Raw genomic sequence first — 132,945 nt, 5'->3', positions numbered from 1 at the left:
TTTTTTTACACGGATTCCGGAATTAACACGGTTTTCGCAATTAACACGGTTTCTGATGAAAGTTTAAAAAGCAGCAATTCTAAAAAAGGGAACAGGTTGTCTGTAAGAAAACGATTATGAGAGGTAATTTAAAGTTTGAATATCAACTAAAATCATTCACTCAACAATTCACGAGATCATTGACTGTCGTTCCATAAAATGATTAATCAATCTTCAGATCTTCAATCCCTGTTGCAAATTACACGACAACGTCCCTTCCGCTCAGTTGTGGCACAGATAACAGATATACAGACTCGAACAAAAAATTTCAAATTCCTGTGTAAATTTTAAATTTGCTGTACGTTGGGCTCACTGCTGCCACCTACTCGACTGTTCGCCTCGGTCATAGCCTCAATATTTCAAAACGTTCCTCTTCGTTCCGGAACGATAACAAAGGTTATTTTTCTATAGCACAAATTTTATTTCCACAGTAGTTGGAAAATCAAATCGAATATCCAAGTGATCCAACATTTAGCAACATGTTTGAGGAGTAGATGCTTAGGAGATGATTTTCAATAATCAATTTGTGATTTAATGATTTAGATTGGTTTTTTTCCAGGCTGATAAAGCTGGTTGGATTGATGAGATCGATGAGAAAATGTGAATAATTAGCATTCGGGAACCAAGTAATATTGATCGAATATGATTTGAACATTTTTCCGGTACAACATAAACAACGGAGATGCGATATAAAATTCCTGATTAAAGTTTACTTTCGACCTCTTCATTCTACTAGACATTTAAACATATCATCATATGTGTCCGGTTTCCTAGGATGGTACAGAGCTGGACGAGCTACAAAACTATTGTTACAAAGCAAACAATATGCACTGAATCGCAAATTCACTGCAGTTGACAGAACTCGATAGCATTCCGGCTCTTTGTTCCTCGAATGGAAAATGAAATTTTGAATGATAATATTCCATGGCGAAGGATTTCATCACATCCAGTTCTCGTTATCTAATTCATCAGTAGAATCACTTCCATCAAACAGTAAAGCCATCACGAATGCAAATAACTGTACATGGGAGAACAGTGTAACATTCATATGACAAGAAAAATTATCAAGATGAACTATATTAGCAACACTATTACCAATTACTTGTTTCTCCCGATATCATTAAATGCAACTCGAACTCAATCGAAATACAGATGGAAAATTTAATTCGATTTAAATATTCCGATTCGATCGGAATACAGAATCGGATTGTATATAAAGATCTGAATGTAACAATAAGAACCTTAAGTATGTGCTGAATGGCGGATTTGGTACGTAGAGAACGAGTACTAGGATTGAACATTTCGTAAAATCACTCGATAATAGGTAAGAAGACAAGCAATATATGGATTATGCCTAAATCGTAAACAGTTTCAGTAGATAGACGTTAATTTCCAATTTTAGGAATTCGTAATCGATGTTTTCAATCGTACTTTTCAGATGGTAGAGCTTAGATATAAAATAAGCAAAAATGCGCACAATTTGTGATTTTATTAATTAACAAGAGTACGGGAGCTTTCTAAATAAATTCGTTCAAATTCATGCGAACAGCTTTGCGGTTGCGTTTCTGCCGACGCTTATTATTCGCTGTTATTTTGTTCCTAAAGTGAGTCTCTTTTAAAAATCCCTGAATAAACGTATTAAAAATACAATCCATTAATTTGGTAAAATATGCTTTGCAAACTGAGGTTCCGAAGCTTTCGTATTTGACATATTGTTTCATTCGCAACTTAACATGTTTTCTATTATCATATAAATTCTTTTTAAAGTTTTGTTTAAATACGGCAAATGAAACTAACCCAATATCATACATTTTGTTGTTAGGAATATTAATCAGACGAGAAGAAAATTGAGATTTCAATTTGCAAAACGCGTAATCTTCATTATGCGAGGAAGCGTTATCCTGTTCAATTTTCAACACTGAACGACATCTTGCATGAGGCAGTTTATGAACTGCTGCTTCAATGATATATATCAATGCGTTTATGTCCTTCGCGAGGAACTGATAGGGTGCATCAACATTTAATGGTTCGAAATCAAATGTGGGAGTGTTTGACGCCGCCGTGAAAGTTTCTTCAAGATCTTCCTCATTCAGGAAAAGTGGAAGCCTATCGTTCTCACAATTCATACCTTCATTGGAGATGTTATTTGATTTACTGGATGGCATATTTAAATGCAGTGCAAAATTGGAAAGCATTAGGAGCTTCATTAAACCCACAACGGCGTCAAATTTCAGAAAAAAAGTTCTCCAAGCAGTCCTGGTACAGTGGGTTTGTGCATAGATAATTGCAGCTGTATTGTTCTTTTAGCGTGTTCCAAATCCACTTCAAAGCGTTGATGTTCCCTTTAAAACCTTTAAGGTATACCGGACGTTTTTGGGCACTAGTTAGTGCTCTGGACAATTTTTTGCCTGAAAATAATTAATATATTTGGTATAAGTAATGAGTTATAATATGCCCAAATTTTGTCGTGAATACGACTTACTTTACTATGGGGTGCCTTTTCAAAATTAGCCATATGGAAGAATGGGCAGAACTTAATCGTGAATATCTCGACTTGTATTAATGGTAGCAGCATAATTCTTTCACCATTTCATCAAAAATATGATCAGGAATTTAGGAGAATATTTTGAACAGTGTGAGATAACCACAAACAACTCAAAAATTAAGTTTTCTCAAAATTTCAAAATAATGCGGAAAACTCTTTACTTTCGCTTGGATTTTTCGCGCAAGGACGACGATTTTGAGGTAGTCAGGCACATATCTTCAACTGAATGCGTATAAAAAGGGAACCGTGGTCGAAAATCGATCATTTCTTTTCGTGCGTTCGGTGGAAGCAGACGTCGTGGGAGTTGAACCTTTAACCAGCAGCGACGGAGAGTGCCTTTTGCGTGGTTAAAACCTCAAACAACTATAATTCGCTTGCTGGTTAAAACCTCAAACAACTATAATTCGCTTGCTGGCCATCAAGACGAGAAGACTGCCATCGCGAAAGTTAAACCATCAACCAGCAGCGACGGAGAGTGCACCTTTTGCGTGGTTAAAACCTCAAACGCTCAGATAGCAACTTTCATTCGCTTGCTGGCCTTCAAGGCGAGCAGACTGCCATCGCGAGAGTTAAACCATCAACCAGCAGCGACGGAGAGTGCACCTTTTGCGTGGTTCAAACCTCAAACGCTTAGGTAGCAACTATAATTCGCTTGCTGGCCATCAAGACGAGAAGACTGCCATCGCGAGAGTTAAACCATCAACCAGCAGCGACGGAGAGAGCGCCTTTTGCGTGGTTAAAACCTCAAACGCTCAGGTAGCAGCTTTCATTCGCTTGCTGGCCTTCAAGGCGAGCAGACTGCCATCGCGAGAGTTAAACCATCAACCAGCAGCGACGGAGAGAGCGCCTTCTGCGTGGTTAAAAGCACAAACGCTCAGGTCGCAACTCTCATTCGCTTGCTGGCCTTCAAGGCGAGCAGACTGCCATCGCGGGAGTTAAACCATCAGCGACGGAGAGAGCACCTGCCATCATTTGGTTTTCGGTAGTCGTAACGAGAAGTTCAATTTTCAGATTTTAGTTCCGCAATATAGGTTTAGAATTCAGAGCCTACGTGCTGAAACTGGATTCTGGAACTGTATTCCGGAACTAATTTGAGTTTCGAATTTGCAATTCTAGAATTGAAACTGGATTCTGAGTCTGTTATTGGTTCTAAATTTAGTTCTTGAACTCAGGATCCAGTTCTTTATTCCAGACTTCTTCTATTCGGTTCTTTTTAGAACCATAATAATACTCCTAAAGAATTATGCGGAAATTTACTTTACTGTACTCTATAAAACCCATTCTGGTAGTCATGGCGAAAAATCGTCTTCATGTTTTAGAGCTTAGTTCTGGAATATGGTTTTAGAATTCAGAGTCTGCGTGCTGAACTAACTCAAATCGTCACCATTTTTTTTTATTATAAATAACTATACTGCTTATTTCATAGTATTTAAGTGCGTTTCAGAATGTTTAATGTAACTAATCTGTAATTTAGTCTAGGCGCATCGTTTAAATTTCTAGTAATGAAAGAGGGGAAAGTTGCACAATTCAAACAATCGATGAACTACCAATTCGAATTCGGAAGCATAAATAAAGTGTGTCATATTCGTATTCACGACATCCAGTTATGTCTCTGACATTACACACCCGTACTTTTTTTTACCGTTTTAATGTTGAAGCACGTATTTACAGTATAGTACATTGTCTTGAAGAGTCGTTGTTTCCTCTAGAAATTTAAGATGCACGGAATTGTCTGTTATTGGAGTTCTGTATGGCTGAAGTAATAAATGTAGTTAGGACAACTGGTATTCAGTCATATAATTCAGTCATATATTCCATGCAAACTAGAACCACTGCTCGATAGAAACTTTGAACGATTTTTTAATTAAGTTAGCTTGCATAGATCATTCCTTTCGACCTTCTTTACAATGCCGTAATCCGAAAATCCATAGAACGTGCCGGACTTAGCACAATAAATCAGTTCTGATTTAACAGACATTCCATCTAGGTAGATCATTACTAATTTGTTCTGTTTAGTTCGCAGCCGCTTAGTTTTAGTTTTCATTCGATTCCAGATTGCTCCGTCCAACCCTGGCTTTAAACGAATGTTTAAATTGAAATTGTACACACTGTTTTTGTGTGGTAACATTATTTGCTTTGAGTTTCTTATATACCGGTAAGTACGAGGGCCGTTTAGATACACTCCAGCTGCGAATTTCATCGTAGCTGGATGATAACGACGAGCCGCTGGGCGTCGCGCTGCATTAAGCAATGAATCTTTTACTATGGGATTAACCTCAGCCAATTCCCCGAGCATTTCCCTATCAGATTTTTTTCTTCTGATTTTTTTAATCTTACTCAATAGCTTAATTGAAATACGTTTGCTTCGATTGATCATTTTTAATCGACGATTACTGGTTTGCATAGATACAAAAAGCTGACGACGAACGGACTTAAGCTTAACCTTAAGGATTTTAATAGTTTTCTTTTCATTTTGTATACGTTTCCATCTTTTAGTTTTATTACACGATTCGCTGTCATCGTTGAACGTGTTTTTCTGGTTTTCATTCATCGATATATTTTTCAGAGTGCTGTCATTGGCAACTTGTTGAACTTGGTCATATATAGAATAACAAGAAGCCTCAAGACCGTCTGTTTTAATGGTTAATACTTCCGAAAGCTCGTTCTTAATGGTGGTTTTCTGTAACGCCCGAGTTGGTGGTTCAATGCATAGGGCGCTGGTCTTACAAGCCAGTTGGCGTATGTTCGATCCCCGACCTGGAAGGATTCTTAGTGTCAGTAGGATCCATAGTACTAGCCATGAAATGATTCTGTACACTAAGAATCGGCTGCGAAGTCTGTTGAAACAGAAAGGGCAAATTCCACAAAAGGAATGTAATGCCAGGACTTTGCTTTGCTTGTAACGAAGATAACTCTGGCAATTTGTTCATCACCCGGAATTTCTTCTTCGACAATAATGTCATGAAAACAATCAGATGACAAAAACTGTATTGACTTTTCAGCTTTGAGATTGATATCTTCATTTTTTAATAATATATGATAATTATCGCTACGGCACACTATTGACAATAAAGAGTCTGCGAGAATCTGGTCATTTAGTTTCTCATTTTCAATGTACTTCGGATCCCACAATTTCATTTCATGGGTTTCGATCCTTGTTTTGGAAAATCATCTTTGGTGTAATATCTTTACTTCTGTTTACAAATCCCTCACAGGTTAACGGTACCGCACCAAGCGTCAATCTATAATTTATATTATTCTATTAAAATATACACAGGAATTAACATTGAAGTACTTACTCTTTATTTTTCCTTTCAATATTTTTGAATGCAGTTGGTTAGAGCAGATTTTTCTCATTCGAAAAGCTTCTACTCCGTTCGTTTCAAAAATATGAGTTGCTTCGGGAGAGCAACATGCCTTTACCCACAAAGAACATCTAAGAAATAGATTTTTATATTTTTTCGAATGCAATTCAACTCTACAATAATAAGTTACTTACAGTTTATTGTTTTTAGGAAATTTATAAAACGAAATATCGTCACTGCGGCTACAGCTGCTCTCGCGATTTCCACAAGTATAGAATTCACATTCCCTTCCCATGTCTTTTAATTACTATGTCATAGAAAATAGCAAAATCTAATAACATTAAATTCAATAGCAGAACAATCACGGCGATTTGACATGCTACATAAAAACAAATTGGCGTGATTGAAATCTGACCCCTGGAACACATATTGGCGATCGCGGCGACATCTGCAAGTGTTCGCCACACTGAAGAGAAAGTTTTACACACAGCTCATGTGTGAGCCTGTATATCTGTTTTCTGTGGTTGTGGTGTAATGATGTCAGCATCGTCATTGATATCACAGAAAACAGATATACAGGCTCACACATGGGCTGTGTGTAAAATTTGCTCTTCAGTGTGGCGAACACTTGCAGATGTCGCCGCGATCGCCAATATGTGTTCCAGGGGTCAGATTTCAATCACGCCAATTTGTTTTTGTGTAGCATGTCAAATCGCCGTGATTGTTCTGCTATTGAATTTAATGTTATTAGATTTTGCTATTTTCTGTGACATAGTAATTAAAAGACATGGGAAGGGAATGTGAATTCTATACTTGTGGAAATCGCGAGAGCAGCTGTAGCCGCAGTGACGATATTTCGTTTTATAAATTTCCTAAAAACAATAAACTGTAAGTAACTTATTATTGTAGAGTTGAATTGCATTCGAAAAAAAAATAAAAATCTATTTCTTAGATGTTCTTTGTGGGTAAAGGCATGTTGCTCTCCCGAAGCAACTCATATTTTTGAAACGAACGGAGTAGAAGCTTTTCGAATGAGAAAAATCTGCTCTAACCAACTGCATTCAAAAATATTGAAAGGAAAAATAAAGAGTAAGTACTTCAATGTTAATTCCTGTGTATATTTTAATAGAATAATATAAATTGTAGATTGACGCTTGGTGCGGTACCGTTAACCTGTGAGGGATTTGTAAACAGAAGTAAAGATATTACACCAAAGATGATTTTCCAAAACAAGGATCGAAAACCATGAAATGAAATTGTGGGATCCGAAGTACATTGAAAATGAGAAACTAAATGACCAGATTCTCGCAGACTCTTTATTGGCAATAGTGTGCCGTAGCGATAATTATCATATATTATTAAAAAATGAAGATATCAATCTCAAAGCTGAAAAGTCAATACAGTTTTTGTCATCTGATTGTTTTCATGACATTATTCTCGAAGAAGAAATTCCGGGTGATGAACAAATTGCCAGAGTTATCTTCGTTACAAGCAAAGCAAAGTCCTGGCATTACATTCCTTTTGTGGAATTTGCCCTTTCTGTTTCAACAGACTTCGCAGCCGATTCTTAGTGTACAGAATCATTTCATGGCTAGTACTATGGATCCTACTGACACTAAGAATCCTTCCAGGTCGGGGCTCGAACATACGCCAACTGGCTTGTAAGACCAGCGCCCTATGCATTGATCCACCAACTCGGGCGTTACAGAAAACCACCATTAAGAACGAGCTTTCGGAAGTATTAACCATTAAAACAGACGGTCTTGAGGCTTCTTGTTATTCTATATATGACCAAGTTCAACAAGTTGCCAATGACAGCACTCTGAAAAATATATCGATGAATGAAAACCAGAAAAACACGTTCAACGATGACAGCGAATCGTGTAATAAAACTAAAAGATGGAAACGTATACAAAATGAAAAGCAAACTATTAAAATCCTTAAGGTTAAGCTTAAGTCCGTTCGTCGTCAGCTTTTTGTATCTATGCAAACCAGTAATCGTCGATTAAAAATGATCAATCGAAGCAAACGTATTTCAATTAAGCTATTGAGTAAGATTAAAAAAATCTGATAGGGAAATGCTCGGGGAATTGGCTGAGGTTAATCCCATAGTAAAAGATTCATTGCTTAATGCAGCGCGACGCCCAGCGGCTCGTCGTTATCATCCAGCTACGATGAAATTCGCAGCTGGAGTGTATCTAAACGGCCCTCGTACTTACCGGTATATAAGAAACTCAAAGCAAATAATGTTACCACACAAAAACAGTGTGTACAATTTCAATTTAAACATTCGTTTAAAGCCAGGGTTGGACGGAGCAATCTGGAATCGGATGAAAACTAAAACTAAGCGGCTGCGAACTAAACAGAACAAATTAGTAATGATCTACCTAGATGGAATGTCTGTTAAATCAGAACTGATTTATTGTGCTAAGTCCGACACGTTCTATGGATTTTCGAATTACGGCATTGTAAAGAAGGTCGAAAGGAATGATCTATGCAAGCTAACTTAATTGAAAAATCGTTCAAAGTTTCTATCGAGCAGTGGTTCTAGTTTGCATGGAATATATGACTGAATTATATGACTGAATACCAGTTGTCCTAACTACATTTATTACTTCAGCCATACAGAACTCCAATAACAGACAATTCCGTGCATCTTAAATTTCTAGAGGAAACACAACGACTCTTCAAGACAATGTACTATACTGTAAATACGTGCTTCAACATTAAAACGGTAAAAAAATTTGGGCATATTATAACTCATTACTTATACCAAATATATTAATTATTTTCAGGCAAAAAATTGTCCAGAGCACTAACTAGTGCCCAAAAACGTCCGGTATACCTTAAAGGTTTTAAAGGGAACATCAACGCTTTGAAGTGGATTTGGAACACGCTAAAAGAACAATACAGCTGCAATTATCTATGCACAAACCCACTGTACCAGGACTGCTTGGAGAACTTTTTTTCTGAAATTTGACGCCGTTGTGGGTTTAATGAAGCTCCTAATGCTTTCCAATTTTGCACTGCATTTAAATATGCCATCCAGTAAATCAAATAACATCTTCAATGAAGGTATGAATTGTGAGAACGATAGGCTTCCACTTTTCCTGAATGAGGAAGATCTTGAAGAAACTTTCACGGCGGCGTCAAACACTCCCACATTTGATTTCGAACCATTAAATGTTGATGCACCCTATCAGTTCCTCGCGAAGGACATGAACGCATTGATATATATCATTGAAGCAGCAGTTCATAAACTGCCTCATGCAAGATGTCGTTCAGTGTTGAAAATTGAACAGGATAACGCTTCCTCGCATAATGAAGATTACGCGTTTTGCAAATTGAAATCTCAATTTTCTTCTCGTCAGATTAATATTCCTAACAACAAAATGTATGATATTGGGTTAGTTTCATTTGCCGTATTTAAACAAAACTTTAAAAAAAATTTATATGATAATAGAAAACATGTTAAGTTGCGAATGAAACAATATGTCAAATACGAAAGTTTCGGAACCTCAGTTTGCAAAGCATATTTTACCAAATTAATGGATTGTATTTTTAATACGTTTATTCAGGGATTTTTAAAAGAGACTCACTTTAGGAACAAAATAACAGCGAATAATAAGCGTCGGCAGAAACGCAACCGCAAAGCTGTTCGCATGAATTTGAACGAATTTATTTAGAAAGCTCCCGTACAAATTGTGCGCATTTTTGCTTATTTTATATCTAAGCTCTACCATCTGAAAAGTACGATTGAAAACATCGATTACGAATTCCTAAAATTGGAAATTAACGTCTATCTACTGAAACTGTTTACGATTTAGGCATAATCCATATATTGCTTGTCTTCTTACCTATTATCGAGTGATTTTACGAAATGTTCAATCCTAGTACTCGTTCTCTACGTACCAAATCCGCCATTCAGCACATACTTAAGGTTCTTATTGTTACATTCAGATCTTTATATACAATCCGATTCTGTATTCCGATCGAATCGGAATATTTAAATCGAATTAAATTTTCCATCTGTATTTCGATTGAGTTCGAGTTGCATTTAATGATATCGGGAGAAACAAGTAATTGGTAATAGTGTTGCTAATATAGTTCATCTTGATAATTTTTCTTGTCATATGAATGTTACACTGTTCTCCCATGTACAGTTATTTGCATTCGTAATGGCTTTACTGTTTGATGGAAGTGATTCTACTGATGAATTAGATAACGAGAACTGGATGTGATGAAATCCTTCGCCATGGAATATTATCATTCAAAATTTCATTTTCCATTCGAGGAACAAAGAGCCGGAATGCTATCGAGTTCTGTCAACTGCAGTGAATTTGCGATTCAGTGCATATTGTTTGCTTTGTAACAATAGTTTTGTAGCTCGTCCAGCTCTGTACCATCCTAGGAAACCGGACACATATGATGATATGTTTAAATGTCTAGTAGAATGAAGAGGTCGAAAGTAAACTTTAATCAGGAATTTTATATCGCATCTCCGTTGTTTATGTTGTACCGGAAAAATGTTCAAATCATATTCGATCAATATTACTTGGTTCCCGAATGCTAATTATTCACATTTTCTCATCGATCTCATCAATCCAACCAGCTTTATCAGCCTGGAAAAAAACCAATCTAAATCATTAAATCACAAATTGATTATTGAAAATCATCTCCTAAGCATCTACTCCTCAAACATGTTGCTAAATGTTGGATCACTTGGATATTCGATTTGATTTTCCAACTACTGTGGAAATAAAATTTGTGCTATAGAAAAATAACCTTTGTTATCGTTCCGGAACGAAGAGGAACGTTTTGAAATATTGAGGCTATGACCGAGGCGAACAGTCGAGTAGGTGGCAGCAGTGAGCCCAACGTACAGCAAATTTAAAATTTACACAGGAATTTGAAATTTTTTGTTCGAGCCTGTATATCTGTTATCTGTGCTTGCATCAAATGTAAACTATAGATCGAGATGATCCAGAGACGTTTGAATGCTATTGGGAACGACAGCTATCCAGAAATTTCATCCACTACAGCGTGCTATTACATAAAATGAACATTCAGCTGAAACCAACCTTTTTTAAATACAAGCTGAAAGTGGACGTTTTCTGCGATACTAGAGTAACCCATCCATCCAAGCTCAGTGAAAACTACAAAGGATAAGATATAAATTGAGGCATTTGCATGGAATTTTCGCGTCACAATAACACGAGGAAATAATATGAGATAAATTTAGAATTTACCATTATTTTGGTAGATGTCGCTTTCGAAGCTATAATTTTTTTTACGTTTGACTACGATATTAATGAAAATGGAACAATTCCGATCATGAAAAACGTCGTGGCTTTGCTGATTGGGTCTTTGCAATATATGAAAATGATCCGAAATTCAGTCGGAACAGTGATGTAGCCCATTTCCATCTCAGTGGCTAGATTTATAGATTTATTGTCCATCCTCAATGTGTACCTGTTTGGTGCGACTTAGGTCCGTTTATTTCAACAAGATCGTGCTACGTTTCACAAGTAGTAACGAGACCATCGATCATTTGTGAGAAAAGTTTCGGGGCCACGTGAAATATATACTGATGGAAAATTTCATTAAATGGATATGGTCCTATAAGCGTAGCCGTGATGTATATTTGTCTGATCTTATTTCAGTTATTAATGCCATACCTTTACCCTGAAATAAAGATATGAACAATTACCTTAGAAAATGCCATTCTTCGATGAAAATCAAAATAACACCAGTTATTAGAAAAAGGGGTTATTATATTTTTTCTTTTTGCGATATTTAACTAACCAGAAACTATTCTGTAGAAACAGAAAATGGAAATTTTCGAATAATAGTGCCTTTATTATATATATGATACTCTTTTCAGAGTGGAGGTGAAGATATTGTATCCAATTTGAACACAATTCGTTGAGTAAAATTGTATGCGGCATTTGCTAGTAATTATGTCAAGAACATGTGTTTATGGATTCAAATGTAAATAATAAAAAGTTTGTTGTAAATACTTTGTGTTTTGTTTTGATAAAGGTATTTTTGTATAGATGTATTTGCTGGCTTTATTTGAATCAATAATTTTCCTCGTATATAATTTTCTATTTTACATGAAATTAAAATCTATTGTTCTTATCAGCCCCCTGCTATGACGTCATAAAACTGTGGCCAGCATCATTCTGCAAAATCCAAAATAATGAAGAAGAATGCTAACAAAAAATTGGATAATACAAACTACTTGTTTATTCAGCACCCTTTACCGCACTTCCCCGCAAATTATCGATCAGAATATCATCATTACGACAAGGAAATTTAGATTTTACTCGATTTGAAATGATCGAATGTTCGTTTACCATACTCTGAGCGCTCTGATTGCCCCAGATGTTGGCTACGATAGCACTTGCTGCAGCGCCCTATCCTTGCCACCGTGCTGGTTCTTATAGAGCTTCATACCCGGTGCTATAAACTGATAATAGGACAGTGTTTTCTTACAGGGTACGATTGATTTCCGATTTCAACGCTCCTGGCGATACTTTTTCATACTACATTTCAATAGACCGTTGCTTTATCGTCTTGACAATTATTTCTGTGATTGGGACTCGTATTACTGTCCAAATCGTGTTTATATTAAGAATTGCTTCATCAAACTCTTTTCAATTTAGTTCTAAGAACCATTCTTACAGGACAGAGAAAGTTAGGTTTTATTTTAGAGAAAAATGACATCTTCAAGCCGAAAACGTCAATCTACTATTACAACATATGAGCAGAGAAGACGGCGAAATCTGCGTTTGGGATACTCGTTATTGATGTCCTTGCATGGGCGTGCTCACGAATCATTATTGCGAGATGTTAACAATAATCAGCCTTCACACGACACTGTTTCTGACGATAGACGATATTTAATTGGAGCAATAATTTACAAAACTTTGCCAGTAGCTGATGAAGGTGCGCAGTATGCTATACACGTGTTCGAGAAACATAAGGTTCAAATGTAAGTTATACGATACATTTAAGTCTGCAAATTACACCTACTTTATTTCTAGTCGTCGCACAGAATTAGAAGCTCAAGCACTAGAACGAATCGAGCGCGAATATTCTACTGGGGTCATAGGAAAAAAGACATTCATCAGCAATCTGTTCTTGATCCAGAAGTATGTACCGGTCCATTACGCTAGCTACTGTATTGACCAAACGGACGGACAATCAAAAGGCACGAACGATAAGCGCTTCCAAGTCAATCTTCATTTTCGAAGAAAGTACATTTCTATTTTAAAACATGGTTATTATCCCACTGAAGAACACGAAGGAATAGAAATCAAAACATTTCGATCTTTTGCTTCTTTGAATGTTTTCTAATAATTTAATGAATTAATCGAATGTGTATGTTGAATTTCCTAATGCTACTTAAGATAGATTATTCATCTCATAACGTCGAAATTTTATTTGGTTGTTATTCTTAACACAAATCCAACTATTCACATTTAATTTACGGAATCGATTTGATTTAACCTCGGTGTTCCATGAAGACATTAAAGAAGACTTGTTCTTCTTCCGGTACAATATTTTTCTTTATAGCATTCTTGAGTGCATGGCGGCAACCTTGGACATTATATTCAGGTTTGAAGGAACGGTCTTCACACTTTAGTAGCCCTAGCTGTATGAGCAGAAAATTTCGTAAGCTTTTGAGCCTATTGTTGTTTTTAGCGTAGTCATATGCATCGGCAATTAAAGCTTCTGAAACTTCTAAAGCCTCACCGCTACTCTCGGAAATTTCTGCAAGTTTTAATATTGTGAAAACAAGATGATCTAAGTAATCGTCAGAGGCAACCGATTTCAAGTATTCCCGGAATGCTTTAATCTTGTTGGATTCTTCCAAGGCATTGAACATTCCTTCAGAAGGATAATTTGTTCGGCAATATGATTCCACTGTATTCGGAAGAGACTCATCCAGATCAATCACGCTGGCGTTGTTACTTCCTCGGAGTAATTGTTTTATTTCCAATTCTGTAGTCGCCTCTTGATTTGAGTACGACTCATCAAGTTCTGCCTGATCTGACTCACCTTCAGCTTCCTCATCTGATTCTTCAACATCTTCTTCTTCTTCTTGCTCCTCGTCTGCATCCTCTTCATCGTCTTCTTCACCTTCGGAATCGTCTTCATCGAGGGAACCTAGAGCTTGTAAACGACCATATTCTTCTAGAGTCTCTTTCATCTGTTCCCTACAGTCGTGCCCAAACTGGTTTCCATCCATTATAAGCGAATTTATGTTTTTTTTATTGTACATGGCATTCACAACTGAATATCCTCCTTCCGGTCCAATCTCATTAAACCCAAGGTTTAGAACTTCGATTTCTGTGTGAAGCTCTTGCAGAGCTTCGGCAAGATGCATTGCCCCTTTGGTTTTCAACAGACAGTCTCCGAAATTGATTTCTTTCAGGCATTGCAAATCAGAGATAGCGTCTGCAAGAGCCTCGGCACCTTTCGGTCCGATTGTATTGTCATTTAAATTCAAAATTTTCAAATTTTTGTTTTGTTTAAAAGCTTCGGAGAGAGCCGTAATTCCTGGATGATAAATACCGTTTTGAGGCATTTCAACGTGCTCCAAACTTTGTACTTTTCCAAACACTTCAGCTAATGCTTTGGCGCCATCATTTTCAAGTCTGTTTCGACCTGCTATGAACAGCCGCAACGCTAATGGTTTCCCGTTACTGGAACTTGCCTCATGACATACAAGCAACGCTTTCGCCAACATCTTTCCTCCGGTGATTCCTAAACCACAATTGTTCAGTTTGAGTTCCTTGAATGAATGAAGAATTAATTTAATTTTCATTTTAATTATTCAAACGTAATCTTCAATGAATGCAATGAATCAATCATACCCGCAACGTAAAACAGGTTGAGCTTTGCAGTAAATCTACCAGACCTGCCATGCCATTTGGTCCCAGGGCATTATCGGAAACGTCTAAAACCGTCAGCTGCGCTCCAGCGATATTCATGCCCTGTCCAAGAGCTTTCAATGCAACTGGAAGTTCTGTTTTCATGCGACCAGTAAACATATCCTTCCATAGTGCCTCTTTCAGTTCCGGATGCTTTTCCAAGGCTTTGGCTATCCCTTTGGCCGCTTCCACGCCAAGTGTGTTTCCCTCAAGATTCAGAAACTGCAAACTAGTGCATGCATCGATTGCATCAATCAATTCTTTGGCTGAAAAAGAAATAAATTTTGTTGAACAGGAAACGGCAGGTGTTTTTCTTTTCACTTACCACCGGCTTCCGTTTCCCATTTTAAAGCTCTACCAAGAAAACTCACACCTGTTTTAGCCGGGGATGTAACCAAAGCATTGGTGATTGAGCTTAAATCGAAACTAGACATTTCTATTACGTTATAAAAATGACTTAAGTGTAAATAAAGACAGTGAAAATTTGAGATAACCGCTCAGTGATCTTTCGAGGTTATGATTGAGTTTGGTATAAACACACAAAAATAACGGAATACGTTAAGGAATACACGCCTAATTTAGATATACAAAGATTTGAACATATTATTAGCACGGATGCCAGGTACATTATTTAAATAAATTATATCCACACGTAGAACAATGCCGAAAACGAACAAATAGATTAGATTAGGTCCTAAGAGCAAATGACAGTTTCTATTTGTTTATTTTCTCTTTCAATTATTACAGAATATTTTTGTTTATTTTCAAAAATTGTTACCGTAACAATTGAAAGGGACAGTGAACAGAGGTAATCTGTCACTTGTACTTACGGCTGTATCCAATGTTCATCGACAAACAGTTGTTTCAAACAGAGAAATCGTGAATTCAAACCAGACCTATACATTTTTCACCGAATTTTGGCTAAAGAAAAAGTCTCGATAATCTCAAATTCTGACAATCATCAGTTATTACTGAAATCATCTGCAAAATATCTATCTGTTCGGCATACCTTTACACGATACATCAATGCTACATTATAAACGGGATAAAAGTTTTGTAAAGTTTTCTAAGTTTTCCACAGTATAATTAAATCTAAAAAATCTCAACGAAATCGGTTATATAAAATTCGTTGGTTTTCCATGAAAAGCGTGAAAAGGTTTTCAAAAATGTGTCCAAATGTGATCCTTGTAGCCAGCATAAGGTTTCACCAAATCACCATCGAATTAATTTTTCAAATAATGTGAAAGATCACAAAAAAACTCATTTTTGCAGAGCAATTTTTATATGGCTCGGAAAATCCTCCGAATTATTCAGCCATTTTTGCCCTGTAGATAGATGAAAGCTTTTCAAAGGTTAATTTCAAGTGAATAGTTGTTTTAAGGCCATCGTCCAAGTACCATGAGCGCGGGTGGTTTTAGGAAATTTTCGATGGAAAATTTGAAAATTTTGTCATACCCAAACGCATACAGATCTGTGGAAAACTTTTATCTAAGACGCACATAATAATGTTTACTGATGTTTTCTCAGAAATAGTCCCGAGTCACACAATCGTAAGTTAAGAATTTAACTAATTATACAGATTCTAAGTAATAATTCAAATTGATAGTTGCTTTCCTGTTTCAAGATCCACTCGATATGCAGCAAAACATCGCCATTTCTTGCTTATTGCCAGTTAAGATAAATTCTACATTAAAAAAACATTTTTGTAGTTACGACGCATGTAACGATTCGATGCTTGTTGTTTTGTTTCTACTAATAATTAAACCAAAGATAAACTCAAGATTACAATGTCCCATACAATCCTCTAAAAATTGTTGGGTCAGTAATCTTGAACCAGTTGGTTCAGTAATAATGTAATTTTATTGACCCTCCGTTCATAAGTGTCGACTAGTTCCGACAAAATGCCATGGAAAAAATACAACTCAACTGACTTTAATGCTTCATGGGATGAGGCAATAACAAACTAAATAAATTCAAGGGAATGGTTCTAAGTAGTTTTTACTTTCTTATTGTAAGAATCATTTGATATGAAGCAAAATTGCTTTAATGCTTCATGGGATGAGGCAATAACAAACTAAATAAATTCAAGGGAATGGTTCTAAGTAGTTTTTACTTTCTTATTGTAAGAATCATTTGATATGAAGCAAAATTGCTCAATATCGTTCAGACTGTAACTTGATATTGTTTCAAACAAAAACAATCATAGTCATAGTTACGACACATCTAGCGATCATAAGATTGTTGTTTTGCTTCAAAAGGCTGAAAGTGACAGTGAACCGAGCTCATCGAAGGGTCCTAATCAAATGATACATGAGAAATCGCAGACCACTCTATCTTGAGTTTATCTTTGATTAAACTTCTACTGACGGTGAACCGATTTCTTTGAGGGGTCCAATTTGAATGGTATATGGAAAATCATTGACTATTACATCTTCTTACATCAGTTTATCTTTGGTAATGCTTTTTATTTGGAGCACGTTCCAACTAGCGAATATCCAACGAACGAAGAGTGGACAAAGATAATTTGTTTAACTATCTGGCATCTCTGCGTCCTGCATAGATCGATCCCTTCGGAGTGTTTTTTTTATAGTGATTTTCACTGTCGGCTAGAAAAGATTGCGATGCGATAAGATAGCGACAAAATGCCGCAAAGATAGCGAAACTGTCATTCGCATCGATTCAACCCCTTCGATACCACAAGCCAGAAAAAAAAAATATTTTGAATTGACCGTTACAATGACTAATTTTTTATTTACTATTAAGAAAACTTCAGTCATAATGAATTCATATTGATAATGCGTATGTGGCAGATTACGGCTACAACTTGCACGGATTTTTTAAGCGTGTGCTATTTCACATAATGTACGATTCAGACGATTCGTCTCCTTCCGTCACCGTCACCGGAACTTCAGCTTCCGTCAAAATTAGTGTAATACTTTTTTTACCGGAACGTTCACACGCTCCGTCTGTCAAGACGTTCCGTGACGGTGACGTTACGTGTGAATGGCTCCATAAGAATGCATGCAATTAATGTTGACGGTGCCGGTGACGGAGATTGACTGTGACAAAAGAAGACGGATCGTCTGAATCGTACATAATGGTTATTTTGTGCTTAGTATGTTCCCTTTTCCCCATTTATCTTTTGTATTAATCGACGCCTTGGTTTTCAAAACCTCGTGCTTTAATCGATTGTGCTATTTGTCTACTCTAAAAAGTTGGTCGTCTTTGACAGATAGACATTTGTTGATGCTTTCGATGAACAATGAAATAACAATTGTCGCTAAGGAATTTACCAGTAGAAAATACAATTGGCCTCAACCCAACAGCCGATAAATTTTTCTTTTGGCTCTAATGCTAGTTACTTTCAATACAACAGACAGCGAAGGGGTTAAAACAACTGTCCAATTTTCTGGCAGCGATGCCAGGTGAAATTTTAGGCGTCTGCGTATTAGAAATGGTCCTATGCGACCTCAATATTTAGAAGTATGACGAAAAAACCAAACGAAAACCCTACAGTAATAGCAAAAGTCATTAAAATGGACGATTGTTTATAAAAATTTCGAAAATCTGCAAAAAAGTCGGCTTAATTGCAAAGTCTACTAACAAACGAAATTGCAAATTTACATACCAATCTGCATACTTGGCATCAGTGGTTCTGACGCTCATTATTTCGCAATCCTGCGACGATTCCGTCGCATTCTATGCCCAGCTGAAAACCACTATATATAACTAGTTATTTTTTTGGAAGCGTGTAGATACACTGAGAAAAAAACCATAGTAACCGCAACCTGCTGTTCATTGTCATTTCAACTATACGCTAAAATAGTAGGAAAGAGCATGATATATGACTATTCACCATCTGTATTGTATAAATTACTAGACAACAAAGACTACGTCTTGACTAAACTATTTGTATTTATGACTTTTCTGGCATGGTCATACTGACAATAGTAGTCATCTAAAATATAAGAACAAATAGTTAAACTCACAAATTCTAGTAAGGTGAAATTGCTCTTGAGTCTTGATATATGAGAAGCGAAATAGTTATTGCTACCATGTGAATATGTTCACAGTATAATAATGTTACCATAAATAGATACATGGTTTGATAGACGATTATGAAGTTTGAAAACACTATTCATGTAGTCCATATCAACAGAATTTATGTAGTAATCACATTATCGTGTATTTTTTGTTTCTTAATCGACTATGTATTTCATTTGTGCTGACTATACAAATTGTCAATAAACGAATATTCTGTTATTGTCACATAAAGTTACAATATAGCAGAAAATTTCGTACGTGGGTAAACATCAGTGATTGACATGAAAAAAATATTCTATATGATGACTTTGTGTAATTTGGTAGGTCTTGCAGGTGAGTAAAGTTTATAGCCTTACTAGTTTCCGTCATTGAACTTCAATTTTTCAACAATTTTTCCTTCAACGGCTACGTTTTCCAGTGAAATCAACGTCTCGTATACGATTTATTATTCATTATCGGTCGCTGTAGAAACAACATCCAATGATTGATGAAAACGACGAATATCATCCGATTTCCGAATTCAAATCCGACGGAAAAAATAACAATATATCGCAGGTGGGTAACGAGGTTTACATCTGGACTTGGTTATTAATTTATTTCATGCTGCTCATTCCTGCTTCAGGAAAAAATCCACCGGACATCAGAGTCTTTGATCAACTGCTGCTACCAAACAATGCTCATCAGTGTCTACGTTGCTATTCAACATTTTACCAGGCATGTCATCATTTAATATGATGTGAAAATAAAATAAAATTCCATGAAACTATTTTGTTTTCTTGTTCTAGAATTTAAATTAATCAAACTTTTCAACATTAGCTCATGTTTTGCTGATCTTCAGCATTGTTGAATCAACCACTACTTTTAGTTTCGAAATAACTAGAAGTGAAATGTCAAAAAAACCATGACTCTGGTTATAGCAAAAACTACAATGTAAATAAAATATTCGGTCATGGTTAGGCTAACTATCTCAATCGTATTAGTTATTCATACAATACACTGTTCAATATCACTATTCTAGAGCCGATACCATTCATAGTAAACATGAACTTGACTATTGTTGAAATCATCTGATTTCATAGTCGGCTGAAAACCACTATACGCTCATGGTCAAGTTGACCCTCTATATAGTAACTGTTACCATAATATTTTTCTGAGTGTAAAAATAAATGTTTGACACTTGAATATTATAAAAATAATAATTTGACAGTGTACTCTACACGCAGAGAATATGGATCAATTCAATTATATTTTGGTTGATATTGTGTCCATAAAGTTTCATGTTTAAAAATCATATTCTTGCTAGAAACAACTACTGTGAATCAGTAATATACAGATTAAATATTAATGCAGCTAATCGTTTTGTAGTTTCAAGTGCGTAGAAACAGTATTTGGAAATTACGGTCATGAAGCCGAGTCCGAAAAAATCGTTCTCGTCGAAACTGAAACATCGTTCAAAAAGTAATAATGCAGGCGGAACTTCTATCGCAACGGCATCAGCGGTGACGGCAGCTGCCAACGCTATTTCTACCAACACAGCAACCTCCAACAATGTGGCAAATAATACATCCGGCCATTCCCACTCTCACAATAACCATAGTACCCCATTAATGCGTACCGGTGGGAGCGATACAAACTCATCGGGAAATGATGGGAATATTCCTACTACTGCAAAGGACAAAGTGAAACATTAATCATAAGTTGTGCTCAAGAAATATATTTAATGTATTCCAGGTGTCCTATCAATCGTACGCTGGATTAAGCTCTCGTTCAGTGCGAACGATTTGGGAACAGCATGACAAACAGGAAACCGAAGTATCGTCTGAAGTGTACAGTAAACTAGCAGAGGATACAACCTATAAGCTATGGGAATTGGCGAATGTTGATATTTATGTCGTTTTTGTGATTACAATTCAAACTAATGTTCCTCAATTTTCAGAATATCAAGACATACAGTCGTCATTCGAGCGGTAAAGTTACATACGCACTTGTCAATGAGGTACTTAAAGATTGCGACATTCCTCCCATCATTGGAGCGAACAATGAACCGTGGGATAAAATCGAATACGATGGGGTGTATTTTTTTAATTCGGTAATTGCTGTCCATTCAATTATCTAGAAATGTGCAAGTCTAGATAGATTATTTTCCGTAGGATGAAGTGTTGGACCTTCGAGAAGAATACATTAAAGATGTAACGATGGAGCAAAGTAATATACCAGTACTAACAACTTCATGGATGGCAGAGTCGGCGATCGCCGAGGATTTAATCGAACTGTACAACAACGTGTGTGATGCTGTTTATATAGGCGACGAGGAGTGTTTCGAAGAAGCAGTCGGAATTTTGACAACTAATCCGCATGTTCCCTCGTTGATGAAATTGTTACTAACTAAAGCCATTGAAATGCTTGGATTCGAATACACGGAGAACACTTTGATACGTTCATTGCAGTTTTTGGAGGCAGTTGTGATGAACGACCATGTGTCCCATTCAGATTTAACACTGGAACTCAGTTTGTTGAGTCAAATTTTTGTAAGTTTGTTATTGGGAGCCCCCAACACAGGGGATCAAGCCAGGTTCATACCAGCACAACAACTCAGTTTGGAGTTGCAATCACAAAACCAGCAGCTTCAGCCTCTTTCGATGGCTCCAAATGGTACTGACACTTCTTTAGGATCAGTCCCGACAGCCGAAACCAACATGGATCATATCCAGTCCGGCTTCAATCAATCATCCTTGATTTCGATGAATGTTCTTAACAACAACTTAACCGGTCCATCGGAAGATTCTAACAATTCTAACTCGAATGCTACCGAGGAGCTTCTTCGCAGTATCGAGCACATAAAGGAAGGCCCAGATGGAATCGATATTAATAACATTAAGGATGAGTATGAGGCCTTGTTTTCGATGGTTCAGGGTCTGGGGAAGCAGGAAACAGGCGATGACCAGGAAAATGTTTCCGAAAATGATGGTTTTCAAATTAAAACCGAATTCGGTAGCGAATTCGATACGTCGTCTCACAATTTCATGATTCAGCAAAGCGCACCGGTTGCAGAAGATGCAGCTAATTATGAGATTAAACAGGAACATGATACTAAACTAAAACTCGAGGATCCGGAAGAAGATGTCAGTCTTCAGATGTCGGAAAGTACTGGTGGCGAGGTGATAAACCCTAACTCTACTACTTTGGAAAGTGAGAACATAGTTACGCTAATGTGTAGTGATCATCTGGTAGATCATGTGTGTCGGGTCATTGGTCTGTGTTCCAGCAAGTGGGGTTTTGTAGAGCAAGAGTGCACGTTTCTGCTAGTCGATCGACTCCAACGATATTTTGATGACAAGAAACATTCGACCTTGGATTACATCTGGTTTTCTCGGATGTTACGAGGTTTATGGTCTTTGGGAGAGTTCGCCTTCCGGGAATTGAGCCCTTACTTTGAGCAAATTGATCCGGATAGTGTCGTGGAATTAGTAAATTGCCATATAAATGTAAGTTATTGGTAATTTTTCACTAATATACTTACGTTAACGGTGTTTTCTCCACAGAATGCCGGCATATTCCTTCGTGGACCAGGTGACATATTCTTTTACGAATATCTGAGTGAGCTGTGTGGAGATGGTCTGCTGCCTTTCACATTTCACTATGAACGTAGGTACTTAAAATTTGTTTTAATCTTGATAATATTTTTTTACCATTTTCTAACAGACTGTATCGAAGAAAGACATCAATTTCTTCATCGTGTAGGCCGAGCTGCAAACACTAGCAAGCATCGTTACAAAATTCATCCCAAGATTCTACTTAAAACACATCGAAAGTCTTCCTCTCTAAAACCTCCACCGACGGTTAACGACCTGTTTCCTGAGAGGTCGGAAAGACAATTAGAAAGTATAGCAACCAGCACTCAACAAGTTCCATCGGCGAGGTTTAGTTTTCGCGTTGCGGGCTGTCGACCGGTTGCTCTCAAATCCAGTAGACATCGACTATTTCGATGCGGTCGGTCATCGTTAATCGTTACTGGGAACACTGGAGGGCAGGATAATCAAGACTTCAATTCGCCACCACCAGTAAGTCAAAATGATGCTATGTTACGAAGTTTTCAAGCAAAGGTTGTTATCGTTCGGAGAAAGTTATTACCCCCTGATACAAATCATTACCACCCACAACGTATTTATTGCTACGGTTCAACGGTTCTATAATTAGAATTTTCACACATATACAAAACGTGTATGCACTTACTTTTTGAATCATCCGAACAACCCAGAGTTAAGTACTGAACTACTATAAATTAATCTGATTATAATAAGTGAATTAATTATTAGTCATCGGAGTGAAATTCTATAAATAGACCAGTCAATTTGATCGTTATTCATCTATTAAAGTTAGTTTTTTAAACTAATGGAATTACACTCTATTTGAATAAAATCAATCAAATTATTTACAAAAATTCGTAAGAAATGCAGCTCTCACATTTTACGAACAAATCGAAGCAACATACTTGTTTGCGGGCATGACACCTTCAGGCGAGTCCGCATCAAATTTTGGAAGAGAAATCGATAGTCCCACGACAAAAGAGCCTAACTGCAAATGAGAGCCCCTCTTTGTTTACTTTCTCTTTTGATTATTACGGAGCCATTATTGCAAATTCTCTGAAGTTTACAATATAAATCGAAAGCTTGTAGTTTGACCTTGAAAGTTTTGCGAAGAGTATTTCATCAAATATAAAATCAGTTCAGTAAATCGTGAAAGAAAAAGTAAACAAAGAAAAACTGTCATTTGCAGTTAGGCTTCGTGAGTCTGGTAATGGGTAGTAATGAAATCATTATCTACTGAAACTTTGACTTGATCGTAAAAAAATTGGTAGCGAGCATAGCCAAAGTTGCCATGACAACGCCTTAGCAATCTTCCATTTACCTAAATATTATGGGCATCACTCGTTCCACGCTCGTTCAGTGCTACTTCAAAGTGAATATTCACTTTCGCTAATAGTGGAAATACTGGGGTAACAGAGGTATTTTGGCCCACTTTAGGATTGATTTTATTCTGACCCACTTTGTAAAAATATCCACCAAATGTTGTAATATCTTTAAAAACCCCTTCCGCAATAGGTAATTTAATGTGATTAGCTTCAAATTGATGCAATATGGGTTATTTAACATCGATTAAATCCATAAAATTGGTTAGGTGTGATGAGAAGTGAATGTGAAGTGAAGCCACCATCAGTTCAAGGACTTGCCAGTGGATGCGGGTAGACTTACAGTAGCCCCGATATGATTCATCCACTCACCTTCTTACTATAGCTGTTACCGAAAAGCGAACAAAAAGGGTTGGGCGGATACGTAAGTAGAGTCACTTACTCGTATTCCGCGGGAATAAAAGATGCTCTTCCAACCATAATATCCAGTGCATGGATGAAGCATATCGCTATACATGCTTGAACCCGCCTGATGGTTTGTTTGAGAAGGGCGCGTCAGACTCATTTCAAACCTTCAGAAGGAAACAAGTTTCCTTCAAGTGACTTGGGCTGGCTATCCACAATCCCTCGTCCAGTCATCAATTCGTCCGATGCCCTGATGCTCCCTCCCCTTTACGCCTCCGTGCAAAATGTTTTATATTGATAAATACAATGAAACATAGTGTAATGAAATTAATATAACATAAAATGATATAATAGATTACAAAATAATGTAATATAACATAACATAATATAATATATTTTAATTTAATATAATATAATACAATGATATAAAATAACAGTTAATGTAGTGTAAGTTATGCTCTTATCTTGGCAATACTGCAGGAAGTAGAATAATTCTCTTCTAATAATAATAATAATATCCACATCTATAAAAATAATGTATGTTATTATTATTGATGACAAATTAATAATAATAACAATAAATATAATAATGAAAATAACAATAAAAAACAATATAATATAGTACAATGAATTATATAATAAATAATAGAATAAATAAAATGATATGTTGCGATATGCTATGATATTATATTACTTGAATTTATATGTCATTTCTCATCCTCTCATTCTGCCATCAACGCATTCCATCGACCATTTGTCACCACAGACACACGTGTAGGCATGAAGCTCAGCTTGTGACGACCTTGACATTTAGTTGAAAGTTACTTTAAAAATGATAACTTATAAGGAAAACAAATTTATATTTTGCGCAGAGGTACGTAGTACTACTAATAATAAACCCTATAATATAATATAATATAATACAACATAATGCAATACAATATAACACAATACAATAGAATACAATATAATATAATATTATATAATATAATAAAATATAATACAATATAATACAATATAATATGATATAATGCAATGCAGTATAATACCATACAGCATAGTATCATAAATCAAATAAACATAGATTTCCCAGTGTAATAGTAATGTAGTTGAGAAACCCGTGACACCAAAAGCACCGTCTGGTGGAGAATGGGTGCGTAAATGCTCCTAAAATGCATGCAAAAAGTTGCCTGCGCATTTAACACAACCACAGTAGCTAATGGAAAAAAGTACACCCGTTTGTCACTAGAGGTGCTGTTAGTGTCACCGTACTGTGAGAAATCTATGTTTATTTGATTTATGATAGTATATAATAACATAAAATAGTGTAAGACGATAATATATGAAATAATATGCTATGATACAATATAACAGGTAATATCGCAGTGTAAGTTACGCTCTTCTAATAAAAATAATAATAATAATACATGATGTAATAAACAACACAATTATATGTTGTAATATACTATGATAAACACTGCACTTTAGGATGGGCTTCAACCTACAAGCCATTTCGCACCCTCTCATTCTGCTACTAACGCAGAAGGGGATAGCACCCAGTCGACGCCGTTCTATTGACCAAATGTCATCATAGACGCTCGGGGAGGCATGAGATAGGGACTTGTGAGGACTTAGTTATCTCACCATTTGACGACCAAATCCATAAAATTGGTTAGGTGGGCCAAAATATATGAAGTGGCCGAAATACCTCTGTTACCCTATATAGTACACGCAGAAAAATTTGTTTTAAATTTTAATGTATTACACTTTATCATTTCATTTATTTTAAAATCTATTGTAGCGCTAATTTTCATTTCCATTTGATTCAAATACATTTGATATTTACTTCAAAGCAAATAATGTTTATTTCTACGCGCACATAAATAAATAAAATGAGCATTAAATCAGACCCTGTCAGCTTGAAGCGATATCAATCTTCAGTTCAGCAACGCCATCGCACGACATTACATTCAACAATTGTATGGGTGCGCAGTGCTGCTGTTTTGGCGCGCACGAATTTGACATTTCTCTCCCCTATTTCTATATACGAGATTCGATGCGGACTCACCTGAGGGCGCCATGCTCGCAAAAAAGGATGTTGCCAATGATTTGTTCGGGAAATGTGAGAGCTGAATATCTTGTTAATATGATGTCTTTGATGAAATTCAAATATATTGTGCTTTGAATTCAATTATATTTCATTTCCACCTGGATCTAACTTCATTTCACTTGAAATCAAATACAAAACTTCCTTTCGTTCAATAATTTTCAAAAGCTCTAATGTGAAACCGTTCTCTGGAATGAATACAAATGTAAGTTCCCTGTACATACATAACTCATGACCTACCTGTACTATGAAAGCACTCACTATGGTATCGCACAATTTCAACGATTTCAATAGTGCAGATAGTTCAAATTCGTGAACTGCTCCGAAAGTTACTTCTTCATCGAACAACGTTTTCCGTTTGAATGATGTAACAAAATGAAATCTTAGCAAAATTTGTGTTAAATATCACGAAATCAACTAGTACCAATGTTTGGTTCAATGAAAATATTTTAGAATCAATAATCTCTGGCATTTGATTCAAGGACGAAAAATTTTAATCAACATCCATAAATTTGAAGCTAAGATTCAGTATATTTGATTTAATTTAATTCAATAGTCAACCTAAATTTTTATTTTGAATCTATATATTGAAATTGAAATATTGAATATTTTGAAATTTGAATCAATCTTTTAATATATTTGAAACTAATATGCATTGTCACACTAAATTTGATTCGAAAAAAGTTTTATTCGATTCAAATTTTAATTCAAAACTAGTTTTATTTGATTCAAACAATTATTTGAACTTAATGTAATTTATAATAGCAAATCTCTTAATAAAAATAGTGTTTAGATTAACTAATTAATACCAACATACTAATATGATATTCGAAATGTATTAAGTTTAAAGTGCTATGTATTGTGGATGTCACGGCGAAGAAAAACTTATGTGTATTGCCTATGAAATAAACGTATTTATGAAAAAAAATAATAAGATGAAAACAAAAATTATTTGAAGTTGACTTAAAGCAGACCCTGTCAGCTTGGAGCGAAATCCATCTTCAGTTCAGCTACGCCATCGCACGGCATCACATTCAACATATCGTGTCAATTGTATGGGTGCGTAGTGCTGCTATTTTGGTGCGCATGAATTTGACATTTCTCTCCCCAACTACTATGTACGAGATTCGATGCTGACTCGCCAGAGCGCAGCATTCTCACAAAAAAGGAAGTTGCCAATTATTTGTTCGGGAACTGTGAGAGCTGGATATCTTGTTAATATGATGTTTTTGCTTAAAGACTCAATATATTAGAATCTCAGGTGTGATAAAGCTGGCAACACTTGCTCTACAACTGACAATATTCCCCTTTTTTATTTCCTTCCTTTTTTCTTTCTTCTTTGATATATTCTTGTAACGATACCGACGAATAAATATGTTTCCTAATCGTTAAAGACCTTTTTCGTTGTTTTTCACGCTCGAACTGTCCCCAAAAAGGTGTTCTATTTATCTGCGTGTGGAGTGCCTATAACCAGAGAGTCATCCATAATGTTGGCAACAATTCAAAACATTCAATCCGAAATATTAGCAGTGTCGTTAGCTTTACATTGTGATTGTCAGGTCGTTTGCTCGTTCGGAACTGGAAGCTGTCATTCCAAACGAACAGCTGTCATCACTCTGATTATAGGCACTCTACTATATAAAGGATAAAGTTAGATTTACTCGCTTTCAAGTAAAGACCGGATTTGTCAAATTCTGAGTAACCGTTACTCATTTAAGATTTAAGCATACATTTTAAGCATTTAATCATAAAACAACTTCAAACTTACCTTTGATGAAACAGAATCAACTCTCACAACTACTGCGAGACAACCAGGGCCCGGTCATTCGTAACCGAATGTTCGAAGTGAGCACACGCGTTTTTTTAACAATCGACATCGGTAAGACGAAGGTGCCTATCACAGCAGAGGCTGTAGTATAGGCATTAAATAAAAGTGATAAAAAGTAGCATCCCCGCAAGTGAGTTCTGTCTGTGCACCGGTTTTGTATCGGTATCGACAGTAGACGCTATTGTGCTATCCTCGGGCAGCAGTTATTTCTATTGTTTGCTACCCGCATCGCAGCAGCCAAATCCTGAGTCAAGGTCACGCTGAAGCACAACGAAGCACAACGAAGGAGTGAAGGAGCAACTCACCTAACAGCTTACCGTGACATACTGTTAAGTATTTTCTCAAACTTTTTCTTTCAACTTTTACTATTCATATATTTTCTTTTCATTTTATTTCTTTCTTTCTCATTTCAAGTGCGGGAGACTTCTTTACTCCCGCACTTTAAATATGAATATTGATGACAGTGGGGGTGTCTCGGAGGAGGGCGAAGCTGAACGAATGAACGAAGAACATTTAGAGGCTGAGTTTGCTTCCGAGATGCCATCTACCCCTCCTATACCATCTCCCCCTCCGATACCATCTCCCTCTCCAATGCCATCTCCCTCTCCGATGCCTCCATCTCCCTCTAAGATATTGCCTGCTCGCCAAAAAGTTTACCAGGACGATGGCTCGGGGGGTCCGTGGGTGGTATACTTCCGGCCCAAATTAAAGTCTCTCAGAGTTTTAAATATTGCTCGGGACCTGGAAAAACATTTCTCGGCAATAAAAACAATAGATAAGGTTTCGCCAAACAAGTTACGCGTTGTTGTGTCCGACCTGAAGCAAGCAAACGAGATTGCTACCAGCGAGTTGTTCACGAAGGAGTACCGCGTGTACGTCCCGTCTCATGTGGTGGAGATCGACGGTGTGGTCCGTGACGAAAGTCTGACAATCGAAGATCTGATGAAGGACGGGGTAGGCCGTTTCAAAAACCCCGACCTTCAACCAGTGAAAATTTTGGAGTGCAAGCAATTGCACTCCAAATCGATAGATGGTAAATTTTACCAATCGGACTCATTTCGCGTGACTTTTGCCGGATCTGCACTTCCAAATTATTTGGTAGTGAGTGGAGTTCGTCTACCTGTTCGGCTGTATGTACCGCGGGTAATGCATTGTACAAGCTGCAAACAGCTAGGTCATACGGCAACCTATTGTTGCAACAAACTGCGATGCGGCAAATGCGGAGAGGCCCATGAGGACGATCTCTGCAGAAGAGCAGTGGAAAAGTGTTGCTACTGCGGGGAGAATCCTCATGATCTTTCGGTGTGCCCTACGTACATACAGCGTGCGGAGAAATTGAAGCGATCCGTGAAAGAACGTTCCAAACGTTCTTATGCGGAAATCTTAAAAAGAACCATTCCATCGACCCCTGAGAACCCGTTTGCAATCTTGCCAGTTGAAGAGGATACCTCTGACGACCCAGGCGAAGGACCTTCCTACACACAGGTTGAAGGAAGCAGGAAAAGACAAAATCTGGCTTCTCCCAAGCTTCCTCGTAAAGGCCTCAGACTGTCCTCTTCGTCACAAAAGAACCAAACGGAAACAAAAAGTGCTGACTCAAAACCGAAGCAAACACCTCCTGGGTTAAAAAAACTTAGGGATGATAAGGAGTACCCAGCACTTCCTGGGGCATCAAAAAACCCGAATGACCCCAAAGCACAACCAGAAAATCCAACAAACGCTGGATTATTGAAATTTTCTGATATCGTGGACTGGATATTAACAGCCTTCAATATTACTGATCCTCTGAAAAGCTTCCTAACTGCTCTACTGCCAACAGTAAGGACATTTTTAAAACAGTTGACTGAACAATGGCCCCTCCTTGCAGCGATCGTATCTTTTGATGGATAATTTACCACTGAGAATCGAAGATATGATAATTGTGCTTCAGTGGAATTGCAGAAGTATCATCCCAAAACTTGATTCTTTCAAACACTTAATACATACTCATAATTGCGATGTATTCTCCTTGAGTGAAACTTGGCTTACTTCTAACATCAACCTCGACTTCCATAATTTTAACATAATCCGCCTGGACCGAGAAGACTCTTATGGAGGGGTACTTTTAGGGATTAAAAAGTGCTATTCATTTTATCGTATTAACCTCCCCTCGACACCGGGAATTGAAGTTGTTGCTTGCCAAATTAATATTAAAGGCAAAGATCTATGTATAGCTTCTATCTACATTCCTCCCAGAGTCTCGATAGGGCATCGTCGGCTTGCAGACATCATAGAACTTCTTCCTTCACCGCGGCTGGTTTTAGGGGACTTTAACTCGCATGGTACAGGATGGGGCTGCTTATATGATGATAATCGTTCTTCGTTAATCCAAGATCTGTGTGACAACTTCAATTTGACAATTCTAAACACGGGAGAAATGACACGGAACCCTAGACCGCCAGCACAACCAAGTGCGCTGGATTTATCCCTTTGCTCGACTTCGCTACAGTTAGATTGCAAGTGGAAGGTAATCTGTGATCCTCACGGTAGCGATCACTTGCCGATCATAGTTTCTATCACCAACCGTGGAAGACCATCGGAAACAATCAATGTTTCGTACGATTTCACACGAAACATTGATTGGAAACGTTACGCGAGCTCGATATCTGAGAAACTAGAAACATCACAGGAGCTTCCTCCGGAGGAAGAGTATACATTTTTGGCTGGCTTGATTCTTGACACCGCAATTCAAGCTCAGACGAAACGAGTACCTAGCGCGCAAACTAGTATGCGTTCTCCCAACCCATGGTGGGACAAAGAGTGCTCAGAGCTGAAAACGAAAAAAGCTTCAGCCTTCATCTCGTTTAGAAGGAACGGAACTCCAGATAATTATCGGAAATACGCGGCGTTAGAATTTCAAATGAAAAGTCTGATTAAAGCTAAGAAACGCGGTTACTGGCGAAGGTTTGTTGACGGATTAACGAGAGAAACAGCAATGAGCACTCTTTGGAATACGGCCCGTCGCATGCGCAATCGAAATCACGCGAACGAAAGCGAGGAATATTCTAACCGCTGGATATTTGATTTCGCTAAGAAAGTATGTCCTGATTCTGTTCCGGAACAGAAGATATCCCGCGTCGCGACATTGAATACAAACGAAACACCGTTTTCGATGGTAGAGTTCTCACTTGCGCTCTTGTCGTGTAACAATAGAGCCCCGGGGTTAGACAGAATTAAATTCAACTTGTTGAAAAATCTGCCCGACTCTGCCAAAAGGCGCTTGTTGAATTTATTCAACAAGTTCCTCGAGGGTAATATTGTCCCACACGAATGGAGAGAAGTGAGAGTTATTACTATTCAAAAACCTGGAAAACCAGCCTCCGATCACAATTCGTATCGGCCGATTGCTATGCTTTCCTGTATTCGGAAATTGTTGGAGAAAATGATTCTCTTCCGTCTAGACAATTGGGTCGAAACAAATGGATTGCTTTCAGGTACACAATTTGGGTTCCGCAGGGGCAAAGGAACGAACGATTGTCTTGCGTTGCTCTCAACAGAAATTCAAATGGCATTTGCTCGTAAAGAACAAATGGCATCAGTTTTCCTCGACATCAAGGGGGCATTCGATTCAGTTTCCATTAACGTTCTATCTGAGAAGTTGCATCAGCATGGTCTTTCACCAGTTTTGAACAACTTTTTATATAATCTATTGTCCGAGAAACACATGCATTTTGAGCATGGTGATTTGACGACAAAGCGATTCAGTTACATGGGTCTTCCTCAGGGCTCATGCTTAAGCCCCCTTTTATACAACTTTTACGTAAATAACATTGATGAATGTATCAACACATCTTGCACGCTAAGACAACTTGCCGACGACAGTGTTGTGTCTATTATAGGACCCAAAGCTGCCGATCTCCAAGGACCATTGCAAGATACCCTCGACAACTTGTCGACATGGGCTTTTCAAATGGGTATCGAGTTCTCTACGGAGAAAACTGAGCTGGTTGTATTTTCAAGGAAGCGAGAACCTGCGCAATTACAGCTTCAACTAGGGGGTGAAACCATAGCTCAGGTTTTCACATTTAAATATCTCGGGGTCTGGTTCGATTCCAAAGGTACCTGGGGATGTCACATTAGGTATTTGAAACGAAAATGCCTACAGAGAATCAATTTCCTTCGTACAATAAGCGGAACTTGGTGGGGCTCTCACCCAGGAGACCTGATCAGGTTGTACAAAACGACGATATTGTCAGTAATGGAATATGGATGTTTCTGTTTCCGCTCCGCTACGAATATTCATTTCATTAAACTGGAAAGAATTCAGTATCGTTGTTTACGTATTGCCTTGGGTTGCATGCAATCAACCCATACGATGAGTCTTGAAGTGCTGGCGGGCGTCTTACCGTTGAAAAACAGGTTCTGGGATCTCTCATATCGACTGCTAATCCGATGCGACATTTTGAATCCGATGGTGATAGTAAACTTTGAAAAGCTCGTCGAGCTTAATTCACAAACCCGTTTTATGTCCTTATATTTTGACTACATGGCTCAGAATATAAATCCTTCTTCGTTTGTTCCCAATCGTGTTCATTTTGTGGATACTTCTAATTCTACTGTGGTTTTCGACACATCCATGAAAGAAGAAATTTGTGGAATCCCGGATCCTGTACGCCCTCAAGAGATCCCAAAAATTTTTAATAATAAATTTAAAGAAGTCGACTGTAATAAAATGTTTTACACTGACGGATCATATCTAGACGGGTCCACTGGCTTCGGTATATTCAATGTAAATTTCACCGCTTCCTATAAACTCAGTGATCCAGCTTCAGTTTACGTCGCAGAACTAGCTGCAATTCAGTATACCCTTGAGATCATTGACACTCTGCCCACAGATCACTACTTCATTGTATCGGACAGTCTCAGTTCCATTGAGGCTCTCCGTTCAGTGAAGCCTGGAAAGCACTCACCGTATTTCCTGGGGAAAATACGGGAACAATTGAGTGCTTTATCTGCAAAATCATACCAGATTACCTTGGTTTGGGTCCCCTCACATTGTTCCATACGGGGCAATGAGAGGGCGGACTCGTTAGCCAAGGTGGGCGCACTAGAAGGTGATATCTATGAAAGACCAATCTGCTTCAATGAATTTTTCAGTTGCTGTCGTCAGAAAACTCTAGCTAGCTGGCAGAATACATGGAATAGTGGAACTCTGGGACGATGGTTACACTCAATAATCCCACAGGTATCGACGAAAGCTTGGTTCCGGGGGTTAGACGTGAGCCGAGACTTTATTCGTGTAATGTCAAGGCTCATGTCTAATCATTATATGTTCAGCGCGCATCTCCGTCGTGTGGGGCTCGCTGAGAGTGGTGTCTGCGTTTGCGGTGAGGGTTATCATGACATCGAACATGTTGTTTGGACATGTGTCGAGTATTGTGATGCCAGGTCCCAACTCATAGGTTCCCTTCGGGCCCGAGGTATACCACCCTTCGTACCAGTCCGCGACGTCTTGGCAACTCGAAATCTTCCTTATATGACTCTCATCTATAACTTCTTGAAAACTATCAATGCTCAAATTTAGTGCTCTCCCTATCTCTTTCTCGTCTACAGCTCTACCGCACTCTTCTTTACGTTGCTGGAAGTATGGCCTGTGTAAACGATGCTTCGGAGCATGCACCTGCCTTGAACTGACTGAGTTGCTGGAAGCTACCCAAAAACGTCACATCAACGTCAGAACACACCAACGAAGCATCCCAATCCAGAATAATCTCTTCATTGCTACAAGCTGAAAAACATGAAGATTCATCGAACGCAAAATGTGTCTAAAAGATGTATGCCACAAACCAATGATGTATTCAAATTTCAATTCAATACTGTGTAGGTCCCACCCTCCCTATGTCCCCTTACTAACTGGGGAGTATGCCGCCCCGTAATACGGCATCCCTTTCTCTCTCCCTAACAACAAGACAATCGGCCATGTTAAGCTAAAGCAAATGAGCCTAATAAAAATTTTATTTGGAAAAAAAAAAAAAAAAAACCAGGGCCCGGTTCTTACGAAAAGTTTTTTTTTTCAAATATTCGTAGATAACCTGTAATTGCATCTACGGTCAAGTTTTTCACATTTTCCCCACACAACGTTTTCAAACCACAATGGGTATTTTTTTGTCAATTTGAGACAGAGTATAAGTTAGTCAGTTTTCTAAATCAATGCGCGAGATGCACTTTTGTTTTTTTTGGGTAGATTTCTAATTCTAATAAGAGTGTAATACATAAATAGACAGTTTTTCTCAGTGTTGGATAGATTTGGCTGCGTTTTGGCTATGTTGAAATAATTTTCCGAAAGATTAGTTTTTTCTAAACGTGTTCATGGCATCTCGTTGCGGCTTGCAGCCTGATAGATTTGTGAATACGTCAAAAATAGCATAGCAGTTGAAAATTTAGTTGAAGTGTTCTATTTTTGCGCTACCCTATTAGTGAACTTGGGTTGAAAACTAGAAACGACGGAAAAATGTCGGTTCAACCGGTTGCCGGTGTGCAACCGTTTCCAGCACTTGTTCCTTTTAGTGTTCCTCCCCCGGGGTTCGGAGCGGCGGCAGCAGTTGGAACAGATCCATCGGCCATGCCCATAATACCAATAGTAACGCCAGCGGTAAGTGAATGGACCGAGCACAAGGCACCAGACGGCAGGACTTACTACTACAATAGTATAACAAAACAAAGCCTTTGGGAGAAACCTGACGAACTGAAAAGTCCAGCGGAAAAGCTACTTTCACAGTGCCCATGGAAGGAATACAAATCGGACCAGGGTAAAGTTTATTACCACAATGTGAACACGAAAGAATCACAATGGGTGGCTCCACCAGAATATTTAGAATTGAAAGAGAAAGTTGAAGCGGAAAGACTAGCAGCTGAGGCCGCAAAGGCGGCTGCTTTGAAAACTGTAGGAACGGGCACGATTTCGATGATAATTCCTCCAGTAGTTTTACCGGTAATGTCACCGGCTCTCGCCACTAGTGATTCTATACCATCACTATCCGGAGTAACACCAGGTTCAGCAGAGAATTCGTCATCAGCATTGGATCAAGCAATGGCCGCAACTCTGGCTGCCATCGAAGTACCCGAAGATCCTGCTCCTAAGAAGGAAGAGGAAGAAAAGCCCCCAGTCGAGGAGGAGCCTGTGGTTGAGTTTAAGGATAAGAAAGAAGCGATTGAGGCGTTCAAAGAATTCTTAAGAGAAAAGAACATTCCATCGAGTTCAAGTTGGGAGCAGTGCGTGAAATTGGTACAAAAAGATCCAATGTTTAATGTATTCAAAAAACTACAAGAAAAAAAGCAAGCTTTCAATGCATACAAAACACAAAAACAGAAGGACGAAAAAGATGAACACAGACTAAAGGTGAAGAAATCTAAGGAAGAGTTGGAAAAGTTTTTGATGACCTCTGAGAAAATGAACGCTTCCTTGAAATATTATCGATGTGACGAAATGTTTGCTAGTTTGGATGTTTGGAAATCTGTTCCGGAACAAGATCGTAGAGATATTTATGACGATTGCATTTTTAATTTAGCGAAGCGTGAGAAGGAAGAGGCTCGAATTCTGAAGAAGCGTAATATGCGAGTTTTGGGAGAATTGTTGGAAGCGATGACCTCCGTTACATATCAGACTACGTGGTCTGAAGCGCAAGTTATGCTGCTTGAGAATTCATCCTTCAAGAACGATGTGAATCTACTTGGTATGGACAAGGAGGACGCTTTGATAGTATTTGAGGAACACATCCGTACTTTGGAACGAGAAGAAGACGAAGATAAGGAGCGTGAGAAGAAACGGTTGAAGAGACAGCAGCGCAAGAACCGAGATCAGTTCTTAGCTCTACTGGATGGGTTGCATGAGGAAGGGAAGCTTACGTCAATGTCTCTGTGGGTTGAGCTCTATCCGATTATCTCTGCCGATTTGAGATTCTCGGCGATGTTGGGACAAATTGGTTCTACACCTTTAGATCTGTTTAAATTCTATGTGGAAAATTTGAAGGCACGCTTCCACGACGAAAAGAAAATTATTAAGGAAATCCTGAAAGAAAAGGAATTTTTTGTCGTCTCGGGTACAACTTTTGAAGACTTTGCCACGGTTGTTTGTGAAGACAAGCGTTCCGCCACACTGGATGCGGGTAATGTTAAACTGACCTACAACTCTCTGCTGGAAAAGGCGGAAACAGCTGAAAAAGAGCGTCTCAAGGAGGAAACCCGGCGCATCCGAAAGATGGAAAATGAATTGAAAGGTGTTTGGATTGAGTCTGGACTTTCAGCGGGAGATGGTTGGGAAACCGCTCAAAAGTTGGTTGTTGATTTAGAGATCTATGAACAGTATGAAAAAGAAGATAAAGTAGAATGCCTGTGGGAAGAATTCATCAAGGAGGCTGAAGATTCCTGCAGTCACCATCACTCACGTTCTAAGAAGTCCAAGAAAAACAGAAAGCACAAAAAGAAATCACGATCCTCATCGAAGTCGGTAAGTATGAACAAAACTGATTAGTTCAACTTTTTTTTTCCTAACATGTTGGCAACATTGAACAGGAGTCCGAGGCTTCTGAAGCTGAGTACGAGAAGCCATCGAAAAAGAAACGCAAGTCTCGTTCGAGATCACGTTCCAAGTCAAGCGAGTCGGAAAGTGATGAGCAGAGTGAACGCGAACGCAAACGTAAGAAGAAAAAGAAGCATCGTAAACATTCTCGATCTCCTTCATACGAGGAACCAGCAGCCGTACCGGAAACGAAAAACGGCACTGCTTCCAAGACTCCTTCACCTGAGATTGAGCGGAAAAAGGTAGCTAGTTAGTACTGATATTCAAATAATGCCTCAATGATTACTTTTGATTGCAGAAAAAGAAAGACAAAAAGAAGAAAGATAAACGCCGCTCTCGTTCCGCTAGTCGAGGAAGTAGCCCCGTTCCCAGACACCGATCTCCGGAAGCCGATAGGAATGGTGGCAGTGGAGGTGGAGGCGGTGGCGGTGAATCTCCATCTCCCAAGGTGTCGGATGATGCTGCGCTATCAGAGTCCGAATTGGAATCGCAACGAGCGGCTCTATTAGCGCAGCTAAACGAACAGTTGGACGAGTGATCTTGGAGGGCATTGATGATCAACTGGCTCGCAATGGGCCGCCGATCGATTCAATAAACAACAGCAATTTACTGCAAGCTCGTAATTGTATCCATTTGATCCCATGAAGCACTTGAAATATACCTAGATGATAACAGAGAAGTCGAATGTATTTTTCATTTTGGGTTTCATTCGATTGTCCCCAATCATTGCGTTGGATATTGCTCTAAGAAATTTTAATTTAATAATTGATAAAACTTTTTTACGTTTCGTCTTCGATTCATCGGTGCTTTATTAGTTCATACTAAACTGCAGGTGCCTTCTCTTTACAGAGAGCGAGCCTACCCGAGCGTCTGTTCCCCATGTTGGGGCGGCTCGAAATAGCGTCTGTTCTCCATGTTAGGAGCGGCTGATTACCGTCCTTGTGTCAGTGTGGGACTCTAAACAGTGCTGACACGATGGCAAGACTGGAGGTTGGTGCAGGCCTAACAAGCCGCCCGGAAAACACATGTTACGTACGATCAAGAAATAAATACGACTCGGAATAATCGGCAAAGACCTACGCGACGAAATAAGGACTACGATTGGAAGCTGGGCACATGGAACTGCAAATCGCTTGGCTTCCTAGGATACGACCGAATGCTGCATGATGAGCTTCAAATCCGCGGCTTCGATGTCGTAGCACTGCAGGAACTTTGTTGGACGGGACAGAAGGTGTGGAAAAGTGGGCATCGAGCGGCTACCTTCTACCAGAGCTGTGGCACAACCAACGTTCTAGGAACGGGATTTGTAGTGTTGGGCAATATGCGCCAGCGCGTGATTGGGTGGCAGCCAATCAGTGATAGAATGTGCGTATTGAAGATCAAGGGCCGGGTATTGAACGGTCTATCTGGCTTTTCCGTTTAATATTCAATGATTTCAATTTTGAAAGTGGATTTCGATAGAGTTAAGTAACGCGTTCCGGATGAAAACGTTTCGAATTTTCTGTATGAAGTATATATTGAAACATAGCATGATAAAATTTCCAAGCAGTCCCGGTAGTCTGCTGCCCAGAATAATAAACATTACATGATCATATTTCTCCGATTTTTTTAACAAACTACTTATACCTATTGCCGAGGATTATGGATCAGCTTAATTGGTCCTGGTCAACAACGGAGTAGCAGCACACGGACGGTTTTTTAAGCTAATTCAGGGGTCTCGGTTACTACCAACCGTTTTGTAACTTAACATAAAACCATTTATATTTCCATCCGTTCCGTCTTTGACTCATTTGTACGTATCAGTTCTTGTTGAACTGCTAGTGCACCTTGCAGTCCAACATAAACCGCTAAGTTTTTTCTTATGCACTGATGAGTTTAAGACAAACATTAAAATTGGACTAACCTTAGTACAAAAATTTAGTAATAACCAAACCCATGAAAACTTAGGGTAGACACATTGAAGTTTAGGATATTCGTCGTTAACATCAGTTTAACAAAAAAAAAAACTTGATAATTGATTCGAGTATGCGATTTTTATTTGCATGAGTTCAGAAGATACAGGTCGAAAGAATCAAACGATTTCTTTTATCGCTAAGCCCACTATCCATTGTAAGAAGATACCAATAAATAATGTCATCCATTGTTAAGGCTTGGTTTACGGTTTCGTTTCACTGTAATAAAGGGTGATTTTTTAAGAGCTTGAGAACTTTTTTAAACAATAAAACGCATAAAATTTGCAAAATCTCATCGGTTCTTTATTTTAAACGTTAGATTGGTACATGACATTTACTTTTTGAAGATAATTTCATTTAAATGTTGACCGCGGCTGCGTCTTAGGTGGTCCATTCGGAAAGTCCAATTTTGGGCAACTTTTTCGAGCATTTCGGCCGGAATAGCCCGAATTTCTTCGGAAATGTTGTCTTCCAAAGCTGGAATAGTTACTGGCTTATTTCTGTAGACTTTAGACTTGACGTAGCCCCACAAAAAATAGTCTAAAGGCGTCAAATCGCATGATCTTGGTGGCCAACTTACCGGTCCATTTCTTGAGATGAATTGTTCTCCGAAGTTTTCCCTCAAAATGGCCATAGAATCGCGAGCTGTGTGGCATGTAGCGCCATCTTGTTGAAACCACATGTCTACCAAGTTCAGTTCTTCCATTTTTGGCAACAAAAAGTTTGTTAGCATCTAACGATAGCGATCGCCATTCACTGTAACGTTGCGTCCAACAGCATCTTTGAAAAAATACGGTCCAATGATTCCACCAGCGTACAAACCACACCAAACAGTGCATTTTTCGGGATGCATGGGCAGTTCTTGAACGGCTTCTGGTTGCTCTTCACTCCAAATGCGGCAATTTTGCTTATTTACGTAGCCATTCAACCAGAAATGAGCCTCATCGCTGAACAAAATTTGTCGATAAAAAAGCGGATTTTCCGAATGGACCACCTAAGACGCAGCCGCGGTCAACATTTAAATGAAATTATCTTCAAAAAGTAAATGTCATGTACCAATCTAACGTTTAAAATAAAGAACCGATGAGATTTTGCAAATTTTATGCGTTTTATTGTTTAAAAAAGTTCTCAAGCTCTTAAAAAATCACCCTTTATAAATAACTAATAATATTGGAGTGTGGTGAATCGGCACACAGCACCAGAAAAGCGCGAAATAATTGAGTACGTTTAATTTATTTTGGGCTGAAATTTAGTAGATTATTGAATTGTATATTTTTATTTAACCCCGACTTTAACCTTCAAGGTCGTTCACCGGGAATTTACTTTCAAAGAAAAAAAAAACTCGTGCACGCAAACATTGGGTGAGGAGTACTGAAAATTAAATAGCTGTCTAGTGCCGTGTCTTCAACAATTTTTGAGACTTTTAGTGACTCTGATTAACCAGCAGTCGGCTCTCGAGAATTTACTTCGATATTAAATGCAATCAACATGGACCCGAGCCAATCAATTAGGATTCAATAAACTACCTTAAAATGCTTACATCATAAGATTCGCTGGCGTTATAACGAATTTTCAGAAATATCTCTCCGATAATCGAATTAGAATTTGCATAGAGATGAAGCTAGGCAAACCGGTTGGGGTTGATAACCGTCCACATTAAAAAGATACCAACTATTAAATTTCAACCTAAAACAACTAAAATATGTATGTCACGAAACATCTCTTAGAAAAATAAGACAATAATTCTTTTTTATAAGGACGGCCCCAAGCTAGCATTTTCTCTCCATCCAACAGTGAGTGACAGCATTTTACGCAGCAGGACTTTCTTTTTTGCCTTTCTTATCCTTTTTAGCCTGTGCGGCGGCCGCTTCCACCTCGATCGGTGCTGGTTTCACAAAGGGAATTTCCTCGCGATACTTTTCTGGCATATACTTCCGCAGTGGTTCCGGAACCTGTAGACCAAAATAAGAAAATTGATCATTTATATCGTTTCTTCTTTCAGTGCAAGTAAACAAAATGTTATTACCCGGACACCGGTTTCGGTTTGATGCGTTTCCAGTATAGCGCAAATCACTCGAGTCGTGGCACACATAGTCGCATTGAGCATATGAACAAAGTCGACCGTCGCATTCATTTTCTTGGTTTGGCCAAAGCGAACGAGTAGCCTTCTTGCTTGATAGTCTAAACAGTTGCTGCAGGAAACCAGCTCCCTAAACGCTCCGGAACCAGCAAACCAAGCCTCCAAGTCAAGCTTTTTCGAGGCGGCATGATTCAGTGCTCCAGACACAATATTCACGATGCGATACGGTATTTCAAGTGACTGACAGAACTGCTCAGCATTGGCGATCATTTCGTTCATCATCTCCCAGGATTTGTTATCATGTGGAGACGTCAACACAAACTGTTCCACCTTTTCAAACTGATGCACTCGGAAGATACCCCGAGTATCACGTCCATGGGAACCGACCTCTTGCCGGAAGCACGTTGACAATCCGGCATATTTTATTGGTAACGAGGCTTCAGGGATCCATTCATCCCGATGGTAGGCAGCGATTGGTTGCTCCGATGTTGCGATCAAATACTTTTCATCAGTATTGCCTTCTTCCGTCTTTTCGCTGCCCTTCCCGACGACCTTGTATAATTCTTCATCGAATTGTGAAAGCTGGGCCACTTCTTGCATTACTTCTTTACGCATGAAAAACGGAGTGTAAAGCGGAGTATAATCCTTTTCATACAAGCTATGCAAAGCGTGTTGTATTAAAGCTTGTTCCAGAAACACTGCCGGTCCAGTCAAAAAGTATCCTCTTCCGCCAGAAACCACAGCACCTTTTTCACCATTCATCCCATCGATCATTACAATCAAATCAACATGGGAATATTTCAACCGTTTTTCACAATCGCCGTATGTTCTTTCGACCTTATTTTCGTCCTCATCATTGCTGACGGGAACGCTATCATGCAGATGGTTACCCACCTCTCGAAGTGCAGTATTTCTTTTCGTTTCAGCTTCATTTAGCTTCTTTTCGTTCTCTACTATAGCCTCATCAATCAATCCTCGAACCTTTTTGATCTGATTGACCGTAAGCTTCTTCAAATCTTCGCTTTTCAATGATAACAAATCGTTTCCGATAGTTTCCGGTACGGGTTCGTCTTCCGCTCCTTGTGGTTCCTTTTTCTTCATTTTTTCGCCAATTTCTTTACTGCACAGATTTTTCAACTTGTTGAAATTGTCTGCATTGAAACGACACTTGCGCCATTCTCCGTCCTGTTCGATCACAGTGTCTACCAAGGCGACATCCTTGAAGCGACGCTCCTGATTCGATCGGACCTTAGCCGGATCATGACCTTTATCGCTGCGAAATAGATCTAAATCGAGAACCATTTTTCCGTTAGGCACCACTCCGTTAAACCACACGACAAAAGAATGATGAAATTTGTCTACGATTCCAACAAATAATTCTCTCAGATTGCGTATCAATTCAAACGTGGCCGGGCACAGTAATGAATGAAAGTAATTTGACGTTTCTGAACATGTTTCAGTGACAGTTCGTAAGATGAATAACAAAGTTGCCAGATTCCTTCACAAGATATCCGTAATTTGAATTTGTGCCAAGGGGCGATTAACTTTAGAAATCACGTTTCATTTGTAACTAATTCGGACGCAAAGAAAATTAACTATCCCATCAAGCACAGTCATTTCGTCTGGAATTTGACGAGTTAACTGGGAGAGTAAGTCGATGACTCAGAAGCATCTTGTCACTATGCTTTCGATTACGAAGCGCGTTTCACTTCACTATTTTGGATGTTTACATTCAGCACATAATGATTTCTTGCCACAACTGACTTTAATTCTTAATGGGATGAGGTAATAACAAACTAAATAAATTCTAGACAATGGTTCGAAGTAGTTTTTACTTTCTTATTGTAAGAATCACTGGATATAAGGTAAAATTGCTCAATATCGTCATAAATCAAGTAAACATAGATTTCCCAGTGTAATAGTAATGTAGTTGAGCAACCCGTGACAGCAAAAGCACCGTCTGGTGGAGAATGGGTGCGTAAATGCTCCTAAAATGCATGCATAAAGTTGCCTGCGCATTTAATACAACCACAGTAGCTAATGGAAAAAAGTACACCCGTTTCTCACTAGAGGTGCTGTTAGCACAGACTAACAGACAGGACACTCAAATTAGATTCTTCAATCATTTTAACGGTCATTTCGAATATTCCTTTATTTGGGACAGTACTCACATGTGTCATGATGGCGTCACGTTACCCTATCACAAACATCCTATCTGTCATCTAGATTGTGTTTATTTTTTTCATTTACCAACAGAGTTGCCATTCATACAGAATTACCTATAATGTATTGATTTGTATACGTCCATGCGAATTTCATACAGGATACAGATTTAATACATATTGTCAAAACTCTATACACAATTGTGCCTATTTCTCACCCTCCAACGCAAGACAAAATCGAACCCGTTTTGTTACAATATTTACTTGCTTCTTGTCTGCCGCCACTTAATTTCTGGTGAAAACTACCAACACAATAAAAAATAGTCTAGATGAGCAACGTTGAGTCAAATAAATGGTTACCTTCCAACATTGCGAAATATTTTATCAAGGTAACCCAATAATTTATTGTGACGATTCATTTTCAAATGTTTTGATGAAATCAGGCATCCCTGCAAGCAGCTGATCGGTGTTGACAAACGAGGGGAAACCAACTAGTAAAAAAACTTTTACATAACACAAGGGGTGTACAGATAGTAAATAGTTCGCGCAGTACAATATAGGTGGAGCTAGTGCATCACGAAAAATTATTTTTTATAAGAATTTACTCATACTGTCATGTCTGTTAGTCTGTGCTGTTAGTGTCACCGTACAGTGAGAAATCTATGTTTATTTGATTTATGATATCGTTCATACTGTAACTTGACATTTTTCCAAACATAACCAATAGCGGCCCTTACACGAGTCAATAAAAATGACATTAGTAAAAAAATATCATTTTAATGAACGTGTAGTGGTGCACTAATGACGAAATTTCTAACAAATTTGAATTACATCATTTAAATGACATCATTTAAAATGACATTTTTAATGCTCGTGTAAGGGCCGCTAATCGTTGTCATTACGACGCATCTAGTGATCAGACCAGTGTTGCCAGGTAATTTTTCAAAAAATCTGTATTCGGCGCAAAAATCTATCTGTACCATATCGGTATCAGAATCTCGTAACAAAGTACCAGGAAAATGTCACCAAAGCTCATTTTGGCGAACAAAAAGCAAAAAAAGGTCCCACAGCCATCTTTACTCATGTCTATCCAAGCTAAAACCGAAAATCGGTATTTATCTGTACGATCCGTGAATCGGTATTTGGGAGTACATATCTGTATTGCGGTATAGAGGTCAAATATCTGTATAAATACCGAGAAATCGGTATACCTGACAACTTTGGATCAGACGCTTGTTGTTTTGCTTCAAAAGACTGAAACTGACACTGAACCGAGCTCATCGAGGGGTCCTATTCAAATAATACATAAAAAATCGAAGACTACTCTTTCTTGAGTTTATCTTTGATTATATCATATATGATTTCTGAATCATTTCAAAGTTTTTCTTCCGATTTTCGGCTTGTTCTCTGATTAAAAATTTTATGATAAACCACAAAAATTTTGACACATTTTCGCTTCAAGTACGATTCAGACGGTCCGTCATTTGCCGTCACAGTCAACCTCACCGGTCACCGTCAAAATTAGTTGCATGCATTCTCATGAAGACATTCACACACAACGTCATCGTCACGTGTGAACGATCCAGCAGAGAAAGCAAATACAAATCATTTGTATTTTAGGAAAGTGTTAAACTAATTTTGACAGATGATGACAGATAGAGATCTTTGCGAATCTTGAGCCGAAAGTCCCGAAAATTAGAATTCCAATAAAAAGCCTTATGGAATTCATACAAAATTTTTTGGAACATTGTGCGAAATTTCTATCACAATCACAGCTTCTCTCATATACTGTGGAATTCATAAGTTGTTCATATGAAAACTATAATAGCGTCAGATGAGATGTATATTGCAGAGTCATGAACGTTATAATAGAGGTATATTTTTCATATTGATCTTTTGACCATTTCAATTTTTTTTATTTTGGTGGTTGTTTTATGCATCATAATATTTACCTTATGATTCTCATTACTCATTTTGCCTGAGTATACTGGATTTCGTTGGAAATGGGTCGAATACACTCTTAAATCGGTATTTTATTTTAACCGTGTATGAATGTGACCACCATTAGAGTGACTATAATCAGAGTGGCGACAGCTGTTCGTTTGGAATGACAACTACCAGTTCCAAACGAGTAAACGACCTGTCAATTCAATGTAAAGCTAATGGAATGTTTTGAATTGTTGCCAACATTACGGATGAGATGTCGTCACTCTGGTTATAGGCACTCTAACCACCATGTTAATTCATGCACTGAGTGAAGCGTGTTGTATCGGAATGATTGGAGCTTAAAGCAACTTTCCTGTTGTTTTGCTTGTTTCAATTTCAACAATCTTTTTTATCTTAGAATTAATTCGTATACTAAATTTCCATTTGTGATTCCGGTGAAATAATACATGTGCAAGCAAAATGGATAGATATTGTCGAGTTTGCGCAAGATGTGATGAGTTCAGAAGATTTAGCATTACAACAGTTTCTCAGATAAGTGATGTTGGAATAGACGACATGCTTATTTATTGCACACAGCTAGAGGTTTGTTTACTACAAAAATTATGTGAAGTGGAATCTATTTTTTGAATTCGATGGAAAGATTGAATCCAATTGATACAATAGTTGGCTGTAAATTAGAAACATTTTCAGGTTTCGTCGGGAGATGGCCTACCGCAACAAATATGTGACGATTGTTTATCGGCGTTAAACTCAGCATTTAAATTCAGAAAGATGTGTTTTCATTCCGATACGATGTTCCGAGAGATGGGAGACACTTATCTCGAGCCGGAACAACCATTATTGGGTATTCCTCAGCAGGTCACACCGAATAATCAGCTGCTACACTTACTGCCAGTACCGGATAGTAACTTCGCCGATGTTGGTATTAAACAAGAGTATGTAGAACAAAACGAATTCTTCGATTCTATGGTGAGTACTTCAGAGCTAAGCGAGTTTCCCGTCCATTATCAGTCGATAGATAAAGAAACAAAGGCTATATTATCGAAAGCCGTAAGGTCCAAGGCTTCTACCGTTTATGTTTGTTTAGACTGTAAATACTCCTCCACAATTCGGTACAATTTCACGCGTCATCAAAAAACGAGAAACCACATCGAGTTTACCGTACTTTCCACGAAAAATCCCGTTGAACCCTCAAACCAAAAAGGAAAGAACAGGAAAAGAAAACAGAGAGCCGATAAAAATGTAAACAAGTACACTTGTGAGATTTGTGGCTATCAAAACACAAATTATTTCAATTTCAAACGACATCAGTCATCGGGGAAGCATCTAAGGAATAGATTTAGGATTCCTAAGAATCAGGAGGAAATCTTGCAGAATTTCAAGTGCGATTTTTGTGACTATTCCAGTACTAACAAAAGCAGCATGTTGAGTCACAACGATAAATGCAAAGATTCGGTAAGCATTTCACAACTGTAAGTCTTCGATGAAAACTAGACATATGATCATTGTTACAGATTTATTTGGATGAAACTGTCGATCCGGCTGTGCTGTTCGATTTTACCTCAAAACGAGTTATAGATGATTGTAAGGAAATAGAACTGTTGCAAGGTGGAAATGGAGAGGTAACCTAATTCTCTATAACAATGCAATATTCGATACAACAAGATTCACTGTTATTTTTTTTTTGTATATTTTAGATCATGTTTCAAGCAAAATATATTCTAGAAAATATAAACACGAATAATACAACACATCGACCGCCAGTAAAGTTGATAACATCCATCACAGAATATGACTATTGTTATAAAATAACAATGAGAGGGTTTCGGTGCTGTGCATGCAGTATGTTTTTCGAAAATGGACCTGCTCTTAACAAACATCGAAAAGTAGCACATCCGTATGGTAGAATATCCGATGAGGCCGTCAACCTGTGTGATAAATGTAACACTCCCTACTATCGCCAGGATAGCTTTCTCCATCACAAGCTGTTGAAAAAATCAAAATCGCTATTATTTTGCACCATATGTGAAATAACGATGGTCGGTAGCACTGCTTGGATCAATCATTGCAACTCAGAGCACAACAGAAAGATAATTCACGATTCCTACGAGAAAGTGATAGTAGCTGGAACAATCCGGTGCTGTAGCTGTGATTGTTTATTCTCAAGTCTAGAACAACTGGAAACGCACCAAACAGAAATACACTTTCCTGTATGGCAAAACAGTGTTGATAATTTAGAGCACGAATGTGATAAATGCTTCAAACAATTCTCAACTTTAGAACAACTAAAACGGCACATAACGTTGAGAACATCTAGAACGGTTTATCGTTGTTTGAACAAGGGATGTCTTATGGAGTTCCAGCTGGAAAAAGAGATTGTTGCTCATGTTGCTGTCTGTTCAATAACGGAAAATGTAGCGGAAGTTAAGATAAAGCAAGAACCAGTAACAGAATTGATATGTTGCTTTAAAGACTGCTACGAGATTCTAACCAGTGTGAGAGACTTACAGAACCATGTGGAGCGCGCTCACATTCCAATAACAAAACGGACAGAAGCAGCAAAATACGTTTGTCAGTTTTGCAATTTTGAATCTGATACAACTGAAACAAGTGACGGCCACAAATTTGTTGTTCAAGGACGACATCGCTCCAAGAAGCGTTTAAAATGTTCTATATGTGCAGTCATCTTCCGTAACGAGCATCGCCTGTTTTTGCACGAAGAAATCCATAAACAAGCGGAAACTAACAAATGCGCGTTCTGCGAACGGATATGTTCGAATGCAGTTTCGTTGAAAATGCACGCAATAACTAATCATACGAAATATAAGCTTATCTGTACTATATGTGGGAAATATTTCCGGAACAAGCATGGGCTCCGGAAGCACGTTTCCGTGCACGACAACTTTTGTAGGTTCCGGTGTTTCCATTGTAACTTCAAAACGAAATCGAAAAACGTGCTCAAGTTGCATGTGTTTATGCATCTCAGAAAGAAAAACCGAAAAACAGCACGAAGTATACGTATTAAGTCAAAAAAATAGTAAAGAATCGAATTGTTTACATTTAATAAACAAATTGTGTAATTAATAAAATTATATGTATGTGGTCATCATGTATCATCTTATGTATGTGAAATATACTGAAAGAGATTTTATTTAAGCAGTAAGCTTAACATGGAATATGACAAAGAAGTGTTGAAACATTACTTAATGATATCAAATTCCAATCCAATGTTGTTAATGTCGGTTAACTTATTGTTTTGATGTGCACGTGATGAGGTTGCTTCTTGGAAAAAATTTCCGCAAGGAGCGCTTACGGATTGATTATTACTGTGCTATGTGTGCAAGGGACGATACGCTAAGAAACACATTTGTGCACAGAAATTCGTACGTTTCCCACGGTTTGCGGCACTCAGAGTAAATGTTTGTCCTATTTCGTCCATAAGTTTTAGTCGTAGTGCGACAACTAGTGTAAAACTGCACAGGGCGAATAGGACGTATGTAGTTTCTGTAACGACGCGATGGAACCATACAACAGGCTGGAAACAATTCCTACGCCTTGCTACAAGGATGGCAATGTACAGCGCATCAGAAGATTCCTTCGAGTGTTGTTCCCTTATGTATGCAGTGAAGGCATTTTCCTAGAGTGATAAAACAGTGCGTAAGTTTCATTTCTACACTGCGGATGCATTCGGTGGGCTCTACATAAAAAGGAAAGCGCACTTCTTCTCAGTGTCCATTAGACAAACTTTAAGTGTGTGCTTGTGTTGAAAGAAGCTGGTGCGAGAGAACCACATTCACATTCGTGCACTCGCCTAAATACATCCAAGTGATCACTGGCGCGTGATGGTGAGCTGTGAACTTCAATTAAAAGATAGTAAAGACCACTTGTGCAGTTGTTTATTCGTTTTCATTAGTTTGTTTCGAAATGCGTGAACTTTCAGCAGAACAACGTCGAAAAATTGTATACAAATGGTGCACAGAACGCGGACTGTCACTGAGACAGATAGCAAAAATGGAAGGAGTTATTTAAAAAGCCGTGCGAAATGCAATCAGGAAGTTCGATGAGGATAACACCTTTGAAGATAAACCGAAAACGGGTTGAAAAAAAGGTCCTGCTAACCCTCAGTTGGATGAACGTATACTGAAGGCGTTCGAGCAAAATAAGGAGGTTTCAGTTTGGGATGTGGCCAAATAGTGGGCACTTCGAAGTCAAATGTTAAACCAGTCCGAGACATCGATTGAAGTCAAAAAAATTGGTAAGAAAGCGATGGTCTGGAAAGCAATTTGTAGCTGCGGTAAGATTTGGAAACCCTTCATCATCACTGATTCAATGAACAGCGAAATATACATCAAGGAATGTTTACAAAAACGACTTCTACCCATGATTCGAAGCCACAAGGATCCTGTTGTCTTCTGGCTAGATCTTGCTTCTTGCCACTACTCGAAATCAATGGTAGAATGGTATACTACCAAAAATGTCACTTTCGTCCCAAAAGACATGAATCCACCAAATTGTTCACAACTTCGACCAATTGAGGAATTTTGGGCATAAACGAAGCCGCCAAAACCATTCAACAGTTCGAAAAAGATTGGAAAAAAGTGTCAAAACTTGTCACGAAGAAGTCTGTACGGAATTTAATGTGGAACGTTCGCAAGAAGGTGCGCCAGCTAGTCTACAATGGCTAAGTAGCAAATGTTGAGAATAATATTTTGTTGTTGTAGTCTAATATTATCAGCATATCGAACAAAATTTGAATATCTAACACTTGTAAAATATTTACAGCGAAATCAAAGTGCGTCCATACTTTCTGGCACAGTCTTTAGACTTCTTCTACGCAAACCATACACCAGAGTGCTCACCGGCGTGTACACCTCTGTGAAAGTATCTGCATCCACCTCAGAAAATTTGATAGCTCTGCTCTAGCACTTCGGTGCGATTTAGTGCTAGAGGTAAAAGAAAATAAAACGCGCACTCATGATGCGTGCACACAACAGTGGTGCATATACACACTTAACATTTAATTTTGATCTCGGTGAAAAAAAAATGCTGAATACAAACGGCAAAGCGATATTTTACTGAAATTTCGGCTAAGATAGCTTTTTCCAAAATTCTCGGTTTATTATTTCCGATTTCTCGGTAATTCAAAATGTTGTACTGATGTTCGGGTTTGTAAATTACTGTGTTTACCAGCAGTTTGTTGTTTTACGTTTTACCGAAATCAGCAAATTAATGATATCAACTTACCGAAATCTCGGTAAACAACTTTTAGACAACCGAAATTCGGTGATTCATCAAAGTAACCATTTTTTTAGTCAATACTGAGTGATGTGATTGAGTGCATGTGTTCATATGTGGAATTAGTTGCAAATAAAAATTGAATCCTTCGGTATTCGGTATGATATATCTTTTTAAATATTCAATGTTTAATTGAGCCATTACTTTCATTGTAACCGGAATCTGATTTTCTGCGAAAAATCGAATTGTGTTCTCTACTGTAAATAACATGGAAGTGCATCCATTCTACGGCGTATATGTTTGGCAATATTTTTTTCATGGGACATATTTTTTTCTTATTTTACATTTCCTAGCCTATTAGTTCAACATAATGTTGAAATAAATAAACCAATGATAACAAGTTTAAACTAGAATGTTTATTTAATATTTAAAATTTTATTTTAATTAATTGCTTTAAATCTCGGCCTTAGCTCACATGCTTGGACACCGATAGTTTCGGTAATTTGTTTTCAAAAGCGACGAAGATTTCGGTAATTTATTGTTTTCTCGAAATAAAAAATCTCGGTAAAAGCTAAATACCCTCTTAGAACGTTCAACGGTGGTCCTTCGTCTTCGGACTATTCACACATTTCAGTTCCGTGACGGTTCAGTGAAAAAGCCTTCAGTGCGCCGTCAGTGTTCTTTTTTTATCGGAACCCTTCCGTTCCGTTTCCGTGCTGTTTCCGTTCCGGCACAGCCAATGCAATGACATACCGACTTCAGTGAAAATTAAAAATATCGGTGACGACGAATTTAGGTTTGCCGGACGAACGCAACACTGACGGCGAGCTGCACTGAAACGGCACGGTGCCGGATAGGTGTAAATGCGCGCATAGGAAACGAATGAAATAATATCAGTATCCGTGCACGGTGTAGTGCCGGCAGAGATGGCATTTCACCAGAGTTATACACGCTAGAGTCAGATTTTTGCCACACCGAGGATGAAAAAACGAAGCACCGCACAAAGAGGAAAGCGCACTTCTTCTCAGTGTCGAATAGACAGCATTTGAGTGTGTGCTTGTGGTTAAAGCAGCTGGCGCGAGTGAAACACATTCTCTTCGCATGAATCGCTCACACGCGCTCTCGTCTAAATACACCCAAGTGACCACTGGCGCGTGATTGTGAGCGAACACTTCTGTGAACTTCAATTAATAGAGAGTAGATCCGGCCTTGCTATGAAAAATTTGCAAGGAAAACCGAAAATTTTACGATAAATTGTTTTATTTTGCTGATTTTGCGTGTCCACGCTTCATCTACGAAAACCATACAGCAGAGTGCTCACCGGCGTGTACACCTCTGTGAAAGTATCTGCATCCTCCTCAGAGAATTTATTAGCTAATGCTCTAGCACTTTGGTGCGATTCAGTGGAAGAGGTAAAAGGAAATAAACAAACGCACTCATGATGCGTGCACACTTACACAACAGTGGTGTATAAATGTGAAAGAGAAGAGCTCTCGTTGAAGTTGTCAGTGCGAGGGGAGAAATTTTGCTTGCTCTTCGTCACACAGAGGAGATAGACATCTCTGAGTGCCGGCACTGAACCGGACCGGATATGTGTGAATAGTCCTATATCCGGTTCGGTAAATTAATCTGTAATGAATTTAGAATAATAAACCTGTGATGAATTTAGAGAAACACATCAAAAACATGTGTTGATTTTTAGCAGTGCATCTGTTTTTTTGCAGTGCATATATATTGTCAAAAAATCTGGACATGATCGTGAATTTCGGTCATATTTAAGTGAATATTTACATGACATTGGAATTGGATACGGATCCCCTGTGTTGTTGTGAGTACTATGATCGAGGCTATGAGCGGAACCATATTTTAGCTTGCTGCTGTAACTGCGTGGACGTCGACGAATCTTTCGACAGGTTGGTAACCGAACCGTGCTGACCTTTCAGTTCCGTTGTTTCCAAAAATATGCTGTCGTCGATGGCAACGAGTAGAAGGATATAGCAGTAATCGTGCCTGATTTTATTTTGAATTTGGAATATTTCCGGCATTAATGATTGAAAAGTACTGCAAAACAAAACCGTATTTCGGATGAGCAATTATGTGCCCTCATTCTTTAAAATGTAATCATTAAAGCTCGTTACAGTTAGCGATTGAAACATTCTAGATTCTCCAGTTCTTAGCTACAAGAGTAAACATTTTCGTTTTTTTTTGTGTCACTCTGTCTTTGTCATTCCTTATTGTTATTCATAGTTTCAGGGGTGCTCATTTTCAAGAAGCAAAATGGAACGGTGTCAAAGGAAGAAAGTAACAGTCATTCAACATTAAAATCTTATGTTTTTTTTTAAAATTTCTTAACAATTTCGTTTTAATTTCCAATGAAATACTATAATCTGCAATTTTAAATCGTTCCTGCATTAGCTGCACGACTATAATTGAATAATTATCTGCATGTTTTTATTGGATTCAAAGTTCCATGGAAAATTGAACACCCCTCAATTTGCCGCATAGACAGAGTTGGCCGCATTTGTTATTGATTTTTTCCCTGTGAGTCGTCGACTGTCGTGACGACTAGTTGTGTTTTTCTTTAGATTTGTTTCTGGTCGACCGATCCCGGTGGAAAAGCAGCGTGACATGCTGCTGACTTTCCAGGACCGCCTCCGCATTCCCTGGCGAGGCGGTGCCAAGCAGATCACGGTGGACAATGTCCTACCGGTCGTTCTGCTGGTCAGTCTGCAGCTTTTGTCTGCTTTGGATTTCTACTGCAGTCTGGTTATTTTCATGATCATCCCGATGTTACTGGCCTATTTGAAGCGATTTCTAGGACGTGTGCTACCGAAGTAAGTTAACGTAACATAAACGTTACATACTCCATTATGCGATGTCACTATCTTTCAGGACAAAATTTTTCTGCCTGTGGTTCTTCTGGAGCGGTGTTTATCTGGTGATTTTGTTCGAGTCAACTGTGCCGCTGTTGGAATTACTTCCGGAGGAAAATGTTGCCTTCGTACTGCTGATGTCTCTGTCATTCTTTTGCTTCTACAAAACCAATCAACGCGCGGCTTTGAATCACATCAATCAGCCACAGTTCGATTTATTGACTAAGGGCGATTCGCAGACGGCTATTCTGATATCTGATAGGGAAGATTCCGACGAAAACGATGGACGGCTGGCATGTCAAACCTGTCGCAAGTATGTTCCACCTCGAAGCTACCACTGCAAGATCTGTGCAACGTGTGTCATCAAACACGACCATCACAGTGTATGGGTGAACTGCTGTGTTGGACGTGCAAATCACAGATTTTTCCTGGCCGGTTGCATATGCTCGCTGTTGGCACTTTGGCTGTTTGCAAATCTTTCGCTGACCTCAGTTTGCCACCCGACGCCGATTTTCACCCTGCTCGGAGTTACGGTAATGCTGCCGGATGATTGCACAGACATTTTCTTTCAGTATGAGTAAGTAGTTTTCACCATCGGAAGCATGGATGTGATAATTTGAAAATTATTTGACATATTATTTATCAATTTGAGTTCAGAGACGTGATGCATGCCAAACTTTGTTTAATTCTATTGTTTGGTAATTTAAGCGTTAATGTTATTTTATAGGTGTTTGAGAGACGATATTCTAGATAAGCAATATTATTGTATTCCGATTGCATCGATTCGAACGGATTATTTTTTCCTAATTGCGTGCTTGAATCAAATGTATTACAATCGAATGTAAATTAGATTGAAATTTGCTTAATAATCTTTTTGACAGTAGATGAGTAGATTTTTTTTGGAAACCGTTTTCATTAGCACAAAGTTAAAGTAGTTTTATTGTTGTGATAGGGCTATCGAGTTCACGAATCTCTACGGAACACGGCAAGTAACGAATAACGCTAAAATCACTCACATTCATATAGGTGTATAATCAAAGTAAAAGCAAAGGTTGAATTTTAATCGATTAGCATGAATTTAATAATCGATTACTTGACTAATCGAACTAATCTGTCTTATTGTTCTTTTTTCAAGCATTGGGCTCGCTAGAACCTTGGTGCTGATGTCCAAAGATAGGGGAATCGCCCTTTTTCCAAAGTTTATATCTTTAAAATTTATATTTTATAACGCTGATTTCTACAAATTAATAATAGCACAAAAAGTGGAAAACAAAGATGAAATGACAGAAATCATTTCATGTTATAAAACAAAAAAGATCAGCATATTTATTTTACTGTTCGGTTTTAAAATTGAGCTTTTTTGAATGTAATAACTTATCATGGTAATCACATTTTTCTATGTGGTCGAGAATGTTCAGCAGCTTGAAACTTCATATGGGCTATTGATAATAGAACTGAAACCAAAATTTAGCCGTCTTCGAACAGTTAGTTATTTATTCGAAGAATTCTGCGCTATCAAATTTTAAACGCGGCTGGGGTTGCCAGTTTTAATGTGGAACACATTTTTGTTTTCTATATAGGGGTGCAAATTAGAAACTTGAGAAAAATACACGAAAAAATGTGGTCAGGTTTTGATCAATTAAAGCTCAGTCAATTTTGTATCAATTCTTAATATTATGTCACCATTTGATTGGAAATATTTTTACGTATTGATTTGAATGTTCATAGCCATGTATTTTTAATTGTATATTATTGAAATGTTTATTAATAGCTAGCAGTGTCCTATTTGTCTGCAGAAAAAATCTTCGGCATATTGGATTTCCCTGCCATAGTCGACGGTTTTGAAGGAGTAAGCAATATATCAAAGGGAAAGCATCGCTCTGATTGTTCAATCGATGCAAAAGCGAAGCTGTTGGAAGCACGCAAATCTATAAATAGAAGCGAAATTATAGCTAACGTTTCAGCCCTACGCGTAGCATGCTAGAGCCCAGTAAATCCGAACATCGGACGCATCGTGCACGAAAGCTTTTGATTGCGTTTCAAGTGTATCGGTAGAACAAAAGAGTGAAGATATACCTAAGCAGAGAGCTGATGTGTGATACTCAGGGGATGGGATATATCGGGGCTGGATTTCCAACCCCGAACATAGGACCAGAGTTTTTCTGGCCCTAAGAGGCGAATGACCTCAATGTTAAAGCCTCTATTATCGAAACAAAGAATGTTTAACACTCTTTCACATCCTATCGGTGAGACGTTGGCTCGAAAATGCCTTGTTTGATATTCCTTCGCTCTGTTTCTCTAGCGATACATAATGTAAACATAAAGCTTTTTTAGATCGACGCGGTTGATGCAAATGGTGCAGAATTGTCCGATGACGGGCCGATCGAAGCGCTACGAATAGAAGTGCGAATTGAAGTGCTCAATCGGTCCGATAATCGGGCCGATGATCGGACCGATGCGGGTCGACAAAATCCACCGGGAGGTAGGTTGTTGCTAGACAGCAAGACAAAAAGTGTCATAAAACGATTTGAAGCTTTAATTGGTATGCTCTGATCTTGTGTCATGCAAGCTCGGATGAAATTCCATGTTATGTCGTTTCGCTTGAGAAACTGACAACTACCCCAGGGTAAATGTTGAGTGAGTAAGATTAATTTATAATTTATATAAAATGAACTCGATTGATAATGAGAAAAAGTTTATCGCTTTAACTTGGTATAGAAACGCTATAAAAATAACTGCTTGCATACAAAACTTGAACACAAGCTTGGCGAAGAGAAGCTTAAATATCGATATCCGTTCGCAAGCATGTACAAACATATAATTGCATACATTTGGGCTATTGATGTAATTTCGTCGGCTACAAAACAAATACAAATCAAGACAAATAGAGTCAATATTCTGGGTTCGCGTGTCCGGTGTTGGTTCCTAATTAAGATCAATCTAAGCAGACTCTCGTGAATTTGCGAATTCAAAAGTATGACGATTGATTGAACTATTTGATTGTAGATCATTAGAAATTTTGGTTGCCTTGTTCCACATCAATGGCTCGAACAACCACATGGGGCTGATCCTTCTAGTTTTTTTATGATTTCCAAATTCAAATTTTGAAACTGACAAACACTCCTGAAAATGCCCTAACGTACCTCAAGATAGTCATTTTAAGTTTTCGAAATGTTCTAATGTCAAATTTACAACTGGCTGCCACAGCGAGATTTTCGCTTGTAGTCCAGTGAAAAAAAAGTTCAACAAAAACAGACTGACAATATAGCCTAAGTTGCTGTGCCATCAATCGGCGTCATTTCAAGTGATGAGATGCCAACCAGAAGTAAGAAGAAGAAGCTGTTATGCGAATATTCAAAGTTATGCGTTTCTGGGACTTTTTAAAGGTATACTGAAAATAATTTGCATGCTAGCATCATGTGCAAAGTATTTGATCTATCACTACTTGTAGAACACATGAAATTCATGAAAATAAACACTTAACTCATAAAATGAGTATAAAAACTGTTGATATTAAGTGGAAATCATGCATCATTCCCACTAGAAAATAAAGTGTGCAACAAAAGTGAAAAATAATCTAATCTCGCATCTTAGTGAATTTGCACATGAAATCTTGAAACAAATCGCCGAGATCGGAAAATGTCTGTGTGTGTGCGGGCCATTGATCAAGTTCGAAGATCAAATGGCTGTGACTTCTGGTTCGGAGATATAATGGTATAAGTGAAGTAACCGACAAAACGCGTTGTTTTTTACCGCGCAAGTTTCTCGGAGATGGCTGAACCAATTTCAACAAGCTTAGGCTCGCTTGAAAGCTACTATTGAGCCATTGATCAAGTTCGCAAATCAAATGACTGCGACTTGTGGTTTCGGAGATATAATGGTATAAGTGACGTAACCGACAAAACACGTTGATTTTTACCGCTCTTATATACATATATAAGGGTGCCAATATTTAGGGGTCACCTCAAATTTCGTAAAGCCATTGTGCTCAAAAGTTTAAGCACTTCGAAAACAGTCCTCATGCAAAATTTGAGCTAAATCGGACATGGGTATGCTGCCCAGCGGTTAAAGTTTAAGAATTTTCGATCTTGAATAAGCACAAACATTTTTTTTTTAAATCGATTTTCTGGGACTTTTTGAAATTCAACTTTGAAAGTCCCAGAAAGTCGATTTTCCAGTTCTTCGCCAAAATAGCTTCCGTATTGCTCCCTAATTATATTCACAATTTCATCCGCCGAACCAATAACTTTAGGAAAAACTCGTTCGCCATAACTTTAACTGAAATCGGGTGTAGGCGTATGCGAATATTTTAAATTGGAATTATCTCAAACGTATTGTGCTAAACGAGAGATCTCAGAATATTTCTCTCGAGTGTTCTGCCCATACTCGCATATCAGTCCCATATCGATTTTCGCCAATTTTGAGTTCGCTTGAGGAATGAAATCTATTCTCAATATACTCTCCGAAATTGCAATCAAAGTTGAGGGTTTTTTTAATGGAATGTGAAAAAATATCAACTCATGTCTGTCCCATATGCAAAGTACCCGCATATCAGTCCCATTCAGTGCAAATCGGTGTATTACCGATATTCCATGTAATAATACCATGATTTGGAATTGAGTGGTACAATTAATCAAAAAACAGTACGGGTGTGTAATGTCAGAGACATAACTGGATGTCGTGAATACGAATAAAACTGACACGATTTCTTTACACTTTCGAATTCGAATTGATAGTTGATCGATTGTGTGAATTGCGAAACTTTCCCCCTTTTCACTATTAAAATTTTAAACGATTTTTGACGTCGATTATCTCATTTCGGAAAGAAACTATCAAGATGCTGTACAGGATTCATTTTTGCCTTATAGAAGGACCAAATTGTGGAATTCTCTACGATATTTAGCACAGTTCGAAACATTTATCTCGAACGATTTTCGCACAGCGAAAAGTGCACGAAGCAAATCAAATTATTTTGAATTTTCACTAAACTGATGATTTTTACCTTCGATTTGCAAAGAAGTAATCTTAATAGTTCTTAAGATAACATTTAGAGCCATTAGAACGGCTGATTTTGTATAATGTTGTCCACTTGTCGTTTTTCGGTTTCTTACTCTCCAATGCAAACGACCGGCAGCTCTGTTGTATGATGCAATCGCTCTTGTTTGAGTTGAAACTAACTTTGCGTACAAACCACAACACATCCGCTCGCAGTGCCAAATGATGCGAAACTGGTTTAATGCGTCTTCTCGCCTTGACGACCGGAAGGCAAATGAGAACTACGACCTGAGCGTTTGAGGTTTTTTAACCACGCAGAAGGTGCGCTCTCCGATGCCGCTGTTTGAATACGTCTTCTCGCCCGACGTCTGCTTCCATCTAACGCACAAGAAGAAATGATCGATTTTCGACCACGGTTCCCCTTTTATAACGTTCAGTTGAAGATATGTACCTGACTACCCCATAATCGTCGCCCTTGCGCGAAGAAGCCAAGCAAAAGTAAAGATTTTTCCGCGTTGTTTTCAAAGTTTTAGAAAACTTCATTTTTGAGTTGTTTGTGATTTTCTCACACTGTTCAAAATATTATCCTAAATTCCTGATCATATTGCTGTCGTTAGTCGAGATATTCACGATTAAGTTCTGCCCATTCTTCCATGTGGCTAATTTTGAAAAGGCACCCCATAGTAAAGTAAGTCGTATTCACGCTATCTAAATTGTTGCAATGGAAAATAAAATTTTGATCGTCTGTTTCTCGACATGCCGATTTTCCGTATGGGACAGATATGCAAGTATGGGCAGTGTTGGTGGCATTTAAACCTACAAAGTTATTGTTTTAGCTGTCTTCCGTGGAAGAGTCCCCACCATACCATTCAATTGCATCAATAGTTGACATAGTATCACAAACTTATTTATATCGAACGATCAAAAGTTTCACACGAATGGAAAAACCAAACTTGAAGTTTTGCCACCTGCGAGAGAAGCATGTTAAGATGGGACCGGTATGCGAGTATCTGTTCGTTCGTTAACAAAAGTACTTACATATGGGTCCCATCTTGTTGCGTAACAGATTTTATATAAACGAATAACAAAAAAAATGCACTATTTCATTCCAGATGAAAAATTTTTAATGTAATCGATGTGGAACTGATATGCAAGTCTGGGCAGTTAAGTTGAAAAAGTACGGGTGTGTAATGTCAGAGACATAACTGGATGTCGTGAATACGAATAAAACTGACATGATTTCTTTACACTTTCGAATTCGAATTGATAGTTGATCGATTGTGTGAATTGCGAAACTTTCCCCCTTTTCACTACAACACTCAACGATTTTTGACGTCGATTATCTTATTTCGGATCATTGAAAGAAACTATCAAGATGCTACAGGATTCATTTCTGCCTTTTAGATGGACCAAATTGTGGAATTCTCTACTACTGAAACTATCTTTGCGTAAAAACCGACACATCCGCTCGCAGTGCCAAATGATGCGAAACTGGTTTAATGAGTCTTCTCGCCTTGACAACCGGAAGGCAAATGAGAACTACGACCTGAGCGTTTGAGGTTTTCAACCACGCATAAGGTGCGCTCTCCGATGCCGCTGTTTGAATGCGTCTTCTGGCCCCGACGTCTTCGACCATGGTTCATCTTTTATAACGTCAAAATCGTCGTTCTTGCGCGAAAAACCCAAGCGAGAGTAAAATATTTTCCGCGTTGTTTTAAAATTTTCAGAAAGCTTAATTTTTGAGTTGTTTGTAGTTATCTCACACTGTTCAAAATATTATCCTAAATTCCTGATCATATTTTTGATGAAATAGTGAAAGAATTATGTTGCTGCCATTGGGCAGCTTTACACGTGACAATATTATTGTCAATACAAGGAGTATTGACAATACTTTTGATCGTGTAATGGAAACTTCATTGGATTGACGAAAATATTGTCAAAAAAATCAAAACTGCTCATCAATCCAACAATACTTTCTCTCCAGAGAGAAACTGTTAAATATGTGCAATAATTTCTTCTCTCTATATTTTAATATTCATTTGTAATATTTGAAGCTCCTAATGCTTGACTTTCTCGAAAAATGCGGACTCGAGTTACCAAGTCAATTGGATTGACGGTATTGACAATACTTTGGATTGACAATAATATTGTCTCGTGTAAGGGCCGCTATTAATACAAGTCGAGATATTCACGATTAAGTTCTGCCCATTCTTCCATATGGCTAATTTTGAAAAGGCGCCCCATAGTAAAGTAAGTCGTATTCACGACAAAAAATGTTTGAAGTGGACTTTTTGGGGTTTAGAAAATTAAGTATTTCTAAGACGTTTGGCATAAAAAAATCGATTTCGAAACTTAGAAACAAAGTCGATTTTTTCCAAAACAATTTTTTTCGAGTTAACAGAAGATCTCGACGTTTCGTAAATCATCGTGAGGAATAGGAAGATATCAAGAAAACAAACATAAACATTTGCCGTTGCGGGACCGTCCGTCGAATCTCGTCTAGTTACAATTACTGAACACAATGTTTGAAATGCTTGTGAATTTAGACTAGATACCCGAAAATACCGCATATTAAATCTGCAATAAAATTTTGAACCAAGTAAAATGATGATGAGAAATAAAGTGGAATAAGCACGGATAAATGTTATTCCTAAGATTCGCAGTTCGATAGCTTTGCTGTCATACTTTTAAGCCATTTTGAGCAATGTTTCTTGGACTCTAACCGAAACTTAAATGACAATATAGCTTAAGTTTCTTCGGCCTCAAAAGAGGAAACGTCACCCATAGAAAGATCAGCGGAATTAAAGGGTGATTTTTTAAGAGCTTGAGAACTTTTTTAAACAATAAAACGCATAAAATTTGCAAAATCTCATCGGTTCTTTATTTTAAACGTTAGATTGGTACATGACATTTACTTTTTGAAGATAATTTCATTTAAATGTTGACCGCGGCTGCGTATAAGGTGGTCCATTCGGAAAGTCCAATTTTGGGCAACTTTTTCGAGCATTTCGGCCGGAATAGCCCGAATTTCTTCGGAAATGTTGTCTTCCAAAGCTGGAATAGTTACTGGCTTATTTCTGTAGACTTTAGACTTGACGTAGCCCCACAAAAAATAGTCTAAAGGCGTCAAATCGCATGATCTTGGTGGCCAACTTACCGGTCCATTTCTTGAGATGAATTGTTCTCCGAAGTTTTCCCTCAAAATGGCCATAGAATCGCGAGCTGTGTGGCATGTAGCGCCATCTTGTTGAAACCACATGTCAACCAAGTTCAGTTCTTCCATTTTTGGCAACAAAAAGTTTGTTAGCATCGAACGATAGCGATCGCCATTCACTGTAACGTTGCGTCCAACAGCATCTTTGAAAAAATACGGTCCAATGATTCCACCAGCGTACAAACCACACCAAACAGTGCAGTTTTCGGGATGCATGGGCAGTTCTTGAACGGCTTCTGGTTGCTCTTCACTCCAAATGCGGCAATTTTGCTTATTTACGTAGCCATTCAACCAGAAATGAGCCTCATCGCTGAACAAAATTTGTCGATAAAAAAGCGGATTTTCCGAATGGACCACCTAAGACGCAGCCGCGGTCAACATTTAAATGAAATTATCTTCAAAAAGTAAATGTCATGTACCAATCTAACGTTTAAAATAAAGAACCGATGATATTTTGCAAATTTTATGCGTTTTATTGTTTAAAAAAGTTCTCAAGCTCTTAAAAAATCACCCTTTATATAAATTCCAGCAATAATGGATTCAAAATTTGGGATTTGATGGAAATTTTCTGGATCATCTGATAATTTCCCCAAGATTACAAGACTCAACAAGAATGTTGAAAAACTTGACAGAATAAGGAAATTTTAAACTTATCAGCTGTTGAAGTGGCTGAGACTAACTAGTTTTACTAACTTAGTTGTTGAACTGATGCAGTGTAATTCAATTGATTTTTTCATACTTTTCAGCATAGCTCTTTGCTTCACTGGTGCCATCTATGCCCTGTTAATGTCTCTATTTATTCTGATGTCGTTATTAAAACAGGTAAGCCTTTTTTTATTCGGATATCAACTCGAACAATGATGTACGATACGTTTCTCCTTCGCCTTTCTAACAAACAGACCTGTCTTATATCCCGTGGTCTCACTGGCAGCGAATGGCAGCGAGGCGAGCATATCAACCGGCGAAACTGTCTCGTCAATTGGAAAATGTTCTGCATGGGACAATAAATCCACTACTTGCTACTTATTATTAACGATATCATCCTTATGGTTAAGACCATACTATATTATCAGATACACACATGTACGTATTTTAACCCGTTTTAAGAAAATAACTTCATAATACAAAAAACTGTTTACTAGCGAAGAAAAGAATTCTCACCTTCAAAACGAACATCTTTTGAAGGTCAATGATAGGAAAATAATAACGTATGAGTTTCCTGTTTCATGTTTTCCGCATAGCGATGGATATTTATAAGTATAAGAAACACAAAGTAATTTATCTGTAAGGTTATGTCGATAATATATAAGTATAGTTAGGTCGTAAGTAGTCATTATTAAAATAACTTCTTTGCTCTTTAAACTAAACAAACAAAACATACATATATTTACTCGCTAATAATATATCATGAATTCACCAAAAATCCAATGATAGACAACACTCCTGGTTTTAGAAAGAGGAGAAATTTAAGTCAAATAATGTAAGTCGTACGGCGACAAGTAGACTGATAAAGATTAGCGAATAAACGGCGCCATAGTTTTCTTATAGTTTAACACTCGTATCTGTCTCATAAATTATCTAATCAGGCCTAACCTATTCACTATTTAAAATATATTCAAAATATTACGTAGCACAAAATATCTTAATTACATTGGTGCTCATTTAGAAGTGAACATAGTTGTTCGTTTCGATTCGTCGCATTATTATATATTCACTCTAATTACGTCCAAATTCGTTTATCTTTCAAGTGCTCATAACATTAGTATCTTATTCATATGCCTCACTGAATTGAAAATATTGAAATAATTGACCAATCCATTGATTGAGTCGAAATAACCTGAAACCTTCTGATGAAGAATTTCAATAAAGTTTTAACAAAAAACAGCAAACATACCACACCAGAAGGTTGCAGTGTTGTAGGAAATGGAATCAATGGTAGGATTAAAATAATTTAAATGCTCACTAGCAACGTTGTAAGTTATTATCATATATCACTTTACCTTATGATGTTTAGTAAAATCTTTATTTGTTATGGTAAAAATATTTCGAAAAACTACATGACAACTGTCAGAAAAACCACTAATTAAAATCAGACTTACGTAGAACATTTTTTCCAATACAGTTTTGTTAAATTTCATCATCAATCGGTTTGTAGTCTGGCAGTAGCTCCCATATCTTCATTCGCCATCGTTGGCGTCGTTGTTCAGTCTCTTTTTCGATTCTCAGTATAATGTGCAGCCGTTGCCAACGCTCGAAAACCTTCCATTTAAGTTGCCTACATTGAATAACGAGTTTAAATTTGGATTAGTTCGATTCGCACTAGCAATCTGTTGGGCAGCATCGATCCTACCATTCATAGTGAGCTGCTGCGTGGGACATTTTGCCCTGCACTATCAAAAGGGCATGTTTGGTGCGTCCGATCCATATCGAGATGATCTTCTCCGTAAGGCGAACTTCGTGCCAGTCGACGGCTACCTGCATCTTTTTGCGCTGTTCGTGACAGTACTGTGGAAAAAAAATGTAAATTATCGTCTCCTATACTCTTATTATTTCCTACTGAACAAATGAACGCAGTATAGTTAAAGTAGAAGTTTTTTAGACCCCAACGTTTCTGTTTGATTTTTTTGTCGTGAATACGACTTACTTTACTATGGGGTGCCTTTTCAAAATTAGCCATATGGAAGAATGGGCAGAACTTAATCGTGAATATCTCGACTTGTATTAATGGTAGCAACATAATTCTTTCACCATTTCATCAAAAATATGATCAGGAATTTAGGATAATATTTTGAACAGTGTGAGATAACCACAAACAACTCAAAAATTAAGTTTTCTCAAAATTTCAAAATAATGCGGAAAACTCTTTACTTTCGCTTGGATTTTTCGCGCAAGGACGACGATTTTGAGGTAGTCAGGCACATATCTTCAACTGAATGCGTATAAAAGGGGAACCGTGGTGAAAATCGATCATTTCTTTTCGTGCGTTCGATGGGAGCAGACGTCGTGGGAGTTAAACCTTCAACCAGCAGCGACGGAGAGGGCGCCTTTTGCGTGGTTAAAACCTCAAACGCTCAGGTAGCAACTTTCATTCGCTTGCTGGCCTTCAAGGCGAGCAGACTGCCATCGCGAGAGTTAAACCATCAACCAGCAGCGACGGAGAGAGCGCCTTTTGCGTGGTTAAAACCTCAAACGCTCAGGTAGCAACTTTCATTCGCTTGCTGGCCTTCAAGGCGAGCAGACTGCCATCGCGAGAGTTAAACCATCAACCAGCAGCGACGGAGAGAGCGCCTTCTGCGTGGTTAAAACCTCAAACGCTCAGGTAGCAACTTTCATTCGCTTGCTGGCCTTCAAGGCGAGCAGACTGCCATCGCGAGAGTTAAACCATCAACCAGCAGCGACGGAGAGAGCGCCTTCTGCGTGGTTAAAAGCTCAAACGCTGGCCTTCAAGGCGAGCAGACTGCCATCGCGAGAGTTAAACCATCAACCAGCAGCGACGAAGAGAGCGCCTTTTGCGTGGTTAAAACCTCAAACGCTCAGGTAGCAACTTTCATTCGCTTGCTGGTCTTCAAGGCGAGCAGACTGCCATCGCGAGAGTTAAACCATCAACCAGCAGCGACGGAGAGAGCGCCTTTTGCGTGGTTAAAACCTCAAACGCTCAGGTAGCAACTTTCATTCGCTTGCTGGGCTTCAAGGCAAGCAGACTGCCATCGCGGGAGTTAAACCATCAGCGACGGAGAGAGCACCTGCCATCATTTGGTTTTCGGTAGTCATAACGGGAAGTTCAATTTTCAGATTGTAGTTCCGCAATATAGGTTTAGAATTCAGAGCCTGCGTGCTGAAACTGGATTCTGGAACTGTATTCCGGAACTAATTTGAGTTTCGAAATTGCAATTCTAGAATTGAAACTGGATTCTGAGTCTGTTATTGGTTCTAAATTTAGTTCTTGAACTCAGGATCCAGTTCTTTATTACAGACTTCTTCTATTCGGTTCTTTTTAGAACCATAATAATACTCCTAAAGAATTATGCGGAAATTTACTTTACTGTACTCTATAAAACCCATTCTGGTAGTCATGGCGAAAAATCGTCTTCATGTTTTAGAGCTTAGTTCTGGAATATGGGTTTAGAATTCAGAGTCTGCGTGCTGAACTAACTAAAATCGTCACCATTTTTTTTATTATAAATAACTATACTGCTTATTTCATAGTATTTAAGTGCGTTTCAGAATGTTTAATGTAACTAATCTGTAATTTAGTCTAGGCGCATCGTTTAAATTTCTAGTAATGAAAGAGGGGAAAGTTGCACAATTCAAACAATCGATGAACTACCAATTCGAATTCGGAAGCATAAATAAATCGTGTCATATTCGTATTCACGACATCCAGTTATGTCTCTGACATTACACACCCGTACTTTTTAATTTTTAAATTTTTGGTGGTTGTTCAAAGTGAAAACTACGATTTTTCACGAAAAAATCCGTCATTTTGTAGCTGTTAAATCTCCCCAAAGCAACAAAGAACAAAAAGGAAAACGTTGGGGTCTGGTTTTTTATATGTAGAAAGTGTGTGCAAAATTTGAAAAATTGGTGCAGTAGTTCTTGAATGACGATGGACACGGACTTTCGAAACCTGCTTTCGAGGAAAACGCGTTTAAAGGTTATTGTCTATAAAATCAATGGGAACAATTAATTACTCCAGGGAGCCCGTAGGGTCTAACATTTTCAAAAAATAATATTTTTTCTTTTATAATTTATTATAACGGAACATTTCAAGAATGTTTCGTCAAGTTTTGAAGTCAATCGAAGTAGAAATCTTGGGCGTGTGCGCCGAGCTTTTGCTTCTTCGTAGAATTAGATAGCCATATATAAAGGTCCATAACTTCCAGAGTTTCGTTCCAACAGGCTCGAAAATTTCACAGAAAATTCTTCAAATGTTCTACTATAAGAAGATATAAGGAAACGTTCACCTCCCTTCTACAATTATATTTCCGGAACCGACACTTTCATTAGCTCTTCGAATTTGATTAAAAGAACCCAATAAGATTCACACTGATATTGTCCAATCTCGTCGAACTGAGTCAATTGGTTATTGAAATAGGGAACAACAACAACTTTATTGTATGTTTTGCACGTTTCTATAGAAAGAACACTTCGTAGTGCAATAATATTAGATTAGATGTGAATAAATCAATACTTCTTTCAATCAATTTGAATGGTTATTGTCAATAAAACGGAACCTTTTTATATCGCGTACCACAGGTTGAGAATAGCTGCTCTGCGATAAAAAATTTCATTTTTTGTTTCTCCATTTTCGGTGAAAGTATGTTAAACCGATGGTTTGCCAACACGCGAACAGGCAACATACAATTTTCCTTATAAAAACTCAAACTTCATGACACAAACTCCTTACGATTACTCTTGTGCTTTATTGGCGGTAATATGAAAGCCAAACGGATAGGAAAATGACGTTTAAATTTGAATGACATGTCAGTGGGTATCATTGGAATCGTTCTCTCGATAACATTTGCCATTAACCTTTTAACTTTGAACTTTTTTCTGCACTTGTTCCTGTACTTTCTGTACTTATTGTTGTACCTTCTGAACCTATTCATGTTCTTGTTTCTGAATTTTATGTATCAGTTTCTGTACCTGTTTCAGTACTCTGTATTTCCCTGTGTTTTCTCAACATGTTTCTGTCCTCTCTGCACTTGGTCCAGTATTTTCAGTATTTGTTTCATTACTTGTTCCTGTACTTTCTGTATTTTTTTCACTTTTTGTACCTGTTTCTGAACCTTCCACACTTGTTCCAGTGCGCTCTGCACTTGTTCTCCTTATTTCTGTACCTACAGCTCTCCAGGCGAACTTCGCACTGCTGAAAAATTATCTTTGGATGGAAATTATTTCGAACACTCACAAAATCAGAATAATCAAACGACCTGAGCGAAATTCGGTTTCAGAAGAATGTGCTCATGATTGTTCGCGATCAATGAAGTTGAATGATAAAATGAGTCTCAGCAATTTTTCAGTATGTGAGAAAGTCGATGTATCGTTTCAAAGAGGTGAAAAATGTCAATGTGATGATTCCCAAACCCCGTTCTTTAAATGATATACAACATTCTTCAATATTTGGAGGAAATTTTGCGAAAAATACGCCCACAATCTCCCAAGGTATCAAGCCATTAATGTTGCTGAAGGTGAATGGATTTGACAGAAATATTTGAAATTTTTTTTCAGTACTACTGTTACAGCGACGCAAACACCTATTTTCAACTTACTCTGAAAGTCAATCTTTCGAACAGAGATAGCAGATCTCACTCTGACAATTAGTTTTCGCATATAAAATGACTACTGGAGTTGCGATGAACGGGGAAGTCGTTACCCTTCCAAATTATATTCGCATTTCACTCCAAATTTATTTCATTTATCAATTAAATGTACTTTTTGTAACAGTTTTATTTGGATTAATCTACTGAAATTCAAGAAGTATGACTACAACTTGCCCCAAATGGTTATGTTAATTTTACTTTTCGGGCATTTGTAATTCTTATGTAAAATTTAAGCCGAAAAAAACTTAAAACAAGCTTTGGATTCAGATGGAATTGTTCCATTGCACACTTCAATCTTGTTGTTTTCGGAGTTCAGTGCATTGTGACAACAATAATTACATCATTCAGTAATAGCCGTTCAACCGAGAAGGTTGTGTATAGAAGCGTACAGTTTAATAACGCTGGTTGGTTTACGCGCGTTAGGTGCAACAGCGGTTGAACAGCAGGTAGAGACCTGTTGGCAGCAGCCGTTAGAACGTATAGTCGTGCTGCATAAGAGAGCCCTAGTGCTGGGCCAAGCTGGTGAAGGAAACAACAAAGGGCGTTTCCCAAGCTCTACCCAGGCCACAATATACAGCCACAAGTGCTGAGGCACATCGAAGAAGAAGAGTGCGAAGGCACACAGAAGCAGGAGAGTGCAAAGGCACACCGGTGCGAAGGCACTTCGGTGCAGAAGCATATCGGTGCAGAAGCATATCGGTGCGGTGCACAAGGAAGAAGGAGACAAGACAACTCGGTCTTTCCACTGCCATACAACACGCAGGTATACACCGGTGACCTGCGCTGGTTACAGCTGGCGAAGACAAAAGTAAATCGGAAATCGAGTGGTGCTGGATGTCAGGTAGCAGTAGCATCACATCCAACAATCAGCATCCAACAAGAACATCTAGAGCAACGAGGATCTACACGGCAGTGCAGCGGAGATAGACAACAATTTCAAGGTAGAAGTTTTTTCTTTTCCTTTTGATTGAGTACTGTTGGTTTCATTTTTTATTTTAAAGTTTGATTAAAAATTTTAATGTGATGGATGAATCCATGGACGTAAATCCTAGCATGAATCCTATACCCCCACGAACGAAAAAATATCAGGAGAGCTCTTCTGGGCCTTGGATAGTCTTTTTTAGACGTATATCAAAGCCATTAAACATTTACCAAATTTCTAAAGGTTTGACATCACGATACTCTTCAATCAAAGAGATCATAAAAGTAAATAACGATAAAATTCGTGTTGTGGTAAATAATTTGAAACACGCGAATGATATTGTCTCCTCGGAACATTTCATTAAAGAGTATAAAGTTTACATACCCTCCAAAGATGTCGAAATTGACGGTGTTGTTACCGAAGCGAGTCTTTCGGTAGATGATTTACTCAAGCATGGTGTTGGTCGTTTCAAGAACTCTATGCTTGAGGGTGTGAAAATACTGGAGTGCAAACAACTGTACTCAGTAGTTCATGAAGAGGAAAAAAAAGTTTATCGCCCATCAGACTCGTTTCGAGTGACATTTGCCGGGTCTGCGTTGCCGTCCCATGTCTATGTCGATAAAATTCGCCTCCCTGTTCGGCTTTTTGTTCCAAATGTAATGAATTGTACGAACTGCAAAAAATTCGGCCACACAGCTACTTACTGTAGTAATAAACCAAAATGTATTAAGTGTGAAGGGCCTCATAAAGATAATGATTGCAACAAGGAAATTGAAAAATGTATTTATTGTGGAGAAAGTCCTCATGAGGATATTTCAGTATGCACTGCATTTAAAGTACACAAAGACAAAATTAAGCTTTCTTTAAAAGCACGGTCTAAGCGCACATATGCAGAAATGCTTAAAACGGTCATTGATGTTCCCCCTTTGGAAACCGAAAACGGGTTTTCAAATCTAGAGGAACCAGAGGACTCTGACTCTGACGAAAATAGTGAAGGTAATTCGTTTATCACTACCCAAGGGTCAGTTAAGAGAAAGAAGTCTTCTTCCAAATTACCAAAAAAGACACCTAAAATTTCATCTTCAAAAAAAGATCCCCGTGTTAAACAAAAAAAGTCAAAACCAAAGACTGTGCCTCCTGGTTTGTCAAATTCACAAACCAATCCAGGATCTAGCACAGAAAAAGGTAATAATCCTGTGGGCTCTATTTCACAGCCACCAACAGGATTACTGAAGTTTTCGGAAATTGTTGAATGGATTTTCTCAGCATTCAATATATCTGAACCCTTAAAGACCCTCATAATGGCATTCCTTCCAATAGCTAGAAATTTTTTGAAGCAGTTATCAGCTCAATGGCCAATTGTCTCAGGTTTTGTATCTTTTGATGGATAATTTATCACCCGCCGCAAATGATACAATCACTGTCCTGCAGTGGAATCGTAGAAGCATCATACCAAAACTTGATTCATTTAAAATTTTATTGCATAGTCGTAAATGTGATGTATTTGCTTTATGCGAAACATGGCTTACTTCAAACATAGCTTTAAATTTCAATGATTTTAACATTATACGTCTCGATAGAGACTCTCCGTATGGTGGAGTGCTTTTGGGAATTAAGAAATGCTATTCCTTTTATAGATTAAACATCCCTTCAACTTCTAGTATAGAAGTTGTTGCATGCCAAATAAACATTAAAGGCAAAGATATTTGCATAGCTTCGGTTTATATTCCTCCAAAAGCACAAGTTGGACAGCGACAGCTTAATGAAATGGTTGAAGCCCTTCCTGCTCCACGATTGATTCTGGGGGATTTAAATTCGCACGGAATGATGTGGGGTTCCGTTTACAATGATAGCAGATCATCTTTAATACAAAACATTCGTGACAATTTTAGCATGACGGTATTAAATATGGGTAGCATGACACGGATCCCAAGACCTCCTGCACGCCCAAGTGCATTAGATCTATCTCTTTGCTCAACATCAATTCGACTAGATTGCACCTGGAAAATATTGCCTGATTTACACGGTAGCGATCATTTACCAATCATCATCTCAATTAGCAATAGCAATTGCATTGCTACTTCAGCTAGTATTCCATATGATTTGACAAAAAATATCGACTGGATTAAATACCAAAGTAGTATTTCTAGTATTTTGAATTCAATGGAAGAGCTCCCTCCACTTGAAGAATATGACTTCCTCATTTGTTCGATTCTGGAGGCAGCAGAACAATCCCAAACTAAACGCTTTCCTGGGCCAACGACTAACAGAAGGCCTCCCAACCCCTGGTGGGACAAAGAGTGCTCAGAGGCTAAACTCGCAAAACAAAATGCTTGCAAGACGTTTCTAAAACGGAGAGGAGGAACTCCTCAGAATTTTGAAAAACTTATGGTTTTAGAAACCAAGTACAAGAGCATACTTCGAGCCAAAAAATGTAGCTATTGGAGAAATTTTGTCGAAGGTTTGTCAAGAGAAACCTCAATGAGCACTCTTTGGAACATGGCCAGACGAATGAGGAATCGTAACGTGGGCAATGAGAGTGATGAATACTCGAACCGATGGATATTTGACTTTGCTAGGAAAGTTTGCCCAGATTCTGTTCCTACGCAGAGCATTATACGGGAATCTCCTCCAAATAATGGTTTTATTAATAACCCATTTTCAATGATGGAATTTTCTATAGCACTCTTGTCTTGTAACAATAACGCTCCTGGGTTGGACAGAATTAAATTCAACTTGGTGAAGAATCTGCCCGACCTCGCAAAAAGACGTTTGTTGGAATTGTTCAACAAGTTTCTTGAGCAAAATATTGTTCCACCTGACTGGAGACAAGTGAAAGTTATCGCCATTCAAAAGCCGGGGAAACCAGCTTCCAATCACAACTCATATAGACCCATTGCGATGTTGTCCTGCATCAGAAAATTGTTCGAAAAAATTATTCTACGACGTCTCGACACTTGGGTCGAGACGAACGGTTTGTTGTCAGATACTCAGTTTGGCTTCCGTAGAAATAAAGGGACGAATGTTTGCCTTGCATTACTTTCGTCTGACATCCAAATTGCCTTCGCTCAAAAGCAACAAATGGCATCTGTATTTTTAGACATTAAAGGAGCATTTGATTCAGTTTCCATTGATGTTCTTTCAGACAAGCTCCACCAACATGGACTCCCAGCGGTTATAAATAATTATTTGCACAACCTTTTGTCAGAGAAACGCATGCATTTTTCATATGGCGATTTGACAACATTCAGAATTAGCTACATGGGTCTACCGCAAGGCTCATGCCTCAGTCCGCTCCTTTATAATTTTTACGTGAATGACATTGACAGCTGTCTAGTAACCCCATGTACACTAAGACAATTGGCAGATGATGGCGTGGTTTCAGTTACTGGACCCAAAGCTATTGATCTGCATAAACCATTGCAAGATACCTTAGATAACTTGTCCGTTTGGGCTGTTCTTCTTGGTATCGAATTCTCTGCGGAGAAAACAGAGTTAGTCGTCTTTTCAAGAAAGCATGATCCCGCGCAGCTTCAGCTCCATATGATGGGAAGAATTATCCAACAGGTTTTAACTTTTAAATACCTTGGGGTGTGGTTTGATTCCAAATGCACGTGGGGAGGACACATTAGGTATCTGATAACGAAATGCCAACAAAGAGTAAATTTTCTTTGAACAATAAAAGGATCTTGGTGGGGTGCTCATCCGCAAGATCTAATAAAATTGTATCAAACAACGATACTTTCAGTGATGGAATATGGATGCGTTTGTTTTCGTTCCGCTGCAAACTCTCATATTATCAAACTTGAGCGAATTCAGTACCGTTGTTTGCGAATTGCCTTAGGCTGCATGCATTCGACACATACAATGAGTCTTGAAGTTCTGGCGGGAGTTCTTCCATTAAAAGATCGATTTTGGGAGCTTTCATCACGCCTGCTAATAAGATGTGAGGTGCTGAATCCCATGGTAATTAATAATTTCGAACGACTAGTCGAGCTTCGATCTCAAACAAAATTCATGACAGTATATTTTAACCATATATCACAGGAAATCAACCCTTCAATATATATTCCCATCCGTGTCAGCATCCTAAGTGCCCCTGACTCAACTTTATTTTTCGATACATCCATGCAGCGCGAAGTGCGTGGAATCCCGGATCATCTACGCTCGACGGAAATCCCAAAAATATTTTCAAGTAAGTTCAGGCATATTGACTCTGAGAAAATGTTTTACACGGACGGATCACGAATTGAAGAGGCTACTGGGTTTGGTATATTCAACAATAATGTTTCGGCTTCATTTAGGCTTCAAGAACCTGCATCTGTTTATATAGCAGAGTTAGCAGCAGTTCATTATAGTTTGAGTGTAATCGTCACATTATCTCCAAACCATTATTTCCTCTTCACAGATAGTCTGAGTGCAATTGAAGCCATTCGCTCAAACATGACTGGCAAGACTGAACCGTTCTTCCTGGGCAAAATAAAACAGTGCCTGAACGACATATTGAACAATAATTATCTAATCACTATAGTCTGGGTCCCGGCTCATTGCTCCATTCCTGGCAATGAAAGAGCCGATATTTTAGCCAAATGTGGTGCTATTGAGGGTGAAATTTATGAGCGACCGATTGCTTTCAACGAATTCTATAGCTCGTCTCGCCAAAGAACACTTGCCAGTTGGCAAGCTTCTTGGGATAGAGATGATCTGGGTCGGTGGATGCACTCAATTATTCCGAAAATATCGACAAAGGCATGGTTCAGGGGACTGGATGTGAGTAGGGATTTCATTCGTGTGATGTCCAGACTCATGTCCAATCACTACACGTTAGATGCACATCTCCTTCGAATTGGGCTCTCCGAGACTAATCATTGTGCTTGCGGAGAAGGTTATCGGGATATTGATCATGTCGTTTGGACATGCGTGGAGTATCGTGATGTCAGATCTCAACTAATAAATTCTTTGCGTACCCAAGGTAGACTATCCAATATCCCAGTTCGAGACATTCTTGCTTGTCGTGACCTTTCATACATGAAACTTATTTATCATTTCATAAAGAAAATTGGATTTTCAATTTAATAAAGGCCCCTTTTAAGACTTAGTTCTGATCCCAGCTGCGTCCATGAGTTCAACCAATAGCTAAATTAGAATAAAAATTATGTAATGATACAAACAAACTCGAAACAGTTTATGAAATTATCAACAAAATGTCTGAAAATAACAGCTTATTTTATAATTTATAGAAGTTAATCGTTCGGTTCAAATAATATTTCCGAGTAGATTTCATAATTAATGACGAGTTACCTAAGATGATATTTAAGCTATAAGAGAATATGTTTTATTAATTCAAAACGTTGTGACTATGTTAGAATTAATTTAGGATAAGAATATTATGTAAAAGTGATGCTACGGCGAAGAAAAACTTATGTAAACTGCCTTAAGAAATAAACGTATTTATGAAAAAAAACAATAATTACATGCATTGTGAAGGTAGAGATTCACATTTCTGAACTTTTAAGGAAACACTTTCTTTTTTATGTCGTTCTTTAATTTGAATTGACCGCATTGACGGTGAAAAAGGGAAACCTGTATGCTATTCATTTTGCGCCCATACATGATTGAACTTGTGGTTCGAAATAAATAAACACGTGAATCAAGTAGGCTCCATAAAATTTGAACACAAATCAGCTCGTTTGGCGCCAAACGATTTTATCAATAATCTAGTATTCATATTTTGCTCTCCAGTGGGCAAGCATTACACAACTCGATACGCGCCAGATCTAGCATGCATTGAGTGGAAAATTTCCAAGTCAATACATAACATTTTTCTCCACTTTTTCGAAGGATTTTCCTTATGTACTATAGCCTAAAATCTCCGCATAAACGTCACCTTTCGAACAAAATAAAAATCATTTACAGATCGGTCCACGCATACCAGAGAACATTAGCAACAACACTTTTTTCGCTATTATTTTATATATATATATATATAGATATAGAATTGATGGAAAGCCCGAAATTGGCAATTCTATAACTGAGTACAACAAAGATTTGTGTGTTTGTCTTGCTGTCCCATGACAAATTCCTGGATTTTATCCAAACTTCCGATACCGAAGATATAGGATTATTAATTTTTAAAACTCTTAACCATCTTATAAGAAATGCCATCTTCTAAACTGTGCTCAAAACTATTCGGATTCGAAAGTCATGTTAGTGAATGGTCGAGTGAACCGATTGCGGTTATACAAGTCCTCGGTTTCCGGTCCGGCAACATAGCTGTTCAACATAAACCGTGAAGAAAAATAACATTGCACTTTGGTGCGAACCCAAAAAGTTTTCTGCAAAAAGCAGACACTTCACGTCTGCTTAGCGATTTATGTAGAACTGCTAGGTGAAATAACAGTTTAACATAAGAAAGTAAAATCTCAAAAAAATTTTTAGAAAAAATCGACTTCGGAACTTAGAGAATTTTAGACCGCGTAACTTAGGTAATCCGCATAGAAAAAAACGCAAAATGGAAAAAAAATTGTTTGATGTAACTTGGGAAATCCGCGAAAAAAACCGCTTAAAAAAGACCCCAGTGTTTGATCTCACCTTTCTCCAACAGTTCATCGCAACCTTCATCAGTTTTGTATTTGCGAGCTCGTCCGCCTTTTGCTTTTTGCTCTCCCAGAGTGAATTGGTCAATCCCCACCATTTCCTAAAGCACTTCTTTTTGCAGTATCTTCTCCGAGCGGCCATGGCACGACGCTCGTTGTCTCTCCTAATGCCGAGCAGTAACTTGAATGCGAAAATACCGAGCCGCTTGAGCTTCAGTAAGCGAAATTCCTTGGCAATCTGGTTATTCGCAATCCAGGCTTGCCGTTCCTGCTCGCGAATAATCTTCTGTAACTTCTCTAGCTTACGTTTTTCGCGCATCTCTCGGTAACGTTTCTTGCGAGCTTCCTCGTCCTCTAGACGTTTTGCCTCTTCAGCAGCCAGTTTGTTCTCCTCTCGTTCCTTTTCCATTCGCATTCGCCGTTCTTTGGCTTCCTGGTGTTTGTGTCCACGTTCAAGAGCTCGTTGTTGCATTTTTGCCAGAAATTTCGGTATCATGAGACCCTGTGCTTGCAGCTTCCTCAATTCGTCTTCGTCGGTAGTGTCGTTTTTCATATTTCCCACGATTTGAATACACTTGGCTTTCGCACGTAACCGCACGTGACCATTCCGCATTGCTTTGTGTAGTTCGTTTTGTATTTCCATCTTTGATAGCTTCGCCGCTTCTGAAAATTTCGATAATTTCAGTTCAGTGATTATGCGTTCTTGACGTTCGAGTTTCAGTTTTTGCAATTCAATTATGTCTTGTTGAACCTTCATTCTGTGTTCGTAGTCCTTTTTAACGTAAGTCGTCTGCGACTTGCTAATGTTGGATTTGATAGCTTTTTTTTTATTTGCTCGAATGTTATTGATAAAATCATTGATTCGTTTTAGTTTCTGTTCTCGTGTCGAGATAAGCCCTGCACCTTTGGATATTTTCTCGAGTATTGTGAATTGTAACCATTTGAAAAAATATTGTTTGAGTAGAGCATGATCGTAATTTTGCATGAACCCTTCTTTCAACGCTGCACTGATTACTTTACGTGATGCTTCAGAAATTTCTATTTTATCATCGTTTATTTTGGTTTCAATCCCTGGTTTGTAGTTTGTGACACGCAGTTTGCTGTAATCCTTTTCATCCATTTCACAACGTTTCACCATAATTAAATCACCTTCGTTCAGCGGGAGCACATGTTCATCAACTATTTCTGGTGAATCATAGTTGTAAGTTAGTCTATCTTTTCCAAAATCATTGCTTTGTTTTGAAGAGCCGCTCGAATCTTCCATACGAGTTATTGTAAAGTAGAAATCTCCAGAATCAGTGTGGAAAATTGTTTGCGTATCGTCATCATTGCTATGCTCTGAAGCAGTTTCCGTAGACAAAAACTCAGTTTCATCAAATTCATCTAGATCGGAGTCAAGAGATTCCAAAAACAGTTCATTATCATCGAAATCGTACTCTGACCCATCGAGGGAAAATGATGATTCATCCGCTGGATAGGTAATCACTTGTGTATCTCCAAATCGCACAATCTTGTTTTCTTCTTCCTTGTCTTGAACGGCATTAACCTCAGTATCGAAGTCGTTCGATGGAGGTTGTTCTGAGTCCTCTATGATTTCCTCTATTCTCGCTGGTTCTTTGAACAAATTGAAATTTTCTTGTTGACATTGTTCAATCAAACTCTCTGAGCCACGAATGGCAGTTCTATAGAAGTCGGTCGTAAACTTTTCACATTCATTCAAACTGTCGTATATCAGACTATTATCAATCTTGGGTAGGTCAATGAGCAGGAAACTTTTCTTCTGCTCATTGACTTGATTTTTCTTGCCGTTGGATCCTCCTTTGGTGATATGTTTTCGAAATTTGTTCAGTTCGTTTTCGAATAGTGTCGACTCAATGTTTTGCCGATGATTCTCTAGGTGCTCTTGCTGATAGGCTCGTACCGGATTCAACGCAGGTTTACTTCGCTCATCTTTTGGTTTTCTTTTGATCATTTCGTGTCTGTAAATATAGAAAATATTATATTTCAGTTTGCTATTTCGGTAACTATTTTGATGTGGAACACATCTTTATTTTCTATATAGGGGTGAAAAGTAGAAACTCAAGGAAAAATACACGTAGAAATGTGGTTCGGTTTTAAACACTTACAGATCAGTCTATTTTGTATCAATTATTAATATTATTTCATCATTTGATTGGAAATATCTCGTAAGTTACTATTTGAATGTATCAAGCCACGTATTTTCAATTATAAATGATTGAAATTTTGATTAGTAGCGAGCAGTGTCCTATTTTGTCTGAAAAAAAAAAAACGGTTTTGAAGGAGTAAGCGATATATCAAACGGAAGACATCGCTCTGATTGGTCAATAGAAGCGAAGCTGTTGGAAGCACGCGAATCTATACATAGAAGCAAAATTATAGCTAACGTTTCAGTCCTACGCGTAGCATGCTAGAGGTAGGTTGTTGCTAGACAGCAAGACAAAAAGTGCCATAAAACGATTTGAAGCTTTAAGGTGAAATGTAGCGGAATGCGAAAATCGCGTTTTTGATCAATTATTCAAAAACTAGACCGATTTTCGAAAAACCAAACAATATAAGTCAAAAAAACTGTTACTTCCTTCTGCCTCATCAGGGAACATAACAAAGGGATATGGTAGACGGGTGATTGAAATAGAGCGAGATTTGAGATGCGATGTCAGCACCATGTTCTGATTCAGTATAAACTTCAACCGGAACGTGCAAAGTATCGTGTTCTTTGTATCGCACTACTTAATCAGGTTGCCATCTAGAACGTGTTCTCACATGTAGCAGAGTAGTTTAGATGATAGACCATCCCATGGTAAGGAGAAGAGGTTTACGGGTTTGAAATCTGCCTATTTTGATTCGTTTTCGCAAATTCTCATTTTGTTGTAACAGATCGGCTGAAAAGTTCGTATTGTTTCTATGAGAGGGCGCCACTAGAATTAAATCCATACCATTTTCAGTTAATACCAACCTTCAAAAGATACGTGTATAAATTTGACAGCTGTCTGATTATTAGTTTGTGAGATAATGCATTTTGAGTGAAGCTACTTTTGTTATTGTGAAAAAAATGGAAAAAAGGAATTTCGTGTGTTGATGAAACACTACTGTTTGATGAAAAAAAGTGCCGCCGATACCAAAAAATGGCTTGATGAGTGTTATGCAGACTCTGCACCGGGCGAAGCAACAATTCGTAAGTGGTTTGCAAAATTTCGTACTGGTCATATGAGCACCGAAGACGATGAACGCAGTGGACGTCCAAAAGAGGCTGTTACCGATGAAAACGTGAAAAAAATCCACAAAATGATTTTCAATGACCGTAAAGTGAAGTTGATCGAGATAGCTGACACCCTAAAGATATCAAAGGAACGTGTTGGACATATTATTCACGAATATTTGGATATGAGAAAGCTTTGTGCAAAATGGGTGCCACGTGAGCTCACAATCGATCAAAAACAACAACGAATTGATGATTCTGAGCAGTGTTTGGAGCTGTTATATCGAAATAAAACCGATTTTTTTCGTCGATATATAACAATGGACGAAACATGGCTCCATCACTTCACTCCGGAGTTCAATCGACAGTCAGCTGAGTGGACTGCACGCGATGAACCGAACCCAAAGCGTGGAAAGACTCAACAATCGGCCAGTAAGGTTATGGCGTCTGTATTTTGGGATTCGCATGGTATAATTTTCATCGACTACCTTGAAAAGGGAAAAACCATCAACAGTGACTATTATATAGCGTTATTAGAGCATTTGAAGGACGAAGTTTCAAGAAAACGGCCTCATTTGAAGAAGAAAAAGTACGGGTGTGTGATGTCAGAGACATAACTGGATGTCGTGAATACGAATATGACACGATTTATTTATGCTTCCGAATTCGAATTGGTAGTTCATCGATTGTTTGAATTGTGCAACTTTCCCCTCTTTCATTACTAGAAATTTAAACGATGCGCCTAGACTAAATTACAGATTAGTTACATTAAACATTCTGAAACGCACTTAAATACTATGAAATAAGCAGTATAGTTATTTATAATAAAAAAAATGGTGACGATTTTAGTTAGTTCAGCACGCAGACTCTGAATTCTAAACCCATATTCCAGAACTAAGCTCTAAAACATGAAGACGATTTTTCGCCATGACTACCAGAATGGGTTTTATAGAGTACAGTAAAGTAAATTTCCGCATAATTCTTTAGGAGTATTATTATGGTTCTAAAAAGAACCGAATAGAAGAAGTCTGGAATAAAGAACTGGATCCTGAGTTCAAGAACTAAATTTAGAACCAATAACAGACTCAGAATCCAGTTTCAATTCTAGAATTGCAATTTCGAAACTCAAATTAGTTCCGGAATACAGTTCCAGAATCCAGTTTCAGCACGCAGGCTCTGAATTCTAAACCTATATTGCGGAACTACAATCTGAAAATTGAACTTCCCGTTATGACTACCGAAAACCAAATGATGGCAGGTGCTCTCTCCGTCGCTGATGGTTTAACTCCCGCGATGGCAGTCTGCTTGCCTTGAAGCCCAGCAAGCGAATGAAAGTTGCTACCTGAGCGTTTGAGGTTTTAACCACGCAAAAGGCGCTCTCTCCGTCGCTGCTGGTTGATGGTTTAACTCTCGCGATGGCAGTCTGCTCGCCTTGAAGGCCAGCAAGCGAATGAAAGTTGCTACCTGAGCGTTTGAGGTTTTAACCACGCAAAAGGCGCTCTCTCCGTCGCTGCTGGTTGATGGTTTAACTCTCGCGATGGCAGTCTGCTCGCCTTGAAGGCCAGCAAGCGAATGAAAGTTGCTACCTGAGCGTTTGAGGTTTTAACCACGCAAAAGGCGCCCTCTCCGTCGCTGCTGGTTGAAGGTTTAACTCCCACGACGTCTGCTCCCATCGAACGCACGAAAAGAAATGATCGATTTTCACCACGGTTCCCCTTTTATACGCATTCAGTTGAAGATATGTGCCTGACTACCTCAAAATCGTCGTCCTTGCGCGAAAAATCCAAGCGAAAGTAAAGAGTTTTCCGCATTATTTTGAAATTTTGAGAAAACTTAATTTTTGAGTTGTTTGTGGTTATCTCACACTGTTCAAAATATTATCCTAAATTCCTGATCATATTTTTGATGAAATGGTGAAAGAATTATGTTGCTACCATTAATACAAGTCGAGATATTCACGATTAAGTTCTGCCCATTCTTCCATATGGCTAATTTTGAAAAGGCACCCCATAGTAAAGTAAGTCGTATTCACGACAAAAAGTTTTGTTCCAGCAAGACAATGCACCGTGTCACAAGTCGATGAGAACCATGCTGAAATTGAACGAATTGGGCTTCGAATTGCTCCCTCATCCACCGTATTCTCCAGATTTGGCCCCCAGTGGCTCTTTCCTGTTCTCAGACCTCAAGAGAATGCTCGCTGGTAAAAAATTTAGAAGCAATGAAGAGGTAATCGCTGAAACTGAGGCCTATTTTGAGGCAAAGGACAAATCGTACTACAAAAATGGTATCGAAAAGTTGGAAGATCGCTATAATCGCGGTATCGCCTCTAAGGGCAATTATGTTGAATAATAAAAATGAAATTTGGCAAAAAAATGTGTGTTTCTATTAAACGATACGAACTTTTCAGCCGAACTGTTAATTTGATGGCATATACAAGAGGCCACTTCATCATATTACATAGCACATAATAAATACCGTTTTCATTGAGAGAACTTGTTCTTGGCTGTAGTAAAACTTGCTTCATTTAGAGTTGGAACAAACTTTTACTCATATTGTGGCGCTCCTGGTGGAAGGATTTAGAAGTTCTTGGCGCCCACTTGTCGGGAATTTTGTCAGCTTCACGTATGATTTTTGACATTCCGCAAATCGACTATACTTTGTAAACAATCAACATGGAAAGAAGGGAAAAAAATTGTGCACAGTTATTTGGAAAATCCATTGTGGTCTGCATCTAGGCTAGCTAAACAGCTGAAATTGCACAGAAATACCGTATGGCGCGTTATCAAACGGTATAAGGAAACATTGTCGACTATTCGGAAGCCACAAGCCAATCGTAGGAGTGGAACTGTCGGCCGGAAACTACGCGGTAAGATTTTGAAGACGATTAAGAGGAATCCTAATCTGTCGGACCGTGATTCGGTGCTGCCCATAGTACCGTGAGGAGAACTCGACTCCGGGAGGGAATCAAGTTGTATCGAGTTAGCAAACAGCCATATCGGACAAAAAAACAGACGACTGTGGTCAAAATTCGTGCTCGCAAACTATTTGACCAGGTACTGACCAAGTTCGACGGGTGTCTTCTGATGGACGATGAAACCTATGTCAAGGCTGACTTCGGGCAAATCCCAGGTCAAAAATTTTACTTGGCAACGTCTCGGGGGGATGTTCCAGCCAAATTTAAATTTGTTTTTGCCGACAAATTTGCAAGAAAATTCATGATTTGGCAGGGCATTTGCAGCTGTGGCAAAAAAAACGAAAGTTTTCGTTACAAATAAGAAAATGACATCGGAATTATACCAAAAAGAGTGTCTCCAAAAACGAATTTTGCCGTTCATTCGATCCCACGACCAACCCGTAATGTTTTGGCCAGATTTGGCAAGCTGTCATTACAGCAAAGTCGTTCAAGAATGGTATGCAGAGAAAGGGGTCCAGTTTGTTCCTTAACCTAAACTTCAACCCACCCAACTGCCCCCAGTTCCGCCCTACTGAGAAATACTGGGCAATCATGAAGAGGGGACTCAAGGCAAAGGGAAAGGTTGTCAAAGACATCAATCAGATAACGACCTGGTGGAATAAGATAGCTAAAACGATGGAGGAAGAAGGTGTGCGCCGCTTAATGAGCCGTGTTACAGGAAAAATTCGAGAATTTCTGCGAAACCGCGTTATCCGTATTTTTTCTTAAAAGTATGAAGAAAACGCTACATTTGTATCAAAAAAATCTTGATTTCAATAATAAATAACTGAAATACAGGCAATTGTCTTTGTTTCAATTCTATCTGAAGCAAGCTTTAGTATTATTTTCCACTTTGTTGCTGACAGTATTGACATGTGGTCCGCTGATTTTCGTAGGTTATCAGAGATTTAAAAGGATACTTTGTGAACTCTTCGAGGATACGGCGAACCTGGCGTATTCACAAAACATGCACACCATTTAAGATACTAGTGAAAGAATCGTTCATACTTCGTTTATGTAATCTATATCTATATATATAAAAATGCAGAGATCATTCTTTGTAATCGCATCACGTAAGAACGGGTGGACGGATTGAGATGCTTTTTTTTTGTTTGATCAGTTTTTACCCCCACCGGGTTCGTACATCAAAAAAATTAGGAAAACTTACCGGAAAAGTGGGAAAAACCAATAAAGTTATTTTGTATGGACAATGGAATTTTCCACTGAAAAAGTCGCCAATGATTGCTAGATCTACAATTGATGTTTGGCGCGCAAGGAGATGCTCAGTATTTCTCCGTTGAAGAAAAGAATACTAGATCTTTGTAAAATCGTTTGGCGCGCAACGAGTAGATTTGGGTGGAGATTTTACATGCATGATTGATTCGTCATTTGGAAACACGTGCTTAATAGGGTATCAAAATCATTACTTGCCAAATGACTGTTTTAGCTATACCTTAAACAGAAACACAAGTTCTAATGTCATTTACCAGTAGATGTATTTAGATGAATTATGCTGGCCATCGTGGGCGTGAGTTGAACAAATCAAATAATGTAACGATTTTTTTACGTATCAATGATAGGATTCTGCTGTTGAAATAATGAGTTCAGATGAAAATATTTTCCTTGCATTTAGCATGCTGACGTTTGTTCAGCCGATTCGAGTGAGTTTTCAAGAGTGGTTTACTTCAAAACGGTTTGCTTAGGATGCGAAACGTGAATATCATATCTGAAGGAGAAATCGTGGCATGTAAGAACCATCAGTTGTGAGATCTGCTGTTTTATACATTGGCTTTAACGATAAGAAAAATACTTGGTAATCACTCCTCATGTTCACTCCGCTAGAACAGAATATTGATTCTCAGGACTGAATACTAAGCAAAACGATGTGGTGGCTCGACGAATGAGAGACCTTTTGATACAATTCTTGAACGAATCCAGCACATGAAATCCAGCAAAGTTAATGAACACAATATTTAATAAAAGGGCAATTTGAACGTTCGAATGTCCAAGTATTTTTCATTTTATCGCTAATTCGTTAATCGAAAATTGATCCTGTCATTATCCTGCTACGAACATTCATCAAACACTAACTAAGTAATATCACTAGCGGTGAAGTAGGTTGTGGACAACCGTTCAAAATTAGTTTATTACTTTCGATAATCCCTAAGGATTTACTATTAAATTTTAAACGTCTTCAGTACAAATAAGTCTTAATATTCAATGATAAACAACAATCCCCAAGGGCTGCTTTTGGAAATTTGTGGGGTCAATTTAAAGTATTTATCTTGGTCATCTCTTTTTCATCCATCTGATAATTTATTCATTTGTTTTTTTAGGAGCAAGGGAAAAGCCTGCTGGAGCTGAGATTTTGGTTCTCCTTCTCCAGCAGGCATAAAACATTCTCATCTTTTGTATCAACAAATAACATTTGACCAAATGATACATAACGAAATCTTAAATTACCCTTATTTAAACTACAAAGCTAACTAACAACTATTCATATTGACTAATTATCCTAATAAAACTAGCAGGAAAATATTTGGAGAAAACGGGTTTTAATGGCGTTACGAGATAAATTGAAATTGAATCCATCAGAGCAAGTATTGAATACGCGACATATACTCGAAAACGGTTCATTGAAGCCATAGTTAGTTCTAGCACGAGGAATTCTGAGAAAGGGATTAAACCGCAAATTACGCCGAAGAATGTCAAAACTTAGCTGTTGTAGGAGATCTGCACTATCAATCCGAGATTGGATGAGGTCCGCGACGAAAACAGCTTTTTGTGTATCACGGCGGACCGATAGCAAATCGAAGTGTATGTCTACAACGATTTTCGTAGCTTGGAAGATTAAATGGATCTCTCCAAGGCAGACGACGCAAAGCAAAACGAATGAACTTGCACTGAACAGTTTCAATGCGTAGCTTATCTGTTTGATAATATGGTGCCCAAACAACAACAGCATACTCGCGAACTAGAGCGCAATATAACGATTTCAGGCAGTATATGTTATTGAAATTTTTTGAGATGCGAAAGATGAATCCTAGCATCTTTAATGCTTTAGAGAGGGTATATTCTATGTGATCTTTGAAACTAAGTTTTGAATCCAATAACACTCCTAGATCCTTAATTGATGTCTCCCGTTTTAGTACAGCTTGTGAAATAGTGTAATCATACATGGTCGTGGTTCGTTTACGAGAGAAGGAGATAACGAAGCATTTGAAGGCGTTAATAACAATTCTGTTGACGTTGCACCAGTTAGAAAATACATCCAACTGTGACTGCAAGAAGTTTGAGTCTTTCAGATATTTGATGAGATGAAACAGTTTGAAATCGTCGGCGAATGATAGCTTCATGCATTGCAATGCGAAATTCAGATCATTTAGATATAGCAGAAATATGAATGGTCCTAGATGGCTTCCCTGAGGAACGCCAGAGCTCACGATGAATGATGAAGTAACGCAGTCGCCAATTCTCACGGTCATACTACGACCAATCAGATATGATTCAATCCAATCCATCATCCCACATGTCAAATCTTTAGTTTGAGAGAGATCTACAATCTCTGTCCAATACACTGACTCGAAGGATGAGATGGCAAACGGTGCATTTGTTTAGTTTTTGCGTAACAAAAGCATTGAACATATCCACAATAATTCTTGATGATATTTCTTCTTCGGGACGAAGTTTTTGTGTTGGATATGAATTTGTCGTAATTCGTTTATTGTAAGCCAAGTAATCAGTAAAATAATGATAAGAAACATTAACGTTTGGCAACTCTGCTGTTCGAAAACACAAATTTAAAAAAATAATTTCAGTCGAGACGAAGTTCGACGGGTCAGCTAGTATATATATATATATATATATATATATATATATATATATATATATATATATATATATATATATATATATATATATATATATATATATATATATATATATATATATATATATATATATATATATATATATATATATATATATATATATATATATATATATATATATATATATAATAATAATAATAATAATAGCGAAAAAAGTGTGTGTTTTAGTACATAAGGAAAATCTTTCGGGAAAGTAGAGAAAAACTAGAAAATTGGTTCGTTTAGAATTGGAAATTTTCCATTCAATGCATGCTAGATCTCCAATGATTGTTTGGCGCATATCGAGGTTTGCTGCTGCCCGCTGGAGAGCAAAATATGAATACTAGATTATTAATAAAACAGTTTGGCGCCAAACGAGCTGATTTGTGCACAAATTTCACTGAGCCTACTTGATTCACGTGTTTCTTTATTTCGAATCACATATTCAATTAAGTGAGGGCGCCAAATGAACAGCATGCAGGTTTCTATTTTCCGTTATATAAATTTAAGTTCAATGTCGTGAAGTCAAATTATAGAAAAGAAAGTGATTAACGTTTTTTTTATGATTCGTTGTTTTCCTAAGATTCCAGAAATGTGAATCTTATTTTCTTGATAGATATAACTAAAAATTTCGTCAATTACTTCGAATTGAAAGTTCGGTAATTTATTTAAGTCCAAACGTCTTCAACTGGCCCAAACGCAATTCTAATTATATCAACCCAGAGTACTTCCAAATTTCAAATTATTTGTATTTGAGTGGCTATGAGCAGTTTCGTCCAATGTACTCGAACCTTCCCGTTTGCATCCTGTTTCTAAAACTCATAAACCGTCAAATTGATTTTGGTTGTATTTTGCTTGAATCATTTGGGACTTTTAAGAGCAGGAAAAACTGCTTTAAAGTGCAAAGTGTACGTCAGGTACACACGTACACTTCGCACTTTAAATAAGTACAGAAGTTACAGGACCAAATATAGCAAATACTGGAACAGGTATAGAACGTATAGAAACAAATTCTGAAATAAGCACAGAAAGTACAGGAACAAACACACAAATTACAGAAACAAGCAACAAAGTACAAAATAAAGTGCAGTTAATCGCAAATGTTTGAATGGCAAAACAATTTTGAATGGCAAATTAGAAGAAGAAAAAGTTTTCATTCCACGCATTCCAATGATGCCCACTGCTATGTCATTTCAATTTGAACGTCATTTTCTCATCCTGTTAATTATCTTTCTGTTACCGTCAATAATCGTTATGAGTCTGTAGCGTGGGTTTAGAGTTTTTTTCAGATGGATGAATTTGTACGCTGCCTGTTTGCGTTTCGGCAAACCATCGGTTTTATATATTTTGTACCGTTGTCCGCGATATAGAAAAATTGGGGCCACTATCATAGAGCATTATAATGATATTTTTCCTCAATAATTATTAAAATTGATAAGTAGTTTTGATTTTCTACGTCTAATCTAATATTATTGCGCTACGAAGTGTGCAGGGATCCGCTAGTGTTCTTATAAATATCTTATACTTTTTTCAGATCGGGATGCATTTTCGAATGTCGATTGAACTCAGAAACGCATAACATCTTAACCGGGCTTTTATTGATTTCGGGATTTTTTAACATACTTATTTTATTTGTATTATATCTGCATTATTCATCTGCTTCTTTTCTTTATTCTTTCTTTGTATTCTGCATCGTTCTTCTTCTTCAAGTTTTATAACTTTTTTCAGTTCGATTCTTCAGCAAAAAACAACAAAAAGGAAAACGTTGGGATCTGGTATTTTGCATTTCAAAACCTTGCTTTCGAAAAAAACGCGTTGAAGTTTTTTTGTCGATAAAATCGAAGAAAACAAATTATTACTTTAGGGAGCCCGCAACATTCTCAAAAAACATATTTTGTAAAAATGAAACATTTCAAGAATGTGTTGTCAAGTTTTTAAGTCGATCGAAGCAGAAATGTTGGGCCTGTGTGCTGCGCTCTTACTTCTTCGCAGTATGATATAAGCAAAGATAAAGGCCCATAACTTACTGAATTTTGTTCCGATAGCCATCACAAAATATTCTTGAAATGTTTTATTATAAGAAAATACAAAGAAAAAAGTAAATGATTTTTAAAAGTGTTAGACCCTACCCGCTCCTTAAGTAAAAGACGAATGTGGAACTGTGTGGAATGAACATATTTAACAATCAGTAGTGTCGTTTTTCATTGAAAAACACTGGTGGCGTGGATTGCTCTGATTTTGCACTTTCGAGCACAAATGCAATATTCTGCCAGTATTTCATTACCATTTCTGCTAGGAAGTGCAAAACCAGAGCGATCCACGCCACCAGTGTGTTTCAATGAAAAACGCCATAATAATAACTATAATTCACGCGTTTTTGCCTTTTTTTTAAAGGCTAATAAGCCAGAGTTAACTTCCAGTTTCGAAAGAAATTTCAAGCGAGCTATGAAAGATAGAGTATTAAATTTAAAACCAGACGAAAAAGAAAACTTTACTCTGCCGTTTACTCTTATGAGTGCCGAGTCTTCATTCAACTATACAACTTAACACTGCATTCAGCTGAGAGCGATTTTGTTTAATTCCGTTATATATTCAGATACTGACCTGATATCCATCACCAGAACCGGATTAAGAGAAGTCTTCTGAGCACTACAGTCTCCGTTTAAAATCCGCATTTGACTTTCATCGATCAGGTCCATATTGAAGAACCGTTTAACTGTCTTCGATGTGACGGTAATGTTGTTCAAATGTTTTCGTCTAATGCGGTCCCATCTATTCTCTTTCGGTTTTGATTTGTTTATTAAGCGTTCGAACAAATCGGTGGGATCGGATTTTAAATTATTAACATTTGTGGATTGTATATTTTCTGTCATTTTCAATGCTCAACTATGTTGGAAATGCAAAAGTAACAATGATTTCTTTGTCAGATATTGATGTCTGTTTAAACAAACTCGTTGCCAAGGTAACGACGCGTTCCACCGACATACATTTTCTGTATGTCAGGTCTGGGCAATATAAAACAAAGGGATACATGTTAAACAATTTATTCAAACAACATATCGCTGCACAATCAGAAACAACGTCACTTAAAGAATATTTCAACCAATCCGACTAAATGCATTGTTTAGAAAACATCTCTCGATACAACTAACTAACAAGGATCTTGATGAAACATATTGATTCCGCTGTTTGAAGCATTGATTTTCATGAATTCATCTCGTATCTCACGCAGAAGTTCCTGCTCTGCTTGATTTATGCAGTGTGACTGGTTGACTGGTTCCGCATACGGGACAGTCATTGCTTGTGCACTTGTGCTTATTACTGGCTGATAGCGTCCGTCGGGTGCATATTTCATTCGCTGGCTCACCAAACAATCCATCCGCGGTTGATTTTTACCATAGATACTCACATCGATTCCTTGGTGGTTCTGACTACGTTGGTGTCGATCTACATTCCCTTTGAAAGCAGTCTTGTAACCGCATATACGACATGCGTAAATTTTCATCTCGGGTGCGTTGCTGTTGGCCAAAATTTCGTCTAATGTAAGCCGCCGTCTTGGACGAGTTTTTACGCCTTGTTGCACCAGACTATGCCTCCGTAGTTTGATATGACGGAATAGGTTAGCCTTGTACTGCGAATGATAACCACACTCCGCACATGAATATCGTTTCGGTGGTCTAGGCTTATCGAGCGGTCTACCAACATCGACTACGGGTATCCATTCGCCGTTGTTGGATGTTATGGAAGTACCATGATTTGCATTAGTGTCGTAAACTCCTTCATACGTGGGATAGTGCTGAGGTTCATCGTTTAATTCGTTGGGTTCTGTTTTCACTTCCAGCTGTTCCATGGTATGAAAAGAACCTTCGTAACATTGCTGGTGGGTTTGCTGTTCATGCATATTTATTTCAATTGGTTCGGTTTTAATTTCTGGTTGGTCGATTTGTGGCGGCTGATTTATGTCAACAGGAAAATCAGCTACATCTCGATTTAGTTGAACGTCACTATTCATATTTGACATCATCGTATGCTGTTGTGATTTATGTTCAAGCAATTGTTTGAAATAGCATTCCGAATTGAAGCTAACTTTTCTAAGCAGATAGAACATTTCTAGCTGAGCCTGACAAAGATTGCAGATTCGCTGTGGCAATCCGTCAGACGGAATAATCTGGAATTTTTTCTCGTTAGAGATTTTGCTTGTATTATCCAAAATCTACCATTTACCTGGAGTTGAAGACAATTTTGCATAATTACAGCAATTATTTCACCACTATGGTTACGGGACGCTTCAAGAATGGAAACGGATTCAAACTCTCCACTTCTTCGACATAGACGACAAAAGTGGTCCATTGCTGATAGTGTAATACTTTTATTCACAAGTTAAAATATTTTCTTTTTATGTAAGAAAAAACATCAAAAAAGTAAATTGCATATCTGGATTCGAATAATAATAATAATCAAATATTATTAACTTTGCTGCTTATGCTGTCAATTGACAATAGAAAGACAGACTATTGCAACGAAACAAGTAAACGCGACATTTTCAAATGTAGCATATCCGTGGGTCCACCCACATATAGCCGCGATGAAGGAAACTGTAATACCACATACCCCATATAAAAATGTGTAGTGGTTTTCAGCTGGACACAGAACAGAAATAATGAGCGTCAGAACCACAGATGCCAGATTTGCAGATTGGTCTGTAAATTTGCAATTTCGTCTGTTAGCAGAATTTGCAATTAAGCAGACTTTTTAGCAAGTTTTCGAAGTTTTTATAAACAGTCGTCCAATTTCATGATTTTTGCTATTACTGTAGGATTTTTGTTTGGTTTTTCTCGTCAAAATTTTAGATTTTGAGCTCGCATAGGAGCATTTCTAATACGTAGAGTGACTATAATCAGAGTGGCGACAGCTGTTCGTTTGGAATGACAGCTACCAGTTCCAAACGAGCAAACGACCTGTCAATTCAATGTAAAGCTAATGGAATATTTTGAATTGTTGCCAACATTACGGATGAGATGTCGTTACTCTGGTTATAGGCACTCTACTAATACGCAGACGCATATAATTTTACCTGGCATCTCTGCCAGAATATTGGACAGTTGTTTTAACCCCTTCGCTGCCTGTTGTATTGAAATTAACTAGCATTAGAGCCACAAGAAAAATTAATCGGCTGGTTGATTGAGGTTAAATGCAGTTTCAACTGGTAAAATTCCTTAACGACAAGTGTTATTTCATTGTTCATTGAAAGCATCAACAAATGTATATCTGTCAAAGACGACCAAATTTTTAGAGTGGACGATTTACAATTATTTGTATTAGTTTATATATACAGTTAAAATCGACAATGTTTCGAATAAAGTACGAGGTTTTGAAAACCGAGGCGTCGATTAATGCAAAATATGAATGAAAAGGAAACATACAAAGCACAGAATAACCAATATGTCAAATAAATAGCACACGCTTTAAAAAATCCGTGCAAATTGTAGCCGATGGCAGATCACATACGCATTATCAAAATGAGTTCATTATGATTGAAGTTTACTTAATAATTATTCTGTTAATAGAAATTTATCATTGTAACGGTAAATTTATAAAATATTTTACTGGCTCGTGGTCTCGAAGGGGTTGAATCGATGCGAATGACAGTTTCGCTATCTTTGCGGCATTTTGTCGCTGTCTTATCGCATCGCAATCTTTTCTAACCGACCGTGAAAATTACAATAACATGTTTCTCATGATAACGGCTCATAAACAATAAGTAAGCATTCGTATTGGAACTTCCGGTGAAGCTCTTAACGCGTGAGAATGTGGGTTAGTGCGACGAAAATTAGTGTATTTCTTGTTCGAGGAAGAAAGATTATTCGCGTTCCGGAGTGAATCAGTTTTGCGACGCCGCGAAACTATCATCGGGAGTCGATGTAAAACCAATTACACTCGAAAATAAGAAATAATCGAAAATAATAAACACAATCGAAAATAACCTAACAATAATCAGGCGAGGTGGGCCATACTTGGCCTTAGCCTGTCACGTTAGTGACACAGCAAATAAAAAAAGCATTCGTATTGACTAGAAAAGATCATAGCTATAGATTAAGCGGACAAATTTTAACTGTATCCAGTTTTTGGTGTGAAACACATCTTTATTTTCTATATAGGGGTTAAAAAATTAAAATTCAAAATTCAAATTATTGTCTTATTTGCTTGCCTGCTAACAATTAATTGTTTTACTGTCTAAGGCCGAAGGCAGAGTGGGCGCGACAAGCTGCGCCGAGCTGGTGACTGACATTAGCAAACCTAGAGCGGGAATGATATTAGCAGCAAATCAAAGCGACCCTGTCGGAGTGAAAGCTGAGCCAATTTCTCACTAGTACTCTGACAGGGCTCCTTTTATTTGCTGCTAATATCACTCCCGCACTAGGTTTGCTAATGTCAGTCACCAGTTCAGCTTCTCGCGCCCACTCTGTCTGCAGCCTTAGCTTTCTTACGGGCTGATTATTCCTAACAGAGACACTTTGATTGGTCGTTCAAAGCAAAACAGCGTTGTTTTCCTATTATTGTCGAATCGTCAGTTGTTGTGAAATAAAGCAAATGCCGCTGGCGAGATTGACTTATGTTTAAATATGACCATTACAATTTACCACACACTATCATGAAAGGAGGCGGGACTAACGAAAATGATGTTGTAAGAAACACATTTTAGACTGTTTCTCGATTAATTGTTTCACTGTCAATTTATTCATTTCAATTGAAGAAAGCTCTTTGGGAAGTATCGTTTCATTCAATTTCATTCCCGACAAAGTTGAGGACATTTTCCTCGATTGCGAAGATTAGGGACCGTAATAAAACTTTTAAAATCTATTTTCGGAGACCAATAGACTTTATTCACTGAAAGCTAAAAATTAGTTTTATAATTTCCCTGGGGAAATTCATGAACATGGTTGAAAAATAAATGTCCTGTGAAATTTTACGCAAGTATTTCGAGAACGCTTCGAAATAGTGTTACTAACAAACACCTTGGCATCGGACGACTGAGAGGGCCAATCCAAGGTCACGACACCATGGCCCATTGAAGACGTTTTTGCACATGTTTTTCACTCAACATCGGTACAAAGGTACAAAGTATTTCGAAATTTCAAATTATATGCGATCAAATGTCTGCGAACAGTTCCGTACGGTATATGTAAACCTTTTCTGGTCAATTTTGAAGCACCTTCGCGCAAAGTTGATGTCGGATTCTTCAAAAACAGGTCACAAATCACTTTTTCGTCTTTTTCCGACAATACACCGACAGAACCGCGATTTGGAAAGTCGTCGACCTTTTTCACTTCTTTAAAACGATTCACCCACTTACTCACAAACTGTTTCGACTTTTGCATGTATTTCGCTGCGGCGGCTTGGGTCATTTTGGGAACTTTCGGGTGCGGGCACAAAAAACCGCTTCGAAGCGCGATTCATTTTGGAAAAATGCTGAGATCGAAATCTAAACAATAGTTAGCTGATTTATTCTCGCATTGCATGAAGGACACTACTGTGTTAAAAAAAATCACACCATTCCATTTTACCAATCGCGAGTAATCGTGACCACGCTCTTATGTAACAGACTGTAGTTATTTCGTTTATTTGGCTCCGCTCTTAACTTTAAAATTCGTTCACTGGGTGGGTGGCTACACAAGCGGCAATGAAATACAATGATTATTGAAAAATTTTACCAGATGAACGATCGGAAAGAAAATGGGGTTTCTTCGAAAAGTGGTTCAAATGAAATGACAGACTTGAGTTGATATTTTTTCACATTTTACTAAGGCTGTGAATCATTTCGCGGTTAATTTTAACTTTTGGGTAAAATCTGACACTCGAGCGGTTAATTTGCTGTTGTCAAAAATAACCCTGCTCGAGAGCATGGTTATTTTTGACAGATCGATAGTTATTTTCCGACACTGAAAAAAATCTTGCAATGAAAATTCTAATATTAATTCTTTGGTTGAAATTATTTCCAGTGGAATATAAACCCGAATAACTTTCCGTCTGTCAAATTTTGAAATGGGCCGCAGTTTTAATTAAATTTAACTACTACTCAAGTGTCAGATTTGACCCAAAAGTTAAAATTAACCGCGAAATGGTTCACAGCCTAAACAAACCCTCAACTTTTATTGCAATTTTTGAGAGTATATTGAGGATAGATTTCATTCCTCAAGCTAACTCAATATTGGCGAAAATCGAAATGGGACTGATATGCGAGTATGGATAGTACATTTAGAACAAAAAAATAATGTCTGTTAAACGCTATTCAAGCGTTTAACAGACATATTTGTATGGATGCTTGCTGGTGATATAAAAACGTTTGGGAAGACTTGGGTGAAGTTACTCTATCGTCCATCAGAGTAGTGTTTGAGTGTTTTTACTTCTATTGGGTATTAATTTGCTGAATCCCATGCCGAATTTCTTTCCTGTATAGTAACATACAAGTTAGGCATTGAAAAATTATATTTTATTTCTTTATTTTGCTACTATCAAATCATCCAAACTTAGAGCAGATGTGTTTGTGCTTTGATTTGTAATTCGGTCGAACTATTTCAAACTGTAATCGGCCTATATGACTACGTCTCTTGAGCTAGAATTGATCTACAAGACATAAATTTAGTCAATAACTATTGGAAATGTTGGTAGAACTGTTTTTTTTTTGTATTTTGTAGCGAAATATGGATTGTATGGAATTGATACATAATGAAAACCCAATCACCAATAATGTTCATAACAAAAAATCTGGATGCTTACAAAAATCAGCTATTAACTCAAAACAATTTTAAAATGCCAGACAACTGCTACGAAGTTAACACTTATAATTATACTGCCAAAAATCATTCGGGCTTGCAATTAACGTACCGCATTGCGGATTCCATGGTACTACTGTAATACTTTGTGTAGATGATCACATTTTTCAGGGAGTGAAATGAGTGCAATCGGAACTAGATTGCTTCATTTATTAATTTGATGATGGAAAGATATTTATAATTAGGTACTTATTGAAATAATCCACAACTGATATGAATCTGGTGCGTTTGTTGATTTGTAGTCATATTTCGAGAATATTGCATCGCCACTTTTTATGGAGCGTATCACTGAGGTATGTTTTTTGTTATTTAATTCTGTAAGTAATCGAAAATAATGAAGCCTAATCTTACTTAGGTCAGATGCGAACTAAATAATTATGTTGTTCCAATTTGATCTTGTTAAATAAATGATAATTTCAACAAAGAGTATTGGTTAGTATTACAACATGGTCAGATGCATATTTTTTACATTTGCAAAACATGAGTCCTTTTGCACTAAATTTGTTCTATTTCATCACATAATTTTAAATTCTGTCCGAGTGAAATTTCATGTACATCTTGAATCTTTATCTAATGATGAAAGTACCCATTTGCGTCAAATTTTTGTCCCGTTACGATAGATAGAACATTATCAGAACATTTTTGAACAACTGTAGTTTTATGAATAAAAATTTCGAGAACAGATAAACTTGTAAAATTAAGCACCATAAAGTTATGAATCTGCCTACCTGACATTTGCGGAAAAACTCACTTCCACTGTCCTATCACAAATATTTTTGAATTATGATCAATTCTGATGATTTTAGATTCTTTGGCTTACTTATTGGGTAGGCAACAAACTGAATGAAATAATTGCAAATAAACAGGTTGCTTCGCCCTGAGTATTGATTGTTCATTACGTATGTGGTTTGAGATTCTCTGTTATTATATTTTTCAAAAATGTTGGAATCAGAAAGTAATTAAGGAACTCAAAAGGCAAACTGCAGCTGGTCTGATTCACAACAAGCTAGAAAACAAGCAGAAATTATAACATTTTTCTAGTTCATAACGATATAAAGCTACCACGGAATGCTCGAATTTTGTTTCTTGCGTTCAATGATCGTATCTTTCAGAATTTTTTTCTTTTTTAGGTTCGTCTAATTTAATAACTATACAAATTTTTACTCATTCTAGAGATTCAAAAGAATTCGCCACTGGCTTTGTACACCCGGGGACAGAAACGCTCCGCGAGAACTCCATAAGCTACTTGCGAACCGACTCGTATTTTGTGATCCTTGCTGAATTTGTTCCACACGTGAGCAACCACCGACCGATTCAGCGCGGTCAACGCCTGGTCCAACCAACGCTCTTCGAAGAACTGCAAATAATCCTCAAAGTTGATTGCATAGAAGGCCTCTGGCGGGAAGACGGTGAAATGGCGACATCTTTTACGTGTCATTAGCAACGGTGCGTTTGTACTGCATACGCGTTTGAAAACACGGGTAATGACTCCTGGTCCGTTATTACCCCAACTCTGACCGTTGAAATTGATGAGTAAGTCTCTATTCGGATTTCAACAAGATTCATTAGGGTACATTTAGAAGGCAGAAAATAAAAATTCCATACCTAAGGCACATCTCCGCCAGTTCGTGACCGTATCCGTTATGTTCAAAATGAATTACACCAGCTGCCACCCAGCGAGGTGATTCTGCTCCCGCGTAGTTAGGTTCTAAGGTGTCAAATGATTGCAGCACAACCACATCTAAATCTAAATAGGTACCACCGTACTTGAACAGTGTCAAATACCGCATGACGTCCGAGAGATGCGAGTTCATGTACTGTGATCGAAAAATCTCCCCACTCTGCATCCAATCTTCCAGAGGAGTATCTCGTGCATATGTAGTCAAATTGACAAACAGCAACTCCACATTCGGATATGAGAGCAGCGCATCCATCAGCGGAAGTATACTTTTGTTCCGAAATCCCACTGGTGCGGCAAACAGAACGAATACATTTCTTGCCGGGTTCATTCGGGCAGCCGACTCTACTGCACAAGCCTGCCGCGCGTTAAGGCTAATTACTCCGTTCGTGGAACAGGAAGTCTCGTGAAAGAATATGTTGTTACCTTCGTTAGGTTGCTTCACGGAGTGCTGAATGCTTTCCAGAGTTTTCGAAGGTTCGGGAAAATGCACGGCAAAGCAGTTTTCCTTGATAGGTCGGTAGTCGATCGAATATAAAATATATAGTATGATCAACATAATAACACTGGAAACAACCAGCCTCCGCTTGATTCGGCTACATGCTGAAAACATTCTTACTGGAACTTTGCCTACATATATCTTTATGAGGCTCGATAAGTTCGGCGAAATCATGAACTATATTGATATAACCATATTGTTACCATCTAATTCGAGATTTTTTTAGTCACGGGTTCACGACGAATATCACTATCTAGCACTGCGATTATAGATACATTTTGAACCTATAACGAAGACACTTAATACTATATTAATTCAACGTTGTTATCTGCATTATGCGATAGCGCTAGATTTTCAATGCGAAAATCTTGTTTTGTTTATAAATACACACAGAGTGGCCAGTTTGTGTTTTATTACATCGCAAAAATTACTCATACACAGTTTACAGGTGTATCCTATGTTCCGAAAATATTCGAACTATAGCTTAATATAAGTGTCTCAAAACAGATCATTTTTGGCACCATATTGATAAGAAATTGCTATTACTATTGCGCAAATTATTCAATTGAATCGATGTGCAATTAAAAACTGTTGAAAGCCTAGTGATGAATCGATGAGGCTGGCCACTTTGAATACACTTTAAAAATAGGATGTGAGGGGTGCGCAAGTAATTATTTCATGGTGCCGACTGTAACACATACACGGAGTAAGAATAGAATCGAACGACTTCAACCTATTAGTTTTTATTGTATCTAAAATTCAAAATTATTGTTTCAAATCAGTATATTGGCAATTTTAAACATGAATTTGATTATCCGAAACCAGGGAAAATTTAAAACCAAAGTTTGACTGGTTAGAATTGGAATTTTGAATCATTTGAACAATTATTCACTGAATGTTGTCAAATATATTGTGTATTGTATATACGCCTATCTGAGTCAACACCTGAGTAAATGTACTATGGATTTTTTTTTGTTCCGATACTCTTCGGACTAGAAAAACTTTCTGACCATATGTGCGGGGTAAGGAAGCGGACCCAGGAGGGATCCGTGAAAAGCTTCGACTTACCCATCACGCTATACCCGTTCCCAATATGGAAAAATGTTTCATTGGACGAAGCGTTTCACTCGATATTATCATGAGATGGGAAGCGTTACGTTAAGTTAAAGAAGCTAGAAAGTGTAGCCGACGACACGACCTGCCACTCGTCTATCAAAACTGTATCGTAAATTTAACTACCCCTCAGTAACTGGAAATGTCAAATCGAAAACGCTAGTGATTTTTTTTTAAACTGGCAGCACAAGTTGATATATTTATTGATTTTGAATAACAGTCACCATAACCTTGGTTACTGCATATCGAAGGCAAGATGAATGTAAACAAAATAAATTTCTGATCGGTTATTATATTACGGAACATTTTAATGGATTTACCTGCCTCGAGCGTAATGTAAAAATTGAAGAGTATGAGTTATGTCTTTTATTAAGCCAAGTTCAAAATTCAGGTCTTGGGGACATTGGGATACATAACTCATAACTAACTAACTGTGTGATAACAGCTCAGCGCAAACCAACGAGGAAGACTTGGAAATGACCGACAACGAGCTGAGCGAGGCTAGTGCTCTGCGGTACCTGCATAACGTACGGTAAAATGATTTCTTTGTGGAATTCCACTAGTAATCCTCGAATAGTGGCCAACAAGGTGAAATACTGTTTCCACTGCTGCGCAATCAATCGACACAAAACAATTTTGACACCAGCATATTACACCGAATCCTACTGCCCAGAAAAGCTAGCAGTTGAATGGTACGGATGAATCGCTGGAAGCAGATCATTGTCCTCGTTCGTTGGTTTCATCCACAGTTTCGATTAAATTCCGAAAATCGAGTTCATTTAAATGCATTTCTGCTTAACTTGGATAAAGTTTAACACTAATAGAACTATTCCACCGCTTTCAAAACATGTTTATTTTTTTTGGGGTTCTTTGGTAACTAGTCCATAGCAACTTAAACAGTGTTGCTCGAGAAGATTATTTTTATCATTTACAAGGGGTCGCTAGATTTGTGGTAACTGGCGGTGAATCGTTAGCGAACAGTTTTAATGCTGATTTTTCTTCGGAGTGCCTGGTCGTGTCGTCGGTGTAGCCTTCGATGATTTTCTTATATTGAGGGTTACAAATCATATGAGTTATTTTGTGGAAATTATGAATGTTAACACATGGATCAATAAGTCCCGAGACTAAAGCAGATATGGCGCTCGTAGTAAACCAGTAACCACGTCTTTCTAGAGTACTAAGCTTTGCTTGAAACGGGTCAAAATTTTAAGTCGATCCGACCAGAAACAGCTGAGTTATCGAGGTTGGAGTAAAGTCGTTTTGTAGTTTGTTTAAAAAATGGAAAAAACCGAGTTTCGTGTTTTGATAAAACATTGTTTTTCAATGGGTAAAAACACCGTGCAAGCGAAACAATGGATTGAAAAATGTTATCCGGACTCTTGTCCATCAAAAGCAACGATTTGTCGGTGGTTCGCCGAGTTTGAACGTGGTCGTACCGACACAAATGACGCGGAACGCTCGGGTAGACCTGTGGAAGCCGTTACACCGGAAAATGTGAGTGAAGTGACAAAAATTATAATGATAGATCGTAAAGTGAAGCTCCGTGAGATTGCTGAGATGACACAGATATCATATGGAAGTGTATTTACTATCCTTCATGAAAAATTGAGCATGAAAAAGGTTTTTTCCAAGTGGGTGCCGCGATTGCTTTCGATGGAACAAAAACACCCTGCCACAAGTCGATGAAAACAATGTCGAAATTGAACGAATTGGGCTTTGATCTGCTTCCCCACCCCCCTTACTCGCCAGATTCAGCCCCCAGTGACTACTAGCTCTTCGCTGATCTTAAAAAAATGCTCCAGGAAAAAAGATTTGGCTCAAATGAGGAGGTCATCGCTGAAACTGAAACTTATTTTGAAGCGGAAGATAATATTTTTATAAACATGGTATTGAAAAATCGGAAAAACGTTGGAACCATTGTATCACCCTAAAAGGTGATTGTGTTGATCAATAAAAAAAAAATTTGCAAAAAAAGTGTTGTTTCCATTGTTAGTCTCGGGACTTATTGATCCATGTGTTAAAAACCATTATAAGGGTTAGATGCTTGCGGTAAACGATTTACGATGCGTTATTTTTAAGGAAGTTATAGGTGTTACGAAGTGTTATGTACGTCGCTCTATTGTAAGTTATAAGTGTTACGAAGCGTTACTTTTTTGCGAATCATTGGCGTTATACTATGTTCAAACTGGCTGAAAATAACATGTTCACCGATAGTAATATAAAGTTAAAACCGCACTGTTCACACTAGAAAAATGGTTGTACCTATTTGCGTTTCCAGGTCATTATTCCAAAAATCTGTATTCATATCGGTATCAATATCTCTTCTACATAAGTAGTAGAAAATGTCACCAAGAGGTGAGCGAAAAAAAAGTCCCACAACAACCTTTTTTCATATCTATTCAAGCTAAAAAACAAAATCGGTGCTTATCTGTGTGATCCGTGAATTATCGGTATTTTGGGAGTACATATCTGTATTGTGGTATAGAGGTCAAAAATCTGTATAAATACCGAGAAATCGGTATACCTGGCAACGTTGGTACCAGTTTTCAGTTTTATTTAATTATGATTACATGGCTACTTTGATGGAAAACTGCTGTTGTTGAACAGCTTGTCAATTGACATAGTCGAAAAGTGACGGAAAATGATAGCAGGGTTGTGCATTACTGACAATTATATCATGTTATTTCGGGAAAACATGTTTAAATGTGACGTTTCTGAGTATGAAATAGCGCAAAAGTAAAACATGTTATTTCGCTTAAAACATGAAATCAGAGTTAAAACTTGTTTTAACTCATAGTGTGTACATAGTATTAAAAGCATTACATGCTTTACTTTTCAGTAAGTTATAGGCGTTACGGAGCGTTACGAAGCGTTACTTGCGTTATTTTTTCGTAAGTTATAGGCGTTATTAAGGCGTTAATTTTTCGTAAGTTATAGTGTTACAAAACGTTACTTTTTTGTAGGTGAAAGGCGTTACGAAGCGTTACATGCGATACTTTTTTGTGAGTTAAGAGCGTTACAAAGTGTTACTGTTTTGTAAGTTAAAGGCGTTACGAAGCGTTACATGCGTTACTTTTTCGTGAGTTATAGGTGTTACGAAGCGTTACATGTGTTACTTTTTTGTGAGTTGAAGGCATTACAAAGCGTTACTTTTTTGTAAGTTAAAGGCGTTACAAAACGTTACATGCGTTAGTTTTTCGTGAGTTATAGACATTACGCGCGAGGGCCCTTCCTACAACGAAATCCACGGTACGGGCCTGATTTGCGATCCTTCTGAAAGCAGGATCCGATTAAGCTGGAATCGACTCGTTTATTTACTTTCCTACTCTATGCATTGCTAGAATAAATACTCGATTTTCTTTATTTTATTGTACAGAAACATAAAAAAAGTTAGGGAAACTCCGTTTGGAGCATTTGTAGACGTAAGTTTCTGTATAAAAAAAAACACATGTTCTCAAATTAAAAAGAATCGAAATGGTGTCTTCACATTATATCGTTCAAAATTGAGCTCGGATGCAACAAAAAGATAAATGAAATTGTCTCAAATACTGGTGCGAGTAAATTTTGACGAACTTATAGGTATACCGGTATGAAGTGAGCATTTTTTTTTGTTAAACACTAATTCTGGATGGAAAAATAAAGAAAAATTCAAAATACTGACCATTTCTTTCTACACCGCCTTAACCACCTTTCTGTCAATTTATGGGTACCGCACCAATAGTATAGACACCCAATTTTCGACTTCTTCGTAGGAATCAATTTGCTGCTCAACCAATGCGTGGCTCATCGATGAAAAGAAATGCTACTCGAAAGGTACCAAATCTGGTGAATACGGCGGGTGAGGTAGCAGCTCTCAGCCAAAAGATTTGATTGTACCGGTTTTGCTTTGTATGTAGGTGCATTGTTGTGTCTTCTGGTTGTGTTTCGATCAATTCATGGTCCAATTTGATTATTTGTTTTCGGTAGCGATTGGTATAAATATTTTTACCAGGTTTTTGTAGCTCATGATACCCCCCTTTTTTATCCCACCTAACACAGAGCAATGCCTTTTTTCGAATCGATCTGGTTTCGTGTCTTTGGAGCAAAATTTTACAGTAGTTTTTTCGGTTTTCTTCCTGTCTTTCATTCAATTCATGTGGCACACATTTTCCACACTTTTTTAACTTTTCCCCCAGCTTTTAAATGATCAAAAATGATTTGTGCAATATTTAACATTGCTGCCATTCGTTTTTGAATAGAAGTATAATCTTTTCCAGTATTGCTTGCAAGGCACTGACTTTCAAACTTTTGTGATGGTCTTCCACGTTCTTCATTTCTCACAACAAAATTATTATCACTGAAACTTAATGTTTTCCGCAAATCATCACTTTCTGGTACAAAATTCGACATTCTTAAAACGATGAAAATAGATGATGTTGTTTGTTCAATGACTTGATGTATATTGAAAATGTTTGGCAGATGTCATCTTAAACAAAAAAATAAGGCTCGTTCACACCAAAAGTTCATTATCGATACATTTTTATCTTAACGCTTCCTTCATACCGTTGGACCTGGTATATCTCCGAGAAAAATCGATGTTCGGCTATGAAACTTTGCAGTTATGTTCTCGGATGTTCTCTGATAATAGGGTAACGGCTCCAGCAGTCAGCTCAACTCCAGTAACCATTTCATCTACGAACACCATTAGCTAGAGTGAGATCTGCTGTCTCTGTTGGGTAGATTTATTATCAGGATGAGATGAATATAGGAGCATTCGCGTCGCTATAACAGCAGTGTTGCACAATTGTAGAGCTATTTTTTCTGCGGTTCGGTTGGTTCTTAGAGCCGAAGCAAAGATATTGTATCTGATTTCATCACAATTCGTTGATTGAAAGTGGAGAAATCGGTATAAGGAAACATTGACGACAATTCGGAAGCCTCAAGCCAATCGTCGGAGTGGAACTGTCGACCGGAAACTGCGTGGTATGATTTTGAAGACGATTAGGAGGAATCCCAATCTGTCGGACCGTGATTTGGCCAGAAAATTCGGTGCTGCCCATAGTACTGTGAGGAGAACTCGACTCCGGGAAGGAATCAAGTCGTATCGAGCTAGCAAACAGCCAAATCGGATCATAAAACAGAATAGTGTGGTCAAAATTCGTGCTCGGAAACTATATGACCAGGTGTTGAGCAAGTTCGACGGGTGTCTTCTGATGGACGATGAAACCTATGTCAAGGCTGACTTCGGGCAAATCCCTGGTCAAAAATTTTACTTCGCAACAGCTCAGGGGGATTTAAATTTGTTTTTGCCGACAAATTTGCAAGAAAATTTATGATTTGGCAGGGCATTTGCAGATAAGTTACAAATAAGACAATGACATCTGAACTATACATAAAAAAGTGTCTCCAAAAACGAATTTTGCCGTTAATTCGATCCCACGACCATCCCGTAATGTTTTGGTCAGATTTGGCAAGCTGTCATTACAGCAAAGTCGTTCAAGAATGGTATGCAGAGAAAGGGGTCCAGTTTGTTCCGAAAAACCTTAACCCACCCAACTGCTCTCAGTTCCGTCCTATTGAGAAATACTGGGCAATCATGAAGAGAAGACTCAAGGCAAAGGGAAAGGTTGTCAAAGACATCAATCAGATGACAACCTGGTGAAATAGCTAAACCGATGGACGAAGAAGGTGTGCGCCGCCTAATGAGCCGTGTTACAGGAAAAATTCCAGAATTCCTTCAAAACCGTGACGTTTAATTTTATCCGTATTTTTTCTTAAAAGTATGATGAAAACATTTGTATAAAAATAGATCTTGAATTCAATAATAAATAACTTAAATACAGTTTATTGTCTTTGTTCCAATTCTATCTGAAGCAAGTCTTGCCCAAAAGAAGTAAATTAAAATGTTTAAGGACTATTCACACAGGTCTGATCCGCTTCAGTGCCGGCAGGACACCGTGCACGGATACTGATATTATTTCATTCGTTCTCTATGCGCGCATTCACACCTATCCGGCACAGTGCTGTTCCAGCTTACTGTCAGTGTAGCATCCGTCCGGCAAACTCAAATTCGTCGTCACCGATTTTTTTTTATTTTCACTGAAGTCGGTATGTCACAAATTTGCTGTGCCGGAACGGCTACGGCACGGAAACAGAACGTAAGGGTTCCGACAAAAAAAGAACACTGGCGCACTGAAGGCACTTTCACTGAACCGCCACGGAGATGTGTGAATAGTCCTTTAGGCCCTTTTAAACTCCATCTTGTACGAACACATGCTCTTGAAATTGATTTTTCTCCATGTATTTTCCCGTAATTTTAGAACAGGTGTTCGGACACTGATATAATTCAATAGACTTTGAAGGAATCGAAAACCTTTTTTATTTGAATTCAAGTTAGTTGAGATCAGTTCAGTCAGACATCTCTGAGATAATTGGGCTCATCTTTATGTTTTATTTTTCTAACAGATGCTAAATATCAGAGACAAAATGTGTCGAAAATTGAGTTCAGTGTCGGAATTCAATTCATAATTTGCTTCAGTATTATATCGTTGGGAAAATAATTCCAGATTATTACTACGGATTAAATCACCCGCATACAGATAAGCACTTATAAAGTGTACAATTTGTGTTGATTGATTTATTTCTGTTGAAATATTATAATGTGAACTGGGACATTCTAGAAGTCGTTTAAGATAATGTTGTGGTGTTTTATCTCCCGCAATCTGGTCTAACTGTAAACAATTTAAACCGATTTCAATCGAGTTAATCAATTACGGTAAACGGAAGGTTGCATCGCGTTCCTATCACACGCCAAAAAGCTCATTTCCATCAGTTGTTAGTGATCTACAATGACATCCCGCATCCGCGTGTGCTGATATGCTGCAACAGTTTAGTGCTAATTAAAACTAATTTGTTTCAGTTTCGGGTGGCAAACCTCGTGTGCTTCATCAAGCCTATGCTTATGGACTTGTTAGGTACGTACCAGGCATGGAGCATAGGAATTGCAGTCTGGCAATCAATTCCAGAGCACTGAACGCAACAGTTTCAAAGCCAGTGGTGGATCCAGCGGTTGCCAGCCAGCATCATGTCACTTTATAACAGGATTTATTTACAACACCCACAATGACTGCCGCTCAGCCGCTGTTACCATGGTGGTGTGCGGAGAGTCGCAGACATCAGCTGCGACGCGTTCATATGTTGGTTGGTTGGTTGGGAAAGGTGTATGTAATGATAAGGATTAGTTGGGTGCACCGATTAAAGTTTTGGTGCTTCGGGCGGGTTCTATACAATGGGGGTGGGATGTGAAATAAGATGAGCAGCTGGAGCTAATTTGCATCCGAATGAATAATTATGATTTGATTTGCAACTAATCCTGCATCAAATTTTACTTATGTTTAGCACTGCTATAAGCGAATTCTCCTAAAAACTTGTGCACACAGTTGATTTATAGTACACGAATATGATATTTGATTTCCAATAAGAGCAGAAATGGATGTGATTAGATTTCACAATCATTGCATTTACGCTTATTATTTAACATCCAATTTCAGTATTCTAGGTTCCCATCTTGTTTGAAGAAATAGTCATACGAAGATTACTACAATATTTGAATCTCCAACGACATGTTGCTTCCCCAGTCAAAAGTTGAAGAGTGTACGCCAAACCAGATGTATTTGATTCTATTTGTGGGTCTTAGTACCTGCACAATATTTGACTGAATTTGATGAGATCTGACATAATAATTTCACTACTCGATTATATTGCCATGCATCGCTGAGTCGAGAACGAAGCATAACATATGAATGAAGAATTTTTTTTTTTTTTTTTCAATTATAGAGGCTTTAACATCTTAGGTCATTCGCCTCTTCGGACCAGAAAATCTTTCTGACCCTATGTGCGGGGTTGGGAATCGAACCCAGGCGGGCTGCGTGAAAGACATCGACTATCCCATCACGCTACACCCGTCCCCTAATGAAGAATATTCAATACATAGGGTAAAATCGTTTTCCTATGTTGACGTAGGACTATGTCGTTCATTACCATACTTACTAGAGTATATCTTTGAAATTTCGCAACACGAGAGTGATTTGATTTCTTAAAAACATTTTCCTTGTTTTAATGTTTTCCTTAATTGTTTTACTAAACGAAAAAAAGTTAGTAAGATTTTTGTCAATATCAATATCGTTCGAAAAAATAACGTTCAATATCGTTTGAAAAGAATAACTTCAACAATTTGGCTCTTCTAAGGGTCAGAAAAGAATCCTAAAGAGTGTTACGCTATTTGCTTTTTTCTAAATCACGCATATCCGCAAATAATATAATCAACAACAATACTCTGTTCATTATTTTTGTGCGGTCGTTAGGACTGTCAATTTGGATTAGAGTGAAAAAGAAGTCTTACTTGAAGAGAGTCTCACGAAAATAGCTCCAGTATTGAATCAATCCGGACTGTGAGCAATTTTAACACCGACATCTAACCTCTGGTCCTTTGCATTTGAGGGAAATGGACTGTGTAGAATCGGAGAAATATTTCTTGAGATTTCGAAAGCCTCCAACAGTCCTTTCCAAAACCCTAAAAATATAATGAAGAACGTATTCGGAGGATTTCGAACTATTAGTTGCAGGAACTTGAAACAAAGATTTTTAGCTCGAATTCTGATTTCCACATCAGAGATCCCCAAACTAATGAAACCCCTTTATACCTTCCTCATAAAGAAAGGTCATGCTGTAGAGTTACCACCTGCTCGGGCCTCATCTCGGGCAGTGTCGGACCTAGAAGAAGATACCGGAATTCATGTGATTATATTTGTTGTGACGTAAAGTAATCAGAAAGAACATGTTCTCTTCAGAAACAGGACACGATGTTGCAAACGTTCTCCAATCACTGGAGTTTTTCCACCAGTTCAACTATCCTGGAATACGTTTACGTTTGTCGATCTACATTTGAAATTACCGTGTGTCCTTCTCTCCTCATATGTCTTATATACTAAATCTGCATAAAATTTTCAAAACGACGAATGTAACATTTCGACTTCACCGAGAAAAACGATGTTGAAAAATAATCGCACAATTTTAAATCCTATTTAAATATGAGTAGTTGAAACAACTTCATCTCTTCACTAAATGTTCAAATTTGTATACGTATCATAGTGACCAATTCACGATTTTTAGCCATAAAAATGACTTTTAGGCTTTCGCTTTTGTTTGACGCAATGTTGCACATATTCTTCGTGTAACTAATTCATTCATCGATCTTCGCCGCGAATATTTTCTATTACTTACGCACGTCTCGAACAACGTTGAACTATTCACTGCACAACAGAGAGAAGGGAGAAAATGAGTAACATGATATCCCGTATATCATGCCAAAATGGTGATACGCGTTGACATCAAATTGTATGGGATACCAAGTGATATCGCACATGATATCATCGGATATCAAGTATATCCGTATATCACTTGATATCAGCGCTAATGTGAACATACTATAAGCAATAATCGTAGAGAATCCGAATATACTAATACATTCTTCGCTGCTGGTATACATCGTGCATGTTCGTTTTATACATTCTTTTGTGATTCGTTCATTTACTTTACTCTTCGAATTGGTTCGAATAGCTTCACTGCGATGATCGTTTCCGTTCTTCGTGAAGCATTCATCTAATAAATTCATCATATCTCGTAAGGTAGTAGCAATGGGCCAGTGCTGGGAAGTGGTTCATCACATACACATAAGACTATGGTACTATTGCAGGTGGAAACGTCTTAAATTGCTTGCTTCAAAGAAAGCATGAACGATCATCGCGAATTAGGTTTTGACGATGATCGCTGCATGAATATTCGTTCCATATTCGCGTTAAGTCATTCGGGGGTATGTTCAATGCGAATAACAACTGCAAGGAATAGGAATCTTCATGCAAGCATCGAAGCAGCGTCGGCTTCGTTCGCACCCGAATACACGGACAAGTCCGAATATCAGAGCGCATATCGAACAAAGGCGAAGGGAAGCGAACGATGATCATTAGCGTTCGTTGCATTTTTGATATTCGAGCAACATTGGTTTGACGAAGAATTCATAACGGTCTCTACGATTGGAAACAAATCAGTTTCTTTCCAAATTATTCTGCGTTTTTTCAACAAGCCTAATTGAAACTCGAACCCATTAAATATCTCTAACTCTACAGCTAGTATCACTTTCAAAATATAACACTAGATTTGCTTTTTCATGAAAAATTATTTTGTCGTAAGTACGCGCCTAGACTTTTGTTTATATTTTGGTACATTGGTCAAAACTCCCAATTGACGTAAGTAGCATTAATGATTATTTTTCATTGATTTTGACATACATCAAATATGTTGACAGATTTTTTAGAGAATCTATAGTGAATTGAGAAACGGTGTTCAGGTAGTGCGTGTATTAAAACTATCCTAACAAAATGCAATAAAAAACTCGGATTGTTTACTTTTGTTACTTAGGTCGTAATGAACATTTTGTACAGAAATAATTTATATATTATAGTTTTTATCGTTCTCCCGAGAAAGATAAAAGACATAATAAAGTTCAGTTGTTACAGTAAAAAGGCATAAAACTGACTTCATTTTTGATTGCTCTTGTGGCTAAGTCCAAAGTGCAAATATGACAACCGCAGAGGGTTCTATCATCCAATGAAATTTTATCAGGTAGAAAATGTGTTTAAATTAATGATAAAGATCGAGTGGTCTGCGATTTCTCATGTATCCCCGCATAGCGTTTTGGCTACCTGGACAGCCATGGCCACCAGATGGCTACCAAAATTGATTCAGTGACGGTTGCCAAATCCAATTTGACAAACCAAAGTCGCCTGTATCTAAGTTAGCCGAGCGTTTTCATCTTCTCACCTTTGCTGAAAATGTCAAAGATTTCAATGTGGAAAAATCCTGGTGGATACGGTTGTATCGTTTGAGTTGTATATCTGGCAGCGGCGAGACAGTCGGTCACCAGAATGTCTGCCAGCCATATTTTTATAGCTGGCAGCGTTTAGTCAGCCATCTGACAGCCATGCGTATGCGGGTCATTTAAATAGGACCTTTCGATGAGCTTGGTTTATTGTCAGTTTCAGTCCTTTGAAACAAAACAACCATCTGATCGCTACATACGTCGTAGCCATGACAATGTTTGTTTATGTTTAAAAAAACATCAAGTTACAGTGCGAACTGCAGGGAGCATTAGCAGAATTTCAATTCTCATTTTTTCATCGATGTATTGAAAATCTGTGACGCTTGGCTATAAAGAGTGACTAAAATATGAAGTAACTACATCCCATAACCTCTTTGGAAACCAAAACTACTACAAATTCGAGCACTACCAGGTAAAAGTCATCGTGAAACTTTTTTCAGTCATTTTCGATTCACAAACCTTCGGTTGAATACCGACACTACATACTATAGGATTTTCACTGCAAACCGCAAATGACTGAAACGGCAAATGAAAGAGAGAACACAACAATGGGTTTTGAGGACCCGGCGCCTTCCAGCAAGAACATCCGGCCATATAATAAAGAATTTCGATGTACCAGCTTAAACCCGCCGGATGGTTTGTTTGTTAGAAGGGTGCGTCTTACTCATTTCAGACCTTTAGGGAGAAACACAAAGCCTCCCCCACGTGACTCAGGTTGGCAATCCACTCCATCATCCAGTCATTCACTTGTAAGATACCCTGATGCACTCCTGCCCCTCCCCGTTGTGGATATACTTGAGCATAATACAATATAATATAATATAATATAATATAATACAATATAATATAATATAATATAACATAATATAATATAATATAATATAATATAATATAATATAATATAATATAATATAATATAATATAATATAATATAATATAATATAATATAATATAATATAATATAATATAATATAATATAATATAATATAATATAATATAATATAATATAATATAATATAATATAATATAATATAATATAATATAATTCAATATAACATGATATAATAAAATATAAATACAGAGAACAGACATCCAAGCTAGTACAAACATTTTTAAAAGGCTGTCTAAAGCATACAAGTGAAAATCCGTTAAAACCCACCGTTGTACACGACTTTGCACGTATGAATGTCTGTTGGATATCTGTTCTCTGTGACAGGGGTGGAAATAAGCAAACTTTTTGATTCACAGTAAATAAAAATAGACAGTATTATCTTTTCATTTCACATATTTATTGTAGATATTATAATGAATTTTGAAACGAATGATTTTTGATAAGATTTTGGTTTTACTTAGAATTTTCAAAGGCCTTCAATTTCATTTCCCATAATTTAAAACATAATCATAATTTTAATTTTGTTACCGAATTTTTTAAATCACGGTGTTCGGTTTTTCGATTCACAATCAGAAATCTTGATTCACATTTTCATGCGCAAAATGGGCTTATTTCCACCTCTGCTCTGTGATATAACATAATATAAAAAAATATAATATAACATTACACAATATATTCTAACAATACACTATAACATAATACATTATAACACAATACATATACGTATAATATAATATAATATAATATAATATAATATAATATAATATAATATAATATAATATAATATAATATAATATAATATAATATAATATAATATAATATAATATAATGCAACAAACAACAGACCACATGTTGCAATATACTATGATAAATATTGCACTTTAGGATGGGCTTCAAACTACAAGCCATTTGCGCCCTCTCATTCTGCTACTAACGCAGTAGGCGATAGCACCCAGTCGACGCCGTTCTATTGACCAAATGTCATCATAGACGCTCGGGGAGGCATGAGATAGGAACTTGTGAGGACTTAGTTATCTCACCATTTGACGACCAGTTCCGAAAGTACAGGAAAAACTGTAAACCAAAACTTATCTCGATTGCCCAAAGATGATTGGTTCGATTTTCCCAAACTTAGCTAACATAAGGGTAGCCATAAAATTTCATCGAGCTTAAGTTTCCGGTTCAGAGTTCTAACCTTTCATCCAAAATGACTTTTCCGATAAATGATGAATCTTTTTGCCTTTCTCTATAGAAAGGTATTAGAATTGCTGGAAAAACCGACTTTCGAACGGAGCCTCGGAGACCCATAGTGTTATATACCATTCGACTCAGTTCGACGAGATCGGAAAATGTCTGTGTGTATGTGTGTGTGTGTGTGTGTGTATGTGTGAGTGTGTGTGTATGTGTGTGTGTGCACTTTTAGAAGATATTTGAACGCGCTCAATTTTCTCAGAGATGGCTGAACCGATTTGAACAAACTTGGGCTCGTTTGAAAGCTACTGTCGGGCCATTGATCAAGTTCGAAGATCAAATGGCTGTGACTTTTGGTTCCGGAGATATGATTGTATAAGTGACGTAACCGACAAAAAGCGTTGTATTTGAACGCGCTCAATTTTCTCAGAGATGGCTGAACCGATTTTAACAAACTTGGGCTCGTTTGAAAGCTACTGTCGGGCCATTGATCAAGTTCGAAGATCAAATGGCTGTGACTTTCGGTTCCGGAGATATGATTGTATAAGTGACGTAAACGACAAAAAGCGTTGTATTTGAACGCGCTCAATTTTCTCAGAGATGGCTGATCCGATTTTAACAAACTTGGGCTCGTTTGAAAGCTACTGTCGGGCCGTTGATCAAGTTCGAAGATCAAATGGTTGTGACTTTTGGTTCCAGATATATGATGGTATAAGTGACGTAACCGACAAAACACGTTGATTTTTACCGCACTTATATATACAAGGTGAGATGAAAAAACTGCAACAAAGTAAAACGCCATAATTTTTTCATTTTTTTTTTAAATTTTATTGAATGAAAGCAAAAAATGTCGGAAATAACATCAAATTTGAGAATCGGTTTAGATTTGTTCGAATTGGCCACCTTTGGCACGAACTATGGCCTTCAAACGGCCAATGAAACCATCACACGCTGCCCGAAAGTGGCTCTGCGGTATTTTGTCCCATTCTCGGCGAAGCGCTTGCTTGAGATGATCGACACTTTGGTATTTTTTAGTGCCAACCTTGCTTTCCAAAATACCCCAGGCACAATAGTCCAACGGATTGGCATCCGGAGATTTTGGTGGCCATTGTGCGGTGGAAATGAAGCGAGGAACCTCATTTCTTAACCATTCTTGGGTGGCGCGTGCTGAGTGCGATGGTGCTGAGTCCTGTTGGAATGTCCAAGGTCTGCGGCCGAAATGTTTGCGTGCCCAGGGCTTCAGAACTCCCTCCAAAATATTTTCGCGATAGATTTGCGCATTTATTTTGACCCCACGGTCGATGAATACGAGCGGCGAGCGACCATCGGCTGTTATGGCGGCCCACACCATCACCATGGCCGGCTTTTGAGTTCTGGTGGCCAACCGAAGTTGCAAATTTTCAGCTGACCTCTCTGGCAAGTAAACACGATCATTTTGTTTGTTTACAAACTGCTGGATAACGAATGGTTTCTCATCGGAGAAAACCAAATTCGGCAGTTCACCACTTTCGGCCAAGCGAAGCAACTCTTTAGCTTTTTCGAGTCTAACTTTTTTTTGCGCATCAGTAAGATCTTGCACTTTTTGGAACTTCAATGGCTTTAGTCCAAGCTCATTTTTCAATATTTGCCGAATGGCATATTGCGATATGTTCAGCTCACGAGCCATTTTTCGGCCACTGCGACGCGGATTTCGTTCAATTCGCTTCTTCACTTTTCGAACCATTTCTGCCGATGTTGCTGTTTTTTTTCGTCCACTTCCTTGACGTCGGGCTACGCTACCAGTATCACGGTAACGAGCGATGGTACGAGACACAAAAGATTTATTCACTTTTAAATGCTGGAGGGCTCTAACGATAGCCACTTGTGGTTTTCCAGCCAAATGCAAAGCAATCACACTATCACACTTGAATTCCATCACAAATAACTTTTTTTCTGAAAAATTCCCACCAAAATGCTTTTGTGCGCTTGTAAATAATATAATGAGCTGTCACTAGAATAAATCTGACAGCTGTGGGACGAGCGGTTTAGAAATGACAGCAGTCTGAAGTTGGTTGCAGTTTTTTCATCTCACCTTGTATAAGGGTGCCAAAATTTTGGGATCAACTCTATTTTCGTAAAGTTCTAGTGCTCAAAAGTTTAAGCACCTCGAAAAAAGCCTTCATGCAAAATTTGACCTAAATCGGACATGCTTAAGGGGTGCTGCCCGGTGGTAAAAGTTTGACAATTTTCGATCTTGAAAAAGCACCATAGGGGGGAGTACATGAAATTTCCAAAATCGAAAATTTTTTTTGATGCCAAAACTCTTAAAACTGCATTAAACATCGAAATTTAGTGTCATCTCAAAAAAAAATTTTTTTGAAAAAATCAATTTTCTGGGAAATTTTCATATATTTTCTAAGTCCCAAAAAGTAGACTTTTTCAAAAAAAATTTTTTTCGAGATGACACTAAATCTCGACGTTTCATGCAATTCTAAGCCTTTTGGCATCAAAATTTTTTTTTCGATTTCGAAAATTTCATGTACTCCCCCCTATGGTGATTTTTCAAGATATATGAAAATTCCACTAAGTGGATTAAGAAGGGTTTTTTAGATTAGCATCACTGATTACAAATAGGCAACGCAAATGTCAAGCACTAGTTTGGAAAAATGATGCCGACTGTGTGACATAAACACTGAAGCATGCTTTTGTGAACTACTCGAATCAATCTGAATCAATTGGTGTCAAAATTAGTATCCGAAATTATTTAATAAAAGTATGAAATATATTTTCATGAGACTGTTATGAAAGAGGAGAAAGGCATTATCACACCACTAGGTGGATTAAGAAGGGTTTTTTTTTATTAATATTACTGTGGCTCCGTCACGGAGCATAGCGTTGCCGCTATAACAAACAATGAAGAAAAATTAAAAATTGTATTTCTACTCCACTGGATCTCGTTGTTATCCTCATTTTCGGGGAGCAGTGCTTTCATTACTATCCACCGGACTTGGAGGATCAACGGTTCACTATTCTCGCCGTTATCCTACCACCACCTCTGAAAAAAGGATTTGTTCTTGTCAAGGAATATTGTTTCACACAGAATTCGATAATTTTTTTCTGGACAATCAAACCAATCAAACACGTATTATATTTTTTTAGTGGCTACCTATATTTTCCGCTGCATTTATGAATTGTATGAATTTGATACAGAGGAACCGAAGTGTGATATTTTTTTAGTGACTACCGGTGATGTCACAATTTTAGGTTTAAATTTGAAGTTGAGAATTTGCTTCATTTTTTAAACGCAATGAGAAAGGCCTCGTTACATTACTTGGTTAAACACAGAGTTTTGCATCGTCGCCTTAAATGACGATTTGAAATTTTCTAAAAAATATAAAAATGGAGAAAAAGTTAAGTTGCTATGACATGTAGACAATTTTCCAGCTTTCTAAAATTCACCAAGCGATTTCTGAAGTTTTTGAACAGCTTTCTAAGATTTGAAAAAAATATTCGATTTTTTTTAAATCAAGAAACAATTACATAAATCGAGCTTACCGATCAGAAACTTTCCGTTTGAATGGATAGCTAAATAATATTTCAGGCCTACTAAGTCGCTGGGATCGTAACGACATGATAAGGCCTGCACTCAACCCTTCCGTCGAAACAAACATTTTTCACAGCTATATATTTCCAATGGCACACTGCAATTTCCGTTCTTCCACCAATGAACGGACAGCAGATTTCATCTGTTTGCACACGCCTTTCTCATCGATGAGTTTGATATCTCGAAACGGGCAAATTGAATCATAAGCCTACAGGCAATACGACACTTTTTCGTTTACACGTTTCGGATTTTTCTTGCAAAGATGAAAATTCACATAGATAACGAAAGTGCACGAATGACTTGTTTTTTTACGACAACTATGCGGTCCTTGATTAAATAATCCGTCCGTTATTCTCTCACAACGTCTTGTTTTTTACTGTAATTGCCACTGAAATGTGTTCTCCAGTTATGACCATTCAATCTGTTAATGGGCCTTCAGGGGAAAACAAGGATCCTGAGAGAAAATATCTCTTTTAATCAATCGAATTAGGTTCCATGGAAAATTGAACAAATGATGAATGGCTACAGAACAGAGAGAAGTTTGGTAAAATTTGAATATTGTTGTGAGCGTCATTACGACTTGAACACGATTAAAACTTCCAATAAAAATATTTTAATAAACACTAATATCAATCGGAAGTAAAAAAGAACATACATTGTTTTTTCAATTTTGATTTTTAGATTCGCAATTGTCTTATAAATTGTTTGCTAAATCTGTGTCACGCTCCTGCACGGAAATGCTGAACGGCCGATCAAATGCGGTAATTTCCCTTGAAACCATGAAAAAATTTCGTCAAATTGTGTTTGAAAACCGTAAATTCAAATTGCATGGATATCTTTGCGTGAACATTTGTCTACGAGGAAGCTATTGTCTAAGTGGGTTCCTCGTTTGCTTACGGTGAACGACAACGTGTCGTTGATCCCCAACGCACAGTGCACAGTGGGAAAAAACCCGCAGGAAACCCGCAAAGAAATCGGGGACCATGGAAAAAGGCAAGAAACAAGAGTGTTTCTTATGTAAAAAACCTGTTTTAATCCACCTAGTGGAGTAATGATGCCTTTCTCATATCAATCATACTATCATATATAATACTGTGGTATTCTTCAAAATAATTTTCTTCGATTCTTAAAAGAAAAACCGAAATCGGTTTGTTTGACCGTCTACTGATAAAAACTATCAATTGGAAAAGAATTGCGGTCGATTTAGAAAACTTTTTACGGTTCTTCGCTCTTTTCAGTGATGGTATAAACACACTTTACCCTATATTTCCGGACCCGAAAGTCGGATTCGGATGAAATTCAGGAATTACGTATGGGACCACAGGACCTTTAATTTGAACCTAAGTTTGTGAAAAGTTGAGAAAAGTTAGAACACATATTTTGATTATTTTTGCACATTTTACCCCATAACTCCGGAACCGGAAGTCGGATCCAAATAATATTCAGGAATTTTGTATGGGACTACGAGACCTTTCATTTGAATCTAAGTTTGTGAAAATCGGTTCAGCCATCTCCGAGAAAAGTTAGTGCAAAAAAACGTCACATACACACATACGCACATACACACACACACACACACACACACACACACACACACACACAGTCACACACATACATACACACAGACATTTTGCGTACTCGACGAACTGAGTCGAATGGTATATGACACTCGGCCCTCCAGGCCTCGGTTCAAAAGTCGGTTTTCACAGTGATTGCATAACCTTTCTATATGAGAAAGTCAAAAATTCTAAGAAATTCAATGGAATGGTTTTTTATGGCCGCACGAATCGCCATCCTGCTCGTTTTACCCCAAATGCCCAGCAGTTTCAGGGTTTTCTGTAGTATTTGTTCTGTAACTTGAAAAGAAATCGAGTGCGGTCTACTGAAATAGCTTGATTTTATGTAAAAATGTCTGGAGAATCGAATGGAAGAAAGTACACTGGCCGCACGAAACGTTTTGGTGGCTATTTTACCCCAATTCCTCCAATATCTGAAATTTTAAACTAATCGCATCTAAACTAAATTATCTAGACTTTGTCACGGTAGAATTATGATACAAGCCTTCAAAGCCGAGATATTCGATGAACAAGTAGAGGTATGCATTTCCGAGCGTTTCAATTTTCAGCAGTTCTTCAGTCAGAAAAAAATACAACACGACCGCTAAACTAAATGAATCATTCTGAAAATTTCACAGAATATTCTCAACTAAATTTCGAAGACATTGTCAGGTGGGTTTTTTCTATATTCTGCACCGTTTCCAAGAAAATTTAATTTGAAACGCGAAAATAGCAAAAAACCTATCACTTCACGGTACTGTCCTCAGCCCTTAAAACATTAGTTTGACGAGTGACAATCCAAAAAATATTATGTAATTCAAGCACAATTCGAATTTTCGTGTTGAGCATTCAGACGTTTCTAATCGTCAACAGTTTTATTTTTGTTCAGTTTCAGTTTACCTCAACTCAACCAAAAATAAAGACAGTAAAGGTTACCTCACTGGACGAGCTACTTGTATCATTCACAGGCAAGCATCAACTATGTAAAGAAATATTTTGCAGTATAAAATTTATAGATTCCTCTTCATACCACGATGTGGTGTTTTTATGCATGACGCAAAGCCTCCTATGCCGAACAAGAAAATGACATCATTTTGGTCAGCAGGGATTGGTGGATGAAAACGGGAGCGGGTCATTTCGCCGAAAGCAATTTCGCCGAAAGAGTCATTTCGCCGAAAGGGCCATTTCGCCGAAAGGGTAATTTCGAATACATTATATTATTATTGTTTGTGTTATTATGCCTCCTGCATAACTGTTGTGGCGCAGCCACATAACCGAAGCCAAGACGACGCCGACTGAGTTGGCCGCCGACCCGCCGTCGGAAGCGGCTGCCTCTTGCATACAAACCTGTAACCGCCTCGACTGCCCGGTCTACTCAAAGCGAGATTTTTTGCTTTAGTTAGGTCCGAACGAGCGGTAGCGAGGTCGGACAGCACACGAATCAAATCGATGTGGCGAAGCCGCATTAGATATTTTTTCACTTAGTAAACGGAAAATACCACATACGTTTGTTTGGTAGATAAACTTATGCAATTGCTTTGATGCTTAGTGGCTAATAGTCAACAAGTTTCCTTGGGAACTCCCCTCTGAAGTTACGGAGTTGAAGAATCAATATTTATTCAAGAAGTACAACTGTAGGTCAACAAAACGGGCGTTAACGTGTTTTTTTTATTTAAAAGATATTTTATTCAGGCCTATTTGCGTACAAGCTTTACGTGGCCGATTTAGCTGAGTTTTTAGATAATTTTTTTTTGTATTGGATCTCGTTGTCACCCTTTTTCTAGGGGGAGAGGAGCTTCCATTTTCCTCCTGCGAGGATTGAGGGGGAGTTTGTTCGTGGTTCGTCTGGTCATCCATTCCCGTGGTATTGTTGTTGATTTCGTTGCTAGTTGCTGTAGATGCGCCTTGTTGTACATTGTTTGCAGTTGCTGGTTGGTTGGATGGTAAGCTGTTAACTGCAGCTGGTGTACTTTGTTCTATAGGGGTTACTTTGAATGTTTTCGTTGAAGGGGATACCTCCCTGTTGTTGGTGACTGTCACAGGTGTACTGGGGTTGCTTGGGGTTTGTGTAAAGGAAGCACCGTTGTCCTTTGGTATAGTTGTTTCCTTGTCCGGTTTATCACATGGCTTAGTAGTGAACAACTTTTTGGCAATATTGACATGTGGCCATCTGATTGTCATAGGTAACAAGTGATTTGCACGGTATTCTTGTATCTAGACCGAATGTCACATAATGCCATTTTGAATACCGGGGAAAAATTCTTCCACTTTTCTTTTTCGATAGAGAGAATCTCTCCGTATTGGGACATAGTTGCGCGAATATAAGAATCGTTGACGCTTGAGGGAAGATCATGCACCCGCACTTCTATAGCACTATCTTCCATATATACTGGAATGTTGTACTTGATATTTTCATGCTCCACATAGTGCACATTATTATTGTCTTTAGCGAATTGAATTGCATCCAACTCTTTATAGAATAAACAACATTATTGGTCTTATTGCATTGAAGTAAATGCACACGTTTAATGTCAAGATGCATTTGCTCCTTAAGGTGAAATGTAGCGGAATGCGAAAATCGCGTTTTTGATCAATTATTCAAAAACTAGACCGATTTTCGAAAAACCAAAAACACTTAAGTTTTCGAAATCAAATTCATCATAACTAAGTATTCTTAGAATTTTGAAATTTTGCTTTGGCGAGCCGTAATTGGTTTTTGAAATGTATAAACGGTAACTGTTCCTTTCCACGGGGATGATTTTAGAACTGAAAAGTAGTGTTTGTAGCAGAATTTCACAAAGAATCTGAAAATGCAACTCAAAATTATAAAACTTTAGCTAAAACAACCGAAATTTGAAAAAGTTTACATAAACTTTTCCGCATTTTTTTTATTGCTTGCGCGCTGCTGTTTCGTATTGAGGTGGTGTGAGAAATGCACGGTGGGCACGGTGGCATTATATCGTGAGCAAAAATTACATATCAAATAATGATGCGAATTTATGCAGTATTGGGTTTTGTGTTGAAATAAAAACGAGTTGAATACAATAAAATGAGTATTGTAAGAAATCGTTTATTTTCTAAGTAGCTGTAATTTATAATGCTAATAATGTCCAACTCTGTTGTGTTCAATGCATTGATGTTGCTGAAGCAATAATGCTTGGCTGTGTAATATCGTAAAACAGGTATTATTTTAGATTGTAGCAATTTTTTTAGCAAAACTAAAACTTCAACATTGACAAGCTACTGAATGAAATGAATACAAGCCAAGTATTATCGTTCATTAACCTGTGATACAAACAATAATAATAAACAACTCGAATAAACGTCGTCAAGCAAAGCAAGGTCTTGGTATTACATTTATTGTTGAATATGACCATTTGTTTCAACAGACTTCGCAGCCAAGGAGTGGGAGAATACTGAATCCACACCAGGAAAATGTCTGGGTTTGGAAGTCTTGGAATACATTCCTTTTGAGAAATTTTTACAAGTCTATATAACGAGAGGTAAACCCACTGCGCTCAATCATTGAAGTTTTTGTTCTTGTTTCTATGTGTCCGTTTTTCTTGGTATGCTTTGTGCGACGGTTCTTTCAACTGAAGCGGATAAAATTTTGCGCGCATTTTATGACGCTACATTTCACCTTAAGCAAACCTTCAAGTTCTCGTATCGAAGGTCGAATTTTGCACTGTCTGAAGTCAACAATAATTGTATTCTTTCGTACCGGCGGTAGCTTTTGTTCGTTTGGTTCACTCATTTCGAGATCGTTCTATTGTTCACTACACAATACTGTACTTGATTTCTTCTGTCCCGAACGTAAGCGGTTTTGGTTTATCGACTGACTTGGTTGAGATGTGAAACCGAACTGAGGGCGTTAACGTGTTATCATTCATTTGTGTTTGTTTTAAACCAATTCCAATTATAATACTAACACAATTGCAGGAATCGGCGAAATGGCTTTCGGCGAAATGACATTCTGCGAAGTGGCCCATTCGGCGAAATGATTCTTTCGGCGAAATGACTTTCGGCGAAACGGCTTTCGGCGAAATGACCCTGGTCCGATCAACAAATGACTGAATTATTAACCTTCAAAATTATGACAGAAAAAGGCTACGCGGCTGTTTTTGCAACTTTTCATTTACACCTGGCCCCGTATAGTGAAGAGTAAGGCATTTCTAATGCCAAAAAACAAATTAAGTAAATGTTTTATGCAATACGGTCGAGTTTCTCAGTAATCCCTTCAAGTAAGGTATTAAAAAGTGGTTTTGAGCAAAATGCTGCTGGTTAACCTAAAGATATCGTTTTTACTTGAGTTAAATAGTTCACATTTTCCGGTTGCCAGACCAGAATATTGCTCCAGGAAACCAACTCGTAAAAGAACACTTTTTTCATTTAAACCTTTTCTATGATCTTATTCTGAATTTAGCTAATCAGAGTTTGTCTAAAGTTAGATCTTGGTTTTGAATTTGTATTTATTTGATGTGTTAAAAAATAGATGGAAAGTTTCATCGTTTATTAAAAAAATGCTAATAAAACTATTTTATTTGATCATGTTCTGGCCAAATGGATTTAAAATCTATTGACTTCTATTAAACTATCGAATAACGGCACATATCGAAATGAGTCGCGGAGAATCAACATTAGGTTGATCGAAAACGTCTATGTTCATGATAGCAGCGTAAAATATTGGAAATTGTTTGCATTATACATGTTGGCTAAGTTCGACTATGAAAGCATTAAAATTTTATCATTCGCACCGCTAATCAAGTGGAAACAAACAACGGTTCCCAAATTGGGTCCGCTTTTACAAAATAAACTGGCGAGTGCCTACATCGGTCTACGTTATGCAATTATTTCATGTCATTTCTAGCCAATTACAGCTTTGCTTCGGGCACGTAGGCATATTAGGTGGGTGAAGATAAAGTTATGTTTATTGCCTCCGTCGGGCAGCCAGAACGACCTTTGCCTTTCATCGAATTTCGTCCTCTTCCTTCACCCTTGGTTGTTTCGGAGAGCGTGCTGTGAAACCAAATAGCTGCAGGTAGACGAAAAAAAAACAACCAAAAATGACACTATAATCGACACTAATGAATTGGTTTATTCGTCCTCCTGAGTAAATTATGAGCTATCCACTTTTGCCCTTGTTTGTGGGTGGGGTGAGGTGGATTTTCTATATCAGCTGAGAATGTAAGCCTAGGTTACGGAAAAAACAGTTTATCTTCAAGACTTAATTAAAACTCAGTTAGCCGCAAGCAGATTTTTAAAGCATAATTTTCCCGAATTTTCAACGTGCATATAATTTCCATTGCCCATTCATTTCTGTTAAGCTTCTTTGAATGGGAAATGGGGATTTCTCCTGCAAATGACAAAAAACAATGACTGGGTTGGTGTTCATCCTTGGAACGGAAAATATTTGCCTTCAGGATGAAGAGTGAAAACAGCAGTTGTTGAGTGGATGTCGAATCGGATCAAAATCTTCCTTCTTTTTTCGCATTCATTACTATTCGATGATGCTTTGTGAGAGCATTTATTGGCGGTCTGTGTTCACATTGATCATAATCGTAGGATTATCATCGAATAGGTCAATATTTACACTTAATCATTATTATTTGCTGTCTTTGTCGGTTCGAACTGGTTTTTGATAGTAGGATCAATACTAAGACTAATATCGTTTTTTTTAAATGATTCTTCGATATAACTACTTCTCTTCTCGTTAAGCATAATGCGATCGATCTCTTTTCACACACACACCTCACCTGAGCTCGATTTCCAACTCCCGAGGGTAGCCGAATCATGAGTTTCCCATTCATGAGTTTTCCATGTTTTCCCGTGCATCCATCGGTCACCATTCATTCATAGAGCGATGTCGTTTGGGTGTTCGAAAAAATGTCGCATGTGGCAGTTTTTTTTTTTGGAGGCAGACAGCATAAAAAAACCTACGCTTTGGCCATCTGACGGAACTGGAAGTGTAACTGCAGGTGTAACAAAACCGATCGGAAAATACTGGTTACAATATAAAGCTGAATTTAGTCAAATTTGAAGCAGAGCAGCCGAGACCGTACAAACCATCTTTGGAACCGAGACTTGAAATCAGTTCTTTAAACTTCAACGGAAATGTTTAAAGTAAAATCTGTGGAAAGAGGACTATGGAAGCTTAGTGGTCATTGGCTATTGGTCATATTCAGCATAGAGCACCGGAAAGGTTACCACATGGTTGAAAGTCATTAGAAATATAATTTACTTAGCTTTCCACCCACATGATGCCACAACCATTAGTTCGAGCGGGATTCTTATCTATACACTTCTTGACAGAAAAAAAGGAACAGGAACGGAAAGCACCGGTAAATGAGGAAATTGTAATAGACGATTTTCTTCGTCATCATTTTAAGCAATATGGGGAAGGGAAGTAGATTTAGTTAAAATCTCATTAAACGACATTTTCATTGAATAGTTGGACGGTGGCATGAGATGCTATATTCCATGCTTTGCGGCTGTTTCTTTTATCTCTATGGAAGTGCAAATGATAATGTGTGCAATAGAACTCATTATACTATCGAGTAAATCTTCATTACAACGATTCCTTATATTCGCTTCTGATGGCTGTAAGCTTAAAATATTTTCCAAATGTTACTTCCAGTATGAATTGATACTCTATCACTGTCATTTGAATGTTACGGAATTAATGACGACTAAAATACTACTACTTTAGTACATCCACGATGAACCACTATTTGTGACTTTGCTAATGATATCCATAACTATAACGAAATATTAAATTTCATTCTATGAAACTTTTCGTGTAAAGATTGGTGATTTGTTTTCCTCTCGCTTTAGCACGTCCGAAGGTCCTATCCCCATTCGCATTAAATCATAAGATATCCCTGTTGAAATTAGCTCTCTACATACGAAACTTACTGACTTGCTTCCGATCCGGTTTCCTTGAGTGGGCGGCGGTCAAACGGAGGGAGGAATACAATGATAAATGTTTATGAACATCTTCTTAATCGTTTCGAAACTTGTTTTAACGGTTACGCTCCTTGGTTCCGACTTCCGATGAGAAGATAAACTTTACAGCCAACTAATTAAGCTTTCTGGTGAGAAAATTCTCACTTCCGTTGTCCATCCGGACCAAGTGTAGCGGGACTGCTGTCTGCCCTGACGTGATACGGTATGTTATCTTTCGAACGACTTTTCGTTGCACCAATGAGAGAAACGGTAGCTTTGGTTCAGATTCAGACCGCACGAGTTTGGACGATACATTCGTTCATTCATGCGTTCAGAGTAAGCTATCCGACTGCTTAGTGAAAGCATTAAGGAAGCACAAACTAGCAGTGATTAGAATGGAGACCTTTCACCGTAAAGCAAGTAATCCTAGAAATTTAACTCTACGAAGACAGGGAATCGGCTCCATACATAGGTTGTTACTTATGTACTTAGCCTTGGCAACACTAAGTATTGCCCGGTGGATTTGACATTTCCATCGTAAAGTTTGACATTTTCAACCATCAGAACATTCTGTCATTTAAGCGGTATTTGTTTTGTTTTCAATGGGTTTCATTTTGTCCATTTACTTAGTTCGACTTTTGGCAGTGTAGCACATTCCTACGCGACTGTAAAAAAACTGGTATAACGAATTCAGTTGCGGAACTTGCCGATGAATTCAAAGAACTAATTGAGAGAGCAGACAATATGGCCAAGTACGATGTTTATTATTACGATATTCGTAATCATTTTACTTTATACCGAGAGTGAAGGTTATAAAAATAATATTCGAAGTGGAATGGAAGCACTCTTCGTATCATTTTTCTATATAGCAATTCAAGGCTAAAAATTGGTTTATTATGAATTTTCATTGATTGCATTTAGTTTACAAAGTAATAGAATTACTCACAATAATTGGTGCTCTTACATTTCTTCCAACTTTCCCCCTCAGATTCATCCGCAAATTATATACTGAACCTGATGACATTTTGTAATTAATCATAAGCTTTCTAGATTTCATTAGATTTCGCTTACTGTATGCTACTACTTAGTAGAAGCAAATTTCGCACGTTTTATTCTAAATTAACCACATGTGATAACTGTCTGTGATAATAGGTTAAGGTTTAGGTATCATTTTTAACCCAAAATTTCTATTTTAGTACCCTTTCATGTATTCAAACTATCACCTCTTTTCTCCTTTTAGAATTTCTATCCTCACCACAACTTGTACTACTAAATGGACTTTTATTCAATAAATTTCACCTTCTATCTCAGAGTTTTAACACATTCTGATTCTTCTTCTTCTTCTTCTTCACTTCTGGTGGCGTCACCTCACTTGAGATGACGCCGATTGATGGCACAGCGATTTAGCTATATTGCCAGTTAGCTTTCGTTTATAGTCCAATGGACTTTCTTTTCACTGGACTACAAGTGAAACCCTCGCTATGTGACAACGTGGAGTCACCGAAGTACGGATGAAAATCCTTTCTTTCTCGCGAAATACTCGAATTTACACCGCACTAACACGATACGACGTGTTCACTCGTTGAGGGTTTCACCGGAAGATTCTGATTCTTCAACCTTACGCTTCCTTCCTTCCCTTTATTTCCGCTTTCTTGCTGTTGACGTCAGTGCTGTCAACTGTTTTTTCCAAAAATCTGTATTTGGCGGAAAAATCTATGTACAATATCTTTCTCGAAAAATCAAACATCGATTTAGTGAGGAAACTGATTTTGCGACCAAACAAAAAAAAATTGAATCCAACACAAAAACTGAAAATCGGTATTTATCTGTATGAAAATTGATATATCGGTATTTTGAGAGCATATCTGTATTCCTGTATCGAGTACAAAAATCGGTATAAATACCGAGAAATCGGTATAGTTGGCAGCGCTGGTTGACGTTTACCATCGTCGTCGTGTTGCACAAAGCATCATTCGGGGTCCGTGGTGTAGCCTTCAATATATAAGCTGGTTAGTCTCTTCGGTTGAATATGATCTGAATCGGTGAATGCACTGAATCATTTCCTAAATACCGATTAAGACCGACTGTAAAAACTTTTTTTAATCTGGTGTAATGATGCCTTTCTCATATTACTTATATTTTCAAAAAATATCATTAGAAGATTCTGTGAAGAATTTTTTTTTTCAATCTTGAATAAAATAAGAAACTTTCTTTGGGTATAAACTAACTTAACCTTTTCAATTTTGTTTAAGGGGCGGGTAGGGTCTAACACTTTTGAAAAATCATTTACTATTTTCTTTATATTTTCGCATAGTAAAACATTTCAAGAATATTCTCTGGAAGTTATGAACCTTTATCTATGGCTATCTCATTCTACGAAGAAGCAAGAGCTCGGTGCACAGGCCCAAGATTTGACTTCAAATCATGACAAAACAGTCTTGAAATGTTTCATTACAATAAATTATAAAAGAAAAAAATATTGTTTCCGTTGATTTCATAGACAATAAACCTTAAACGCGTTTTTCTCGAAAGCAGGTTTGAAAGTCCGTGTTCATCGTCATTCAAAAACGACTGCACCAATTTTGTTCAAATTTTGCATACACTTTCTACATATAAAAAAACCAGACCCCAACGTTTTCCTTTTCGTTGTTTGTTGCTTTGGGGAGATTTAACAGGTTACAAAATGACGTTTTTTTTCATGAAAAATCGAAGTTTTCACTTTGAACAACCATTAAAATTTAAAAAAATAAATAAAAATAAAACAGAAACGTTGAGGTCTAGAAAAACTATGCTGCTTTCATTTGTTCACTTCTGATTAGTCTGCGCTGAAATACAGTGGACACCGCAAATCATGATTTTTAAGAAGCGTCCTCGAAAATACCTCTTCACCGACCTATTTCTCAATATTTTTTAATGAAAAAATTACAAAATGTTGTTCGGATGATGCTTTTTATCGTGCAAAACATTTGAATTTATTTTGTTTAACGATAATTCTGGGAAAAAAATCGCAAAAGGATGATTTTTTCATCGTTTAGATCCTGTCAAATTGATAAGATTCTTTATTTTGCATCGTCGCACTAAATGAATAAACACACTTTACCCTATAGTTCTGGAACCGGAAGTCGGATTTGGATGAAATTAAACAGCAACCTATGCGACTATAGGAACTTTTTTTTGAGCCTATTTGTGAAAATCGATCAAATCATCTCTAAGAAAATTGAGTGAGTCTCATTTTAAACTTTTTGATCACTATTTCCGGTACTTCTGGATCCGGGAACTTGGAACCAGTATAACCGAAGTCGGTTTGTTTAGCAAGTAACTGATATAGTCTACAAATTGAAGCAGTTTGAGCTATATCTAGAGGTATTTGACTCTTTTTTGCATCGTAGCTCTAAATGATGGTGTTTAATTTTAAACACACTTTACCAATGCATGATTAATTTCAATAGCAACCTATGGGACTATGAGATTTTTTATTTTATGAGTGAAATTATTTAACACATACATACACAAAGACATCGCTCAGCTCGATGAACTGTGTGGAATTATATAGAACACTTAGTGTAAAAAAAGTACTGAAAAGTAGGTACAAATTGAATCAATATACGAAATTGAACAAAGCACGCTGCGAACGGAGCAAAGCCGACGCGTGCCAGTTTTGCATCGTCATTTTGAATGACGATTTGAATGTTTTGACACCATCGAAGTCGGACCAGGATGAAATTGCACAGAATATTTAAAGCCAATTAGAGCTTTAATTTGAATCATGATTCGAGAAAAACGGCTTAACCGTTGCTGAGAACTTGAAGTGAGTTCTGTTTTTGGTGATTTTTATCACTATTATCGGTGCTTTCGGAAGCGGAAACCGGGGAGTAGTAGTCCCAAAGTAGTTTTATATATTCACCAACTAACAAAATCTGCCAACTAGATGAATTTAGCAGTAAGTTTTATAAAAATGTGCACCTCGTTTCGCCATCGCTTGTGAAAAAATACTCATGAAATTGAAAATTTTCACTAATCGCACGGGACCGGAAGTCGGATATGGATCATGTTTTCTGGGACTTTTTAAAGAATTTCAAGACCTTTAGTTTGTAAAATTCAGTTAAGAAATTTCCGAGAAAATGGAGTGCGCATTTTTCAATAGGTTTGCACACATTTTCTTGTAATTCCGGAACCGGAAGTTGGACCCAAATGAAATTCAAGAAAATTGTATAAGGCCATAAGACCTTTCATTTGAATCTAAGTTTGTGAAAATTGGTTCAGCCATCTCTTTAGTGACTTTAGTGAATTTAGTGACATTATTTGTCACAGATACACATACATGCACACATACATAAATACATACATACATACAGACATTTTGTGATCTCGACGAACTGAGTCGAATGGTATATGATACTCGGCCCTCCGGGCCTCGGTTGTAAAGTTGGTTTTCACAGCGATTGCATAGCCTTTCTATATGAGAAAGGCAAACACTTTTAAAACGAATTACATCGTGGAATTTCAAATTGAACTGCTTAGTGCGGGCTTAACAGTTCAATTCGAACCGCTAAGTAGACTTAAAGTTAACGCTATTTGCGAAACACTTTTTAAATTATGTAGAAAGGCAGTGTCTTCTCTGACGTTCCGATAGAAACGGTCGTTTCTATCAGGACGTCAAGGAAGGCTTTCACGTTATGGCGCAAATCAGAAAAGTGTTCCACAAAAAAAAACGTTAACTTAACGTCTGCTTAATGGTGATTATTTAAGGATTTTTCTATCATGTGAAAACTAAGAACTCTATTTATTTTCTTTACTTCCGACGTTTCGTTTCTTTTAGAACCGTTTTCTAGTTCCAATCTGCACCGAGACGTCCAAAGAAGAGAAAATAAAAGGAGTAATAGATTTTCACAAGACTGAAAAGCCGTTAGTTGGCCTAAAAATAAACTGTTAAGCTTGCACTAAACATTACAAATTGAACTACTCTGTACTGATGAGTTGAAGACGAATCGTAAAATTCATATCGTAAAATTCTACAAATTTTATACAGTCAAATGAAATTTAGTAACAGTTCCAGAGTTCTGAGCCACATTCAACTGTTAATATATTCTCATTTCAAATACTTCAAACTCTATTTTGAAATACCTTCGCATTCTTACCGGATGCAGAAGAGTTACGTGATATCATAAATAAAATAAACCTAGATTTCCCAGTGTAATAGTACTGTAGTTGAGCAACCCGTGACACCAAAAGCGCCGTCTGGTGTAGAATGGGCGCGTAAATACTCCTAAAATGCATGTACAAAGTTGCCTGCGCATTTTACACAACCACAATAGCTAATGGAAAAAGTACACCCGTTTCTCACTAGAAGCGCTGTTAGTGTCTCCGTACAGTGGGAAATCTAGGTTGATTTGATTTATGGTGATATGTAATGGCACAATAAAAACTAGAAGGGAAGATGTGGAATATTTTCTTCATTTCCTATTCTTTTATAGAAGAAACTGGATGCAAAAAAAAACAACTTAATAATAATGTTCCGTCATCTAGGCTAGGCGCTTCCTACGATTGCTTCAGGCAACATCACATGTTCTGTTTGTTTCGAGCTTGTGATGAGACGTTTATTTTCACTTACTCATTCAAGTATAGCCTTCATATTAGAAAATAAATAACGAGGGGCTCTATGGGAGGTGAGCTATATGAAAAAGAATCCAGATGTAAATGTTAAAATTTTTGGCATTCAGGCCAATTTAAAAATAAAGTTAATTGGGTAATCGTAACTATGCTTATCGGAGCATCTTTATCCCTCAATCGAAGTCCGTTAGTTAAAGTGAGATCCCTTACTCTGTTCGTATCCCTAGGCTGTAATTCAATCAATGTCACTTCAGATGGTCTCTAGGGATTCCTTCTTGTATCTTTTTTTGTTATTGTATTCGTGAGTCACAGTGGCAGCAGTCCCTTGCTTCAGTTCTACACTGAACCCTTGATAAGATTTGCTTCTATGAGTTTTTATTTTAAATCAACGCACAGACGTTCCTACTTTGTTACTGCTTTTTTTGCTCTGATTCAAACTGAGTTTATTTTTGCGCTGATTCAACTGAACATAAGCCAATTATAGATAATGCTCGAAACCACGTATAGAGGGCTTAGTCGATGGGAAGTGACATTTAATGTTCGGATTATTGCGAGTGGTCGTTTTCGCCCCGTGGCCATTTTCGACCCGGTCTCTCCTACAGAATCATTTGGTGGAAGCTCTATCGACACTAAAACTGACTTGTAAAAACCAGTACCCTACGCGTTAAACCGAAGCCGGGATCCGATTGAAATTGTGTGGTTTGTGAAAATTGGTGCAACCATGATTGAGAAAGGGAATTAATATTAATTTCATTTGTCTGCATTAGAGATGGGCTAAACAGTTCATTTCAAAGAACCGTTCAGAACTTGATAGTTCTATGGAAAGAACTATTTCTCCTGAATCATTCATTCGTTCTTCAGACATTTTAAATGTTTCTGCAAAAACCGTACGAGAACAAATAATTATAATTCATTGGGAACAAAATCTTTAATGGAAGTGCAGTAACTTTTTTGCAAGTATGTAAATTAACAATCGTTCACTTTTGCACTCTTTTTCAGAGGTCGCTAATTTCTACTTCATTCTTAAAAACTACGACAGTTTCGAAATATAAAGTTATTAAAAAAAACTTTCTTATAGAATTCAAACACTTTTAATTCTTTTGAAAAGATCAGAGAACTATTGTTCTTCAACAAAAAACTCTTGTTCACTCAATCTTCCAGAAGAAACGTTCTTTTGAAACGTAAGTAAATAAAGTTTTTTTTTATAAAAAACTATTTTGTTTGGCTCAAAGTGGTTGTCGTTTTTATTTGTGTTAACAAGATTTACTATATATGTTAGAGTGTTTTTTTTACTTTAAATTACTCAAATTTGTCTTCAAATTCATCTTCGATTTTTGCTTTAAACATTGTAAATAATGTACTTTTTCACTCTAAATTCTTCTTCAAAAAAATTGAATTTTTCCTCGAAGCAAACCAATTCTTGAGTCAAAACCTAGGCTGGGTTTTCTGTCCTTGCAGTATTATTGCGTTTTTGCCTGAAGTGAAATCCACCCCGGTTCTGAGTGTAACTGCCGTCATATATGTATGGCACAAATCTCCAAATAACCAGGGAAACGTGCCACTTGAGCCAATCTGTTCTGTTTTTGTTTGAGGTGGTTTCAGTTGTCTTCAAGCGAAAACGATATTTGATTCAACTCATCAAATTTAACCTGACAAATTTTGATCACTGTGAATATGAGGAAAAAATCATAAATTTTTGAAGAATTAAAAAAAAATCATGGATGTGTTGAGCAACTTAAAGGTATCGAAACATATTTTCTCACTTCCAATTTTTGTATGACACAGAAATTTTTAGTAATATATAAACAATTTTGAATGTTGATTTTGTTGCTTGTTTAAACATTTCATTTAAAAAAAATTAAAATCAACCATGCTCTTTCATTGAAGCTCTATTAGAAGGAGTGCTTACCTCTAGTAATCATGCACCATGTGTTTGCTTCTAATAGAAATTTAATGGAGACGCATGGTTGATTGTTAATTGAGCTTTTTGGCATTTTAAAAAAATATTAAGTCGCAGCACTTCAACGTGTCCAAAAATTATTCATTTATTACTAAAAAATCTGAGGGGCAGCAAAATCGGAAGAGTGCCTATATTTTAAAATATTTTATAATGCAAGATGTAAACTTTCCTGACAATGCCTAGTTTAAAATTTTCATCATTTCACATATTTATTGATTGGATTTTTTTTTGCACTGAAGTACAGACATCAAATTCGACAAAGCGTCCGTTAGCATTTACAAAGTTTACGAAACTGCTCGGTAGAATTTGACAGATCGACGAAAATTTTATTACCAAATGCTTTATAATCAATTCAATTATAAAACTAATGAACGAGCGGTAAGCCATAAATAGTAAATATTTGCCGAGTTCTGTACATTTTCCAAGTAAGTAAAATTTTTGGAACGATTCATTCTTTAGAGGTGTTAACACATTTTGCATTGAGAAATGCATTTATTTCATTCAAGCACAAAGTAAAACGTTTCAACACCACACTTTTGGAAAGTCATTGTAGTTTATTGTGAAGGGAAAGCTCAGAGGCGTAATTTGTTTTAAGAATGCCACAAAAAAAATTTTTTTAGGATAACACTAGATCTTAACATTTCTTGTATTTCTAAAACTTTCGGCATACGAGAACTTCGGTTTCGAACGTAAATGATTCGATCTTAAGGTTTTTCTAAGTTTGAAGTCGATATTTTACAAAACATCTCGATGTTTCATGAATTTTTAAGACGTCTGACATTAAAACGAGTTTTTTTGTTTGTTTCTAAAAAGTTATGCGGTTTTTTATACTATTTTTTATGCTTCCTGTTCTATCCGGGGCGCTTTGGACATTTGGAAACATTTCTTGTATTTCTAAAACTTTAGGCATACGAGAACTTCGGTTTCGAACGTAAATGATTCGATCTTTAAGTTTTTCTAAGTTTGAAGTCGATATTTTACAAAACATCTCGATGTTTCATGAATTTTTAAGACGTCTGACATTAAAACGAGTTTTTTTTGTTTGTTTCTAAAAAGTTATGCGGTTTTTTATACTATTTTTTATGCTTCCTGTTCTATCCGGGGCGCTTTGGAAAGAGCATGAAATAATTCATAAGTTTACAATGAAGAAATCAGTTTGAACATGAAATATCGTGAATATTTTAACATCTGGAATCTTCAAATAACTTTTCGAAAGACTCAAATTTTATCAATAAGTGAAAATTATATTTCGGAATCACTCCATCAGATGGAATTAGCGTGCTTGCTACGGTCAGAGCTGCTAAATGTCACTATCAACGAGCAACTTTGTACGACGAAGATTGGAAAGTTTATGTCACTGGACTGTTGCCAATCAGGCTCTACCAATCATCATATATTGAGTGTCTGAGAGCCGATCTGTCATAACTTAAATTCTCTTGATATTATACTCACCAGGACGCTCATTGATTGCCGATGCGATTGATATTATCTTCATTTCTCCTGTCACTGCTTGATTACGATGTGACTAAATATTAATCAAGCAGCATAAACATTGAATTAAATTCATGTACACCAATAAACTCCGAAATCCGATGACTTTTTACAAAAACTTTAACAATTTATGTTTATGTTAGTACTCTCATGAAATTTGTTTACTTCAACAGGGAATAGGAGAATGAGAGAGGGAACAAAATGCGTCACCTGTCTTTGACTGAGTATACTTCTACTTGGTCATTGAACTATCGAGTATCTCATTTGACAGACACTTTGACCGTACCGATTACAGCAGAGATGCCAGGTCTGCAGATTTCTCTGTAAATCTGCAGATTTGGGGTATAGTGCTGCAGACATTTTTTGTTGTGCAGACTTTTACAGACTTTTGAAATTCTCGCAGGCTTTTGCAGCTTTTAGAGTATATATTTACAGACTTTTGAAATTTCCGCGACCTTTATTTTTTTTTGCTTGCCAAGTCAGTTTGTGTGTCATACTTTATAGAGAAATTGCTGCCAGCAAGGCATACTTGCTGACTGCAGATTTTTTTCAGATTTACAGACCCTGTCTGCAGATATTTGAAATTTTTACCTGGCATCTCTGGATTACAGTTGACGATGATTTTAGTCAGTCTGTCAAGGTCATTTGACATGACTGACAATTTGCAGCTCTGGCTACGGCACATATTTAAATATCAAAATTATGCTCTAGTTCGAAAACTAAAAGATTTAGAGCGATTTTGTCTTCTAGAAAAATTTTCGGAATGTACAGATGAAATAGTATTAACAGTGAATAAAAATTCTCCCGTTGCTGGCGCTAGTGTGCAATTTAGGATTGGAAATTCCTGCAATTTAAGATCATGTTGACTTATTAAGATGATAAAATTATCCGAGTCAGTATTATTAGCAATACAATTTTTTCCATGCTTTTTTCAATGGGCTTCGTGTAAGTCAGTTCTCAACTAATTCTCTTTATCATATCTCTCAGGTTTCAGATGTCAAGGAAACAGTTTTCATTTTTTTATTATTAACCAATTTGTTGAAAAAACTATTCCAATAAATCACTCTTTTAAACAATTCTGATTTTAAGTTGAAGAACCTTAAGACTTCTAAAATACCATCTCGAAGAAACAATCTTAATAAATAGCGGCCTTTACACGATCATTAAAAGTGTCATTACTAAAAAGTAATGACACTTTTAATGATCGTGTAAGGTCTGCGAGTTTAGTAATGACACGAGTAATGATGGAATTCCGGAATTTCCATCATTCCCAACATTATTTCTTATTCTTATTTTTTTGTGGAAGTACTGAATATCGTCAGTTGTATTCAGGAATACCAGATATTTTCATAGAAAATCTGTATTCTTTGTATAAAAAATCTGTATTAATCTGTATTCAGTAATAAAATGAAATTCTTACAACAAAATGATGATAAAAGATGTTATTCCAATAGATTGTGGTTGTAGGATGGTAAATGCGATTCCATATATTTATCTAGTTTGAAATTGATGACTTTATAACTTGACATGGAATTTCAACGCCCAATATGCAACGTCAAGTCGGTTCATACAACTCTCAGTTTGACAGTAAAGTTTCTCGATGCCATTACTTCCTTAAATAAAATACTGTCTCTGAGCGTATCTGAAAAATCATCTTTTCTG

The 132,945-nt window shown here is 37.6% G+C and overlaps 10 protein-coding genes across 12 annotated transcripts; 5 read left to right on the top strand and 5 right to left on the bottom strand.

Annotated features, from left to right (window-relative positions):
- Positions 1-12,466: 12,466 nt before the first annotated feature.
- On the top strand, positions 12,467-13,251 carry LOC131431509 (uncharacterized). The gene is made up of 2 exons (XM_058597270.1): positions 12,467-12,886; positions 12,939-13,251. Exons 1-2 carry the CDS (start codon positions 12,612-12,614, stop codon positions 13,249-13,251), a joined length of 588 nt encoding a protein of 195 aa, XP_058453253.1. The 5' UTR covers positions 12,467-12,611.
- On the bottom strand, positions 13,242-15,354 carry LOC131431508 (ran GTPase-activating protein). Its single transcript, XM_058597269.1, has 3 exons — positions 15,157-15,354; positions 14,775-15,097; positions 13,242-14,692 (listed from the first exon to the last, which is right to left on the bottom strand). The coding sequence occupies exons 1-3, from the start codon at positions 15,263-15,265 to the stop codon at positions 13,400-13,402; spliced, it is 1,725 nt and encodes a 574-aa protein (XP_058453252.1). The 5' UTR covers positions 15,266-15,354; the 3' UTR covers positions 13,242-13,399.
- A 4,745-nt stretch (positions 15,355-20,099) lies between these two features.
- On the top strand, positions 20,100-23,166 carry LOC131431507 (uncharacterized). The gene is made up of 6 exons (XM_058597268.1): positions 20,100-20,554; positions 20,607-20,753; positions 20,812-20,964; positions 21,026-22,360; positions 22,418-22,520; positions 22,578-23,166. Exons 1-6 carry the CDS (start codon positions 20,279-20,281, stop codon positions 23,066-23,068), a joined length of 2,505 nt encoding a protein of 834 aa, XP_058453251.1. The 5' UTR covers positions 20,100-20,278; the 3' UTR covers positions 23,069-23,166.
- An 11,300-nt stretch (positions 23,167-34,466) lies between these two features.
- Positions 34,467-37,360, top strand: LOC131431505 (pre-mRNA-processing factor 40 homolog A). The gene is made up of 3 exons (XM_058597265.1): positions 34,467-36,609; positions 36,675-36,923; positions 36,980-37,360. Exons 1-3 carry the CDS (start codon positions 34,615-34,617, stop codon positions 37,217-37,219), a joined length of 2,484 nt encoding a protein of 827 aa, XP_058453248.1. The 5' UTR covers positions 34,467-34,614; the 3' UTR covers positions 37,220-37,360.
- A 1,335-nt stretch (positions 37,361-38,695) lies between these two features.
- On the bottom strand, positions 38,696-42,131 carry LOC131431506 (serine--tRNA ligase, cytoplasmic). The gene is made up of 2 exons (XM_058597266.1): positions 40,660-42,131; positions 38,696-40,585 (listed from the first exon to the last, which is right to left on the bottom strand). The coding sequence occupies exons 1-2, from the start codon at positions 42,013-42,015 to the stop codon at positions 40,442-40,444; spliced, it is 1,500 nt and encodes a 499-aa protein (XP_058453249.1). The 5' UTR covers positions 42,016-42,131; the 3' UTR covers positions 38,696-40,441.
- Positions 42,132-45,100: 2,969 nt separating this feature from the next.
- On the top strand, positions 45,101-47,975 carry LOC131431504 (zinc finger protein 62-like). The gene is made up of 4 exons (XM_058597264.1): positions 45,101-45,404; positions 45,513-46,277; positions 46,337-46,444; positions 46,520-47,975. The coding sequence occupies exons 1-4, from the start codon at positions 45,282-45,284 to the stop codon at positions 47,858-47,860; spliced, it is 2,337 nt and encodes a 778-aa protein (XP_058453247.1). The 5' UTR covers positions 45,101-45,281; the 3' UTR covers positions 47,861-47,975.
- A 3,801-nt stretch (positions 47,976-51,776) lies between these two features.
- LOC131431503 (palmitoyltransferase ZDHHC23-B) lies at positions 51,777-63,104 on the top strand. Of its 2 annotated transcripts, none has more exons than XM_058597261.1 (5): positions 51,777-51,970; positions 52,643-52,891; positions 52,950-53,507; positions 61,886-61,961; positions 62,039-63,104. In XM_058597261.1, exons 1-5 carry the CDS (start codon positions 51,849-51,851, stop codon positions 62,144-62,146), a joined length of 1,113 nt encoding a protein of 370 aa, XP_058453244.1. In that variant the 5' UTR covers positions 51,777-51,848; the 3' UTR covers positions 62,147-63,104. The 2 variants fall into 2 exon arrangements, with proteins under 2 accessions (XP_058453244.1, XP_058453245.1); XM_058597262.1 differs by having other exon boundaries at positions 51,778-51,885.
- Positions 63,105-63,108: 4 nt separating this feature from the next.
- Positions 63,109-87,906, bottom strand: LOC131431502 (uncharacterized). The gene is made up of 4 exons (XM_058597260.1): positions 87,624-87,906; positions 74,976-76,959; positions 63,490-63,644; positions 63,109-63,414 (listed from the first exon to the last, which is right to left on the bottom strand). Exons 1-4 carry the CDS (start codon positions 87,890-87,892, stop codon positions 63,267-63,269), a joined length of 2,556 nt encoding a protein of 851 aa, XP_058453243.1. The 5' UTR covers positions 87,893-87,906; the 3' UTR covers positions 63,109-63,266.
- A 141-nt stretch (positions 87,907-88,047) lies between these two features.
- Positions 88,048-89,463, bottom strand: LOC131431501 (uncharacterized). The gene is made up of 2 exons (XM_058597259.1): positions 89,244-89,463; positions 88,048-89,187 (listed from the first exon to the last, which is right to left on the bottom strand). Exons 1-2 carry the CDS (start codon positions 89,367-89,369, stop codon positions 88,171-88,173), a joined length of 1,143 nt encoding a protein of 380 aa, XP_058453242.1. The 5' UTR covers positions 89,370-89,463; the 3' UTR covers positions 88,048-88,170.
- Positions 89,464-93,495: 4,032 nt separating this feature from the next.
- On the bottom strand, positions 93,496-96,559 carry LOC131431500 (lactosylceramide 4-alpha-galactosyltransferase). 2 transcript variants are annotated; one of them, XR_009229687.1, is made up of 3 exons: positions 95,459-96,559; positions 94,916-95,394; positions 93,496-94,859 (listed from the first exon to the last, which is right to left on the bottom strand). XR_009229687.1 is itself a non-coding variant. In XM_058597257.1 (2 exons), exons 1-2 carry the CDS (start codon positions 96,202-96,204, stop codon positions 95,031-95,033), a joined length of 1,110 nt encoding a protein of 369 aa, XP_058453240.1. In that variant the 5' UTR covers positions 96,205-96,559; the 3' UTR covers positions 93,496-95,030. The 2 variants fall into 2 exon arrangements, 1 of the variants encoding a protein (XP_058453240.1); XM_058597257.1 differs by having other exon boundaries at positions 93,496-95,394.
- Positions 96,560-132,945: the final 36,386 nt, after the last annotated feature.

This window comes from Malaya genurostris, chromosome 2 (genome assembly GCF_030247185.1).
Source record: "Malaya genurostris strain Urasoe2022 chromosome 2, Malgen_1.1, whole genome shotgun sequence".
NCBI lineage: Eukaryota > Metazoa > Arthropoda > Insecta > Diptera > Culicidae > Malaya > Malaya genurostris.
Note: the sequence above shows the minus strand (reverse complement) of the source record. Positions and strands in the feature narration are given on the sequence as shown.

What these genes read in the sequence shown, in the direction of transcription:
- LOC131431509 (XM_058597270.1), top strand. Translation starts at nt 12,612, where the DNA reads ATGACATCTTCAAGCCGAAAACGTCAATCTACTATTACAACATATGAG. An exon ending in GAGAAACATAAGGTTCAAAT is followed by an intron (nt 12,887 to 12,938) that starts GTAAGTTATACG and finishes CTTTATTTCTAG; the next exon opens with TCGTCGCACAGAATTAGAAG.
- LOC131431508 (XM_058597269.1), bottom strand. Translation starts at nt 15,265, where the DNA reads ATGTCTAGTTTCGATTTAAGCTCAATCACCAATGCTTTGGTTACATCC. An exon ending in ATGGGAAACGGAAGCCGGTG is followed by an intron (nt 15,098 to 15,156) that starts GTAAGTGAAAAG and finishes TTTCTTTTTCAG; the next exon opens with CCAAAGAATTGATTGATGCA. An exon ending in CAACCTGTTTTACGTTGCGG is followed by an intron (nt 14,693 to 14,774) that starts GTATGATTGATT and finishes CATTCATTCAAG; the next exon opens with GAACTCAAACTGAACAATTG.
- LOC131431507 (XM_058597268.1), top strand. Translation starts at nt 20,279, where the DNA reads ATGAAGCCGAGTCCGAAAAAATCGTTCTCGTCGAAACTGAAACATCGT. An exon ending in CTACTACTGCAAAGGACAAA is followed by an intron (nt 20,555 to 20,606) that starts GTGAAACATTAA and finishes AATGTATTCCAG; the next exon opens with GTGTCCTATCAATCGTACGC. An exon ending in AGCTATGGGAATTGGCGAAT is followed by an intron (nt 20,754 to 20,811) that starts GTTGATATTTAT and finishes CTCAATTTTCAG; the next exon opens with AATATCAAGACATACAGTCG.
- LOC131431505 (XM_058597265.1), top strand. Translation starts at nt 34,615, where the DNA reads ATGTCGGTTCAACCGGTTGCCGGTGTGCAACCGTTTCCAGCACTTGTT. An exon ending in CACGATCCTCATCGAAGTCG is followed by an intron (nt 36,610 to 36,674) that starts GTAAGTATGAAC and finishes AACATTGAACAG; the next exon opens with GAGTCCGAGGCTTCTGAAGC. An exon ending in CTGAGATTGAGCGGAAAAAG is followed by an intron (nt 36,924 to 36,979) that starts GTAGCTAGTTAG and finishes TTTTGATTGCAG; the next exon opens with AAAAAGAAAGACAAAAAGAA.
- LOC131431506 (XM_058597266.1), bottom strand. Translation starts at nt 42,015, where the DNA reads ATGGTTCTCGATTTAGATCTATTTCGCAGCGATAAAGGTCATGATCCG. An exon ending in AAACCGAAACCGGTGTCCGG is followed by an intron (nt 40,586 to 40,659) that starts GTAATAACATTT and finishes TTTGGTCTACAG; the next exon opens with GTTCCGGAACCACTGCGGAA.
- LOC131431504 (XM_058597264.1), top strand. Translation starts at nt 45,282, where the DNA reads ATGGATAGATATTGTCGAGTTTGCGCAAGATGTGATGAGTTCAGAAGA. An exon ending in ACGATAAATGCAAAGATTCG is followed by an intron (nt 46,278 to 46,336) that starts GTAAGCATTTCA and finishes TCATTGTTACAG; the next exon opens with ATTTATTTGGATGAAACTGT. An exon ending in TGCAAGGTGGAAATGGAGAG is followed by an intron (nt 46,445 to 46,519) that starts GTAACCTAATTC and finishes TGTATATTTTAG; the next exon opens with ATCATGTTTCAAGCAAAATA.
- LOC131431503 (XM_058597261.1), top strand. Translation starts at nt 51,849, where the DNA reads ATGACATTGGAATTGGATACGGATCCCCTGTGTTGTTGTGAGTACTAT. An exon ending in CTAGGACGTGTGCTACCGAA is followed by an intron (nt 52,892 to 52,949) that starts GTAAGTTAACGT and finishes ACTATCTTTCAG; the next exon opens with GACAAAATTTTTCTGCCTGT. An exon ending in GACATTTTCTTTCAGTATGA is followed by an intron (nt 53,508 to 61,885) that starts GTAAGTAGTTTT and finishes CATACTTTTCAG; the next exon opens with CATAGCTCTTTGCTTCACTG.
- LOC131431502 (XM_058597260.1), bottom strand. Translation starts at nt 87,892, where the DNA reads ATGACAGAAAATATACAATCCACAAATGTTAATAATTTAAAATCCGAT. An exon ending in CGATGAACTGTTGGAGAAAG is followed by an intron (nt 63,645 to 74,975) that starts GTGAGATCAAAC and finishes TTTTTTCCACAG; the next exon opens with TACTGTCACGAACAGCGCAA. An exon ending in GCAGCAGCTCACTATGAATG is followed by an intron (nt 63,415 to 63,489) that starts GTAGGATCGATG and finishes TATTCAATGTAG; the next exon opens with GCAACTTAAATGGAAGGTTT.
- LOC131431501 (XM_058597259.1), bottom strand. Translation starts at nt 89,369, where the DNA reads ATGGACCACTTTTGTCGTCTATGTCGAAGAAGTGGAGAGTTTGAATCC. An exon ending in AAAATTGTCTTCAACTCCAG is followed by an intron (nt 89,188 to 89,243) that starts GTAAATGGTAGA and finishes AAAAAATTCCAG; the next exon opens with ATTATTCCGTCTGACGGATT.
- LOC131431500 (XM_058597257.1), bottom strand. Translation starts at nt 96,204, where the DNA reads ATGATTTCGCCGAACTTATCGAGCCTCATAAAGATATATGTAGGCAAA. An exon ending in CTGGCGGAGATGTGCCTTAG is followed by an intron (nt 95,395 to 95,458) that starts GTATGGAATTTT and finishes AAATCCGAATAG; the next exon opens with AGACTTACTCATCAATTTCA.